Consider the following 144,179-nt stretch of genomic DNA (forward strand, 5'->3'; position numbering starts at 1 on the left):
TATGCCTACAATGCTCTGCACAGAGCTACTCTAGCTAATCGCTCCCACTTTCAATATGTATCTATATCGAGACTTAGAGTCATCCGGACCAGTGTCAAAGCTTGCATCGACGTAACCCTTTACGACAAACTTTTTGTCACCTCCATAACCAAGAAACATATCCTTATTCCACTAAGGATAATTTTTACTGCTGTCCAGTGATCCACTCCTGGATCACTATTGTACCCTCTTGCCAAACTCATGCTGAGGTACACAATAGGTCTGGTATACAACATAGCATACTTCATAGAACCTATGACTGAGGCATAGGGATTGACTTTTCATTCTCTTTCTATTTTCTGCCGTGGTCGGGTTTTGAATCTTTACTCAACTTCACACCTTGCAACACAGGAAAGAACTCCTTCTTTGACTGTTCCATTTTGAACTACTTCAAAATCTTGTTAAGGTATGTACTCATTGAAAAAACTTATCAAGTGTTTTGATCTATCTCTATTGATCTTGAAGCTCAATATGTAAGCAGCTTCACTGAGGTCTTTCTTTGAAAAACTCCTTTCAAACACTCCTTTATGCTTTCCAGTAAATTCTACATCATTTTCGATCAACAATATGTCATTCACATATATTTATCGGAAAGGCTGTAGTGCTCCCACTCACTTTTCTTGTAAATACAGGCTTCACCGCAAGTCTGTATAAAACTATATGCTTTGATCAACTCATCAAAGTGTATATTCCAACTCCGAGATGCTTGCACCAATCCATAGATGGATCGCTAGAGCTTGCACACCTTGTTAGCACCTTTAGGATTGCGAAAACCTTCTGGTTGCATCATATACAACTCTTCTTTAATAAATCCATTAAGGAATGCAGTTTTGACATCCATTTGCCAGATTTCATAAAATGCGGCAATTGCTAACATGTTTTGGACAAACTTAAGCATCGCTACGGGTGAGAAGGTCTCATCGTAATCAACTCCTTGAACTTGTTGAAAACCTTTCGCAACAAGTCAATCTTTGTAGATAGTAACATTACCGTCACCGTCAGTCTTCTTCTTGAAGATCCATTTATTCTCTATGGCTTGCCGATCATTGGTCATGTCAACCAAAGTCCACACTTTGTTCTCATACATGGATCCCATCTCAGATTTCATGGCCTCAAGCCATTTTGTGGAATCTGGGCTCATCATCGCTTCCTCATAGTTCGTAGGTTTGTCATGGTTTAGTAACATGACTTCTAGAACCGGATTACCGTACCACTCTGGTATAGACCGTACTCTGGTTGACCTACGAGGTTTGGTAGAACCTTGATCTGAATTTTCATCTTCATTAACTTCCTCACTAATGGTGTAGGAATCATTGGAACTGATTTCTGTGATGAACTACTTTCTAATTCGGGAGAAGGTACAATTACCTCATCAAGTTCTAATTTCCTCCCACTCACATCTTTTGAGAGAAAACTCCTTCTCTAGAAAGGATCCATTCTTAGCAACAGGATATCTTGCCTTCGGATCTATGATAGAAGGTGTACCCAACAGTTTCCTTTGGGTATCCTATGAAGATGCATTTCTCCGATTTGGGTTCAAGCTTATCAGGTTGAAACTTTTTCACATAAGCATCGCCACCCCAAACTTTAAGAAATGATAGCTTAGGTTTCTTGCCAAACCACAGTTCATGTGGTGTCATCTCAACGGATTTAGATGGTGCCCTATTTAATGTGAATGCAGCTGTCTCTCATGCATAACCCCCAAACGATAGTGGTAAATCGGTAAGAGACATCATAGATCGCACCATATCTAATAAAGTACGGTTAAGACGTTCAGACACACCATTACACTGTGGTGTTCTAGGTGGCGTGAGTTCCGAAACTATTCCACATTGTTTCAAATGAAGACCAAACTCGTAACTCAAATATTCGTCTCCGCGATCAGATCATAGAAACTTTATTTTCTTGTTACGATGATTTTCCACTTCACCCTGAAATTCTTTGAACTTTTCAAATGTTTTAGACTTATGTTTCATAAATTAGATATACCCATATCTGCTCAAATCATCTGTGAAGGTCAGAAAATAATGATACTCGCCGCGAGCCTCAACACTCATCGGACCGTATACATCAGTATGTATTATTTCCAATAAGTCAGTTGCTCGCTCCATTGTCCCGGAGAATGGAGTCTTAGTCATCTTGCCCATGAGGCATGGTTCGCAAGCATCAAGTGATTCATAATCAAGTGATTCCAAAAGCCCATCATCATGGAGTTTCTTCATGCGCTTTACACCAATATGACCTAAACGACAGTGCCACAAATAAGTTGCACTATCATTATTAACTTTTCATCTTTTGGCTTCAATATTATGTATATGTGTATCACCACGAGCGATATTCAATAAACCATTTATATTGAGTGTATGACCATAGAAGGTTTTATTCATGTAAATAGAACAACAATTATTAACCGTACTGCAATAAACATGATCCAATCACATTCATGCTCAATGCAAACACCAAATAACATTTATTTTAGGTTCAACACTAATCCCGAAGGTAAAGGGAGTGTGCGATGTTGATCTTATCAACCTTGGAATCACTTCCAACACACACCATCACCTCGCCTTTAACTAGTCTCTATTTATTTTGCAACTCCCGTTTCGAGTTACTACTCTTAGCAGCTGAACCAGTATCAAATACCGAGGGGTTGCTGTGAAAACTAGTAAAGTACACATCAATAACATGTATATCATATATACTTTTGTTAACTTTGCCATCCTTCTTCTCCGCCAAGTATTTGGGGCAGTTCTGCTTCTAGTGACCATTTCCTTTGCAGTAGAAGCACTCAGTTTCAAGCTTGGGTCTAGCTTTGGGCTTCTTCATGGGAGTGGCAACTTGGTTTCCATTCTTCTTGAAGTTCCCTTTCTTTTCCCTTGCCCTTTTGCTTGAAACTAGTTGTCTTGTCAACCATCAACACTTGATGCTTTTCTTGAGTTCTACCTTCGCCGATTTTAGCATCACGAAGAGCTTGGGGAATTGTTTTTGTCATCCCTTGCATATTATAGTTCATCACAAAGTTCCAGTAACTTGGTGATAGTGACTAGAGAACTCTGTCAATCACTATCTTATCTGGGAGATTAACTCCCACTTGATTCAAGCGATTGTAGCACTCAGACATTTTGAGCACATGCTCACTGGTTGAGCTATTCTCCTCCATCTTGTAGGCAAAATACTTGTCAGAGGTCTCATACCTCTCGACTCGGGCATGAGTCTGAAATACCAATTTCAGCTCTTGAAACATCTTATATGCTCCTTGTCTTTCAAAACATTTTTGAAGTCCTGGTTCTAAGCCATAAAGCATGGTGCACTAAACTATCAAGTAGTCATCATACCTAACTCGCCAAACGTTCATAATGTCTGCATCTGCTGCTGCAATAGGTCCGTCACTTAGCGGTGCATCAAGGACATAATTCTTCTGTGCAGCAATGAGGATAATCCTCAGATCATGGACCCTAGTCCGCATCATTGCTAATATCATCTTTTAACTTATTTTTCTCTATGAACATATCAAAAAAATAGGGGAGCTATACGCGAGCTTATTGATCTACAACATAGATATGCAAAAACTATCAGGACACTGGTGCGCGTCGGTGCTATACAAACCGTTTTTAACCCCTTTCCACGACGGCATTTGGAACCGTCACCAAGTGAGTGTGGGCGATAGGGGGGTCCTTCCCACACGACCCAGAAACCGTCAGGGATATGCCCTCCTGGCACACACGCTCGGCAAAATGAGGTCGTGTGCGACCGGAGAGCGCCCAAATATGGAAATACGTATAGTAGAGCTAAAAATCACAATTATACAGGCGAAATTGTTTCCGATCGCAAGTACATCCCACACAGTCAGTCCCCTCCAAACGTTTCCATTCGCATGTACATCCCACACAGTCACTCCAAGGAAAACGTTTCCATTCACAGTTACATCACACACAATTTTTCCCGTTAAATCGTTTGTGATGGCGTTGCCATTGCACACGATATGAATAACTTTATCGTTTGCATTATTGAATGCATCACACATGATGCATAGAAGAAACTGTGTGGCAAAGGCTGTCCATCACACACAGTTTTTATGTGGTAAACGTTTGCGCAAGGTGGCCTAACACAAACAGTTTTCAAGAGAAAGTCGTGTGTGCAGTGGAGATTGATCGCACATGTAGTGGATCCTAGAAACGTTTCTGATCTCCACGTATATCGCAGATGTTTCGCTTTCACAAACCGTGTGCAGTGTAATCCCTAATTAATCCCTAATTTAAAAATCACATGTTTTGAATTTGAAAGTAGGCAATCACTTATTTCATATCCAACCATGTTTATTACAAATATAGGTTCAACCACAAATTCATAATTCGATGCACATGTACATATACTGAAGAACTACAGAAGCACCAATTAAAGAATGATGAACCATAGTTGTACTAAAGACTGTAAAGAGAGAGGCGAAAGACATTCTAGTTGCTGGAGAAGGTGAAGCGGAATGCCCATATTGTGCCCTCCTCCATGCGTAATGCGCGCACGACTCTAGGCCAACCCCTTGTGATGGCTGCCCGTTCATGCTTCACTGTCTTCATTAGGACTTCTCGATGCTCGTTGTAGTAGTCTGGATGAAATACTTTAACCTTCATTGCGTGTCCACCAATCATGTACTTTGCGAGGTAATCTTGAGTGAATTGCTTCGGGAACCACTGGGAATGAAAAAGATTCAGACATTGTTGTCTAACAACTCATTATGGGCAGTAAAAAGAGAAGGTTGCAGAGTTTGTAGTTACCATCCTACAGCTCACTGTTGTGTTGGATAGAGCATAAACAAATAATTTTCTTACCACCATTCGTATCTTTTTGCTCATAATCCATATTAGTTTCCTCACTTGATGCTTGTTCATCAATATCTCATTGCCCCATACGCAAAAAGGGTCGATGCGTGGATCCTTGCCAAGGGCATATGTACCTACAAGCAACAAGTCAATATTAGAAGCTAACTAGTGTCCAGGCCTGGATCTATATGTACTACATTATGGAACGACAGGGGGAGTACAAGCCGAGGGATGAAGCTAACTTTGGCGGAAAATGGTGGCCACTCCCGTTGTTATCGTGCATAAGTAGTGGAAAGGCATGATAAGTACAACAACCTTAACATCAAACAAATATAGCAAAGGTAAACAACATCATCTCCAAATGATAGCTTGAATGTGTTGGTTTCAGCATGCTGCTAAAGCAGATATAAAATGGAAGGCAATGTTGCCTACAGCAGGCTTAACAGCCATCAAATATTGCAATTCAAACTGGTATTGTTGAAAATGAATAGAACATAGGTAATGCTTAAACATCACACTGCATAAATGTGTAAAACTGAAATAAAGGGCATGTGTTAACTACACCAGGAATAACTGGAACCAAATATAGCCGTTCAAACTGGTATTGATGTAGTCGAGCGGCACAGTTCCGACTTGCGCATAATGAACAACACACTGTGAATGACTGAAATAAACAAGGCATAAATGACCAGTATAACAACCAAATATAGCCATTGAAAACTGGACAGAGTCTCACTGCAACCAACCTAACAAGCAAATACAGATAAACAGGGCATATGCTTGAAAACTGGACAAATGCTCATTGCAACCAACCTAACAAGCAGATAAAGATAAACAAGGCATCTGCTTGATAACTGGACAAATGCTAAAAAAGCAACCTAACAACCAAATACAGATAAACAAGGCATCTGCTTGATAACTGGACAAATGCTAAAAAAGCAACCTAACAACCAAATACAGATAAACAAGGCATCTTGTTGATAACTGGACAAATGCTCACTGCAACCAAACTAAGAACCAAATACAGATAAACAAGGCATGTGCTCGATAACTGAAAAAATGCTCACTCCAACCAACCTAACAACCAAATACAGATAAACAAGGCATCTACTCATGATAAACAACCAAATATATCCATTCGTGAAACTGAAGTGGACAATTCATACTTAAACATCACATAGACCTATTGAACAGTACATTTTTGCATAACTGAAATAATAAAACATGACACAATTAAAGCACCGCACGACAAATGCTACTACAACAAGTGGTACAGGTTGGCAAGCTAGAAAAGGTAAGATTTGCTGATAGAATGTTGCCTCACATTTCATGGACGAGATCCTTCCAGTTGGAAGAGCACAGACCCATGGTGCGCTCTCTGATGTCACAGATGGGATGTTTTACCTTGGAAGAACCATCGTGGGTGCCCTTCTCGTGGTCGTGGTCGTGATCGATGAGATTTGACTTGGCAATTGAGGATCCCGCCGCCGTGGAACGTGTCCTTCAGAAATGACAAAATGGGCTCGATGGCGTATAAAGCTCACAAATCCTTGACCGCTTGGCGGAGGAGGTCTGCGGCAGGGCCTTCAAAGAGATCGACGGCGGTTGAACCAGAGGGGTTGGGGATGGACCACTTAACCCATGACATGGCCCGCGTGAAGCCGTCGGTGTGGACGAGCTTGATGTCGTAGCCAGCTTTCCCGAGATACAGTAATACGCTAGCCGCTGACATGAAGCCTTCGGCATGGCAACATAGTCAACGTCTTCTCTGGCTTCTGCGGTGACGTGTTGCTCCGGGATCGACAGGTCGGGGCAAATGGCGGCCACCTCGCCAACATCCGCCAAAGAGGCCATGATAAACCTCTTCTTGGCCGAACGCTCGTCGAGCTCCCCGAGATACGTGGTCGAGCTTAGGCTGCGACATTCTGGAGCAGGGGATGTGGATCTGGCGGGGAGGGACACCGCAGGCCTCATCTAAAAACTCAGGGGAGTGGGGCGACGGTATGGGAATCGCTGGGTAACCTGAACTTTATTATCTAAGCTAGGAGGAACAGGCAGATCCGCAGGGGTTGGCGGCGGCCGCGAGCTAGGGTTCGAGGGGGGAGGGGGCGGGTGGGGGACTGTGGAGGGGGGGTGGTGGTGTTTGAGGATATGCCACGACTACTGAAAATTTTAGTAATGGTGGGTGGAGATGGTGGTGGATGAGGGAGGGCGACGGTTCAAATGCCTCGAGTACTGCAATTTTACTATAAGGTCGGTGCTGGAAGAGTGTGGGTGACGGTTGAAGTACGACGGCTACTAAAATTTGGGTAAAGGAATTGATGCGGGGCGGGAATGCCCAAGATCGCGCATGGTCCAATAATAATATGCGTGTATGACAATAAGGAAAAGTGGCGCGGATCCGCCGATTTTTGCAACGCTCAAGGCGGGTAGTTTGTTTTTTATATTTCTAGCTAGCTGGTCTATCGCACATGGTTCGTCCTAATTTCCAAATAAACTTACCGGCCTTTAGCTTGCATAGGTGGTGGTTTTACATCGCACTTGCATCGCACATGGTTAAGCCAGTACCTCCACCCTTTGCTCGCGCTTGCGCGCTCGTGGTGATTTCAGCGCACTTGCATCACACACGGTTGAGCCAGTACCTCGACCTTAATTTGCTCGCGCTTGCGCGGTCGTGGTGATTTCAGCACACTTGCATCGCACACGGTTGAGCCAGTACCTCCACCTTAATTTTCTCGCGCTTGCACGGTCGTGGTGATTCCAGCGCACTTGCATCGCACACAGTTGAGCCAGTACCTCCACCTTAATTTTCTCACGCTTGCACAGGCGTGGTGATTCACATCGCACTTGTATCGCACACGGTTAAGATATTACACCCCGTGTCCGTTGAGCGTCATCAAAATCTTTGCAGCAAAAAATAACGTTAGAGAGGGTCAAAAGACAGCCACACCGGCATGTGGCCCAAATATATATGAGTGGAAAGGGTGGTTTGTGATGTTCAAAATTCCAATGCACAACTTTGACCACACGGGCCCATGGTTGGGTGCATCGTTGAAGATTGATGAGAGGGGCCAGAAGTCAAGAACCACCTAGAAGTGGCCAAATATATGTATGAATATTGGGGATGTTTAAAACTTTAAATACAGAATGCATAACTTTTGTGGCACCTGTCTCGCAAACCCGAAAGGACCCTAACAACCACCTAGCTAGGATATATATAATGGCATAATGTCGTACCTATCTAGGATGCTTGGCCCACCACCTCCCACTTTGTGGCAGCGGGGCGGATGCACGTAATGATCGATACTTTGGTCATACATGCATGTCTCCATGACCTACCATAAGACGGATCAATGAATCTATTGTTTGGTCAAATGACAGTTGTTGTTGTCGATAAACCACTTGGGACAATAGATTGAACCATCATAAAAATCGCACGAGAGGGACCACAAAACTAGCACCTCTTGCATGCGGCCCAAAATGATGTACGTTGGGAAGGGGTGATGTGTGTTTTCAATACAGAATAATGTACAATTTAGATGTGGTGCCTACCTCTCGATACAGACAACAACCATGAAGGCAAGGTAGTTAAGGACGAGATACGCAGGGTTTGATGTAGGTCGAACCCAGCAATCCGAGCATGTGGGAGGGAATCCTGACAACGCATGAGCTCGGGGTTTGGTTGAGCATCATGTGGCGGTGACCAGCCCTAACACGAACTAAGAGGAATCCATTCATGGCCAACACATAATACCCCTCATTATCGGTCAAAGGGATGATATATATACACTCGGGGAGCCCACAGATATGCGTATCGTCATAAAAACCCGCATAAGGGAGACGTGGTCGATCAAAAGACCCCGTATACACTGCATGCGGCCCAAAAATATGTATGGGTACGGTGGTGTGTGATGTGTTTAAATCCCAAATGCACAACTTTGATGGGCCACCAACTATATTACAAACCGAACACCGTACCCGACTCCAAGCCTGGTTCAATACGTACGATGTCAGTTTCCCAACTTCGAGGCGGCAGCGGGGGGGGGGGGGGGTCGTCCCACGCATGCACTCAAACTTTTTATTTGGTCTAGCATGGGACACACACACACACACATATATATATACACACATCTATACACCTATATAGTGTGCGAATAACTTTGAAAGTTGTTCATTGGATGAAGCCAATCCGACGGTACAGAGATGGCAAATCCTAGCACTACTAGCCGTTGGATATCATCTACATTCCACCAGATTCTGCCACATGCATGTACAATCTAGAAGACTCCATGGTTGAACTTAAGCATAATGCACAAACCTCAAAACACAAGCACTTCTCCTTTGTTCTCTAGAATCTTCCATATCTTAATTGCCCAAACCTTTTTTTCTAAATGAATTGTCACCTTTTGTTTTACCTTTACAATGCACAATTCCATGAATCTTAATATATATATTTTTTATAAAACTAATTGATTTTGGATGAGATGAACTATAAGAATTAAACAAACATCTACATCATGCATATATGACTCAAAGCTTACATGTTATAGTGTGGTATTTATTCAGAATTTGGTTACCAAATCTCATGCGTGCAATGCACGTTTACCTTACTAGTATCAATAGGAAACCATCATGGTCAAACCCTTCTTGTTGCTGGGTAAAAGGGATAGATTGTGGGGGGCCCCCTAATTGTCGGTAAAGGATAGTATATATACCTCGACGAGCGCACACATATGTGCCGCGTCTATAAGCCGCACAAGGGAGACATGCTCGAGAAGAACACCCTACCCCCTATACCCTGTATGCAACCTGAAAAAGGTTTATATAATCGCCATATAGGTCAAGTCAATCATTCTTTAATTTTTTAGAGGAAAACATAACCCATAAAAACATAGTAGGTTTATATAATCGCCATGACAAGTCCGGTCAATCATTCTTTAATTTTTTGGAGCAAAAATAACCCATAAAAACATAGTCTACAAATTAGAAAAACAAGGACCCCAAGGTTTATATAATTGCCATGATAGGTCACTATAGAGATATATTAATATATCTCTATAATGACCGTGTCATAGCATTTAAATGAAGCTTGAGATATGCAACTTCCCACCGGGTCACCCATCCGTGGACTACTCCAGCCCGAGCACGCTTAACTTCTGCGTTCTATTCGACCAGGCTAGCGGATGGGAAGCTGGCCCTTGCTGATAAGAATTGCCTCCTTGCCATTAAGGCGTTTCGCGCTGTCGAAAAGGCTCAGGGTTGATGTTCGATCTGGGAGCATCCAACGATGCACACATACGATCTGTGGGGTTTGGGTTCTGGCCAATCAGAACGCATGACTCAGATCGCGCGCGCAGCAAAGGTGGGGGGCATCGGCCACGGTATGGTAGGCACACGGCTTTCGTGTGTGAACCGTGTGCTATTTGAAAATATATTTTTGGAGGGGCTATTTGAAAACATTTACATGTGCTATCAATAGGGACGAGGATAGCCGTTCGATCAAGGAGAATCCAACGGTGTATACGTACGATCCATGGGGTTTGGATTCTGGCCAATCAGAACGCACGACTCAGATCGCGCGCGCAGCAGGGGGGATATCATACAGAAACCAACATTCGGTGGAAACCGGTGAAAACCACGAGAAAAAGATGTTTCGAAATTTAAAAAAAATTGAAAAAAATGCAGGATGTTAAGAGGATGGTGTTTTATTGCCACACAAAATTTCAAGTTGAAACACATTACGAGATGTGAGCTATGAAAAAGACAAAATCAGCATTGAATAGTGCCGAGATGTTAAGAGGGTGATGTTTTATTGCCACACAAAATTTCAAGTTGAAACACATTACGAGATGTGAGCTATGAAAAAGACAAAATCAGCATTGAATAGTGCCGAATAGTAATGTCCCTATTCAGGGCTGAATTTGTCTTTTTCATAGCTCACATCTCGTAATGTTTTTCAACTTGAAATTTTGTGTCGCAATAAAACATCACCTTCTTAACATCCCATATTTTTTTAGATTTTTATGAAACTTTATAATATGGTTTCCACGAAGTTTTCATTGAATATCGGCTTTCGTGAGTGAACCGTGTGATATTTGAAAACATATTGTGAGAAGAATCTCGGTTTTTAAATCCCCGTAAATCCAAAACTAAGCCGAAAATCGTGAAACCTGGCATGGTGTCACGACATGGCACTTATATGTCGAGGAATTTTTTTCATCCATTGTGGCGCAAGTTTTATTACAAGCCTCTCACAAACCGGAGCTTCTCTCAAAGAAGCCTCATGGTTCTGATAGGGAAACGTGTCCCCCTTGTGGGCGAAACGTAATCACTGCCTCTTTTCGCCTTGTATTTTCTTCTACAGGTAACATGGAACGACAGGATATCCGTGCTGAAATTTAAAGTTATTTAGGGTTTGTTTGGCCTTTTTATACACTAATTGAGTTTCCTAGGCATTTAATGTCCATAATTCAAATATGAACTACAAATACATGCTCTAGTTCACCAAAATGGCTAGAAAAATTATACATGTGTCCTTGAATGCATGTTTAGGTCCCATGCCAGGAATGGGAACGAATTACAACCATATCGGTGTCATGGCTCGTCCTCAAACATTTCGAATCTCGGTTTTTAAGTCCCCATAAATCCTAAACTCACCAGAAAGTCATCAAAGGTGGCATGGTGTCATGTCATGGCACATATATGTCGTGGTAAAAACATTGTCCAATTTGGGCCAAGCTTTATTACAAACCTCTTACAAAACCAGAGCTTCTCTCAAAGAAGCCTCGTGGTTCCGATAGGGAAACATGTTCCCCTTGTGGGCAAAACGTAATCACTGCCTCTTTTCGCCTTGTATTTTCTTCCATGGGCAACATGGAACGACATGATATCCGTGCTGAAATTTAAACTTATTCAGGGTTGGTTTGGCCTTTTTATACACTAATTGAGTTTCCTAGGCATTTAATGTCCATAATTCAAATTTGAACTACAAATACATGCTCCAGTTCACCAAAATGTCTAGAAAAATTATACATGCGTCCTTGGGTGGATGTTTAGGTCTCTTGCCAGGAATGGGAACGAATTACAACTGTACCAGTGTCCTGGATTGTCCTCAAACATTTCGAATCTCGGTTTTTAAGTCCACATAAATCCTAAACTCACCAGAAAGTCATCAAAGGTGGCATGGTGTCACGTCATGGCACATATATGTCATGGTAAAAACATTGCCAATTTGGGACAAGCTTTATTACAAACTTGATGTCTACTACGCAACTTTATTCTTGTAGACTCGTGTTGGGCCTCCAAGCGCAGAGTTTTGTAGGACAGTAGCAATTTTCCCTCAAGTGGATGACCTAAGGTTTATCAATCCGTGGGAGGTGTAGGATGAAGATGGTCTCTCTCAAACGACCTTACAACCAAATACAAGAAATTTCTTGTGTCCCCAACACACCCAATACAATGGCAAATTGTATAGGTGCACTAGTTCGGCAAAGAGATGGTGATAAAAGTGTAATATTGATGCTAGAAATATATTTTTATAATCTGAATAAATAAAACAGCAAGGTAGCAAATAGTAAACGGGCACAAAAACGGTATTGCAATGCTTAAAAAGGAGGCCTAGGGTCCATACTTTCGCTAGTGCAATTTCTTAACAGTGCTAACATAGTTGGATCTTATGATTATCCCTCAAAGTGCAGCAGAGAATCACTCCCGAGTCCCTATTAGCGGAGAACAAAAGATAGAAATTGTTTGTAGGGTATGAGACCACGTCGAAGCTATTTTTCCGATCAATCTATCCTAGAGTTCATACTAGAATAACGCAAGCTATTCTTTCCGTTCGATCTAATCAAGAGTTCGCACTAAGATAACACCAAAGCAAATTCATATTTATAATACTCAATCCACACAAAGAACTACAAAGAGACCCCAAAGTTTCTACCGCAGAAAAACATGCATCAACCCCTATGCATAGATTACCCCAATGTCATCGCGGGAATTCGCAAGTTGAATGCCATAACATATATCAAGTGAATCAATAAGATACCCCAATTGTCACCTCAAGTATTCATATTGCAAGACATATATCATGTGTTCTCATCTCTGAATATTCAATTCGACAATACAAAACTTCAAAGGGTAAAGACTCAATTCATCACAACAAGAGTATAGAGGGGAGAAACATCATATGATCCGACTATGTTAACAAAGCCCATGATATAGATCATGAGAGAGAGAGAGAGATTAAACACATAGCTACTAGTACAAACCCTCAACCTCGAGGGTGGACTACTCCCTCCTCATCGTGGTGGCCGCCGGGATGATGAAGATGGCCACCGGAGATGATTCCCCCTCCGGCAGGGTGTCGGAACGGGGTCTAGATTGGTTTTCGTGGATACAGAGACCTTGCAGTGGCGGAACTTCTCGTCTAGGGTAACCACGATGGGTTTCAGAATATTTGGGAATTTATAGTGCAAAGAAGGGGTACGGGTGTCGGTGTCAAAACCGGCAGATCTCGGGTAGGGGGTCCCGAACTGTGCGTCTAGGATCGATGGTAACAGGAGACGGGGGACACAATGTTTACCCAGGTTTGGGCCCTCTCTATGGAGGTAATACCCTACTTCCTGCTTGATTGATCTTGATGAATATGAGTGTTACAAGAGTTGATCTACCACGAGATCGTAATGGCTAAACCCTAGAAGTCTAGCCTATGAGTATATGGTAATGAATCTGTCCTATCCGGACTATCCTCTCTGGTTTATATAGACACCGGAGAGATCTAGGTTTACATGAGGTCGGTCACATAAGAGGGAATCTTCAAAGTCGGTCGCCTAGCTTGCCTTCCACACCAAGTAGAGTCCAATCCGTACACGGGTATAGTCTTCGGCCTTCATGTCTTCATAGCCCATCAGTCCGGACCAATAGATAACAGGCCGGACGCCCGAGGACCCCTTAGTCCAGGACTCCCTCAGTAGCCCCTGAACCTGGCTTCAATGATGAGGAGTCCGGCGAGCAGATTGTCTTCGGCATTGCAAGGCGGGTTCCCCTTCTTCCGAACTCCAAGATAGTCTTCGGATGCGATGATTGTATCCAGACCTATTTACACATACCACACATAACCTCAGAGAGAATATAATATTTGCATGAATCTAATCTGCTGACAACTTTTTACAACACGACATTGCGTCTGTCCGGCCATAATCTTGAATTGTTTTTCGTCTGCCATCCATGTTTCAAAACACGGTTGCCATTGGCACGTCTTGTCGAAGCAGAGATCATGTCCCCTTATTGCGGGATTTCATCAATGCGGGCATGGGTAATCTAACCGCTCCGTTCGCACGGCCCTTGGGAACAGGCGAGTTTAAGGCGAGCGGGGAGGCGCTTGACATTCGCGGCCTCTATAAGGGGGTAAGGGTTCCCCTCTTTCACCCACGCCTTATCTCTTCCCCGGCCCTTCCGTCCTCGAGCTCCAGCGCCCAAGCTTTAGCTTTTCCCTTGTTCAAGGAAGTACTCCAAAAATGTTCGGATCCGAAGCTGGAGGTAAATGGATGGCCTCTTCCGTCAAGAAGAAGGATATCAAGGAGCTCCGGGAGGCCAGATATCTGGCCAAAGAGGTTGCTCATCGACTCCTGGCCAAGGGACAGATCGTCCCCACTCCCGAGCCCCACGAGAGGGTTGTGTTTATCACACATTTCATCCGTGGGCTTGGGTTCCCCCTTCACCCATTCGTCCGCGGGTTGATGTTTTACTATGGGCTGGATTTCCATGACCTAGCCCCCAACTTCATCCTCAACATTTCGGCCTTTATCGTCGTTTTTGAGGCCTTTCTCCGCATCCCGCCTCACTTTGGCCTGTGGCTTAAGACCTTCAATGTGAGGCTGAAAGTGGTGCTCGATCAACAAGCAGAGTGCGGAGGCGCTATGGTGGGCAAGATGCCCAACGTCACCTAGCCCGAAGGTTCGTTTGCGGAGACGGTGAAGGGGTGGCAATCGGGGTGGTTCTACATCACCGAGCCGCGTGATGCTGACTGGTTGGCGGCCCCCGAATTCTGATCTGGAATCCCGATGCGGATCACCTCCTAGCAAGAGAGGGGCCTAAACTGGGGTCCCTCGGACGAGCTGACTGGGCTCCAGACGTGCATCCAGAACATGATAGAAGGGAAGATCAAGCTCGTCAACATGGTCCAGGTAATGCTTATTCATCGGGTTCTTCCATGTCAACGCCGAACTTGTAATTTGTGGGAGTTCGAGCCGGCCAAGCACCAGACGCTACTGTGGCTCTTCGGCGCGACACACGAAGAAATCTGGAAGGTGCTTTTTAAGGCCGGCGAGACGCCACCGCCTACGACCGAAGACCGCAGGCTTAGCTTAAAGCGCTAGCCCAACCCGGTCAGTTCCTTTAATGTTTTCTAGGAGTATCCTCTACTAGCATATTTTGTGAAGAAATTTAAGCTTTCTTCCCCTATCTTCAGGCCTGGATTAAACTGGCCGAGGTGATTAAATGTCCAGCTCCGCTGCCCGAAGACGGAGCATTTCCATTGCTGCAGAAGATGCTGTTCCTTGCACCCTATGAGGTACCGGAGAAAACGGCCAAGAAGGCGGCAAAGTGGGCCAAGAGGGGCCCTCGCCGAGAAGGCACTCCGGACAAGACGTCCGGAAGCGAGACTTCCTCTTCGTCCGCTGACGACAGCGATGAAGAGGAAGAAGAAAATGACTCCCCACCCGAAGTGGGGAGGAAGAAGAGAGCGTCCCCCACAAGTCTGGAGGCGAAAGCTCCTAAGAGGGTTAAAGGCTCCCTCGTGGATAACTCCGCGTGGGGTGTCGACAGCAGTCCGGAACGACCTCGCCGGACCAAACCTCGGGCCGCCTCGTAAGTACTAGAGTCCACAAATGTCTGGCTCTTCTGGTTTGTGATATTGACATATTGTAAACTTTGTCCTTGCAGTCCGACGCGCGATGGCTCTCCACAATCCTCGACAGAGGATTCGCTGGACACGGAGGAGATGGCTAGCATGTCTCCGCCACCTGCTCATTCCATCTCACCCAAGGGTGATGACGAGGTGGTGTCCAAGAAGACTTTTCCAGGTCGGGGGGAGGTTCCGGAGATCATCGGGGTGACGCCCCAGGATGATTCCTCGGACGCCGGACACATGGGGGAGAAAGCCCCCACGAGGACTGGTGATGGGGCCTGAGTTCCCTTCGTCCCTCAGCCGGATACCATTCTGGAAATCAATACGGCTCTGGGGTCTAGTGAACGGCATTCCCCACCAGGAGGGGGTGTGCCTGTTCCACTGGTGATCTCTGTCCAACCAGAGGCACTAGATCATCTGTTGGAGGCGCTACGAGGCGCCTCTATTATGGATGAACATCGTGTCCTTGTGGACATGGTAATAGAGAAGGTTCAGTCCATTAAAAGTGGACTGACCGAAGCTTGCACTGGCCTTCTAACGGGCTTTGAAGTAAGTGATGTGATTATAGGAAAAATACCATAGTATAGACAGTAGCCCCTGATGCTCTGGTTGGTGTTCGGGGAGAAAAGCCGAACAGAGGATCAAAAGATCGCAGGAGTCTAACATGAGTTGTCTATGTGAATAAACAGGTACCGCTACAGGCTGCCACTGCTCACGCTGCGGATGTCTCCGGACTGAAGCAGAAATTGTAGCGGGCCGAGGAGGAGCTCGGTCTCGTGAAGAAGCAGTTGGAGGATAGCCAAGGTATGAAGTAACCTGTGGGTATAGTTCGAAAAATGAATAGTCCGACCGGACTGAAAGTGTCATTAATTTTATTAGGGGCCACAACCGAGGTGGCAGCCCTCAAGGAGGCGTTAGCCGAGGCCGGGGACAAAGCGGCAGAGGAAGGCGCCGCGCGCGAGAAGCACGAGGCCCGGGTTAGCAAGGTGCAGCAAGAGCTGTAGGACACGGTCCGGACGTTTGAGTCCTTGGAGCGCGATTATAAGGCGCAAGCACTACAAAAAAATACACTTCTGTGATGATACATGTTTGTCACAGTAGGTCGCGTTTTCTGTCATGCATGTACATCCATGACAAATTTATGACAGAATCAAGATAGTCATACATGTGCTGTCGTAGAAGTGTTCCATGACATTGCCAAAATTATCATCACGGAAGTGTCCACTTCCATGGCGATAAATCGCGCGTCATAGAAGTGCTTTCGTCAAGGGTGATCGACACATGGAATCCACCGTAACGGAACACCGTTAAGCTATCGGGTAGGATTTTGGATCCGATAACCCGTTAACAGCCACGACCAATGCCGATTTTCCACGTGTAAAATTCTCATTGGCTGACAGATCCACGCGTCAGCTCCGCGTTGGCACAGGTGTCACTCATCCAATGGTTGAGATGGGCCTATGATATGTTAACACGTGGACCGGCCCAAAAGTGGCCCACAAAGTTTAAATGGGCCGGCCCAACCAAAGGCCCATAAGATTTAGCGGACCATAATGGGCCAGCCCAGCTAAAGGCCCACAAAATTTAGCTGACCATAATGGGCCAGCCCAGCTAAAGGCCCACACGATTTTGCAGACCATAATGGGCCGGCCCAACTAAAGGCCCACAAGATTTTGCGGACCACAATGGGCCGGCCCAGCTAAAGGCCCACAAGATCCTACAGACCATAATGGGCCGGCCCAGCTAAAGACCCAACATTCTCTGTCAAATCGGCCCGTCAACGACCTGTCCTAAACTTGTCATCAACGCGGCCCATGGTCACTTCTGGCCCGTTAACAGTCCGCTAAGTAGTTGGGCCGAATTATGGCCCGGTGTATTTCCGGCCTGTTAAAGGTCCGGCTTCATTTGGGCCCATTTACAGGCCATCAAAACTTTCGGCCCATAAACGACCGTGAAGGATTTGGGTCATATTCGGCCATGTCTGACATTCGGCCTGTTAGAGGCCCACTATAGCTTTGGGCCACTTTCTGCCTGTTGTCATTTTCGGCTTGTTAATGCCGGACGTAAACCATGGGCCATATGTGGCCCAACGTCATATCGGGCCCATTAACGACCCATATAAAAATGACGATAATTTAGCCCGACCGAAGTTCCGACCCGTTAAAGGCCCGTGTATTAGGTCGGCGCATATACGGCCCGTCTGAATTTAGGCCTGTCAAAGATCCGCATCGTAAATGGGCCACCATTTCGGCCTGCTAAGTCCAGTGGGTTATTTGGCACAATCAGGGCCCAATCTCACTTTCGGTCTATTAAAGGCCCATGTTTTTTATGGGCTCGAGATATTTACACCTGTAAACGACCTATTTTTACTGAGGGCCCAAATTATGTTTAGGCCTGTTAAAGGCCCACTATGGGCATAGGCCTACCAGAAAAATATGAAAGCTTATGCTGATTTAGGCCCAAATATTTTTAGTGGGCTACATGCCAATTTCGGCCCGTAATCGTTTTTAGCCCAATTGGAATGGGCCCGACGAATGTTGGCATGTTGGGCTCCCACGAAGCTTCTGGCCGAATACATTACTAAGATAAGCCTACACTATACAAAAATAGCATCGTAAATGTTGTATCACAACAAAATAAATTCCAACCATACAACAAAAGGCCTGTTGGCATAAAGTTTACAGTCCTTCCAGATAAAGGCACCATCAGATGTATAGAAGCACAGATCATTTGACCTGAGTGCTAATGTTTCAGGCTATAGAATCTGATGGAGCAGCACAATCTCCACCTTTTTTCCGCCATTGCTCTTGAACAACGAAGCGAATGTATGATAGTCTGGTTTCAAACCATTCATATCTTGACGACATTTCTCAACCACTATTCTTATTTCCGAAACAACGTCCATTAGGGATTGGACTTGTGTCTGGAGCACAGATATATCACTCTGTCTAGCAGGAAGATTTTGTTCAGTAGGCGATTTGGACGAGGTTACCTTGACAACCAACCCAGAATTACGCAGGAAGGTGCTTTTTGCACTGTTAGTGGAGAGATACTGACGCACTGCAGCAAGAGGTGACATTGTGCCTGTAGTAGCCTCGTCACCTTCAGGTGGTTGTGGTTGTTCAACCATTTGTTCCATAGCTTCCTGAAAGTTTGAACTTGTAGATTAGTGTACCAGATAAGTTACTAATGAGATAAAAACAAACAAAGTAGGTTCAACGTTTATACATAACTTATTTTGGTGAACTACTGTAATACATTAGCATGCATTGTAGTGCCAACTACATAATAAAATCACTTTCGGAACATATGTCCATGTAGCATGCCTACTATATTGTCTATTTCCTCACATTCATTGACATCTAAGGATAAAGAAACATGGTTTAAAGTAGGATGAACATAGTATGACATAATTCATATCATGGGCAAACAGATATAAAACAAACATGCTATTTTACCATTGTGTGCGCACATGAACATAACAACTAGATTACAGATCAAGACCAAAAGAATATCCTTCATCTCTTTTAAACCATGTAAGGTGAAATGATACGTTAAGACAACTGTGAATAAAAGTGAACAGAGTAACTGACATTGGCTGCAAACCAAGTAGTTAAATGAACACATCACAATACCAATCAGTTCAAGGCAGGAGGAGTAAGGACTTACAACAGCGGCTTGAACTGGTGTGCTCATGCCCTTCATCTTGCTGGTGTGGGAATCCTTGAAGATTTGCACTGCATTCAGTTCAGGTTCTTTTTGGTCCACACGGGCTTTCCTCTGTATTTGGAACAAGTCAATATAGATACGATAATATGGCACAAAAAAGAAGGAAGTAGCAGCTATTTACAAGAGCCTCGCAGTGTGCAATATAGCTACGAGATCCTGTTGTCTGTTGGAATTTCACTTTAGAACGGTTGGTTTTGTTCTTCAAACAGTTAGCCTAGAAGAAGATACACTTGTAAGGCACATACATAAATACAAGTTCAATATGTGGTCTGATCAAATACATATAGCCTACCTGATACTTTGGATCAGACCAGTGTTTAACGAGGGCTGTCCAGTCTTCATCTGTAATATATTCCACTAGAGATGTTTGGGCGATTTCATTGTTAGCCTTGCCTTCAAAGTGAGATTTTCTAAGGTGGTACCGATACTTTCGCAGAGCAGACTGAAAAACATGAGTGCATGCTTGTTTAGTTGCATCATCTTTCGGATCCAACTTGAACCTCATCTGTTGAAAAAAGAATGCGAGTCTTATTAGGAGGAAGCTAGAAAGTATGGGACATAGCAAGACAATATTACTAATTGCGATGAATAACATTACTTACGGATAAATGGTCAAGGAAGGTGTTAAACTGGGTATTGTCTTTCTCATTCCTGTACTGGATCCACGCTGGGAGGATACGTGCACGACACCTAACGACAACTCCTGCCTCTGATACTAACTTGGCTGACTCTGTAGCATCACGTGGCCTTTTTAAACCTGCCTCAAAATGGATCTCCATTCTTCCTCCTTTAGATTTTGTTAATATGTCAAGCATTATCCCTGATGTCTGTTTCCGCTTGCGCCGTGGTGCTAGTTCAACAACGAATATGGAAAGTGTTAGTGTACATCAAACTGTGAGAGTACATATAAAGGAGCATGCAACTGCAACTTGACTCGGTCAGGTACCGTCTTGGTGTTGATGCTCATGAGGTTCATCTGATCTTGCCAAGTCCTGTTGTGTCAGCAGTGCTTCGGAAGTAGTGTTAGGTGTGAAGGCAGCTTGGGAACTGTCCAGTTCCAGAGCAAACGAACGAGTAACTGGTTGAGATGCTGGTACAGTTGAAGCGGATGCTGCAGCTAGTGGAGCAGGTGATACTATGTTTGTAGATTTAGCCGGTGGACTTGGACCTTCTACTGCACTATAAGTACCAGCAGAATATCGACAGCAGAACCTTTTCCGTTTCACCCGACGAGTAACAACACTCCCTACTATATTATTTTCCTTGCTCTTTTTTGACTTCGCCATGTCAAGCTGTACCACAACACAAAAGATTAAAATCACTCTTCAGAACTCATTGATGCATGATACAAACAAGCAATACTTTGATGTAAGACAACCGTATGAGGATGGAATATGTAAGAAAAACAGGACGGCATGACATATTCACAGCTACGATGTGCAAACTAAGCAGAAGGATTTTCAAGAAAATAGAAGTAATGCAAGCTAGACACCATATGAAAGATGCAACCAATATTACTCTGCCAAGTTAAAAGTGTCTTGTCATAAGTGGCAATTCGAAAAATTAGAAGCAGTACAACGTAGAAATAAATGCAAGATGCAACCACTATCAAACTGCCATGTTAAAAGCGTCCAATCATGAGTGACTAATGCGGGATACACAACAACAGTACTTTGATGTAAGAACATGGTATGATAGATAGATGCACTGTATTCTAGACACAGAAAGCCATGTCATATGCACATGTATAACGTATAAACTCAGCAGGTGCAATTTAATCAAAATAGAAGAAATACAGGCTAGACAACATATGCAACATGAAACCAATTATCACATTGTCAACTTAGAGCAAGCACCTGCGATGGTGGAGTACGGGAGATGAACTCATCATGTAGACTTGGGAATTCAACTTCATTAGCAGTAGCAGTGGCAAATCTAGAGAGTCTCTGTTTGCGTTGGTGCGGAGGACCACCAACATCCCCTAACTTACTATTTCCCTTCCTATTTTCTGATATTGCCTTATGAAGTCAAAACCACAAGAAGATGAATAAAATTAGCTCTGCATAACTGGTTGATGCATGATACAGACGAACACTACTTTGATCTAAGGCAAGCGCATGATAGGAGGATGGAATATATACAAAAAAAGACAGCGTTTCATATTCACACGTACGATAGGAGGATGAAATATGTATAAAAAACAGTAAGCGGAAGGCATTTCAACAAAATTAGAAGAAATGAAAGCTAGGCACCATATGAACATGCAACCAATATCACTCTATCAGGTAAAAAGTGTCTCGTCGTAAGTGCCATTTCAAGAAATTAGAAGCAGTACAAGCTAGAAGACAATGCAAGATGCAACCTACATCACAGTCCCAAGTTAAATGTGTCTTATGGGTAAGTGATCGTTGTAGGTATAAGTTGTAAGCTACGCAGATGCAATTCAACATAACCAGAAGCAATACAAACTAGACATCATATGGAAAACACAACCACGCATAACAGTTCCAAGTAAGATCAAGCACCTGTGATGGTGGAGTAGGGGAGATGTGCTCATCATGTACACGTATGTTCTAGAAACAGGAACACGTGTCATATTCACAGGCATTATGTGTAAAGTAAGCAGATGCAATTCAAGTTAGAAGCAATACAAGCTAGACATCATACACGACATGCAACCACATATAATAGTGTCAAGTTAGAGCAAGCACCTGTGATGGTGGAGTAGGGGAGATGTGCTCATCATCTACACAACTACGTTGACTGTCCAGCCTTGTGTTGTCTTGCGAATCTTGTTGGGAGGATGGCGGAGTAGAATCTGTAGAGACCCCCTGTTTGAGTTGCTCCGAAGGACCACCATCATCCACTGCCGGACTAATTTTCATCAGCTGTAATGATTTTGCATTGTGAAGTCAAACCAATAAGAAAAAGGAATAAAATTCGCTCTTCAGAACTCATTCATGCATGATACTGACGAACACTACTCGGATGAAAGGCAAACACATGATGCGAGGATGGAATATGTATGAAAAACAGGATGGTGTGACATATTCACACCTATGATGTGGTAACTAAGCAGAAGGCATTTCAACAAATTAGAAGCACTACAAGCTAGACACCATACGAAAGATGCAACCAATATCACTCTGCCAAGTTCAAACTGTATGGCGTTTCAACAAATTAGAAGCAGTACATGCTAGAAATCATATGCGAGACACAACCAATATCACAGTGGCGACTTAAAGGTGCCTTATCAAAAGTGACTGATGCGGGATATGCAAGAATAGTAGTCTGATGTAGAAACAGGAACACATGCCATATTCACAGGCATTATGTGTAAAGTAAGCAGATGCAATTCAACAAAGTTAGAAGCAATACAAGATAGACATCATACGCAACATGCAACCACATATAATAGTGCCAAGTTAGAGCAAGCACTTGTGATGGTGGAGTAGGGGAGATGTGCTCATCATCTACACAGCTACTGTAACGCCCCGTATGTAACTTGCCATATTTGTATTCCAACTTTTCCATTTTCGGCACTAAGTTATGATATTCCCTCGTGGTTGGGTTTTGTCTTCGTTTTGCTTTTGTCCTTGTCATGCATCTCATATCATGTCATCATGTGCATCGCATCTGAATACATGTTCGTCTCAGGCATCCGAGCTTTTTCCCCGTTGTCCGTTTTGCATTCCGACGCTCCTACGTCCTCCGGCGTCCCCTTTTGCTTCTTTTCGTGTGCCGGTGTTAAGCGTTCTCGGATTGGACCGAGACTTGCCAAGCGGCCTTGGTACACTACCGATAGACCGCCTGTCAAGTTTCGTGCCATTTGGACTTCGTTTGATACTCCAACGATTAACCGAGGAACCGTAAAGGCCTCGTGTGTGTTGCAGCCCAACACCCCTCCAAAGTGGCTCAAAACTCATCCAAACCCACTCCATCCTCTCGGCCGTTCGATCACGATCACGTGGCCGAAAACCGCACTCCATTTGGAGTCTCCTAGCTCCCCCTACTTATAAATTAGTCTTCCCCGTCCAAATCTGAGGCAACTCCAACCCTAACCCTAAAATTTTCCCCTCCACGCCGCCGGACACGTCTGGGCGACGCCGGACGAATCGCGCCACCGCCCGCGGCCTATCAGGGGATGCCACGTGGCGCCTCCATGCCCACATCGCCGAAGCCTGCCGGGCCCAGCCGCGGCCCCCGCAGCCCGCTACCCCGCCGCCCGCCGCTCCGCGCCCCGGCGAGCCCGCGCCGCCAGCACCTCGCCCGAGCGCCCGCCGGACCCCGCCCCGTGCGCCACCTGTCCTCATCGCCAGCGGACGCCGCCGCACTCCTCCCCGGGCACCCAGCCTCGCCCCGCGCCCGCCGGCGACCTCCTCCGCCTCCCCGCGCCGGGATCCGGCCGGATCCAGCGAGATCCGGCCCGGATCCGCCATCTCCGGCGAGCCCCGCATCCTTCCCCGCCATCTCCGGCGAGCCCCACGCCGGTGAGCCTCGGTTCCCGTGCCGACTTTTTCCCCGAGGTTGAATTTCTCTAAGTCCCGAAACTTTTGCATTATGTTGCTCTGTTCATCATGCCATATCTCCATGACCGTAGCTCCATTTGATGTGTATGATATATCAAATTGTTCGTCTAGATGTGCTCTTCATTTTGTTCCATTGCACCATGCTTGTTTGAGTCCATCTTGATGCCTAAAATGTTGTTGCAAGAGTGCTATAGAATGTTAGTTTCTGTTTCTTAACAGATTATGAACATTTGTCATTTTTGCCATGATTAATGTGTGCCTCCTATGAACTTGAGCCCTACATGTGTTTTGGGCTATGCCATGCCATCTTTACAGGGGTGTATGTCATGTATTTTTGTGATCAATGTGGTGACTAGCACAAGCATGCAAAGTAGCTCTCGTGATGTTGCTGATTTCAGGGACTTAGAATTCTTCTAAGTCATTTCCCTGATGTTATTTTTATGCCATGTATTCATGTTGCAATAGAGTGATCCATACCTCTTTTGAGCATGTTCAGTAAGGATGATTTTGATATATTGTTATGTTCTATCCATCCATGTCTTTGTTTGAAATTATGGAGTACCCTAGCATGACTCAATATTGCTCTACTTTTGCTATAAAATGTTCCTGGCAGATTGTTTACATGTTATTCAATTTTGCCAAGGTTGTTGTAGTTGATCCATGCATGCTATGAGGTTGTTTTTGCCTTGTTTAGCTTCTTGATCATGTCTTCTTGCTGGGTGTATGCTTAGTTTGTCATGCAATGCCTTGTGGTGAGTGCATCGAGCTCGCAAACATGCCTACGTAACTCTGTTTTATGTCATGTCCAGTTTTCTGCTAAGTCTGAATCTGATAACGAAACTTGCTATGTTTACATGGGTGCCATCATATTTTCTGATCCCTTTTGGCTTATGGTCAGTAAGGGACTTTTGTTATATGCTTTGAGTAGATTCATGCCATGCCTTGCTTTTCCATGATATGTTCCTGTAGCATGTTATTATCTTGCTCTAAACATTGCTTCCTGATGTTAAATTCTGACATGTTATTTTCACAAAATCTGAGATGCTGATATCTTTTGCACTTTTGCCATGCTTGTTTGAGCCTGCTATTTTGTGATTTAGCCGTAGCTCAGTGTTCATATTTTGTCAAGCATCTTGAGTGGATCACTGCCATGTGCTTTGTTACTATGTTAGAGTACAGTAGCTTGGTTTCTTGATGCATTTTAGATGGCATCGTGCTGTTAATCACAGAACAGTGCTAGTATTGTTTTGCTTGCCATTTGCAAACCGTGCATCCGATTCCTGTGATCTTTATATCTATTTCGACTGAAATCAACTCATCTTTCCAGCGGAGCACTTGGTTTGCCAAGTTGAGCCCTGGTTCAATCTTTTCCTTCCGGAGGACGCATATGCATTGCATATCATATCCCGCATAGCATGCCATGTTTTGCATCATGTTGCTTGCGCATTGCACCGCGGTTGATTGTGTTTCCCTTGCTTGTGTTCTTGCTTTGGGTAGAGCCGGGAGACGAGTACGTGATCGAGGAACCCGTTGAGTACACTTACGAGGATCAAGCTTACGTCAACTCGGAGAACTTTGCAGGCAAGATGACCATACCCTCGAAATCACTTCTATCTTTGCTTGCTAGTTGCTCGCTCTTTTGCTATGCCTATGCCGCGATACCTACCACATGCTTTATCATGCCTCCCATATTGCCATGTCAAACCTCTAACCCACCTTGTCCTAGCAAACCATTGTTTGGCTATGTTACCGCTTTGCTCAGCCCCTCTTATAGCGTTGCTAGTTGCAGGTGAAGATGGAGTTTGTTCCTTGTTGGAACATGTTTATTGTTGGGATATCATTATTATATCTTGTTTACTTTAATGCACCTATATACTTGGTAAAGGGTGAAAGGCTCGGCCTTATGCCTGGTGTTTTGTTCCACTCTTGCCGCCCTAGTTTCCGTCATACCGGTGTTATGTTCCTTGATTTTGTGTTCCTTACGCGGTTGGGTTATAATGGGAACCCCTTGATAGTTCGCCTTGAATAAAACTCCTCCAGCAAGGCCCAACCTTGGTTTTACCATTTGCCACCTAAGCCTTTTTACCTTGGGTTCCGCAGACTCAAGGGTCATCTTTATTTTAAACCCCCGCGCCAGTGCTCCTCTAAGTGTTGGTCCAAAACAGAGCCACTTGCAGCGCCACCTCGGGGAAACTTGAGGGTTGGTTTTAGTTGTACGTAGTGTTCATACAGTGCGCCCTGAGAACAAGATACGTGCGACTCCTATCGGGATTTGTCGGCACATCGGGCGGCTTTGCTGGTCTTGTTTTACCATTGTCGAGATGTCTTGTAACCGGGATTCCGAGTCTGATCGGGCCGTCCTGGGAGAAGGAATATCCTTCGTTGACCGTGAGAGCTTGTGATGGGATAAGTTGGGACACCCCTGCAGGGATTTGAACTTTCAAAAGCCGTGCCCACGGTTATGGGCAGATGGGAATTTGTTAATGTCCGGTTGTAGAGAACCTGAAACTTAACTTAATTTAAAATGAATCAACAGCGTGTGTAGCCGTGATGGTCTCTTTTCGGCGGAGTCCGAGAAGAGAACACGGTTTCGTGTTATGCTTGAACGTAAGTAGTTCTAGGATCACTTCTTGATCATAGATTCTCGACCGTGCTTTGCCTTCTCTTCTTGCTCTCATTTGCGTATGTTAGCCACCATATATGCTAGTGCTTGCTGTAGCTCCACCTCACAGCCTTTTCCTACCCATAAGCTTAAATAGTCTTGATCGCGAGGGTGTGAGATTGCTGAGTCCCCGTGACTCACATATTACTTCCAAAACCAGATGCAAGTGCCGATGATGCCATTCCAGGAGATGTGACTGAACTCAAGTGGGAGTTCGATGAGGACTCAGGACGTTACTACGTTTCTTTTCCAGACGATCAGTAGTGGAGCCCAGTTGGGGCGATCGGGGATCTTTCGCATTTGGGGTTGTCTTTATTTTGGTTCCGTAGTCGGACCTTGATTGTATCTGGATGATGTAATGCTATATTTATGTATTATGTGAAGTGGCGATTGTAAGCCAACTCTGTACCTCTTTCTTATTCAGTACATGGGATGTGTAAAGATTACCCATCTTGCGACATGCCTACAATGCGGTTATGCCTCTAAGTCGTGCTCCGACACGTGGGAGATATAGCCGCATCGTGGATGTTACAAGTTGGTAATCAGAGCCTTCCCCGACTTAGGAGCCCCCTGCTTGATCGAATCGCTGGCGTTGTTGAGTCTAGAAAAATGTTTTGAGTCTTATAGGATTATATATATCGGAGAGTAGGATTCTTTTTACTCCTTAGTCCCTTCGTCGCTCTGGTGAGGCATCCTGACGCAGAGTTTTGACTCTTCTCTTCTCAAATTTCACTAAAATTTTTTAGGATCACGCGGGTATCTTGGAATCGTTCCGATGGTTTTGTGACGAGAACATTGTTCTTGGTGCCTCCTGGCATTTAGGGGTTGTGGCAGTGTCCCGGGGAGTTGAGCTCTGAGGTGTTGTCATCACAATTTTATCGTTGCAGTTCTAGAATACCTGGGTTTCGCCGACATCGAAAATCTCTTTTATGCAGTTGTTGGTGAGATAACCTCGACGCCACCCAGTACTGGGGCGGGAGTTCGGGAGTATGGCCATAACTCGTATAACAAATGCTTTTCGAAGGTTGAGGTAAATGATTTCTGAAGGTTTCTTGGTTATGTGTTCAAGGATGGATACAGCTGGATGTAGGATTTGCTAGTTTTGGGTGAGATATTATACTTCCCCTGTATCCCCAACACCTGATTGCATAACCGGAAAGTTTCGGGAGTTTCATAGGTGGGAATTCATGTAGCTCTAGTATTTCTTCCGCAGATATTTGGTTTGTGATTGGGTAATCCTTACCAAGTACTTGTTCATGTCCGTACCTTGTTGTTTTATTCATCTACCTCTATCTAAGTGGCTTCTCAATTTATGGAAGTGTGATCATTTAATTTGGAATTCATTCGTTCATTTTTGTTCGAATGTTAAGGCTACATGTTGCAATTTCGATCCATTGATTCAGCTTGAATATATGTCTTTCAAGATGCTAACGGATGTCACCCTCTTCAGGATGGTCCTCCAACGCGTCAGAATCTGGAACCACCGCCACCACCTCCACCTCCGGAGGCATGGCAAGCTGTGATGGCCGCTACCAACGCCAACACGCAGTTGATTATGCAACTCTTGCAAGAGCGCAACCAAGGAAATCAAGGCCATGGCAACAATCAAACTCAGTTTGCTACCCTCAACCAGTTCCTCGCAAACCAGCCAAAGACCTTCAGTAACTGTGTCGAGGCCACAGACGCTGATGATTGGCTCGTGGATATCTACAAACATTTTGAGTGCAGCAACGTCAGGCCTGAGGACTTTGTCAAGTTTGCTTCGTTCCAACTCAAAGACCAAGCTGCTGAGTGGTATCAACAATACAAAGATTCCAGAGGAGGTCGTGTGATTACCTGGGATGATTTTCGCCAAGACTTCAGAGCTCACCACATTCCTCAGAGTGTTGTTGAGAGCAAGCGTGAGGAGTTCCGCAATCTAAAGCAAGGCAGCTTGTCTGTTTACCAATACAACATCATGTTCCAGAAGCTCGCTCGCTTCGCCAAGCAAGACGTCCCTGACGAAAAGAGCATGATTTATCAGTTCAGAGGTGGCCCCAGAGAAGATCTGCAACTAACCCTCGTGCTTTTTGAGCCGAAAGAGTATGATGAGTTCTACAATATGGCATTAAAGAAAGAGGCTGCTCAGCTCAAGTGCGATGCTTCTAAGAAGAGAGTCAGGGATGCAACTTCTTCTTCTTCAACTCAAGTGGCAGCTAAGCAGCAAAAGTACTGGTTGCCTCCTCCTTCTCCATTCCGTCAGCCTTATCAGTAGAAGAGCAAAGGTGGCAATGGATCTTCCCACCCACCCAACCCAGGCTTTCAGAACAAAGCTTCATCTCATGCTCCAAGGTCAAGTGCTCCGTATCACCGTCCGCTCTCAGAGGTTACGTGCAACAAGTGTCAGCAGAAGAGTCACTATGCAAACAAATGCTTCAACCAGAGGCGTCTTCCACCTCCTCCTTCTGTGAGATCTGCCAGCAATGCAGTGGTCAAGCATAATCCCAAGTTTGCAAAGGTCAACATGATGAACGCAACTCAGGCAGAGGACTCTTCAGAAGTTGTCGGGGATATACCCCGCGGTATGACCCGGCCGGACTTGGCGGCTCACAAGGACCCGTCATGTATTTGGTGATTTACTGATGACCCCAAGGGCGGGTCAGATAGAAGACTAGGCCCAAGGCCCAGACGGCCGGCTCATGTTATGGTGGGCCGTTTTACGAGGAAAGACATAAGGAGTTTTCCCTTAAGGGGGCAGACTAGGATTCCACTTGTAATAGACTAGTCCTAATCCTAATAGGACTCCACATATAACCCGCCCCTTCAACTTATATAAGGAGGGGCAGGGCACCCCAAGAGGGACAAGCAAGAACAATAATCTCTAGGGCTAGACACAATTAGAGGAGAGCCGGCTTACCGGCGACTCTTTCATAAGTATAATGGGATCTAGCCACAAACAGCATGTAGGGCTATTACCGGATGATGTTTTCCGGGGCCCGAAGCTGTCTAAATCCTTGTCTTGTGTTGCGTCTCTCGATTTTGCTCAACCCCTCTCAAGCTACTACAAAGATGCGTTGGCCTCACGATTAAGTCCTCACACTAGGACATCTGTCGTGACAATTCCACGACAGTTGGCGCCCACCGTGGGGCCTGCGCACGGTGGTGTTGAGTTTTTGAAGGGATTTCTCTCAAAGATCGAGAAGCTCGCAATTAGCCGGATGAAGAAGAGCCGGCACAGAAGAATCGTGCAGGATGACCCGGCATGGGACAATTTTTTAGCAGAACTGACATGTTCATTGTTTTATGATCAGAGTCGTGATTAATTCTACCGGGTCAAAACCAGAGCTAGGGTTGCATGCGGCCGCCGCAGGCGCTGTACGGATCCGCTAGCCAAATCGTCTCGGAGGACGGCCGCAAATCACCAATCTAAAGCTGGCAAGACTTTCCGCTGCAAACAGTCTGATACTACCCTGAACACCAAAGCATATCAGATTAAGTCCCGAGCCGCGTTCTGTTTTGATGGCTGATACAATTTTCAAATCGGAGCGATTGATGCTGTTCCACGTCATCGCATAAAAAAAAGGGACCACCAAAGAGTGGCCGGAGCACGGAAGTTGATAGGCGTACGTTGCCAATCGTGCGTACATGTGCTTGGGTTACAGCAATGCAAAAAAAAAATGGACCAGACCCGGAAGCGGATAACGACCCCGACCTGGATTGACCGCATCGGGCTGCCTCTGCTCTGTTGCTTCGCAGTTTCTGCCAGACCGTATGGAGTTCCAAGGAGAGGTGATCCGTGATCGACTAGCGGCCGCCTTGGCGTACGTACGCGGGGGCACGAGCACGCCTGATCTGCTCCTGTTCATCCACTCCCATCAAACCTCAGCTGATGGATCAAGTCCCGGGGCAGCAATCGGTAACTTTTCCGGGTGAACTAGCAAGGTACTAGTAGTGCGTACCGGCTCAGGTGGTAGCGCGTGAGTACTAATCGCTTTTTGGAATAATTCATGTGGAGGACAAATCAAATCCAAAGTAGTACAATAGTAATCCAATAGCACGTGATGAAGGCTTAAGTACTATTCCAACAATTGTTGCAAACGCTGGCTGACCGTACATCAACCCCAGGAGTGACAGTTAAGATTAAAAAAAATTCCAGCATATGTCAGAAAATTTGTTCGTTGGTGTCCGGCATGCCGCAACAATCACCACCCTGTTGACTCACATCGGCTGGCCTTCAAGTCACCAGTCCGCCGTTGCCGACCGGGCGTTGTTGTAGTTTGCCGCGTTGTGAACTCGCCTGAGCCGCCGCGATGGCCCGTTGCTGATTCTGCCGTAAGCTGCCGCCGCTGCTTCACCGGTTTCCGTCGGCCGGGCCTGAGCCGTCGTCTCAAAGTTTGTTGCTGTCTCTACCTTGAGCTGACCGCTTTCGAGTCGCCACCGTCCGCCTGGCCGGGTCTACTTCAGTCGCCGCTGCAAGCCGCCGTCACCTGGGTGATTCGCCGTGTACCGCCGTTCGCTTCTGCCGAGAGCCGCCTCAACCTCACTATGCCGGCTTCCGTGACGTGGCCGTCGTTGGCACTCCTCTGCCTATGCTTGACTTTGCTCCGCGGTCGCTGGTTTTGGCCGTCGTCCCTTTGTCTGCTGAGGATTTTGCCACTTCGCCGCCGTATGGTGTCATCTCTCGCGTCTATAGCCGCCATCGGGTCTCCTGTACGAGCTAAATCGCCGCGCCGCCTCTGTGCAACCCGGCCGTAACGACCCTTGCCAGTAAGCCGCTGCGGGTTAAAACCGCTGCCCCCGATCGGGTCGCCTCTAGCGCGCCAATCTCAACCCGCGACGGGCTGCCGCGGCCCGAGCCGCCTTGCCTCGTTCCTTCGGCCACTGCGCCAAGCCGTTCTGGCAAGCCACCGATGTAACCCGCCAGCGTGTTTTCTCGCTGCTGTGACCGCGACTCTGCCTCCGCCAGTGAACCGGCCTACAACTACAGAGTCGCCGCCCCTTTTGCCATGCTTTGAACCGCCCGGGGCACGTTGAGCCGGCCGACTGATTTTTTGGATACTACAGCCATTGACGAGCCTCTACAATTGCTGGAGGTGTTTGAAGCACTGTATAACATGGTTGCGTGCAAGGCTTTTTAGTTTTTGCAAGCAGTACGAAAAGCCATCTACACTACAAGTCAAAATTCTTTGTGTTTGGCTGCTATGCAATGTCGGGACAGAGGCAGTATTTTCCAAAGACGGCAATGATGCAGGAAAGAATACGGAGCAGTTTCAAAAAAAAGAGAAAAAAAGGGGGCCCCAATCTCGAGGGAGATCCGGATGTGGATAAGTCAAGCCTGCTACGATTTGGAGAGCCACCCACGATCCGTGGCTCACCTTGCTTCGCACCTGCGAGCCGCTGCCCCGAGCAGTTTCGTTATAATAAAAAAACACTTTTCATCATGTCAGAAGATATACGAGGCGTTCGCGAGGTGAAGATTACATAGACTATGGAAAACTCTGGCAAAGCCCTTAAAAGGATCAACACAAAAATTCTTGGTTATCTACGGACGCTGTATAGTGATCATCTGTCGTATAAAATCAGGTGGTATTCATCTTATATTTTTTTTAAGTAGATGTTAATTTCCTTCGACAAACAAACTACTTTGCTCTGATGTATTTTTTTGTACATAGGATAATTATTCACTACAAATATGGTTTATATCACGGGTGTGGAGTACGTACTAACAACATTGCGCCCGGCGTTCGTCCGTGTCACGTTACCCGGTAAATGGACGTGTGCAAGATGCCACCCCTATAGCCCGGTCTATGTCGACTCACCGGGACCGCGTCTGCGATTGACTCGCCCGTTCGCTCTGGCTTACAATGCCGCGGCCGACTCATCTGTCCGAGCCGCTTCTGATGCTGCGGTTGTTTTGTCGTCCGCCCTGCGGTCCGGCCTATTCAAAGTGCCGGGTTGACTAACAGACTTTACGCACAGATCATCTGTCGTTCACAAATATCAGGTGATATCCATCTAAATTTATCTTATTAATACTTATTGTTTTTTGTTAAAGAACAATTGCTCTGCCCTGTAATATTTTTACACAGGACAATTTGTTATGCCATTATACCGTGCATACAGAGTGCATGCACTAGCATTCGTTTATGCCACGCTGCTCGACAAACATGCGTGCAAGCCGCCGTTCCCGCGGTCCAGTCCGCATCAACTCGTCAGGACCACGCGAATTGCCCAATAAAGCGCGCACAGGCCATCGTCCCCCGCAGTCCGGTCTACGTCAACATACGCTCGACTCGCTCGTCTACACCAGCTTACAACGCCGGTGCCGATTCTCCCCGTCGGCACTGTTGGGATTCGTAGTAATTTCAAAAAATTTCCTACGCACACGCAAGATCATGTGATGCATAGCAACGAGGGGGAGAGTGTTGTCTACGTACCCAACGCAGACCGACTGCGGAAGCGATGACACGACGTAGAGGAAGTAGTCGTACGTCTTCACGATCCAACCGATCAAGCACCGAAACTACGGCACCTCCGAGTTCGAGCACACGTTCAACTCGATGACGATCCCCGGACTCCGATCCAGCAAAGTGTCGGGGAAGAGTTCCGTCAGCACGACGGCGTGGTGACGATCTTGATGTACTACAGCAGCAGGGCTTCGTCTAAACTCCGCTACAGTATTATCGAGGTATATGGTGGCAGGGGGCACCACACACGGCTAAGGAATAGATCACGTGGATCAACTTGTGTGTTCTAGGGTGCCTCTACCTCAGTATATAAAGAAGCCAAGGGGGGAGGGGGGCGCCGACCAGGGAGAGAGGCGCAGGAGGAGTCCTACTCCTTCCGGGAGTAGGACTCCCCCCCCAATCCTATTCCAACTAGGATTCCCCAAGGGGGGGAAAGAGAGAGAGGGGGGCCGGCTACCTTCTCCTAGTCCTAATAGGACTAGGGGAGGGGGAAGTGGCGCAACCACCTTGGGCTGCCCCTTTCTCCTTTCCACTAAGGCCCATGTAGGCCCATATGGCTCCCGGGGGGTTCCGGTAACCTCCCGGTAATCCGGTAAAATCCCGATTTCACCCGGAACTCTTCCGATGTCCAAACATAGGCTTCCAATATATCAATCTTTACGTCTCGACCATTTCGAGACTCCTCGTCATGTCCGTGATCACATCCGGGACTCCGAACAACCTTCGGTACATCAAAATGCATAAACTCATAATGTAACTGTCATCGTAACCTTAAGCGTGCAGACCCTACGGGTTCGAGAACAATGTAGACATGACCGAGACATGTCTCCGGTCAATAACCAATAGCGGGACCTGGATGCCCATATTGGCTCCTACATATTCTACGAAGATCTTTATCGGTCAGACCGCATAACAACATACGTTGTTCCCTTTGTCATCGGTATGTTACTTGCCCGAGATTCGATCATCGGTATCCAATACCTAGTTCAATCTCGTTATCGGCAAGTCTCTTTACTCGTTCCGTAATACATCATCTCACAACTAACATATTAGTTGTAATGCTTGCAAGGCTTATGTGATGTGTATTACCGAGAGGGCCCAGAGATACCTCTCCGACAATCGGAGTGACAAATCCTAATCTCGAAATACGCCAACCCAACATCTACCTTTGGAGACACTTGTAATGCTCCTTTATAATCACCCAGGTACGTTGTGACGTTTGGTAGCACCCAAAGTGTTCCTCCGGCAAACGGGAGTTGCATAATCTCATAGTCATAGGAACATGTATAAGTCATGAAGAAAGCAATAGCAACATACTAAACGATCGTGTGCTAAGCTAATGGAATGAGTCATGTCAATCAGATCATTCAACTAATGATGTGACCTCGTTAATCAAATAACAACTCATTGTTCATGGTTAGGAAACATAACCATCTTTGATTAATGAGCTAGTCAAGTAGAGGCATACTAGTGACACTTTGTTTGTCTATGTATTCACACATGTATTATGTTTCCGGTTAATACAATTCTAGCATGAATAATAAACATTTATCATGATTATAAGGAAATAAATAATAACTTTATTATTGCCTCTAGGGCATATTTCCTTCAGTCTCCCACTTGCACTAGAGTCAATAATCTAGATTACACTGTAATGATTCTAACACCCATGGAGCTTTGGTGCCGATCATGTTTTGCTCGTGGAAGAGGCTTAGTCAACGGGTCTGCAACATTCAGATCCGTATGTATCTTGCAAATCTCTATGTCTCCCACCTGGACTAGATCCCGGATGGAGTTGAAGCGTCTCTTGATGTGTTTGGTCCTTTTGTGAAATCTGGATTCCTTTGCCAAGGCAATTGCACCAGTATTGTCACAAAAGATTTTCATTGGACCCGATGCATTAGGTATGACACCTAGATCGGATATGAACTCCTTCATCCAGACTCCTTCGTTCGCTGCTTCCGAAGCAGCTATGTACTCCGCTTCACATGTAGATCCCGCTACGACGCTTTGTTTAGAACTGCACCAACTGACAGCTCCACCGTTTAATGTAAACACGTATCCGGTTTGCGATTTAGAATCGTCCGGATCAATGTCAAAGCTTGCATCAACGTAACCTTTTACGGTGAGCTCTTTGTCACCTCCATATACGAGAAACATATCCTTAGTCCTTTTCAGGTATTTCAGGATGTTCTTGACCGCTGTCCAGTGATCCATTCCTGGATTACTTTGGTACCTCCCTGCTAAACTTATAGCAAGGCACACATCAGGTCTGGTACACAGCATTGCATACATGATAGATCCTATGGCTGATGCATAGGGAACATCTTTCATATTCTCTCTACCTTCTGCATTGGTCGGGCATTGAGTCTTACTCAATTTCACACCTTGTAACACAGGCAAGAACCCTTTCTTTGCTTGATCCATTTTGAACTTCTTCAAAATTTTGTCAAGGTATGTGCTTTGTGAAAGTCCAATTAAGCGTCTTGATCTATCTCTATAGATCTTAATGCCTAATATGTAAGCAGCTTCACCGAGGTCTTTCATTGAAAAACTTTTATTCAAGTATCCCTTTATGCTATCCAGAAATTCTATATCATTTCCAATTAGCAATATGTCATCCACATATAATATCAGAAATGCTACAGAGCTCCCACTCACTTTCTTGTAAATACAGGCTTCTCCGAAAGTCTGTATAAAACCAAATGCTTTGATCACACTATCAAAACGTTTATTCCAACTCTGAGAGGCTTACACCAGTCCATAAATGGATCGCTGGAGCTTGCACACTTTGTTAGCTCCCTTTGGATCGACAAAACCTTCCGGTTGCATCATATACAACTCTTCTTCCAGAAATCCATTCAGGAATGCAGTTTTGACATCCATCTGCCAAATTTCATAATCATAAAATGCGGCAATCGCTAACATGATTCGGACGGACTTAAGCATCGCTACGGGTGAGAAGGTCTCATCGTAGTCAATCCCTTGAACTTGTCGAAAACCTTTCGCGACAAGTCGAGCTTTGTAGACAGTAACATTACCATCAGCGTCAGTCTTCTTCTTGAAGATCCATTTATTCTCAATTGCTTGCCGATCATCGGGCAAGTCAACCAAAGTCCATACTTTGTTCTCATACATGGATCCCATCTCAGATTTCATGGCTTCAAGCCACTTTGCGGAATCTGGGCTCACCATCGCTTCTTCATAGTTCGTAGGTTCATCATGATCTAGTAGCATGACTTCCAGAACTGGATTACCGTACCACTCTGGTGCGGATCTTACTCTGGTTGATCTACGAGGTTCAGTAGTATCTTGTTCTGAAGTTTCATGATCATTATCATTAACTTCCTCACTTATTGGTGTAGGTGTCGCAGAAACAATTTTCTGTGATGTACTACTTTCCAACAAGGGAGCAGGTACAGTTACCTTGTCAAGTTCTACTTTCCTCCCACTCACTTCTTTCGAGAGAAACTCCTTCTCAAGAAAGTTTCCGAATTTAGCAACAAAAGTCTTGCCTTCGGATCTGTGATAGAAGGTGTATCCAATAGTTTCCTTTGGATATCCTATGAAGACACATTTCTCCGATTTGGGTTCGAGCTTATCAGGTTGAAGCTTTTTCACATAAGCATCGCAGCCCCAAACTTTAAGAAACGACAACTTTGGTTTCTTGCCAAACCACAGTTCATAAGGCGTCGTCTCAACGGATTTTGATGGTGCCCTATTTAACGTGAATGCGGCCGTCTCTAGAGCATAACCCCAAAATGATAGCGGTAAATCAGTAAGAGACATCATAGATCGCACCATATCTAGTAAAGTACGATTACGACGTTCGGACACACCATTACGTTGTGGTGTTCCGGGTGGCGTGAGTTGCGAAACTATTCCACAGTTTTTCAAATGTACACCAAACTCGTAACTCAAATATTCTCCTCCACGATCAGATCGTAGAAACTTTATTTTCTTGTTACGATGATTTTCAACTTCACTCTGAAATTCTTTGAACTTTTCAAATGTTTCAGACTTATGTTTCATTAAGTAAATATACCCATATCTGCTTAAATCATCTATGAAGGTGAGAAAATAACGATATCCGCCACGAGCCTCAATATTCATCGGACCACATACATCGGTATGTATGATTTCCAACAAATCTGTTGCTCTCTCCATAGTATCGGAGAACGGTGTTTTAGTCATCTTGCCCATGAGGCACGGTTCGCAAGTACCAAGTGATTCATAATCAAGTGGTTCCAAAAGTCCATCAGTATGGAGTTTCTTCATGCGCTTTATACCGATATGACCTAAACGACAGTGCCACAAATAAGTTGCACTTTCATTATCAACTCTGCATCTTTTGGCTTCAACATTATGAATATGTGTATTACTACTATCGAGATTCAATAAGAATAGACCACTCTTCAAGGGTGCATGACCATAAAAGATATTACTCATATAAATAGAACAACCATTATTCTCTGATTTAAATGAATAACCGTCTCGCATTAAACAAGATCCAGATATAATGTTCATGCTCAACGCTGGCACCAAATAACAATTATTTAGGTCTAATATTAATCTCGAAGGTAGATGTAGAGGTAGCGTGCCGACCGCGATCACATCGACTTTGGAACCGTTTCCCACGCGCATCGTCACCTCGTCCTTAGCCAATCTTCGCTTAATCCGTAGCCCTTGTTTCGAGTTGCAAATATTAGCAACAGAACCAGTATCAAATACCCAGGTGCTACTGCGAGCATTAGTAAGGTACACATCAATAACATGTATATCACATATACCTTTGTTCACTTTGCCATCCTTCTTATCCGCCAAATACTTGGGGCAGTTCCGCTTCCAGTGACCAGTCTGCTTGCAGTAGAAGCACTCAGTTTCAGGCTTAGGTCCAGACTTGGGTTTCTTCTCTTGAGCAGCAACTGGCTTGCTGTTCTTCTTGAAGTTCCCCTTCTTCTTTCCTTTGCCCTTTTTCTTGAAACTAGTGGTCTTGTTGACCATCAACACTTGATGCTCTTTCTTGATTTCTACCTCCGCAGCTTTCAGCATCGCGAAGAGCTCGGGAATAGTCTTGTTCATCCCTTGCATATTATAGTTCATCACGAAGCTCTTGTGGCTTGGTGGCAGTGATTGGAGAATTCTGTCAATGACGCAATCATCTGGAAGATTAACTCCCAATTGAATCAAGTGATTATTATACCCAGACATTTTGAGTATATGCTCACTGACAGAACTGTTCTCCTCCATCTTGCAGCTATAGAATTTATTGGAGACTTCATATCTCTCAATCCGGGCATTTGCTTGAAATATTAACTTCAACTCCTGGAACATCTCATATGCTCCATGATGTTCAAAACGTCGTTGAAGTCCCGATTCTAAGCCGTAAAGCATGGCACACTGAACTATCGAGTAGTCATCAGCTTTGCTTTGCCAGACGTTCATAACATCTGGCGTTGCTCCAGCAGCAGGCCTGGCACCCAGCGGTGCTTCCAGGACGTAATTCTTCTTTGCAGCAATGAGGATAATCCTCAAGTTACGGACCCAGTCCGTGTAATTGCTACCATCATCTTTCAACTTTGCTTTCTCAAGGAACGCATTAAAATTCAACGGAACAACAGCACGAGCCATCTATCTACAATCAACATAAACAAGCAAGATACTATCAGGTACTAAGTTCATGATAAATTTAAGTTCAATTAATCATATTACTTAAGAACTCCCACTTAGATAGACATCCCTCTAATCCTCTAAGTGATCACGTGATCCAAATCAACTAAACCATGTACGATCATCACGTGAGATGGAGTAGTTTCATCGGTGAACATCATTATGTTGATCATATCTACTATATGATTCACGCTCGACCTTTCGGTCTCCGTGTTCCGAGGCCATATCTGTATATGCTTGGCTCGTCAAGTATAACCTGAGTATTCTGCGTGCGCAACTGTTTTGCACCCGTTGTATTTGAACGTAGAGCCTATCACACCCGATCATCATGTGGTGTCTCAGCACGAAGAACTTTCGCAACGGTGCATACTCAGGGAGAACACTTCTTGATAATTTAGTGAGAGATCATCTTATAATGCTACCGTCAATCAAAGCAAGATAAGATGCATAAAAGATAAACATCACATGCAATCAATATAAGTGATATGATATGGCCATCATCATCTTGTGCCTGTGATCTCCATCTCCGAAGCACCGTCATGATCACCATCGTCACCGGCGCGACACCTTGATCTCCATCGTAGCATCGTTGTCGTCTCGCCAATCTTATGCTTCCACGACTATCACTACCGTTTAGTAATAAGGTAAAGCATTACATCGCGATTGCATTGCATACAATAAAGCGACAACCATATGGCTCCTGCCAGTTGCCGATAACTCGGTTACAAAACATGATCATCTCATACAATAAAATTCAGCATCATGCCTTGACCATATCACATCACAACATGCCCTGCAAAAACAAGTTAGACGTCCTCTACTTTGTTGTTGCATGTTTTACGTGGCTGCTACGGGCTTAAGTAAGAACCAATCTCACCTACGCATCAAAACCACAACGATAGTTTGTCAAATAGACTCCGTTTTAACCTTCGCAAGGACCGGGCGTAGCCACACTCGGTTCAATTAAAGTTAGAGAGACAGTCGCCCGCAAGCCATCTATGTGCAAAGCACGTCGAGGGAACCGGTCTCGCGTAAGTGTACGCGTAAGGTTGGTCCGGGTCGTCTCGTCCAACAATACCGCTGAACCAAAGTATGACATGCTGGTAGGCAGTATGACTTGTATCGTCCACAACTCACTTGTGTTCTACTCGTGCATATAACATCAACATAAATAACCTAGGCTCGGATGCCACTGTTGGGATTCGTAGTAATTTCAAAAATTTTCCTATGCACACGCAAGATCATGTGATGCATAGCAACGAGGGGGAGAGTGTTGTCTATGTACCCAACGCAGACCGACTGCGGAAGCGATGACACGACGTAGAGGAAGTAGTCGTACGTCTTCACGATCCAACCGATCAAGCACCGAAACTACGGCACCTTCGAGTTCGAGCACACGTTCAGCTCGATGACGATCCCCGGACTCCGATCCAGCAAAGTGTCGGGGAAGAGTTCCGTCAGCATGACGTCGTGGTGACGATCTTGATGTACTACAGCAGCAGGGCTTCGTCTAAACTCCGCTACAGTATTATCAAGGTATTTGGTGGCAGGGGGCACCGCACACGGCTAAGGAATAGATCACGTGGATCAACTTGTGTGTTCTAGGGTGCCTCTACCTCAGTATATAAAGAAGCCAAGGGGGGAGGGGGGCGCCGGCCAGGGAGAGAGGCGCAGGAGGAGTCCTACTCCTTCCGGGAGTAGGACTCCCCCCCCCCAATCCTATTCCAACTAGGATTCCCCAAGGGGGGGAAAGAGAGAGAGGGGGGCCGGCTACCTTCTCCTAGTCCTAATAGTACTAGGGGAGGGGGAAGTGGCGCAGCCACCTTGGGCTGCCCCTTTCTCCTTTCCACTAAGGCCCATGTAGGCCCATATGGCTCCCGGGGGGTTCCGGTAACCTCCCGGTAATCCGGTAAAATCCCGATTTCACCCGGAACTCTTCCGATGTCCAAACATAGGCTTCCAATATATCAATCTTTACGTCTCGACCATTTCGAGACTCCTCGTCATGTCCGTGATCACATCCGGGACTCCGAACAACCTTCGGTACATCAAAATGCATAAACTCATAATGTAACTGTCATCGTAACCTTAAGCGTGCGGACCCTACGTGTTCGAGAACAATGTAGACATGACCGAGACATGTCTCCGGTCAATAACCAATAGCGGGACCTGGATGCCCATATTGGCTCCTACATATTCTACGAAGATCTTTATCGGTCAGACCGCATAACAACATACGTTGTTCCCTTTGTCATCGGTATGTTACTTGCCCGAGATTCGATCGTCGGTATCCAATACCTAGTTCAATCTCGTTATCGGCAAGTCTCTTTACTCATTCCGTAATACATCATCTCACAACTAACATATTAGTTGTAATGCTTGCAAGGCTTATGTGATGTGTATTACCGAGAGGGCCCAGAGATACCTCTCCGACAATCGGAGTGACAAATCCTAATCTTGAAATACGCCAACCCAACATCTACCTTTGGAGACACCTGTAATGCTCCTTTATAATCACCCAATTACGTTGTGACGTTTGGTAGCACCCAAAGTGTTCCTCCGGCAAACGGGAGTTGCATAATCTCATAGTCATAGGAACATGTATAAGTCATGAAGAAAGCAATAGCAACATACTAAACGATCGTGTGCTAAGCTAATGGAATGGGTCATGTCAATCAGATCATTCAACTAATGATGTGTCCTCGTTAATCAAATAACAACTCATTGTTCATGGTTAGGAAACATAACCATCTTTGATTAATGAGCTAGTCAAGTAGAGGCATACTAGTGACACTTTGTTTGCCTATGTATTCACACATGTATTATGTTTCCGGTTAATACAATTCTAGCATGAATAATAAACATTTATCATGATTATAAGGAAATAAATAATAACTTTATTATTGCCTCTAGGGCATATTTCCTTCAGGCACCGGCTTACAACACCGCGGCCGGCTCATCTGTCTTCTCCCGCGGCCGACTCGGCCGTGATTGATTTCAGCTTCACGATGGTGATCATCAACTCTGCGGCGCATAATTTTCGGCCTAACATATCAGGTGAAATCCATCCATTATATTTTTATATTATATATTGCTTTCTTTAAAAGAGCAATTACTTTGGCTTACAAGTTTTCCAATGCAGGACAAATTGTCTACTGTAAAAAGGGATTATTATATCACTATGCTATTGAATAACTCATGCCGGTTTATATCACGGTTAAATATGGAGAATCTCAAGCCAACTACTCGAGTCGTCTTGAGACTTGGGGGCTACAATGACATGACTCAGGAACTCCGGGTCATTGGAGGGAATGATAACCCAGTTCCGGAGGATACCGCCATATTGATGAAAATTTAAAGGCCGTCAGAAAATTGTCGGTTCAAAATAAAGATTCCGGTTTAAAATCCGGTTCAAGAGATATATCTCTCCCCAAAGCTTTGAAGCTCTCAAATCTGGTTCAAACATCCGGCTCAAGGTAAATTTATCTCTTACAAAGCTTTTGAAGCTCTCAAATCCGGTTCAAACATCCCGCTCAAGGACAATCTGTATCCCACAAAGTTTTGAAGCTTTCAAATCCGGTTTTAAAGTTCCGGTTCAAAAAGAATTAATCTCTCGCAAGATTCGAGTTCTCGGAAAAAAATTAAAGGTTGCCAAAGAGAACTTGCTGCCATGATGCGCGGTTCAAACATGGGTATCCTGCTTTACAGCTTATCTTATTATGGTCACTTGGGGGCTTCATGCTCATCGAGCATAGCTGTCGGTACCCTCTTGATCAGCGCGATGCCAAAATTTATATGGTCATTTGGGGGCTTCCTGTTCAAACATAGGTCGTATTCGAACCAAAGAGAACATAGCTGTCGGTACCCTCTTGATCGGCACACTGCCAAACTCACTAGGGGGCTTCTTGATCGTATTAGAATCATAGCTTAACCCCTTTTGGGTCCGACTTGGATCGTATTCGAATCAGGGTCGTTAAAAACCTCTCAAGGTCATTTGGGGGCTTCCTGTTCAAACATAGGTCGTATTCGAACCAAAGAGAACATAGCTGTCGGTACCCTCTTGATCGGCGCAACGCCAAAGCCACTAGGGGGCTACATGATCGTATTCAAATCCTAGCTTAACCCCTTTGGAATGGTTTACTGATCATATTCGAATCAGAAACCTCAATTTTTATTTGGTTTAAGTTTTTGCAAACAATCTTTGGTTTTGTCTTGAGACCTTTTTGCTCATATCTGAAGTATATGTGTGTGGTTTCTATTAACCCGGCTCGGCTTTTGACGATAAGTCGCCATATATGACAATCATAAACATTTGGAAGTTTTGGCTTCTAAAGATTGGGTTATCACCCTTACTGCATAGGTATCCTAAACCGGCAGTACGATTCAATATCACAGGAACCGGTTTTCCGAACTGGATTATATTATTCAAATCTTTAATAGCCAACATGGCTGGATTTTTTATGGTTATTAATAACCAATATTATGATTGAGGTTTTCAAAGTCGATTCAGCGCAATGAATATTATTTTATCAATGGACATACTTTATTCTACAATGTAAGGAATAGTCCCGAGTCGCTGCAGGATTACGACCCGGCACTTGGGGGCTACATTATTCAAATTGAGATTACATCAAAATATGCAAGTCCCATGTCACTTTCAGCATGCACCATGGCACTTGGGGGCTAATGCAAAGTCATTTTTACTAGCCTTATTGAAGACCCGATTCATCACATTATAATGAGTCGGCCCTTGGGGTTTACCAATTGCTCCTGTCAAAATTCAAGGTACACAAGCCTCAGTCCATTATATTGAAAGATCCACTACTCAATTGGTAGAGTACAAAGCTCTTAACCTTATGGACGTGGGTTAAAGCCCCATGGTGGAGATTACATCATATGATGTTATTATCAATGAATTATATACAAAGTCCCAGCTCAGTATTATCTTACTGAGCCGACCCTTGGGGGCTTGCTACGTCTTGAGCTTGCGTTGGTTTTCCCCAAAGAGGAACGGATGATGCAGCAGAGTAGCGTAAGTATTTCCCTCAGTTTTTGAGAACCAAGGTATCAATCCAGTAGGAGCCCATGCTCAAGTCCCTCGTACCTGCACAAAGCGATAGCTACTTGCAACCAACGCGATTAGGGGTTGTCAAGCCCTTCACGGTCACTTATGAGAGTGAGATCTGATAGATATAATATTTTTGGTATTTTTGGTATAAAGATGCAAAGTAAAAAGTAAAAGCAAAGTAAAAAAGCAAAACAAGATTAAAGTGATGGAGATTGATATGATGAGAATAGACCCGGGGGCCATAGGTTTCACTAGTGGCTTCTCTCAAGAGCATAAGTATTCTACGGTGGGTGAACAAATTACTGTTGAGCAATTGACAGAATTGAGCATAGTTATGAGAATATCTAGGCATGATCATGTATATAGGCATCACCTTCGTGACAAGTAGATCGAAACGATTCTGCATCTACTACTATTACTCCACTCATCGACCGCTATCCAGCATGCATCTAGAGTATTAAGTTAAAAACACAGTAACGCCTTAAGCAAGATGACATGATGTAGAGAGATAAATTCATGCAATATGAAATAAACCCCATCTTGTTATCCTCGATGGCAACGATACAATATGTGCCTTGCCGCCCCTTCTATCACTGGGTAAGGACACCGCAAGATCGAACCCAAAGCTAAGCACTTCTCCCATGGCAAGAACTACCAATCTAGTTGGCCAAACCAAACAGATAATACGAAGAGACTTGCAAAGATAACCAATCATACATAAAAGAATTCAGAGAAGATTCAAATATTATTCATAGATAGACTTGATCATAAACCCACAATTCATCTGTCTCAACAAACACACTGCAAAAAGAAGATTACATCGAATAGATCTCCACAAGAGAGGGGGAGAACTTTGTATTGAGATTCAAAGAGAGAGAAGAAGCCATCTAGATACTAACTATGGACCCGAAGGTCTGAGGTAAACTACTCACACTTCATCGGAGGGGCTAGGATGATGTAGAAGCCCTTCGTGATGACGGCCCTCTTCCGGCGGAGCTCCGGAACAGGCCCCAAGATGGCATCTCGTGGATACAGAAAGTTGCGGCGGTGGAATTAGGTTTTTGGCTCCTGTTTTGATTGTTTGGGGGTACGTGTGTATATATAGGAGGAAGAAGTATGCCGGAGGAGCAACGAGGGGCCCACGAGGCAGGGGGCGCACCCTAGGGGGGGCGCCCCCACCCTCGTGACCGCCTCTTTTATTCCTTGGAGCAGGGACCAAGTCTCCTGGATCACGTTCGGTGAGAAAATCACGTTCCCGAAGATTTTATTCCGTTTGGACTCCGTTTGATATTCCGTTTATCCGAAACACTGAAATAGGCAAAAAACAGCAATTCTGGGCTGGGCCTCCGGTTAATAGGTTAGTCCCAAAAATAATATAAAAGTGGAAAATAAAGCCCAATATAGTCCAAAACAGTAGATAATATAGCATGGAGCAATCAAAAATTATAGATACGTTGGAGACGTATCAGGCATCCCCAAGCTTAATTCCTGCTCGTCCTCGAGTAGGTAAATGATAAAAAGAGAATTTTTGATGCGGAGTGCTACTTGGCATAATTTCAATGTAAATCTTCTTAATTGTGGTATGAATATTCAGATTAGAAAGATTCAAGAAAAAAGTTTATATTGACATAAAAAATAATAATACTTCAAGCATACTAACAAAGCAATTATGTCTTCTCAAAATAACATGGCCAAAGAAAGTTATCCCTAAAAAATCATATAGTCTGGCTATGCTCCATCTTCACCACACAAAGTATTTAAATCATGCACAACCCCAATGACAAGCCAAGCAATTGTTTCATACTCTAACTTTTTCAAAAAATTTTCAATCTTCACGCAATACATGAGCGTGAGCCATGGATATAGCACTATGGGTGGAATAGAATGGTGGTTGTGGAGAAGACAAAAAGGAGGGGAAGATAGTCTGACATCAACTAGGCGTATCAACGGGCTATGGAGATGCCCATCAATAGATATCAATGTGAGCGAGTAAGGATTGCCATGCAACGGATGCACTATAGCTATAAATGTATGAAAGCTCAACAAAAGAAACTAGTGGGTGTGCATCCAACTTGCTTGCTCACGAAGACCTAGGGCAATTTGAGGAAGCCCATTATCGGAATATACAAGCCAAGTTCTATAATGTAAAATTCCCACTAGTAGATGAAAGTGACAACATATGAGACTCTCTATATGAAGAACATGGTGCTACTTTGAAGCACAATATATGAGACTCGCTATATCATGGTGCTACTTTGAAGCACAAGTGTGGAAAAAAGGATAGTAGCATTGCCCCTTTTTATTTATTTTCTTTTTTTGGGACTTCTTTTTTATTTGGCCTTTCTCTTTTTATTTATTGGGACAATGCTCTATTGAATGATGATCATCACACTTTTATTTATTTACAACTCAATGATTACAACTCGATTCTAAAACAAAGTATGACTCTATATGGATGCCTCCGGCGGTGTACTGGGATATGCAATGAATCAAGAGTGACAAGTATTATGAAATTATGAACGGTGGCTTTGCCACAAATACTTATGTCAACTACATGATCATGCTAAGCAATATGACAATGATGAATGTGTCATGATGAACTAGACGGTGGAAAGTTGCATGGCAATATATCTCGGAATGGCTATGGAAATGCCATAATAGGTGGGTATGGTGGCTGTTTTGAGGAAGGTATATGGTAGGTGTATGATACCGGCGAAAAGTGCGCGATATTAGAGAGGCTAGCAAAGGTGGAAGGGTGAGAGTGCGTATAATCCATGGACTCAACATTAGTCATAAAGAACTCATATATTTATTGCAAAAATCTAGAAGTTATCAAAGAAAAGTATTACACACATGCTCCTAGTGGGATAGATTGGTAGGAAAAGCCCATCGCTCGTCCCCGACCGCCACTCATAAGGAAGACAATCAATAAACAAATCATGCTCCAACTTCGTTACATAACGGTTCACCATACGTGCATGCTACGGGAATCACAAACCTTAACACAAGTATTCTTTAAATTCACAACTACTCAACTAGCATGACTTTAATATTATCACCTCCATATCTCAAAACAATTATCATGCTTCAATCTTTTCTTAGTATTCAACACATTCAAAAGAAAGTTTCACAAATCTTGAATACCAAGCATATTATTATTAAGCAAATTAACATGCTATTAAGAGACTCTCAAAATAATTTAAGTGAAGCATGAGAGATCAATAGTTTCTTTAAAACAAATCCACCACCGTGCTCTAAAAGATCTAAGTGAGGCACATAGAGCAAAATTATAACGCTCAAAAGATATAAGTGAAGCACATAGAGCAAAATTATCTAGCTCAAAAGATATAAGTGAAGCACATAGAGCAAAACTACTTAGCTCAAAAGATATAAGTGAAGCACATAGAGTATTCTATCAAATTTTAATTCATGTATGGCTCTCTCAAAAGGTGTGTACAACAAGGATGATTGTGGCATACTAAGACACAAAGACACAAATAATACAAGACGCTCCAAGCAAAACACATATCATGTTGGTGAATAAAAATATAGCTCCAAGTAAATTACCGATGGAAGTGGACGAAAGAGGGGATGCCTTCCGGGGCATCCCCAAGCTTTGACTTTTTGGTGTCCTTGGATTATATTGGGGGTGACATGGGCATCCCAAGCTTAGGCTCTTGCCACTCCTTGTTCCATGATCCATCAAAAGAATTCACCCAAAACTTGAAAACTTCACAACACAAAACTCAAAATAGAAAACTCGTGAGCTCCGTTAGCGAAAGAAAACAAAAGACCACTTCAGGGCATTGTAATGAACTCAATATTTATTTATATTGGTGTTAAACCTACTGTATTCCAACTTCTCTATGGTTTATAAACTATTTTACTAGCCATAGATTCATCAAAATAAGCAAACAACACACGAAAAACAGAATCTGTCAAAAACAGAACAGTCTGTAGTAATCTGTAGCTAGCGCAAGATCTGGAACCCCTATTCTAAAATAAATTGCTGGACGTGAGGAATAAATCTATTAATAATCTGCAAAAAGAATTAACTAAATAGCACTCTTCAAATAAAAATGACAGCAGTTCTTGTGAGCGCTAAAGTTTCTGTTTTTTACAGCAAGTTCAACAAGACTTTCCCCAAGTCTTCCCAACGGTTCTACTTGGCACAAACACTAATTAAACACAAAAAACACAACCAAATAGAGGCTAAATAATTTATTTATTACTAAACAAGAGAAAAAAGAAAGGAATAAAAATAAAATTGGGTTGCCTCCCAACAAGCGCTATCGTTTAACGCCCCCAGCTAGGCATAAAAGCGATGATAGATCTAGGTATTGCCATCTTTGGTAGGCAATCCATAAGTGGCTATCATGATAGTTTCATATGGTAATTTTATTTTCTTTCTTGGAAAGTGTTCCATGCCCTTTTTTAATGGAAATTGAAATCTAATATTCCCTTCCTTCATATCAATAATCGCACCAACCGTTCTAAGAAAAGGTCTACCAAGAATAATAGGGCAAGAAGGATTGCAATCTATATCAAGAACAATGAAATCTATGGGCACATAATTCCTATTTGCAACAATAAGAACATCATTAATCCCTCCCATAGGTTTCTTAATAGTGGAATCCGCAAGATGCAAGTTTAGAGAGCAATCATCAAAGTTACGGAAATCTAGTAAATCACACAAAGTCTTGGAAATAGTAGAGACACTAGCACCCAAATCACACAAAGCATAAAACTCATGATCTTTAATTTTAATTTTAATAGTTGGTTCCCACTCATCATAGAGTTTTCTAGGGATAGAAACTTTCAACTCAAGTTTTTTTTCATAAGATTGCATCAAGGCATCAACAATATGTTCGATGAAGGCTTTATTTTGACTATAAGCATGTGGAGAATTTAGCACGGATTGCAACAAGGAAATACAATCAATTAAAGAGCAACTTTAATAATTAAATTCCTTGAAATCCAATATAGTGGGTTTAGCAACATCTAGATTTTTATTTGTTTCAATCCCACTTTCATCAATTTCATCATTAAGATCTAAATACTCCGAATTTTTAGAACGCCTTCTAGGTAAAGGAAGATCATATTCAGTTTCATCAAGATTAATATTGCAAAATAAAGATTTAATAGGGGACACATCAATAACTTTTAGATCTTCATCTTGATTTTCATAGGTATCCGGTTTAGCAGCCATCTTATTAACTAATGTGGCTTGCATGTCTGAAATTTCAGCATTCATCTTTTCTAGACGAGTAATTTGGGATCTTATACATTCAAATTATTTAGACATATCATCAAGCTCTTTATTCATATAACTCATAAAACTTTTTTGTTCCTTAAGCTCGTTTCTAAAGAAATTATTATGCTCAAATTGCAAAACCATAAACTTCCTAACATTGGTTTCGATCTCCTCTAATCTTTTAAGGTGAAGATCACCAAATCTCGGTTGAGCAAGCGGGCAAAAAGAGCCAAATAGAGAGGGAGGATAGGGAGAGAGAGAGGGCGAATAAAACGGCAAGGGTGAATTGGAGGGAGAGGAAAACGAGAGGCAAATGGCAAATAATGTAATGCGAGAGATAGCAATTGCGATGGGTACTTGGTATGTTGAATTTTTGCGTAGACTCCCCGACAACGACGCCAGAAATCCTTCTTGCTACGTCTTGAGCTTGCGTTGGTTTTCCCCGAAGAGGAAGGGATGATGCAGCAGAGTAGTGTAAGTATTTCCCTTAGTTTTTGAGAACCAAGGTATCAATCCAGTAGGAGCCCACGCTCAAGTCCCTCGTACCTGCACAAAGCGATAGCTACTCGCAACCAACGCGATTAGGGGTTTTCAAGCCCTTCACGGTCACTTACGAGAGTGAGATCAGATAGATATAATATTTTTGGTATTTTTGGTATAAAGATGCAAAGTAAAAAGTAAAAGCAAAGTAAAAAGCAAAACAAGATTAAAGTGATGGAGATTGATATGATGAGAATAGACCCGGGGGCCATAGGTTTCACTAGTGGCTTCTCTCAAGAGCATAAGTATTCTACGGTGGGTGAACAAATTACTGTTGAGCAATTGATAGAATTGAGCATAGTTATGAGAATATCTAGGCATGATCATGTATATAGGCATCACGTCCATGACAAGTAGATCGAAACAATTCTGCATCTACTACTATTACTCCACTCATCGACCGCTATCCAGCATGCATCTAGAGTATTAAGTTAAAAACAGAGTAATGCATTAAGCAAGATGACATGATGTAGAGAGATAAATTCATGCAATATGAAATAAACCCCATCTTGTTATCCTCGATGGCAACGATACAATACGTGCCTTGCTGCCCCTTCTGTCACTGGGTAAGGACACCGCAGGATCGAACCCAAAGCTAAGCACTTCTCCCATGGCAAGAACTACCAATCTAGTTGGCCAAACCAAACGGATAATTCGAAGAGACTTGCAAAGATAACCAATCATACATAAAAGAATTCAGAGAAGATTCAAATATTATTCATAGATAGACTTGATCATAAACCCACAATTCATCGGTCTCAACAAACACACCGCAAAAACAAGATTACATCAAATAGATCTCCACAAGAGAGGGGGAGAACTTTGTATTGAGATTCAAAGAGAGAGAAGAAGCCATCTAGCTACTAACTATGGACCTGAAGGTCTGAGGTAAACTACTCACACTTCATCGGAGGGGCTAGGATGATGTAGAAGCCCTCCGTGATGACGGCCCTCTTCCGGCGGAGCTCCGGAACAGGCCCCAAGATGGGATCTCATGGATACAGAAAGTTGTGGCGGTGGAATTAGGTTTTTGGCTCCTGTTATGATCGTTTGGGGGTACGTGTGTATATATAGGAGGAAGAAGTACGCCGGAGGAGCAATGAGGGGCCCACGAGGCAGGGGGGCGCGCCCTAGGGGGGGCACCCTCTTGACCGCCTCTTTTGTTCCTTGGAGCAGGGTCCAAGCCTCCTGGATCACGTTCGGTGAGAAAATCACGTTCCCGAAGATTTTATTCTGTTTGGACTCCGTTTGATATTCCGTTTATCCGAAACACTGAAATAGGCAAAAAACAGCAATTCTGGGCCGGGCCTCCGGTTAATAGGTTAGTCCCAAAAATAATATAAAAGTGGAAAATAAAGCCCAATATAGTCCAAAACAATAGATAATATAGCATGTAGCAATAAAAAATTATAGATACGTGGGAGACGTATCAGGGCTACACGTTGCTGCTCAAGTCTACATGATCATATTTACAAAGTCCCTGCTCATTATTGCTTAATGACCCAGCCCTTGGGTGCTACATTGGTTGAAGTTTTTGTGGGCATTAGGCAATTACAAGTCCCAGGTTGCTGCAAGCATGACAAACCAACACTTGGGGGCTACATATATGGAGTATTCAGTCTTTACTAGTGACTGAGATGAACAAACATGGATTTCTTCAAAGTGGTAGTATTTATATTGAAGCAAGTCTTAAGCCATCACTTTGTTCTGCTCAAGACTTGGGGGCTACAGATAATATGCATATAAGGGAGAAATGTTTTCCAATTTTCAGTTTTGAGCAAACCAGATTGACCCGGTGTCTGCAACAATCATGACCCGGCGTCACCAACAATCATGACTCGGCGTCACCAATAACTATGACCCGGCGTCGGCAACAATTATGACCCGGTGCTATCAATATTTACAAACCGGATATTTTGGCAATGATAAACCGGCAAGTTCTACAAGCCAGCTGCAAATCAGATGAGTATTTCAAGACCAATATTTTTGTTAAGCATTGGGAGCTGAATCAAATATTCTTCACAATATATTTCCGTGAGAAGCCAATTGATTATGAAGCTGGTCTATTAACCTAGATTTTCCAGAAGGAGGAAATAACAAGGACTTAAGGGTGATCAAGATCAGTTTAACATGGATAAATCCAAATTAAACTGGGGGCTAATGTCGGGGATATACCCCGCGGTATGACCCGGTCGGACGTATGACCCGGCCGGACTTGGCGGCTCACAAAGACCCGACACGTATTTGGTGATTTACTGATGACCCCAACGGCAGGTCAGATAGAAGACTAGGCCCAAGGCCCAGAAGGCTAGCTCATGTTATGGTGGTCTGGTTTACGAGGAAAGGCATAAGGAGTTTTCCCTTAAGGGGGCAGACTAGGATTCCACTTGTAATAGACTAGTCCTAATCCTAATAGGACTCCACATGTAACCTGCCCCTTCAACTTATATAAGGAGGGGCAGGGCACCCCAAGAGGGACAAGCAAGAAACAATAATATCTAGGGCTAGACACAATTAGAGGAGAGCCGGCTTACCGGCGACTCTTTCATAAGCATGATGAGATCTAGCCACAAACATCATGTAGGGCTATTACTGGATGATGTTTTTCGGGGCCCGAAGCTGTCTAAATCCTTGTCTTGTGTTGCGCCTCTCGATTTCGCTCAACCCCTCTCAAGCTACTACAAAGATGCGTTGGCGTCACGATTAAGTCCTCACACTAGGACATCTGCTGTGACAATTCCACGACCGAAGTGATCATGGGCAACCTTCCTGTTAACTATATTCCTGCAAAAGTTCTTTTTGATACTGGTGCATCACTTTCTTTCATTTCAAGACCTTTTGTTGCCAAGCATGAGTTTGTGACCGAAAAGATTCCTTTCCCGTTGAAGATTGTGTCCTCGGGCAAGAAAATGACATCTAACAATTGCGTCCCGGATGTTACTATCAAGATGGGCGACTATAAGTTTCTGTCCTCTCCAATTGTTCTTGGTCAGTCGGATATTGATCTAATTCTCGGCATGGACTGGCTTTCTAAGCACAAGGCTCAACTTGATTGTGCTGCCAGGAAGATTCAATTGACACACTCGCCTGAGGATGTGATCGTTTTTGCCGCTCGTGATGATACCATTCGACTGTTTTCTGTCAATGAGAAGGGCGAGTTGGATGCCATCTCTCAGATTCCAGTCATTTCTGAATATCAAGACGTCTTTCCAGAAGAGCTTCCAGGAATGCCTCCTCACCGGCCAGTTGAATTCGTCATTGATCTCGAGCCTGGCACGGAACCTGTTTGCAAACGTCCTTACAAGCTTGGACCAGAAGAGTTGAAGGAGCTAAAGAAACAACTCGATATACAAGAGCGTATGGGTCTGATCCGACCAAGTTCTTCTCCATGGGATTGTGGTGTTCTTTTTGTCAAGAAGAAGGATGGCACGGACCAACTCTGCGTCGACTACCGTCCATTGAACAAGAAGACCATAAAGAACAAGTACCCACTTCCCAACATCAATGAGCTTTTCGAACAACTCAAGGGTGCTCAAGTATTCTCCAAGCTTGACCTCCGTATGGGCTATCATCAGATTCGCATTCGTGAACAAGATATCCCCAAGGCAGCATTCAGAACAAGCTATGGTTCCTATGAATACACTCTCATGTCTTTCGGCCTTGTCAACGCTCCTCCAAAATTCTCTCGCATGATGAACTTCATCTTCAACCCCTACACAAATGACTTTGTCTTGGTCTATCTCGATGACATTTTGGTCTTTTCCAAGAACAAAGAGGATCATGCTAAGCACTTGAGATTGGTGTTGGACAAACTCAGAGAACATCAGTTCTATGAGAAGTTTTCAAAGTGCGAGTTTTGGCTCGATGAGGTTCTCTACCTTGGGCATATCATCTCCGCCAAGGGCATAACTGTTAATCCTAAGAAGGTGTCTTTCTTGGGCTCGCAAGCTATTGTCGAAGGTTCGTTGAGAATTTCTCTAAGATCGCGAAGCCTCTTTCCAACCTCCTCCAGAAGCATGTGGATGCCTGATTGTGACATCGCTTTCAACACCCTCAAAGAGAAGTTAGTCACAGCTCCAGTTCTGACTCCTCCTGATGAATCCAAACCATTCGAGGTTTTCTGTGATGCTTCCCTTTAAGGTCTCGGTGCTGTGTTAATGCAAGAGAAGAAAGTTGTGGCCTATACCTCTCGCCAGTTGAAGCCCAATGAAAAGAACTACCCCACTCATGACCTTGAGTTGGCGGCAGTTGTTCATGCTCTTTTAACTTGGAGACATCTCTTGTTGGGAAGAAAAGTGGACATCTTCACTGATCATAAGAGTCTCAAGTACATCTTCACTCAGCCCAACCTCAACCTGAGGCAGACTCGTTGGGTCGAGATGATTCAAGAGTATAATCCAAGTATTGAGTATACCCCAGGCAAGGCCAATGTCATTGCTGACGCTTTGAGAAGGAAGGCTTACTGCAACAGTTTGATTCTCAAGCCCTATCAACCGGTTCTTTGTGAAGCTTTCCGCAAAATTAATCTTCAAGTTGTTCCTCAAGGATTCCTTGCCAACCTCCAAGTCTCTCCTACTTTGGAAGATCAGATTCGTGAGGCTCAACTTCTTGATGCCATGGTGAAGAAGGTGAAGATTGGGATTGCCAAGAGCCAACCCAAGTACAAGTGCTATCGCCTTGATGACAAAGATACTCTTTTCTTCGAGGATCGCATTGTTGTTCCTAAGGGTGACCTTCATAAAGTCACTATGAACGAGGCTCACAATTCACTCCTATCTATTCATCCTGGAAGTACAAAGATGTACCATGACCTTAAGCAGTCGTATTGGTGGACTCGAATGAAGCACGAGATTGCTCAGTTCGTGAATGAATGTGATGTCTGCAGAAGAGTGAAAGCAGAACACCAACGACCAACTGGTCTCCTCCAACCTCTTGCCATTCCAGAATGGAAGTTTGACCATATTGAGATGGACTTCGTGACTGGGTTTCCCAAGTCCAAGCGTGGCAATGATGCTATCTTCGTTGTCATCGACAAGCTCACTAAAGTGGCTCATTTTCTTCCTATCAAAGAATCTATCACAACAGCTCAGTTGGCAGAGCTATATACCTCCAGGATTGTCTCATTGCACGGCATTCCGCAGCTGATATCTTCAGATCGTGGAAGCATCTTCACTTCTAAGTTCTGGGATTCCTTTCAGAAGGCCATGGGCACCAACATTCGCTTCAGCACAACTTTTCACCCTCAAACTAGTGGACAAGTCGAGCGAGTAAATCAAATTCTTGAAGATATGCTCAGGGCATGTGTCATTTCTTTCTCTATGAAGCGGGAAGATTGCCTTCCATATGCCAAGTTCTCCTACAACAACAGCTTCCAAGCGAGTTCGGGCAATGCCCCATTCGAGATTCTCTATGGCAGAAAGTGCCGTACTCCTCTTAATTGGCCAGGGACTGGTGAACGCCAACTTCTTGGCAATGACTTGATCACAGAGGCTGAAGAAATGTGCAAAGTCATTCGTGAAAATCTCAAAGCCGCGCAATCGCGCCAGAAGAGTTACTATGATAGCAAGCATCGTGACTTGGCTTTCGAGATCGAAGACCATGTCTACCTCCGCGTCTCTCCAATGAAAGGTACTCATCTCTTCGGTATCAAAGGGAAGCTTGCCCCTAGATATGTGGGTCCTTTCAAGATCATTGGCAAAAGAGGCGATCTCGCCTATCAACTTGAGCTTCCATCCAACTTTGCAAGTGTTTCAAGACTCTTGACCGCACCATCAACTTCGAAGAGATTGATCTCCAAGAAGACCCGTCTTATCATGAGCATCCCGTTGCTATTCTTGAAGAAACTGAGCGCAAGGCTCGCAACAAGTCTATCAAATTCCTGAAAGTGAAGTGGTCACATCATTCCAATCGTGAAGCCACCTGGGAACGCGAGGACCACATCCGTTTCGAATATCTGGAGTTTTTCCAGTCCTAGATCTCGGGACGAGATCCTTTCGTAGTGGTGGAGTGTTGTAACGCCCCGTATGTAACTTGCCATATTTTTATTCCAACTCTTGCCATTTTCGGCACTAAGTTATGATATTCCCTCGTGGTTGGGTTTTGTCTTTGTTTTGATTTTGTCCTTGTCATGCATCTCATATCATGTCATCATGTGCATCGCATTTGCATACATGTTCATCTTAGGCATCCGAGCTTTTTCCCCGTTGTCCATTTTGCATTCCGGCGCTCCTACGTCCTCCGGCGCCCCCCTTTGCTTCTTTTTGTGTGCGGGTGTTAAATATTCTCGGATTGGACCGAGACTTGCCAAATGGCCTTGGTACACTACTGGTAGACCGCCTGTCAAGTTTCGTGCCATTTGGACTTCGTTTGATACTCCAATGGTTAACCGAGAAACCGTAAAAGCCTCGTGTGTGTTGCAGCCCAACACCCCTCCAAACTGGCCCAAAACCCGTCCAAACCCCCTCCATCCTCTCGGCCATTCGATCACGATCGCGTGGCCAAAAACCGCACTCCATTTGGAGTCTCCTAGCTCCCTCTACCTATAAATTAGTCTTCCCCGTCCAAATCTGAGGCAATTCCAACCCTAACCCTAAAATTTTCCCCTCCGCGCCGCCGGACACGTCCGGGCGATGCCGGACAAATTGCGCCGCTGCCCGCGGCCTACCAGGGGCCGCCACATGGCGCCTCCGTGCTCACATCACCGAAGCCCGCCGGGCCCAGCCACGGCCCCCGCGGCCCGCTATCCCGTCGCCCACGCCCGCTGATACGTCTCCAACGTATCTATAATTTTTGATTGCTCCTTGCTATATTATCTACTGTTTTGGACTATATTGGGCTTTATTTTCCACTTTTATATTATTTTTGGGACTAACCTATTAACCAGAGGCCCACCCCAGAATTCCTGTTTTTTTGCCTATTTCAGTATTTTGGATAAACAGAATATCAAACGGAGTCCAAATGGAATAAAATCTTCGGAAACGTGATTTTCTCACCGAACGTGATCCAGGAGACTTGGACCCTACTACAAGGGATCAAAGAGGTGGTCACGAGGCAAGGGGGTGTAGAATCGTTTCGATCTACTTGTCACGGACGTGATGCCTATATACATGATCATGCCTAGATATTCTCATAATTATGCACAATTCTATCAATTTCTCAACAGTAATTTGTTCACCCACCATAGAATACTTATGCTCTCGAGAGAAGCCACTAGTGAAACCTATGGCCCCCGGGTCTATTCTCATCATATCAATCTCCATTACTTTTATATTGTTTTCCTATTTACTTTGCCTTTACTTTTTACTTTGCATCTTTATATCAAAAATACCAAAAATATTCTATCTATCATATCTCACTCTCGTAAGTGACCGTGAAGGGCTTGACAACCCCTAATCGCGTTGGTTGCGAGTAGCTATCGCTTTGTGCAGCTATGAGGGTGTAGCGACCCGACCTCAGATGGTCAAGTCTCTGTGCTTCAGTGTCATCCCTGGATCGGTAATGCTGACACACATAGTACTCGAAGGATTTATATCAGAGTAGCAATCACACACTTATTACATCGAATGTATCCAAAGAGAACTTATTACAAGAATATGGCTTAAGGCCATCTAATGCGATAACAACGGAAGGCTTGGAAGATAAGGTGAGTCCATCAACTCCAATGACATAACTGAGCTGCACGGCAACGACCTAACGAACCTTACTCCTCGTCTGAAAAGTCTGCAACATAATACGTTGCAGCCCAAAAATGGGTCAGCACATGGAATATGCTGGCAAAATAACACAGTAGAGCAGAAACAGAATAATGCTATCACTACATGCATATATGGCTGGTGGAAAGATGTATGGTTATAGTTTTTGCGAAAAGCCAATTTTCCCTACAACAAAGGAATAGATTTTAATTTAGTTAACATGGTGGTTGAAACATCATTGAGAAGGTACCCCCAACTCAATCCCAATTGAAGTGATTAACAACCCAACAGTATTAATTAAACATGGTGAGATACATGTGATAACCCAAGTACTAGATACTCAAGAATTGTCCATAACCGGGGACACGGCTAACCATGATTAGATTGTACACTCTGCAGAGGTTTGCGCACTTTTCCCCACAACACTCGATCGCCTCCGTTGGATTTCTCGCACTACATGGTGTTTGAGAAACGGATGACCGAGACACAGTCTTTCAGAAACGTTAACTCTCTACTCCGGGTAGACCATACCAAACCTACAAAACCCACTACCTGCTGATCTACCTCTTCAAGAGCTTCACATAACTTACTCAACTATGCTAGAGCCCATAATAGCTTGTGGCTGCACACGGAAGTTTCTAGCATGAATCATCTCAGTTCCCTTTGAGCCTGGGTGGCGGTCCATAGGAAGATCACACGGGTACCCTGGGATTTCCAAAAAAAAATACAGACAACACTGGGTTCCACAGGTGCCTCAATCCACCCAGTTGTTTGATTAAGTTGCCACCTTAAGTTGAACCATTAATTAACAATCTCACATCTGTCATGAATTTCACTCAAACCCAAACCACGTCTACGAGCATAGCATAGCAATATAAGCAAAATGTAGAAGTAACTCCCAAGGGTTTGAATATAACAGGGCAATAGGTTCTACCTCAGCAACTACTTCCCAACCCACAAGTTAATGACATCCTAATCATGCAATGTTTGAGGATTGGAACTAATGCATAAAAACTGGGTAATAATGGGATATGATCAAAGTGTTACTTGCCTTGCTGACGATCCGCGAATCCTAGAGACTCGTAGTAACACGCTTCGCACTCCGGGAATTCTATCGCAAGCAAACAATAACATACATAAGTAACAAGCAACGATGCACAAGCAAAACTCAAATAAGAGAGGTTGACTAGAAAGTTCAACTTAAGAACTCCGGTACGCAAAAACAATCAAATCAAACGAAGCAACGAAAGTCAAATGGCGAAAGAGAACCACTTCATTTATTAATTTGAACTTAGGTCAAATTTTACAGTAGCAAAAACTTGTTTGAGTTGGTTAAACGGAAAGAGGGTTTCGGGACGAAACTCTAGGCGCTTGAATCGCCTGATTCCGATAAACGAGCGAAAAGATAAACAGAATCTAAGATCGGATCAGAAATCGCGATCAGAGAAAATCACGGAATAAATCCGATAAAAGAAAACTCACAAACAGACCAATGAACGAGCGTTCGTTAGTTGTGACTAATGGGCGAGGAACCGTTCGTTAAAATGAACGTTCGGACGAACATCCGCTAACTAGAAGAACCGAGAAAAACCGGCGAATCCGAAAAAACGGATCTAGGGTTTCTAAAAAAACGAACGGTCTTTATAAAAAAACCGACAGCGGGGCGCGGCGGCTACCTCCGGCGAGAGGTCCGGCGAGGCGAGGCAGCAGCGGTTGGCGGCTTGTGGGGCGGCGGTGCTTGGCGGCGGCCCGAGCTGCGGCGGTGGCGGCGGCAGGGGACGGCGACGGCGACGGCAAGCGGCGGCGGCTTGGCGTGGCGCGGGCAGCGGCGGCGGTGGTGTGGTGTTGGGGGCGGGGTGGCGGCGTATATAAAGGGGGTGGGGCAGCGACTTGGAGGAGGGGGCAAGGCACGGCGGAGGCGGAGTCCAACTCGGACTCCGGTCCGAGTGGCGGCGGCGGAGGAGCGCGCGTGCGCAGGAGGCGGCGGCGGCCTGGCACGGCTGGGCCTTAGGCCTAGTCGACGCGGGAACCCTTTTTTTTAAAACTTCGCCGACCGAAATAAAATCCTAAATAAATAAATAAAAACCTAAAAATGCCAAAACAAATTTTCACCGTCTAAATAAAATAATTAGGACGAGTTGAACATTTTCTTGGCCCTAAAATGAAATTTTGAAAACGTGCAATTTTTCTAATGCAAATAAAATCCGAATAAAACCAAATAAAATCCAATAAATGATTTTAATATTTTTCCTCCAAAATTTCAATTATTTTGGAGAAGTCATATTATCTCCACTCATTTGATTTAATGTGAAATATTTGTCGGAGAGAAAAATTATTAAAATCAAAATCCTCGTTTCATTATTTGATAAAAAAATCAAATATGAAAACCGGAAAATCCCCAACTCTCTCCGTGGGTCCTTGAGTTGCTTAGGATTTCGAGGATTGCGGAACGGAAATGCAATAAATCATGATATGCATGGATGATCTATGTATAACATTCCAAATTGAAAATTTGGGATGTTACAGAGGGACTTGAGCGTGGGCTCCTACTGGATTGATACCTTGGTTCTCAAAAACTGAGGGAAATACTTACGCTACTCTGCTGCATCATCCCTTCCTCTTCGGAGAAAACCAGCGCACGCTCAAGACCTAGCAAGAAGGATTTCTGGCGCCGTTGCCGGGGAGTCTACGGAAAAAGTTCAATATACCAAGTACCCATCACAATCCCTATCTCTCGCATTACATTATTTGCCATTTGCCTCTCGTTTTCCTCCCCCCCAATTCACCCTTGCCGTTTTATTCACCCTCTCTCTCTCTATCCTCCCTCTCTATTTGCCTCTTTGTTTGCTTGTCGTCATTGCTAGTCTCATATCTTCTCCGTTGTCTCCCGAGAGTGAAGTTCTAAATTTTAAACAAAGGAAGGGAGAAAATCTAAAAGATGCTTGGTATAGAATTTGCAATGCTCAAAATAGATCTACTAGGAAACAATCTACCTTAGTTCTTCTTTGCAATTTTTATGTAGGTGTTGATCCTTGGTATAGATATATCCTCGATACCATTACCGGAGGGAACTTCTTGGGTAGCCATACTTTTGATTCTTATAATGCTATGATAGATTTATTTGGCTCACCACCTCTTTTGGTTAATGGAACCATGTTAACTTTGGAGCATGTTATGCAAAGACTTGAAATTATTGAAAATAAAGTTGCTACTATTGAATCAATTGAAAATCTAGATAAAAAGATCCACAATCAAATCAGCAATATGGATCTAAGGTAGGAATGACTTTGAAAAATATTAAGGAAAAGGAACCCATAGTTAATGAGAAGATGAACTTAGATTCTACTAGAATTGATAAACTTGAGGGTATCATTACAAATTTGGGAACCGCGTTTTCTTCCGTAAAGAATACTCCTAGTCCTCCTACTAAAATTGCCAAGCTCATGTATGTTCCCAAAAATAAGGGTGAATCATCTAGTAAGGAAACTGCTGATCTTAAATCTATAAGTATTCATCCCAATCTTTTTGCTATCATTAAAGAACCATTTATTACAAATGAATTTTTCGATCTTGTGCCTAAAAGTTTGATAATTAATAAAAAGAAAGAAATTCCTAAAGATGGTAGATTCCTAATTGAAGAATTGCCTACCAAAGATGGCAATACCTAGATCTATTCTTGCTCGTTATGCCTAGCTAGGGGTGTTAAACGATAGCGCTTGTTGGGAGGCAACCCAATTTTATTTTTATTCCTTGCTTTTTGCTCCTGTTTAGTAATAAATAAATTATTTAGCCTCTGTCTTGGTTGTGTTTTTTGTGTTTAATTAGTGTTTGTGCCAAGTAGAACCGTTGGGAAGACTTGGGGAAAGTCTTGTTGAACTTGCTGTAAAAAATAGAAACTTTAGCGCTCACGAGAACTGCTGTCATTTTTATTTGAAGAGTGATATTTAGTTAATTATTTTTTAATATGATTAATAGATAAATTCCTCACGTCCAGAAATTTATTTTAGAATTTTTGGGGTTCCAGATCTTGCTCTAGCTACAGATTACTACAGACTGTTCTGTTTTTGACAGATTCTGTTTTTCGTGTGTTGTTTGCTTATTTTGATGAATCTATGGCTAGTAAAATAGTTTATAATCCATATAGAAGTTGGAATACAGTAGGTTTAACACCAATATAAATAAAGAATGAGTTCATTACAGTGCCCTGAAGTGGTCTTTTGTTTTCTTTCGCTAATGGAGCTCACGAGTTTTCTATTTTGAGTTTTGTGTTGTGAAGTTTTCAAGTTTTGGGTGAATTCTTTTGATGGATCATGGAACAAGGAGTGGCAAGAGCCTAAGCTTGGGGATGCCCATCGCACCCCCAAGATATTCCAAGGACACCAAAAAGTCAAAGCTTGGGGATGCCCCAGAAGGCATCCCCTCTTTCGTCCACTTCCATCGGTAATTTACTTGGAGCTATATTTTTATTCACCAACATGATATGTGTTTTGCTTGGAGCGTCTTGTATTATTTGTGTCTTTGTGTCTTAGTATGCCACAATCATCCTTGCTGTACACACCTTTTGAGAGAGCCATACATGAATTAAAATTTGATAGAATACTCTATGTGCTTCACTTATATCTTTTGAGCTAAGTAGTTTTGCTCTATGTGCTTCACTTATATCTTTTGAGCTAGATAATTTTGCTCTATGTGCTTCACTTATATCTTTTGAGTGTTGTAATTTTTCTCTATGTGCCTCACTTAGATCTTTTAGAGCACGGTGGTGGATTTGTTTTAAAGAAACTATTGATCTCTCATGCTTCACTTAAATTATTTTGAGAGTCACTTAATAGCATGGTAATTTGCTTAATAATAATATGCTTGGTCTTCAAGATTTGTGAAACTTTCTTTTGAGTGTGTTGAATACTAAGAAAAGATTGAAGCATGATAATTGTTTTGAGATATGGAGGTGATAATATTAAAGTCATGCTAGTTGAGTAGTTGTGAATTTAAAAAAATACTTGTGTTAAGGTTTGTGATTCCCGTAGCATGCACGTATGGTGAACCGTTATGTAACGAAGTCGGAGCATGATTTGTTTATTGATTGTCTTCCTTATGAGTGGCAGTCAGGGACGAGCGATGGTCTTTCCTACCAATCTATCCCCCTAGGAGCATGTGCGTAATACTTTGCTTTGATAACTTCTAAATTTTTGCAATAAGTATATGAGTTCTTTATGACTAATGTTGAGTCCATGGATTATACGCACTCCCACCCTTCCACCTTTGCTAGCCTCTCTCATACCGCGCAACTTTCGCCGGTATCATACACCTACCATATACCTTCCTCAAAACAGCCACCATACCTACCTATTATGGCATTTCCATAGCCATTCCGAGATATATTGCCATGCAACTTTCCACCATCTGGTTCATCATGACATATCCATCATTGTCATATTGCTTAGCATGATCATGTAGTTGACATAGTATTTGTGGCAAAGCCACCGTTCATAATTCTTTCATACTTGTCACTCGTGATTCATTGCATATCCCGGTACACCGCCAGAGGCATTCATATAGAGTCATACTTTGTTTTAGTATCGAGTTGTAATCATTGAGTTGTAAATAAATAGAAGTGTGATGATCATCATTCAATAGAGCATTGTCCCCAAAAAAAGAGAAAGGCCAAAGAAAAAAAGAAGGCCAAAAAGGGGCAATGCTACTATCCTTTTTTCCAAACTTGTGCTATAAAGTAGCACCATGATATAGCAAGTCTCATATATTGTGGTTCAAAGTAGCATCATGTTCTTCATATAGAGAGTCTCATATGTTGTCACTTTCATATACTAGTGTGAATTTTACGCTATAGAACTTGGCTTGTATATTCCGATGATGGGCTTCCTCAAATTGCCCTAGGTCTTCGTGAGCAAGAAAGTTGGATGCACACCCACTAGTTTCTTTTGTTGAGCTTTCATACATTTATAGCTCTAGTGCATCCGTTGCATGGCAATCCCTATTCACTCACATTGATATCTATTGATGGGCATCTCCATAGCCCGTTGATACGCCTAGTCGATGTGAGACTATCTTCTCCTTTTTGTCTTCTCCACAACCACCATTCTATTCCACCTATAGTGCTATATCCATGGCACACGCTCATGTATTGCATGAAGATTGAAAAAGTTTTGAAAAAGTTAGAGTATGAAACAATTGCTTGGCTTGTCATCGGGGTTGTGCATGATTTAAATACTTTGTGTGGGGAAGATGGAGAATAGATAGACTATATGATTTCGTAGGGATAACTTTCTTTGGCCATGTTATTTTGAGAAGACATAATTGCTTTGTTCGTATGCTTGAAGTATTATTATTTTCTACGTCAATATAAACTTTTGTCTTGAATCTTTCTATTCTGAATATTCATACCACAATTAAGAAGATTTGGATTGAAATTATGCCAAGTAGCACTCCGCATCAAAAATTCTCTTTTTATCATTTACCTACTCGAGGACGAGCATGAATTAAGCTTGGGGATGCTTGATACGTCTCCAACGTATCTATAATTTTTGATTTCTCCATGCTATATTATCTACTGTTTTGGACTATATTGGGCTTTATTTTCCACTTTTATATTATTTTTGGGACTAACCTATTAACCGGAAGCCCAGCCCAGTATTGCTATTTTTTTTGCCTATTTCAGTGTTTGGGATAAACAGAATATCAAACGGACTCCAAACAGAATAAAATCTTCGGAAACGTGATTTTCTCACCGAACGTGATCCAGGAGACTTGGACCCTACTGCAAGGGATCAAAGAGGTGGTCACGAGGGTGGGGGGCACCCCCCTGCCTCATGGGCCCCTCGGTGCTCCACCGACGTACTCCTTCCTCCTATATATACACACGTACCCCCAAACGATCAGAATAGGAGCCAAAAACCTAATTCCACTGCCGCAACTTTCTGTATCCACGGGATCCCATCTTGGGGCCTGTTCCGGAGCTCCGCCGGAAGAGGACCGTCATCACGGAGGGCTTCTACATCATCATAGCCCCTCCGATGAAGTGTGAGTAGTTTACCTCAGACCTTCGGGTCCATAGTTAGTAGCTAGATGGCTTCTTCTCTCTCTTTGAATCTCAATACAAAGTTCTCCCCCTCTCTTGTGGAGATCTATTCGATGTAATCTTCTTTTTGCGGTGTGTTTGTTGAGACCGATGAATTGTGGGTTTATGATCAAGTCTATCTATGAATAATATTTGAATCTTCTCTGAATTCTTTTATGCATGATTGGTTATCTTTGCAAGTCTCTTCGAATTATCCGTTTGGTTTGGCCAACTAGATTGGTAGTTCTTGCCATGGGAGAAGTGCTTAGCTTTGGGTTCGATCTTGTGGTGTCCTTACCCAGTGACAGAAGGGGCAGCAAGGCACGTATTGTATCGTTGCCATCGAGGATAACAAGATGGGTTTTTTTTTCATATTGCATGAATTTATCTCTCTACATCATGTCATCTTGCTTAAGGCGTTACTCTGTTTTTAACTTAATACTCTAGATGCATGCTGGATAGCGGTCGATGAGTGGAGTAACAGTAGTAGATGCAGAATCGTTTCAATCTACTTGTCACGGACGTGATGCCTATATACATGATCATGCCTAGATATTATCATAATTATGCACAATTCTATCAATTGCTCAACAGTAATTTGTTCACCCACCGTAGAATACTTATGCTCTTGAGAGAAGCCACTGGTGAAACCTATGGCCCCCGGGCCTATTCTCATCATATCAATCTCCATTACTTTTATATTGCTTTGCTATTTACTTTGCCTTTACTTTTTACTTTGCATATTTATATCAAAAATACCAAAAATATTCTATCTATCAGATCTCACTCTCGTAAGTGACCGTGAAGGGCTTGACAACCCCTAATCGCGTTGGTTGCGAGTAGCTATTGCTTTGTGCAGGTATGAGGGACTTGAGCGTGGGCTCCTACTGGATTGATACCTTGGTTATCAAAAACTGAGGGAAATACTTACGCTACTCTGCTGCATCATCCCTTCTTCCTCGGGGAAAACCAACGCAAGCTCAAGACGTAGCACCCGCCGCTCCGCGCCCCGGCGAGCCCGCGCCGCCCCACCGCCAGCGCCTCGCCCGAGTGCCCGCCGGACCCCGCCCCACGGGCCACCCGTCCTCATCGCCACCGGCCGCCTTCCGCCCCGAGCACCCGGCCTCGCCCCGCGCCCGCCGGCGACCTCCTCCGCCTCCCTGCGCCAGGATCCGGCCGGATTCGGCGAGATCCGGCCCGGATCCGCCATCTCCGGCGAGCCCCGCATCCTTCCCCGCCATCTCCGGCGAGCCCCGCGCTGGCGAGCCTCGGTTCCCTTGCCCCGTTGACTTTTTCCCCGAGTTTGAATTTCTCTAAGTCCCGAAACTTTTTCATTATGTTGCTCTGTTCATCATGGCATATCTCCATGACCGTAGCTCCGTTTCGTGTGTATGATATATCAAATTGTTCGTCTTGATGTACTCTTCATTTTTTTTCTATTGCACCATGGTTGTTTGAGTCCATCTTGATGCCTAAAATGTTGTTGCAAGAGTGCTATAGAATGTTAGTTTCTGTTTCTTAACAGATTATGGTCATTTGTCATTTTTGCCATGATTAATGTGTGCCTCCTGTGAACTTGAGCCCTACATGTGTTTTGGGCTATGCCATGCCATCTTTACAGGGGTGTATGCCATGTATTTTTGTGATCAATGTGGTGACTAGCACAAGCATGCAATGTAGCTCTTGTGATGTTGCTGATTTCAGGGACTTAGAATTCTTCTAAGTCATTTCCCTGATGTTATTTTTATGCCATGTATTCAGGTTGCTACAGAGTGATCCATACCTCTTTTGAGCATGTTCAGTAAGGATGATTTTGAGATATTTTTATGTTCTATCCATCCATGTCTTTGTTTGCAATTGTGGAGTACCCTAGCATGACTCAATCTTGCTCTACTTTTTCTATAAAATGTTCCTGGCAGAGTGTTTACATGTTATTCAATTTTGCCAAGGTTGTTGTAGTTGATCCATGCATGCTACGAGGTTGTTCTTGCCATGTTTAGCTTCTTGATCATGTCTTCTTGCTGGGTGTATGCTTAGTTTGTCATGCAGTGCCTTGTGGTGAGTGCATCGATCTCGCAAACATGCCTACGTAACTCTATTTTATGTCATGTCCAGTTTTCTGCTAAGTCTGAATCTGATAACGAAACTTGCTATGTTTACATGGGTGCCATCATATTTTCTGATCCCTTTTGGCTTATGGTCAGTAAGGGACTTTTGTTATATGCTTTGAGTAGATTCATGCCATGCCTTGCTTTGCCATGATATGTTCCTGTAGCATGTTGTTATCTTGCTCTAAACATTGCTTCTTGATGTTAAATCCTGACATGTTATTTTCACTAAGCCTGATATGCTGATATCTTTTGCACTTTTGCCATGCTTGTTTGATCCTACTATTGTGTGATTTAGCCATAGATCAGTGTTCATCTTTTGTCAAGCATCTTGAGTGGATCACTGCCATGTGCTTTGTTGCTATGTTAGAGTGGAGTAGCTTAGTTTCTTGATGCATTTTAGATGGCATCGTGCTGTTAATCGCAGAACAGTGCCATTATTGTTTTGCTTGCCATTTGCAAACCGTGCATTCGATTCCGGTGATCTTTATATCGATTTCAACCAAAATCAACTCATCTTTCTAGCGGAGCACTTGGTTTGCCAAGTTGAGGCCTGGTTCAATCTTTTCTTTCCGGAGCACGCATATGCATTGCATATCATATCCCGCATAGCATGCCATGTTTTGCATCATGTTGCTTGCGCATTGCACCGCGGTTGATTGTGTTTCCCTTGCTTGTGTTCTTTCTTTGGGTAGAGCCGGGAGACGAGTACGTGATCGAGGAACCCGTTGAGTACACTTCCGAGGATCAAGCTTACGTCAACTCGGAGAATTTTGCAAGCAAGATGACCATACCCTCGAAATCACTTCTATCTTTGCTTGCTAGTTGCTCGCTCTTTTGCTATGCCTATGCCGCGATACCTACCACATTCTTTATCATGCCTCCCATATTGCCATGTCAAACCTCCAACCCACCTTGTCCTAGCAAACCGTTGTTTGGCTATGTTACCGCTTTGCTCAGCCCCTCTTATAGCGTTGCTAGTTGTAGGTGAAGATTGGAGTTTGTTCCTTGTTGGAAGATGTTTATTGTTGGGATATCATTATTATATCTTGTTTACTTTAATGCACCTATATACTTGGTAAAGGGTGGAAGGCTCGGCCTTATGCCTGGTGTTTTGTTCCACTCTTGCCGCCCTAGTTTCCGTCATACCAGTGTTATGTTCCTTGATTTTGCGTTCCTTACGCAGTTGGGTTATAATGGGAACCCCTTGACAGTTCGCCTTGAATAAAACTCCTCCAGCAAGGCCCAACCTTGGTTTTACCATTTGCCACCTAAACCTTTTTTCCTTGGGTTCCACGGACTCAAGGGTCATCTTTATTTTAAACCCCTGGGCCAGTGCTCCTCTGAGTGTTGGTCCAAAACAGAGCCACTTGCAGCGCCACCTCAGGGAAACTTGAGGGTTGGTTTTAGTTGTACGTAGTGTTCATCCGGTGTGCCCTTAGAACGAGATACGTGCGACTCCTATCGGGATTTGTCGGCACATCGGGCGGCTTTGCTGGTCTTGTTTTACCATTGTCGAGATGTCTTGTAACCAGGATTCCGAGTCTGATCGGGCCATCCTGGGAGAAGGAATATCCTTCGTTGACCGTGAGAGCTTGTGATGGGCTAAGTTGGGACACCCCTGCAGGGATTTGAACTTTCGAAAGCCTTGCCCGCTGTTATGGGCAGATGGGAATTTGTTAATGTCCGGTTGTAGAGAACCTGAAACTTAACTTAATTTAAAATGAATCAACATCGTGTGTAGCCGTGATGGTCTCTTTTCGGTGGAGTCCGGGAAGAGAACACGGTCTCGTGTTATGCTTGAACGTAAGTAGTTCTAGGATCTCTTCTTGATCATAGATTCTCGACCGTGCTTTGCCTTCTCTTCTCGCTCTCATTTGCGTATGTCAGCCACCATATATGCTAGTGCTTGCTGCAGCTCCACCTCACACCCTTTTCCTACCCATAAGCATAAATAGTCTTGATCGCGAGGGTGTGAGATTGCTGAGTCCCTGTGACTCACAGATTACTTCCAAAACCAGATGCAGGTGCCGATGATGCCATTCCAGGAGATGCGATTGAACTCAAGTGGGAGTTCGATGAGGACCCAGGATGTTACTACGTTTTATTCCAGACGATCAGTAGTGGAGCCAGTTGGGGCAATCGGGGATCTTTCGCATTTGGGGTTGTCTTTATTTTGGTTCCGTAGTCGGACCTTGATTGTATCTGGATGATGTAATGCTATATTTATGTATTGTGTGAAGTGGCGATTGTAAGCCAACTCTGTACCTCTTTCTTATTCAGTACATGGGATGTGTAAAGATTACCCCTCTTGCGACATGCCTACAATGCGGTTATGCCTCTAAGTCATGCTCCGACACGTGGTAGATATAGCCGCATCGTGGGTGTTACAACTACGTTGACTGTCTATCCTTGCATTGTCTTGCAAATCTTGTTGGGAGCATGGCGAGTAGAATCTGTAGAGAACCTCCGTTTCAGTTGCTCGGAAGGACCACCATCATCCAATGCCTTGCCAATTTCCATAAGCTTTATTGATTTTGCATTGTGAGGTCATACCGACAAGAAAAAGGAATATCATTCGCTCTTCAGAACTCATTCATGCATGATACTGACGAACACTACTCTGATGAAAGGCAAAGTCATGATACGAGGATGGAATATGTACGAAAAAATGGACGGCTTGACATATTCACACCTATGATGTGGTAACTAAGCAGAAGGCACTTCAACAAATTAGAAACACCGCAAGTCACCATATGGAAGGTGCAATCAATATCACTCTGCCAAGTTAAAACTATCTCGTCATAGGTGGCGTTCATCAAACTAGAAGCAATACATGCTAGAAATCATATTCAAGACGCAAACCAATATCACACTGCCAACTTAAAGGTGTCCCATCATAAGTGACTGATGCAGGATACACAAGAAGAGTAGTTTCATGTAAGAACATGGTGTGATAGACAGATATAGTATGTACCAAAAACAGGAAAGCGTGTCATATTCACATGTATCATGTGTAAGCTAAGCAGATGCAATTTACACTAATTAGGAGCAATACGAGCTAGACAGCATATGCCACATGCAACCAGATATCACACTGCCAAGTTAGAGCAAGCACCTTGGATGGTGGAGTAGGGGAGCGGAGACTTGGACCTTGTAATGCACTATCAGTACAAGGAGAATCGGTACAGATGCTCCGTTTATGTTGCTGCAGAGGACCACCATCATCGCCTTCCTTACTCTTTTCCTTCCTCTTTCTTGATTTTGCCTTATCAAGTCAAACCCACAAGAAAAAGGAATAAAATTTGCTCTTAAGAACTCATTGATGCATGATACTGACGAACACTACTTTCATGTAAGGCAGCCGCATGATAGGAGGATGGAATATGTATGAAAAACAGGACAGCGTGACATATTGACATGTATGATGTATAAAGTGTAAACTAAGCACGAGGTGCTTGAACTTGTTAGAATCGATGCAAGCTAGAAACCATATGAAAGATGAAACCAATATCAGTCTGCCAAATTAAAAGGGTGCCCTAACAAATGTATTTGACCAAATTAGAAGCAATACATGGCAACAGGCTAGAAATAATTTGCAATATGCAATGAATAAAGGTGACTCATCGTAAGTGATTGATGCAGGATACAGAAGAGAGGTAGTTTCATGTAAGAACAAGGTTAACACATAGATGTAGTGTGTACCAAAAATAGGAAGGCATGTCATATTCACAGGTATAGTGTGTAAACTAAGCAGATGCAATTTACCCTAATTAGAAGTATTACAAGCTAGACACCGTATGCAACATGCAACCACATATCACACTGCAAAGTTAGAGCAAGCACCTGTGATGGTGGTGTAGGGGAAGTGCGGTCTTCAGGTACAGAGCTACGTTCAATATCTTCATTTAGGCTTTCTGTTTCTTGAGAATCATGTGGAGAGGATGAAATTGCATTCTTTATAAGAGTATTGCGTCTCATATTAACCCACACGCGTGACTGTCTCATCATAAGCGATAGACGCAGGATACACAAGAACAATAGTTTGATGTAAGAACATGGTGTGATAGGCAGATGTAGTATGTACCAAAAATAGGAAGGCGTGTCATATTCACATGTATAATGTGTAAGCTACGGAGATGGAATTTAACAAATTAGGAGCATTGATGAGGGATAGACAAGAAAAGTAGTTTGATGTAAGAACATGGTTAATAGAAAGACGTAGTATGTACCAAAAATAGGAAGGCATGTCATATTCACAAGTATAATGTGTTAACTAAGCAGATGCAATTTACCCTAATTAGAAGCATTACAAGGTAGACACCATATGCAACATGCAACCACATATCACACTGCCAAGTAAGAGCAAGCACCTGTGATGGTGGTGTGGGGGAATTGTGGTGATCAACTAGAGAGCTACGTTGACAATCTTCATTTAGCCTTGCTGTTTCTTGAGAATCACGTGGGGAGGATGACACTGCACTCTTTAAACGAGTAGGGTGACTCACAGTAACCCACTCGGGTGACTGTCTCATCATAAGTGATTGATGGGGGATACAAAAGAGCATTAGTTTGACGTACGGACATGGTTAATAGACATATGTAGTATGTATCAAAAACAGGAAGGCATGTCATTATCAAAGGTATAATGTGTAAAGTAAGCAGATGCAATTTAACCAAATTGGAAGCAATACAAGCTAGACACCATATGCAACATGCAACCACATTTGACAGCGCGAAGTTAAAGCAAGCACCTGGGATGGTTGTGTGTGGCAATTGAGATCATCATCTGCAGAGCTATGTTTACTGTCTCCAACTGCTGACACTGCACCCATTAGAGCGCTGAAATGCTTAGTGCTTATCTTCGGATTACACTGGAGCGACTTCTATCTTTTCTTCTCTGCATTCATCAACACTGCGTCAGAGTCTGAAATACCCATGCATAAAAAAACAATAGTGTGGGTATGGGTGAAGTGTGTGCACAATTAGTATAATGTAAAGGTAGCAGATAGCAGGTCGGTGAGAAATAAATGACGGGAGACATATGATAGCTCTACAACATGCATGGCACACTAAATTACTACATGATTCTATGAAAATAACAGTCGACTGAAAGCAAATAGGTCAGTCCATTTTTTCTTCACCGTCCGATGTACAAAGAACAGGCAGATCACCTTCATCTACCTCCAGCCAGTCAGTGTTGACGATCTTCCTCGAAATGCCAGCGACCACCGGCCTAGTATTTCTCCCCTGCCTGCGCCCTCCCCTCGACCTCACCGCACCGCTGTGCTTGGCACCACCCCCCGGCCATCCATTCAAGCCCCGCCGACCTCCAGATCGGGTGCAAGCAGCTCCTGCGCCCCACACCCCTATGATAGACACCGATGCGCTGCTTCCCCGGGGAACATGCAGACTAGGTGCTCCGCGCGCCTAAGCGGGTGCTGCTTCTTTTAATTGCGGATCGACTGACCCTGAATTGAAATCTAGGCGGGCTACTGACCTCTAGCAAAGGTGAAATAGTAAAAGGGAGGAAACCTTGTGCATTTAGTATCACGAAGAAGATGCAGTAAGAAGCACTCAACTAGTTTCTTTCGTGGGATGAATACGGTGTGAGCGGAGACGTAAGATTTGCACGAATAAGGGAAGAGGAGTACCTCTTTCTGCTAGCAGTGATGTGTCCTTCTTCTGTTTTTCTGACGATCTTCTTGTTGTTCGCCGCAAACCAGAAGTTGTGGAGGACGGTGCAGCCTTGGATGAATCCATGGCCAAGTTGTTGAGTATGGTGCGGTGGTAGTCTATCAGCGGCGGGGAAGCAGATCCGAGGCGGCGAACGACGGCATAGCGGGAACAGCTCTGGTGCGGTGGACGGTTGCGATAGTGGAGCCGCAGCAGTGAGGCGTAGGACGGTGTGGTCGGAGTGGTTCTGGTACGGTGCACGTCGGCGTCGGCATCGTGGAGGCAGATCTGCCTCGGCTTCAGCTGCTAACTCCTTGAGGGCGTTGTGGTTGCGGTTGCGTTGGACGACGACGTCGGGGTACCGGCTTCGGTGTGATGGAGGAGGGCGGCAGTGGATTGGCCACTATGGGGTGGAGGACGGAGGAGCCTGGGGTTTCGCGGCTGGTGGAGAGGGCGTTTTCGCACCCACGGAGTATGAATGGGGAAGCGAAGGGAGGCGGGGAACTAAGGGGGAACAATGTTTTGGTTTGAGACGCGCTTGTTTGAAATTTGGGGAAAGTTACAAACTTTGCCCCCATCTAAAATTTCGGACATATTGCGTGTTGGGGGTAGGACAGTCATGTCAGGTGTCCCAAATGTGGGCGGGATAGATTTCGGCCGAGCGCATGGGTAGGCGCCCACGGCGTATGAATGCTTCTCGGAGGCGGTTGAGACTGGCATCTTGGTGAGGTTACAAACCTACCCTGGTTTAGACCTTTGGACATCGGGCTGATAGGCTATACGGGCCAGAGTCAGGACAATAATTTCCTACCACCAAAACATTAGTCTCGCGCGGTTTCGGGTGACCAGAGGCCTATTTGGCGCTTCGTTCAATATTTGGGAGCAGAAGCATTAACGTTTTCGGTTCTCTTGAATTGAACTTTCAGGATTTGTCAAACTTCACAAATCTTTACTCTTGAAAATCCTAAAGCTACGATTATTTTGGAATGGAGGGGGTACATTTGAATATACATTGTACACGAGTATATATTAAAAAATATGCAACTTACCTCAGTTCATGCATGGTTCCAGATATAATCTCCTTGGTTGCAAAAAAAAGTTAGATACGCGTATGAATATATATAGCATGTTCAAACTCACAACAAAGATTGATGCCCCCTTTTACATCTGATTTACAAATGCCATTATCTTGGGTTCAAATAGATGAATGCACTTCCTATGAATTCGAATCTTCGAAACCCCCTTAATGTTGAATTCGACATGTATTCTATTTCGTAGCTAGCAATTTGGAATGTATCCATGCAAGTGACAAATGTATAAAGTGCTTCACACTAACAACATGGAGTGCACTAATTAATGTTTATATATGAATTGCAAAAGCATCCATTGCCTGTATTTCAAACCGCTCTCACTCTATGGATCGGTAATATGAAATAAACACATGTGCATGCTAGAATTCAATAGAGTATGGGTGTCTGATAGACCGATTTTCGTCCATACACAATTTGCAAAATTCATGATCTCATCCAAAAATAATAATTTCATTTATATTTTAATTTAATGCGTAGAACCACCTTTTACACGTAGATGCACTATGCCTCGCCCCGTTCTCACAAACGCGTTATATATCTCTCTATCTAACGCATAAGTGCACACACTTTATATGCATTGGCATTTCTCTTTCACACATGCTCACAATCTCTCTCTGGGTGTCGGAGTGTCTCAGGCACATGCTCTCTCTGTTTCTCTCTCTCTCTCTTCCTGACTACTATGTACCACTCTTTTCACTAATCTCAGTTGGAAAACACTATTTCTCTCACATGCATATATACACATGCACGGTCTCTACTAGCCCTCTATACGCACATATATGTGCCTACGTGTCTCCCGCATGCACATTATCTTTAGGCCTCTCTCGCACACATTGCCCCCCGACACACCTCTCTCTTAGTAGTTGGCAGATATGATTTCATCGTATCATTCGTTAGGATATCCCTGGTTGTTAGGCTGGATGGTAATACGAGGCAACGTTTTACCCTAGTTCGGATCGGACCCTTGCAGTTGAAGAAAGAGCCTACTCCTGGTACTGTATATTAGTGATAGGGGTGTGTACAAAGTATATGTGAATACCAGGCATTGTGCGTGTGTGTATACTATCGACGAACTAGCCCCCAAGCTTGTATAACATACTAAGGGCCTAGGGTTACAAATCATATATAGTCGGCTTATCACCAGTGGGGATAGAGTCCTCCGCGACTCTGGTAGCTTCGTGTTGTACGCCGAGTCCTCCACATGGGTCTTCGTATAACACGTCTTGGTCCAACCTATATGTGGCGCAGGATGGAACCGACCCATGAGTCTTCATGTTGACCCACCACAACTAGAAATGATGTGCCCACCACACCACACACGCAATCGGCCACTAAGAAAATAAGCATATACAATAGTACAGTGGTATCTAGCTCATGATACGTCTCCATATTTTGTTGATGACACTGACGGACTTTGCATTTGATGCGTGCTCCGTATTTTGTTGACGACACTTACGGTCATTGTATTTGAAGCGAAAGCACGATATGGTCACTCGACTTCAGAATAAGCTCATCACGGTCACCACATACATTTTGTCGTGCTAACCAACATGTGGTTGGATGGTTAGAGGATAGTGGTTTCTCGAGCCCACCAAGGTTAAAGTCCTGGTACTCGCATTTATCTTGTGTTAATTTCAGTATTTTCCGGTGAAGTACATTCAGTGGGAGGAGATGTTCCACTCGACTACGAGGCACCTATGGTGACTTCGTAAAATCTCAAGATCATATATGCTGGCCCACTCTCTCGAAGGTGCTCATAGGGGTAGGGTTCACGTGTGTGCGCTTATAGCGGTGAGTGCTTGCGTGTATATATGAGCGCTTGCGTCTGTACCGTGCTAAACAAATGCATATCATGATTATACGGTCACTGGCTCACCCATACAACTCCGTATTTTGTTGATGACACAATCAATTGACAAGTCAAACGTTCCACGCGGTGCAACTAGTGTTGCACCATCAGGGCGCGTAACCATGGGGCCCACCTGTCAGCCCGTATATGAAAGAAAGAAATGGTAGTTTGAGTCTATACTGTGTTAATAAAATAGGAGTACATTTTAGGGTGATCATACGGTCACCGGCTCACCATACAGCTCCGTAATTTGTTGATAACACGATCAATTGACCAGTCAAACGGTCCACATTCAGCAGCGCACATTACCATAGGGCCCAGCCATCAGCACATATATGAAGGACAGAAATGGTAATAAATTAGTGGTTGGTGGGTATTTGAAGTCGTGAGACCTCTGGTTGGCAGTCACCGGTGGTTGGGGGGGGGTGTTCATTGGGCGGTGGGGTGGGGATCCCCGGAGAAAAAGCTCGGCGGGGGGGGGGGGGGGGCTAGAGGGATGGCCGGTGCGGCGGCAGACTGGCGGTGGGGAGTGGTTTCGGGGAGGGCGGGCCGGCCGCAGGCGGCGGGGGCTGGCGGTTAGGCCGGTGGTGGCTGGCGGCTCAGGGGGGGTGGAGTTTGATGATAAAATCGAGGCCCTTGATTTCGTATCCAACGGCTAGAAAATCTAATGACCAGAGATGAAAAAGTCAGTCGACTGACATGTAGCCTCACCTCGCATGTACACATGCACGCATGCAAGACACGCACACATGTAGGCATGCAACACTGGCACGTACACACACACGCATGCTGGCGTGCAACACTCACACATACACATGCACTCACAAACACACGCACGTACGCACCCATGCATGCAACACTGAAACGTACCCTTGCACGCACGCAACACTCGCACGCCTGCATGCACACAGCACACGACGCAAGACACAAGCTCAACCTATACGTGCATGCACCCTTTGATAAGGACATGGATTGTTACGAGTATTAATCAATCTTATTTGTGATAAGCAAAACATTGATGTTTGCAGCAGTCTTTATGAATCACAACGTATCGAACGGGCTATCAACATAGTAGGCTTATCTACATGAAAAAGATGATGTCACACTCAATGAACAATCATCGGTTTATGAAATGCCCGCTTCTGACCGCCTTGGCCCACCAAAGGTTCCTCTGATGTGCGCTGCCTGTGTTGGGTCACTGACATCCAGGCCATGCACCAAAGAGCCCACACGTCAGTGGACGAACATTGCGGTGTCCTAGGTCAGAGTCGAGGGCGCCACTCGCGGCACGCCCGGCTGAACACACCTCCATGCCGCATTCAAACGCCTCCATGAAACCCGCCCGTGTGGAAGCCGAGAAACCCACTCTGGACACACGTCCGTTCATGACCGGGCCGGCGTTAAACGCAACGCCGGACGAGCTCCTCCCGTCTGCCGTCTATTTAATCTCCTATTTAAACGAGGCCAAACGCCGGCCAAGAATCGCACACCTCCGCCGCTCCCCTATCTCCTCCACCATTTTGTCCACTCTTACAATGGCCTATGAAGAGTAGTTATTACGCATCCAAGCCGGCTGGGTAGCCCGCCGGATACAAGCTATGTAGCTCGCTGATCCACCTCCCTCCCCTCGCCCGACGGAGCCAGTTGCCGCCCCAAGCCGGCGCGCGGTTCAGCAACTCGCCGCTCCAGGCCAGCTCGACGAGGAGCGGCGCACGGGCGTCGTTGCTGCCGTCCACGCTGCCGCCTCGTACCGCGTCTCCCGTTTCTGTGGCCGAGACTCCCATGCTGGCGGCCGCGCCATGCAAGCAGCGACAGAAGCTGGGTGCGCGGAGAGCGACGAGTTGGTGGCCAGCGCCCCGCGTCCGCCGCCATCATCAAGGAGAAGTAGAACACGGGAGGCTGCCGCTGCTTGGGTCCCATGAAGGCCACCGCGGAGGTGACGCCGGCGTACACAGGAGGTGTCTTGCTGGATCCTTTTGTTGCGAGGACCTTCGTCGGCCCTGCATGGGCTCCATGGAAGAGGGGAATGTTAGGATGAACTCGAGCCGGTGCCGGCCATGGTGAAGTAGTGGCCGGTGATGAACTCGAACTGGTGCCGGCTGCCATCATCTTCGGCACCAGCCAATGATATCAGTTGGGCAGTGGGGAAGCGAGCCGTCCTTTGCGCTGAAGCATACACCTCCGGGGCTCTCGGCAGTCCGGTGATCGTGCTGCCGAACATGAGGAACACAAATCGATCGGCGGGTGACCATTTAGGCTAGGTATTATATACCTGTGCCGTCCAGAACTAGCACAGCGTAGTTCATTTGAATGTAATGAAATCCGTCATGTTTGTATGAAAATCCGGTATTTTATATGATTTTCGTCGTTGTGTATATGAAATATCAGTTTGTCTATGTGTTTGTGTGAATTTCGTCCGGTTGGTTGAGTTGCTGTCATAATGTGTGCGGCTATGGTTGGATGGCGTAATTTGCGGGTCACCGGTCGGTCTGCAGGCGGCTCGGGCGGCGTTGTGGGACAAAAAAAACATAGCTCGTGCGAGCTCGTCTCCAACGTGCGCGCTGGAGGATGCATGACAACATGAGCAACCAAGCCATTCCTCGTTCATCGATGGAAAAGGCACCGGTGGACAAAAGGGTCGCCAATATTTTGGCTACCCTGGGCAAGATCCAAACAGCCCCTCCCAACAGATTCAAATCCCTCGTTCACCGTGGAATTTTGCCATGTGTTGTTTTCATGGACTAGCAAGATGCCCATGCATTGCACGGAACATCAAGATGCATTTTTTTACAAACTTCCACATGCATGCAAGGGATAATTAATGTCCTCCTTTGCTAGTACCACGAGGCAAACACCATTAATATTGCATCGATTAGTGTTAGTGGCCTTGTATATCTGTAAATTGTAATTTTGATAGTGGCCCCTTGTATATAAAAATGGAGGGAGAAAGATGACAGATAAGGTGAGGAGGAGTGGGGCGTGGTGGTGACTGGTGGTCGGACTGGGCAGAGGCATGGGGATGGACGACGCATTATGTCTAGGTTTGTATCTCTCTCACACACACCCATGTAGGTGGGGGACGTGCACGAAGAGAAGAGGTGCACGCACGGCGCACGTACTCCCGTCTCTTTCCCAACCACACCTGCACGGGTACACGGTGGAGCTCATTTCTGTATGAAAAAGGCAGCCCACGTGGTAATTTGGCACGTGTACTGGTTGTCCACTTGGTGGAGGGAGGATCGTCTACCACGGGTGAACAAACAAATTGCGACTTGACGCGTTATGTTAAATTAAAAAAAGAGGCAAACCATGTGGGGCCTACCTTAGAGGAAAGGCTCTATACACTGGAGTACTTTTGATGTGTCCCGTCAATTCGCAGAACGAGGAGAAGCTTGCTTAGTACGCCGTTTCCCCCGCCCACGGGCGTGGTGGCTCGCAGGATGAGGTGAAGCTTGCTTACGAGTAGTAGTACTACTACTGTACGCCTTTACGCCCGCTCCCTCACCCACGCGCGCGGTGGCTCGCAGCACGAGGAGAAAATTTTACTACTCCCTCCGTTTACTCCTCGTCCCTACTACGTACTTTGGTTAGTACTCCCTCCATTTACTTATACAAGGCAACTATAAAAAATACATTTTGCATCTATACAAGGCCACAAATAGTAATCGAGACAAAAGTTACTACTCCCTCCTTTCCAGTTTATGGCCCAATTTCAAAATCTCTCCAACCAAGGTAGACGGTGAGTGGTCGAATTAATTTCGTAGTTTGCATAAGTAATTAGTACGCTCGTTTTTCTCAAGAAGTTATGTTTACCGAGGCATTAATTAGAACGAATGCATGAATGACCACTAAATTTCCATGAACTTGTACATGCATTGGTTAGTTTCCTCTTGACACTGCTTGCGTCGGGTGATCTAACGCACCTCAAAATCCAACATGTAATGGTACTACTACTAGTATAGTAGAATTGAGACTTATCAAACGGAAAAACGAATGTTTTTTAGATGAGCCCTATAAACCCTAGTGGGTACGTACTCCATAAAAACATATTTTTCCAAAACTAAGTCGCTCCCTTTCATGAATTCTGTAGTATACTCCTCCGTCGATGCTCCCTTTCATGAATTCTGTACTTCCTGTCGCCGACATGTGGGACATATAGCAACCGGGTCGACGTGTCAAGCACCAAATAACAGTGCAAAACAGCAGGGGGACGCACCCCACTCTAACCGGCCCAAGAGTAGTAATGAGCAATGAGACGTCAAATCACAATGCCGCACCTTCCCAGATGGACGAAGCAACCATTATTTCACACTTCGGTTCGCCATCATCTCAAACCATGTAGTATTGCTTCTGCCTCAAGAGGGACACGCGCATCGCCTTGGTACTTCATGACACGTGGGACTGCATGACAGGCCATTCTCCCCCACCGATCGCTCGGTAAAATCACCTCATTTTTACTATACTTCCTCTGTATAGGTTTACTACATGGCATGCATGTCGTTCTAGGTTGAGAATTCAACTGGCTATATATGTGATGAACAGTCTCTAGCCTTTTAAAAAATGTATACTTTTGTACAGTAGTACTCCCTCCTTTCCGATTTATAGGGCTTATCTCAAAATTTTAGTTTTTCCATTTTATAAGGCTCAATTTGGTTGTTCCCCACCACATGTTCAGACTTCAAGGTGCATTAAATCATTGCATGCAAGTATTAAGAGAAAACTGACCAATGCATGCACTTTATGCATGCATGCATTGCAATTAATGCATTCGTAAACATAATTTTTTGAGGAAAACAAAAGCATTAATTGGGTGCTTTTGCAAACTACAAAAAATATTCCACCACTCATCATCTACCTTGGTTGGTGAGATTTTTGAATTGAGCCTTATAAACCAGAAAGGAGGGAGTACTATCGATGGATTGTGCCATGCAGAAAAAATTTAAATTAAAAAAAAGGTGGTACATATAGAGAGCGCTCGTTGCCAAATTATGCATATAGTACTATTAAAAAAGCTAGTACGTGCTTAATTGGGGTGCTAAATTCTATTAAATAAATACTAGTAGTATGTACATACTAAAGAGTTAAAGTAATGAGAAGAAACATAATATAGTTTTGCTGGGGGATCAGCACAACACACCCCTCAAATTAAACTAAGCACACCTCAAATTAAACTATGCAACTAATCTGGTAGAGACTGCATTAGAAGTTTAGAACCACGATGAGCAACGACACTGCCACCTTACTCGGAGTCCTCGTCCACGTCCCTGACTTCGTCCTTGTCCCTCTCCCTCTTAGCCGATACTTCTTTGCTTGAACCGCACACTTGGCTGTTGCTCTTCATCCAAACCTTGTAGATATTGAAGCAAAGGTACCCATCCATTACAGCGTAGTGGATGTTGTCTATATCTAGTACATTTCGCTGACATGCATGACGATGAAACGTGTATGGAGGTTTCTCCAGTTTACCATACGAAGGATGAACCATGGCTCCTGCCAGGGTCGGCATTGAAGGCTGACGAGAGGACACCAGCCGATTCTTCTGGAGGTCGAAGGGGTTGCCTACAACGAGACCTATCCGACGCAGGACATCCCTGTCGTTCTTAAAGTCTACAATAATGAATTTCACTGTTTTGTCCTTGAGGAAGTTCTTAAAATCCTGGCACTCAACATCGGCATGGCATATGTGGTAGACCAAGCAAATGTTATGTACGCAAACCTGGATCACGGTGGGCTTCTTCCTCTCTTCGTCCTTTAGATCCTTCTCTGGTCCCAGGACTGTGGTGTACTCAACATCTAGCCCAGCGACCCACTCATCATCTGAGTTTTCGAAAATGCGTCTGAAGCGAGAAAGGCATCATTTCACCGTCGCGGAAGAACGGGTGTAGATGACGTCGAACTCATCGCCGGTGATGGTTCTAACCTTGTACTCACCGCCGATCATGGAGATTTGGGACGCCATGGATTTGGGAGGAGGGTTAGGATTAGTGGAACTGCCATAATGTGAATGGACAGGACGACTAGGAGCGAACCGCCGTAGTATTGAAGGACGTGCGGGGACGAGTAGGAGCGAACTGCCAGCGTGCGAACGGCAGGGTAGTGGCTTTCCATTCTCCCATGGTACGGGCTTCCAAGAGCCCTTGGTCTGAGATCGAACGGTTGCATGGCGTGATTCTAGACCTATGGGTGAATATCCTATCCTGGAGGGTTATTCTACAAATTTTCAGCAACTTAGCGTGCGACCGTTTGATCTCAGATCCAAGGGCTGCCAGCAGCCCGTATCATGGTCGCGCCTACCACGACCGTCGCGCTGCTCGCGTGGTCGTGCCCATGGAGATTTAACACAGTGTGTTAGGCTATCTGATGTTGGCATGTCATACATAGTCATCAAATAGTCACTCATACTACAACAAGGTTGGCTATAAGGTTGGCTATAAGTGTATTTTTTACTCCTCTCTATCTCTTTCTTCATAATGGAGGTGGTCAGGAATCGGGAGACTCACGCCGGTCATAGCGCCGCAGTTAAAATGATAATGGCAAGTCAAATCACGGGGCCCCACCTGTCCAACAGTAACTCGCTGTCAAATCACACAACCCTACGTTTGCAGCAGCCTACTCCCTCGTCTTCTTGCGTCTTTGTCGAACCGACTAGGCGGAACTGCCCCGCCTACCGCGCAGGAAAAGCCCCGCCCTCAACTTTTAAATACAACTACATCCGCTTAAGAATCCAATGATATACTTTTTGTGACATAGTAACTCATATTTAGTTAGTCAAATGGATGACCTAGAACTACGTGCAGGCCCTATAAACCAAGATGCCTAAAAATAAAAAAACCAAGACGGAGAGGGTAGTTCAGCACGTATCTTTTTAGATCAATATAGTCGGGATTCACCAAGGAGCAAAACCAAGTGGTAGGCTGCTCCTGTCGTGTTGGCGTAGCAACTCAAGTAGGGTCAGTCCGCACACGAAATGGCGACACACTTAACAGGACCCCTTTGGCCGACATGTGGCTCATCCACCGTCTTGTTCCACGTGCGATGCACCAAAGTACAGTTCGGAGCAGCGGTTGGAATTGGAGGCACCCCGGTCGTAGCACCGCAGTAGTAGAAAATGAGCGATGAGGGGTCAAATCACAAAGCCCCACCTTTCCCGCATTAAGCTGGACGGACGAAGCAACCATCATTTCACTCTAGGGCGCAAGAGCATAAAGAAAAGAGAAAACTATGATGCGTGCGGCAGCTACCTAGGGCACCCTAGGGTAGGGGTCTCCATTGCAGATCCTTTTTTTGAAAGCACCTCCACTACAAATCGGCTTCTCCCTCGTCCTCTTGAAGAAAACCGATGATGAGTGCGGCGGTAGGGTTTGTAGGAGTACTACGGCGTGCGGGGCCACGTCGTAGTAAATGGGTTCGAGTCGACGCCTTAAATATGTGTGGGCCGCTTGGTTTTATGGGAACGAGGCAGCATTTTGGGTTCGGGGACCAGTGCAGATATAGTACGTACAAAAATTGTGGATGTAGGTTTGACCGAAAGGCAATGATGCATGGGCCCTGCATTTTGATATACCCGGGGCTGCGTGAAATTTGCTACTCTACTCAAAACTACTCCCTCTATTCCTAAATATTTGTCTTTCTAGAGATTTCGACAAGTGATTACATACGGAGCAAAATGAGTGAATCTACACTCTAAAATATGTCTATATACATCCGTATGTGGTAGTTCATTTGACATCTCTAAAAAGACAAATATTTAGGAACAGAGGGAGTATTAAGGTACATATGTATTGAACGCATGAGATTTCGAAACCAAATTATGAATAAATACACGCTATAGCATGTAAAGCTTTGAGTCATATATGCATGATGTAGATGTTCATTTAGTTCTTATAGTTCATCTCATTCAAAATCAATTAGTTTTATAAAAATGTTAAGATTCATGGGGTTGTGCATTGTAAATCATAAAGTAAAAAACAAATAATGGCAATTCATTTAGAAAAAATAATCAATTATGATACAGAAGATTCTAGAACGAAGAAGTGCTTGTGTTTTGAGGTTTGTGCATTATGCTTAAGTTCAACCATGGAGTCTTCTAAATTGTACACGTGGCAGATCTGGTGGAATGTTGATGATATCCAACGGCCAGTAGTGCTCGGATTTGCCTATCTCTGCACTGTCGGGTTAGCTTCATCCAGCGACCATCTTTCAAAGTTATTGGCACACTATATAGTTCTTGTGCCATAGTTGCATGTTTTGGAAAAAAGCTATTAGTGGGTTGTACTATCTATTTAGGAATAGAAGATGTATACATGGAAGTTGTAGGGAAAGAGATGACATGGAGTATCTCAATTCCTATGAGTAGGGATTAGAAAAGAGATGTCATTTGGTTCACATCATAGGAACTTTTCTATTGAATCTAGAGATGCCATGTATCTCAATTCCTATGAGGATGGATTAGAAAAGAGATGTAATTTGGTTCATATCATAGGAACTTTTCTATTGAATATAGGCTAATGTTTATTTTCCTTTGAAATTAAGGGAGTATATGAATCCATTCATATGAACCAAGTGGCTCTAATGCTATAGAAATGATATCATGTTTATTTCCTTTGAAATGTGGAGTATATGAATCTATTCCTATGAACCAATTGGCTCTAAAGGAAAAAAATCCTATAAAAATCATATCATATAGAGTTCCTATGATATCCTCGACACTAAAGGATGCTTGAAATTACTGCGGGTGATACGATGGTCTTTCTTTGTAGACTCCTCACCCATCTTTATAGTTACCTCTCGAAGATGAATGAAATGATATATACATGGAATTCTACATCTGCAATTTGGTACACGAAAACTCGGTAAAAGTTTGCGAGGTTCGAATTTTCAATAAAGCTATATGCACTGCATTTCAGAACGGAGGGATCATAAGGCAGTTGCTAACACTCACATGGAAGATTTGTGTGTAGGAGGATTGGCTGTTTTGTTAAATGACATGGGAAAACTGACACTGTCGGATGCCGATCTAACGGTTCTTACGGCGTTCGTCGGGAAAACGCTTGTGGCAAATGTTTGTCAGATAATGATTTACGGACACATGCATTGCATTGATACGTGCCCCCCTCTCTCTCACGCACACGCACCCTCACGAGTCACGACTCTCCTGAGTCCTCTCGCAGACTCGCACGTCGCACCCACCGTCTATCTGCAGGTAGACGTCACGCAGATATGTGCTCTTCACACCCTACCCTCAGAACTTCTAAAAAACAAAAGACGGTGCGCACATTTTATTTTAGCTCACACGTCACACACTTATACTATTACTCTTGCGGCGAACGTTCTTTGGGCATAGTATATTGTACTCTCACAAAGAGAAGCGGTGCACGCACACACTAGTTCTCTCACACCCACTCGCGGGTACACGTAGGAGCGCATTTTTTTGAAGCTGGTACAACAAAATCAATCCACTATATATAAAAGCAGGAGCCTTAGCACTTGCTTTACTAGGGTTCCTCTCGTTCACTCTCTCATGCGCTCTAGATCTAAGCAACACATAGGTGGCCACACTCTCGCTCAGCTCACGGCTGGTCACAAATCCGGCCGGACAACCTCGACCGGGGCAGGGGTGTAGGTGCATCGTTCACGGTCGTCGGCGGCGAGGGAGGAGACCAGCGGCTGCCCGCACGTCCCGATCGGCGGCCGTGCCGTTCTCTCCGAGAGAGCGCCGGCTCGGGAGGGCCTCCGACCCCTTCTTCCTCCCTGCGGTATTGTGGCCAAGATGCGGCCTCCCGACGCCGTCTTTGCCACATGCCGACAACCCTCAGGTATATATTCCTTTGAAACATGCCTTGCTCTACTGCCCCAGCTCCCTTCGTGTGGATCCTTTTCTACTTCCGTCTGCTGTTCCAAAGCCACCTAGACTTCTACTATTATTAGAAGTAAAGCTAGTTCATACAGTCGACTCAAAGCATTGGCTCAAACAGGGAAGAAAGTGGGAAAGCTATAGCCTGAATCTAGGACTTGGTTCTAAGAGGAAACTGGGGAAAGTAGTAATAGCTGTCACTGTTTAAATAACCGTATTTCGTATTTGCACAAACAGGGATGTCTGTCTCCATATCGTTTTGGGATGTCTATCTCCGTATCATTTCTATCCGCGCAATCAAAAGCACACACCTTAGTTTTAGTACAACTGCGCAAAATGAGATGGCTATCCCTTGTTGTCGTCGTCTAACCTCCCGTCCTCAAGGTATCCCTACATTGGTAGTAACTAAGGTAGAATGACCAACGCAATCTAAAAGAAGCTGATTCGTACATTTTACTTCCTAATTGCAGTGCAGGGATGAGCGAAAACAACTGCATCCTAGTCCGGAATGCACTTTCTACCAGTTCATCCATGGACCGAGGACTAGCTGGCACGGCTGCACGGCGGTTTTTTGGACAGGTGCGCGGACAAGAGGCATTGTGGTTTGCTTATTTCTGCAAATAGCGGTGCTTAAATTTAGTGGAATGCACAAGCATTTCAGCTGGTCAGTACACTGCATGGTTCAGTTCAGCATTCCAGCTGAGACCACAATTATAATTGGTTATTCTGGAATGAGAGAACCTAACCCTGAATGGTGGCAACAAGAAAAAACCAGAGTGAACTCCAGGAAATTTAAGCCTGCCGGGAGGCCCTTTTCTCAGAGAAGCCTTGCTTGTTTTTTCCTTATTTGTAAACCTTCTCACAACTTTGTCTTTTGCTGTTAACTAGTATATGTTTGTTATGTTCTATGAATCATTGAGATGTATAAAATTGCTTAACTTATGCTTTTCAAGTTTTTTATGAAGACGAGTTTAATGTGAGTGTTCCACATGAGCGCTGGACTAGCGTGTGAACATTTGGAATTTATTACATTGTGGCCTCAATTAACTGCATGAACCAGTGTAACAAGATACATAGTTGCTTATATGTAAGACAACAGATTGTTGATTGTTAGCTGGTCGATAGCCTAGTGTTGAAGCGAGCTGAGCCAATGTGCCGTGTTTTGCACAACTGCTTACAAGTGGGGTAGCAACAGCAGTGTTTACAAGTACTTATGTATACGTCGGCGCACGGTTCTCGAACAAGTGCTCTATTTCATCAAAACACACACTACTCATATGATAAACCGTGACAAATTACGTCTTACCATGCCATATTCATGAAAAAACTAGTGAGGACGCATCTGTTTCGGCAACAATTACGATGGTTCTCACATGATTGACGAGCAAACAAAAGTAGCAGCAGTTCCAATAGACGGATTCAAACAGAGTACTAGCCCCAGAGGGGTCGATAATAGGCAAGGTTCGGATAATTAGACACAATCCAAACTACTATTAAACACTAGCTGGGGCAACTATTTCTTGCCTCGATCTAATTTGGGCTGGACACAAGACGGACCTTGCCATGAACATCATCGAGGACGTCCCGCAGGAGCTCAATCCTGTGAACCTTCATTAAGATAACCTTGTGGCCTTGCCACTGATAAACTTGTTTGTGGAGGCATGTCACGTCATCTTCCTGTGTAAGCTTGACCAGAACAGTATGCCTCACAAACGAAGGAGTAGCTTTGAACTTCTTGTGCTTCAGTACACCCTGGACAACACGCCTGACAACAGTGAGGCTGGAATACAACTCTTCATTGGTATAACTGCAAATGGCTTCCAGGATCCAACAGCCTAAGAACTCTATTTTCCATGTGCGTATATTCAGGTCGTCTGCCTCATAGTGAGTGACATGTACAACCACACAATCCTTATCTGCATCAGGGCTCTAATTGAAACAGAAGCAAATTCTGAATTACTTTTCAGTATAAGAAACACAAGTTATTTAAACCACTATGTATAGCATGGCATCGAAGTTAATACAATTTTGCATTATTAACCACCACATACTTCCTTTTCTAAAAAAAATCACCACATACTTAGATGAAAAACCACAATCGAGATCGGCAAAGAAGGAAATCACCTTGGGCAGCTCAGCGCGGGGGGGGGGGGGGGGGGGATACATCCTCAAAGGGGGAAAACTGCTCCTGCAGTGCCACGGGGGCTGTAACCTCAAACGGGGCGTTGACCATCTCAGTAGTGGCCTGAGCGCATCTGGGGTCGGCTCGGTGGTTGCCGCCATCTTCTTGGAGCTCTCTGTCTCGTGGGGATCAGCCTCCCGCGTCTGCTCCAATATCGGCAGATCTTTGCCTGGTTCTCCTTGGTCCATCATGAAACTGAAGAATACTAGGAGACTACTGAAAGGAAAACACAATCGCAATGACAATGAAACAAAAAAGAGAGTGAGGATCAGTTACTGCTTTGCAAAAGTTCTTTTTTTTCTCTGAACGAAAATATACCAACATCACGGATCCGCTTACCTTCCCTTTGTTCGGAGAGAAGAACAGTGGCAGATGAGAGTGTTGCCTTTCTTGAAGACGGTGAGGGAGAAGGGGATTCAGCAAAGAGTGAAATGATGGTTGCTTATTCCGTCAAACTTAGACTGCGGGGAGGTGGGGTTTTGTGATACGACGGCTCGTTACTGCCGCGCTACGACCAGGGTGACTCTCCGCCTGCATACTACCTTCTAATTTGGTGGATGACATTTGGGCCCGTGCGCTGCATGGCCCGCATGTCGGTGAACAAAAGTATAACAACATTCAGTAGAGGGAGACGTTTCAATGACCTAGGAGGAGCCAGAAGCCGTAGAGTGTCTCCACTGTACTAGTAGTAATTGTTTTTCTGGGTAGCTGTAGATTGTCTCCACTATACTAGTAGTAATTATTTCTCTGGGCCCAAGACAAAACAGCCCATCACACTAGTAAATAGTAAAATCAATTCAAAAGCCCATATATTTACTAAATTGACGGATGGGTATGTCGATGATCAAAAAAAGGAGTTTCAGGTGGGCAAAAGAGCTTCTGAACGTGCCGGGCTTCTATTTACAACATATTGTGGTCATAATCAGTAAATTTTACGACCCAGGATGTTCATTCTATGGACCTGACCGATCCATTTGACTGTGACTACCAAAAACAGTGCTGGAGTTAGATGTTGTTGCCCTTTTCAATCTGGTTTTTTTGTAAACCTGATGAACAATTAACCCTCGTGCTTTTTTACAGTTTGTAAGCTGGAGTTAGATGTTCCTGCCCTTTTCAACTCGGCTGTGACTATCACTATTTTCTTTGAAACAAGGCAAATGGCTTGCCATTCGTTTAATTTAGAGTGAAATATTGTAACAAATCCCAACCAAGGGAAATAACATCACTCTCGCCGGCTGCTTGAGCTCACTGTGCATTACAGAATCCAAGTGATTAGCCCCCACCAGCACCCACAAACTTATTTCGAACTAGCACATCAAATGGGCTGTAAATTTTCATAGGAAAGGCTGCATGACCGTGACAGATTTGGATTATGACATTTGGGACCCGCGAGGAAATAGCCTATCCAAGGTGGTGTCGACTTACTAGCCAGTCAACAAATGATTCTGCCTACCAGCCGTTGGATTGACATCCAACATCTATCGTGTATCTTCTATCTCTTGTCTTCTTCTTCCTCCAACCGCCCAAACCAAACCACCCCATCGGCTCCGCCTGCTCCCGCCTCCCATGGCTGGCTGCGCCTCCGCCGCCCTACCGTACGTACCCTCCAACGTTGGCCAGTCCCTCCCTCTATTCCCCCACATGTCCTATTATTCTCCGGCGACGTCAGCCCCAACACGCACCCGCGCCCGAACCAGTCAACCCTCGTACTCCCCTCCATCTGCGACTGGACCGACGCATCTTCAACGGCTCCTGTTGGTTCCGTCTGAGGCCTCGCCGTCGTCCTCCGCCTTGCGGCCTTGGTTCGCTCACCGTGCGCGGTGCGCCGCCCTCTTGCGTTGTCAACGTCGTCAACAACCGAGAGGAACAAGGAGATGAATGTACGTGGAGAGGATGATAGTAGGGACCCACCAGCATCATGGCAGTACGCAACCAAGTGCCTCTATAGTACAAGCCCAAAAATATGGTTCCTCCTAATGGTTGGACATCTGGGGCTCACGCCATTGTCAACGTAGTCAATAAACGAGAGAATTACACTACGAGCGGCTGACACCAGGGACCCAGCAAGTCACGCAGTTTTTTTTGAGGAACAAGCAGTTGTTATTTATACTAGTTTTAGCGACGGATCAGGGTAACAACAGGGCTATTCGGGGGCTGTGGCCCGTCTAGCTAGGGTTTTTATTTATGTTTACCACATCATGAGCCCAGTTGTGTTTTTTTCTTGCTGAAAATGGCTAGCCCAATTCTATTTTTCAAAGAAATACCCAAACAAGGCCTACTTTCTTTATCAGCCCTGCTGGGCTGCAAATCTTTCAAGACGAGGAGAGTTTCATTCGGTTTCCCCAGAAATGGGCTGTACATTTTTAAAGCACATCAAACCGGGAATTAGTTTCAATTTTTTTCGTTACAAGATCTTAAATTCCATTGATTTTTATGCGTGGACAATTATTTGGATTTTATATTTATATAAATTATTTTTCAAAATAGTTTGAATGTGAATCGATATTTCTAGATTAGAAATAGTTGACCGCACCGAAATATGCAAAATTTTGTATACTTTTTAACCGTGGCCACAATATGGGGTGTAATGCTAACAAAAAGAAGATGGGCTCCAAAAAAATTCTTAAGAATTAGCAAATGGGCTGTACATTATTAGAAATAATGGCAGATGGGTTGTTTGCTGTTTCCACAGATTTGAGGCTGACTTGTGCACCTACTACAGGTTGACGCGTATGCTCTCATAAAAAAAAGGTTGACGCACACGCAACGCCCTATCAACTTAGTCAACACACGAGAGCAGTGACTGTTCGATGTCCATCCAACGGCAGTCGTGCTTCTTCAATCTCTGCTCTTCATGCTCCAGCCGCTCAACCAAGCGCCGGCGGGACTGCCTGCTCCCTCCTCCCGCGGCCGGCTATGCTACCGCGCAGGCCTCACGGCCCCACCGTACTCCCATCGCTGGCATAGCCATCCCTCTACTCACCCACACATGCTGTTATTCTCCGGCGACGGCAGACGAACCAGTAAACCCTCGTACTCCTACGCGTGGAAAACAACTGCCGAGTATTCCCTGGCTCCGCGTCGTTCCCTTCCTAGGCCTCGCCATCGTCCACCGCCCTGGTGCTCTCGGGGCGGCCTGGTTAACGTGGTTAATGAACGACATCCATCGGAAGTGGACTGTACGTGGACAGGCTGACAGCAGGGTCCACGGCCGCACGCAAGGAAATGCCTCCTTATTACACGCAAAATAATGATTCCTCCACCTGATAGCTAGGACCCACAGGAAGGGCCTCTGTATTTCGCGAAAAAAACGTTCCCCACGCTGACAGGTCGGACCCACCAGCTATATCTTCGCACGCAGGGAAGTGCCTCCTTATTACACCCAAAAAAATGAATACCCCCTGCTAGTTGGGACCCACCATATTGTTGGGCTGACTTGTGGGCCTACTAAGTTGACGGGGACGGAGGGCTTTGTCAACTTAGTCAATACTCCAGTGACCGTATGATGTCCATCCAATGGTCATAGTGCTTCTTCAACTTCTGGTCTCCTTGCTCCAGCCGCCCAAAGCAGCGCCGGTCGTGCCGCCTGCTCCTGCCTCCCGTGGCCGGCTGTGCTACCGCAGAGGCCTCACCGCCCCCATACTACTCCCATCACTGGCCAGGCCATCCCTCCACTCACCCACACCCGCTGTTATTCTGCGGCGACGGCAGCCTCACACCACAGCCGAACCAGTGAACGCTCGTACTCCTCTCCGCGTGGGCATCCACTGCCGCGTCTTGTCCGACTCCGCGTCGTCCCCTTCCTAGGCCTCGCCGTCGTCTACCGCCGTGGTGCTCTCGGCGCGGCATGGTCAATGTGGTCAACGGCCGACTTCCATCGGAAGAGTACTGTACATGGAGAGGCTGACAACTGGGTCCACGGCAGCCGCAAGGAAGTGCCTCCTTATTACGCGGAAAATAATTATTCCTCCACCTAACAGCAGGGACCCACCGAATGGGCCACCTGTATTTTGCGAAAAAATCGTTTCCCCCTGACTGCTGGGACCCACCGGACGGGCCACCGTATTTCACGAAAAAACGTTCCCCCCGCTGTCAGCTCGGACCCACCGGAAGTGCCTACTTATTACGCACAAAAAAATAAATACTCCCCCAGCTAGCTGGGACCCACCTTGGTGGGAGGTTGATTTGTGGGCCTACTAAGTTGACGGGGATGAAGGGCTTTGTCAACTTAGTCAATATGAACGATTCTAGCTCCAGTGACCGTACGATGTCCATCCAACGGTCGTAGTGCTTCTTCAACCTCTAGTCTTCTTGCTCCAGCCGCCCAAAGCAGCACCGATCGTGCCGCATGCTAGTGCTTCCCATGGCCGGCTGTGCAGCCGCAGAGGCCTCACCGCCCCCTACTATTCCCATCGCTGGCCAGGCCCTGCGGCGACGGCAGCCTCACACCGCAGCCGAACCAGTGAACCCTCGTACTCCTCTCCGCGCGGGCTTCCACTGCCGCGTCTTCCCCGGCTCCGCATCGCCCCCTTCCTAGGCCTCGCCGTCGTCCACCACCGTGGTGCTCTGCGCGCGGCGTGGTTAACATGGTCAAGGAACGACTTTCATCGGAAGAGTACTGTACGTGTCGAGGCTGACAGCTGGGTCCACGGCCACAGCCCAGTTTTTTTGTGATTTGCCAAGTAAGTTGCTTTGTTAGGCTTGTTGGGCTGCAAATCTTTCAACACGAGGGGAGCTTTCATTCGTTTGGCCGAGAAAATGGCCCATCAGTAATGAGAAATGGGCTGTACATTTTTAAAACACATCAACCCGGCAATTAGTTTCAAATATCTTTTTTTTCATTTCAAGATTTTAAATTACATTAATTTTTATGCATGGAGAATTTGTTGGATTTCATATTGATATACATTTATTTTTAAAATCAGTTTGAATGTGAGTCGAAATTTTGGGATTGAAAACAGTTCGGACCGCACCGAAATATGCAAAATTTCGTATAATTTTGAACTGTGGCCATAATATGGGCTGTAATGCTAACAAAAAGAATATGGGCTCCAAAAAAACCTTAAGAATTAGCAAATGGGCTGTAAATTATTAGAAATAATGGCAGATGGGTTGTATGCTATTTTCCACAGATTTGAGGCTTTCCTAAAAAAAGGTTGACGCACAAACACTGACTATTGGATGTCCATCGAACGGCCATCGTGCTTCTTCAATCTCTGCTCTTCCTGCTCCAGCCGCTTAAACAAGGGCCGGCGGGACTGCCTGCTCCCTCCTCCCCGCGGCCGCTGTGCTACCGCGCAGGCCTCACCGCCCCACCGTACTCCCATCGCTGGCCTAGCCACCCCTCTACTCACCCACACCAGCTGTTATTCTCCGGCGACGGTAGACGAACCAGTAAACCCTCGTACAGTCGTACTCCCCTCCGCGTGGGAAACAACTGCTGAGTCTTCCCTGCCTCCATGTCGTCCCCTTCCTAGGCCTCGTCGTCGTCCACCATCGTGGTGCTCTCGGCGTGGCGTGGTCAATGTGGTCAACGACTGACTTCCATCGGAAGAGTACTGTGCGTGGAGACGCTGACAGCTGGGTCCACGGCCGCAGCAAGGTAGTGCCTCCTTATTACGCGCAAAATAATTATTCCTCCACCGGACGGGCCACCGTATTTCATGAAAAAAACGTTTCCCCCCTGACTGCTGGGACCCACCAGCTACACCTTCGCACGCATGGAAGTGCGTCCGGGAAAAAAACAAAACGATTCGCCCCCCTGACTGCTGGGACCCACCAGCTAGATCTTCACACGCAAGGAAGTGCCTGACAGTCGGGACCCACCTGGTCGAAGTGTACGTGGCGTTGTCATTCTGGTCGCAAACGTGTACGTACATATATACTGGTGGATGTAGAGGCGCGCATGTGTCGTAGTAGAGGAGCGTACGTGTCGTAGTAGAGGCACGCACGTAGCATATACACGTACGTACAACGGCTAGGGTGCAAGAAAGAAAATATCGCCACGTATGTGTACATACGGGCGGGGTCTCGAACGCCTACTCGCGCATACGTACAGCCAGGGCTCGTGTACATGCCTGGGTCGGAACGGAGAAACAACGTCGTCGTCGTGTTCATGGGGAGGCAACGGAATGCGTCGTGTTCATCGGGAGGCAATGGAATGCGTCGTGTTCATCGGGAGGCAACAGAACGCGTGGGAGCCAACCGGCTGGGTCGGAACGGAATGCGTGGTCGTGTTCACCAGGAGGGCTTGGACGGAACAGGCGATGGAAACGAGGCCTGTCGTACCGCACAACAGAGGAAACGGACCTCCTATGTTCAGAACGGGGTCCTGTTGATCGGGAGGGGTCTAGTGTACCGCAAAACGGAGGAAACAGACCTCCTACGGTCGAAATGGGGGTCCTATTGATCGGGAGGGGTGTGGCGTACCGCAAAACGGAGGAAACAGACCTCCTACGGTCGAAACGGGGGTCCTGTTGATCGGGAGGGGTGTGGCGTACCGCAAAACGGACGAAACGGAGTTGTGTTGGAGCACTACGGTCGAAACGGGGGTCCTGTTCATCGGGAGGGGTGTGGCGTACCGCAAAACGGGGCTCCACGGGATACTGTTCATCTCCACCGTCAACCTCCTCCAGCCTCCATGGGCTACCGTCGACCTCCTCTAGCCTCCACGGGCTCCTGTTCATCCAGCCTCCACCGCGCGCTACTCCACCGGCTACTGTTCAACCACCCCTCCATCGTCTACTGTTCATCCAGCCCTCCACACCATGGGGTCCTGTTCAACCACCCCTCCACGGGCACCCCTCCACCGTCTACTGTTCATCCAGCCCTCCACCACACCACGAGGTCCTGTTCATCCAGAGGCAACGCTACCGCTCACTGTTCATCCAAACCCCCCCCCCCCCGCAACGCTCACGGTTCATCCCAGAGGCAGCATCGATCGGCTTCAGTTAGCAGCAGTAGCGAAAGAATCGCTCGATCGGGTTCACTTAACAACCATCGATCGATCGCTCGGGTTCAATAACGCGTAGCCTGCAGTGCAATCACTCAGGTTCAGTTAGAGCCCACGCCTTGCACACACGCGCGTATGTGTCCGAGAGAAACGCGCATCGCTCGGCCCCCGACCTCCCACCGTAACCGGGAACTCCCCGAAATTTTCCTCGCCCTCGCTTCTACCATGGTTTTTTCCGTCATGGACGACCCAAAGAATGTCATGCAGCTGCATCTCCGACCCGCCCAGGATGAAAATCCCATTTTCGGCCATGATTTTTTGTCATAGAAGTTGGAGCCCACCACATCTATGATGATACCGGGTTTTGTCACCATTATCGTCATAGAAGTGTCATATGTATGACAGAAAAAAATTTCGTTCGGCCCAAAATGTCACGGATGTGTCTTTTTTTTGTAGTGAAGAGTCCGAACTGGCAAAGGCCCGTCGGAGCACACAGGACACACGAGCCGAAGCCCAGAACGCCCTCCAGGAGATTCAGGCGGCCAAGAATATTGGGGCGGGTAAGCCTTTCGACATGTAAAGCAAGTATGTAAAACGAACGTTCCTTGTACTTATCCGAATTTGGGTTTTGCAGAGGCATTTACAGGTCTGCCTCTCAGTGCGTCGAATGTGGCCGAGCATTATAAAGCTGAGTAAGGGATGTCTATGGAGAAGCTGTTCTCGTCCCAATATCTGGGGTCCGAACATCTGGTGCCCTCCAGCGACCAGCTAAAGCAGTTGGTCGAGCTGCATAGGTTGGCAGAGCTAGCCATGAGGGACTTTATAGTCCGGCTGTGGCATGCCGATCCAATGCCTGGCGGCTACTTCGGACTTGTGCAGCGGCTTGTGAGTGCCTGTCCGCGGCTCGAAGTCGTAAAGCGGTCAGTCTACATTGAAGGTGCGCGCATGGCCTTTGCCCACGTCAAGACGCATTGGGCGAAGCTGGATGCCAAGAAGCTGATGATCGAGGGACCGCCAGAGGGCAAGGAGCATCGTCGACCCGAGCACTATTTTGATGGTGTCCTGGAGGGGTCCCGCCTTGCGGCGCAGCAATGCTCGAAGGATATTATATTCCCATAAGAACATGTGCATTATCTTGCCTTGTAATATGGAACAAAGATGTTATGTAATATAATGTTTATGATTTTAAATTTTACCTCCTGTGCGGCCGTTTATTAAATCTGAGGGATGACCAGTCGTCGGCTTCTGCCCCCACATAGATAGTACAGGGGTGTTCGGGATAAATCCTAACACTCTTTACTCCACATTCTGGTCCTTAAAGGAGGTGTTGAGTGCAACGAACAAGGCAATCAGACTATGCGGCCTTTCCCGCCCTCACTTAGCCATAGGAATTTGACAATGAATAAAGTTGGCGAAGCCCCTGGTATTCGGAAAGCCGAATTAGGGGCACTATGCATGCCTAATCGGAAGAACCAATTCTTTGCAAGAAGCGGAAAGAATCTCCAATGATTTGGAACCTCACGAACAGCTGACCGGCTCTCGCCGCATCATGACAGTCAATTTTCGGCTTTCTCTACTGAGGTGCTCGTACGGAAGAACCGGGACACAATCGCAGTAGTTCTCCCTTTACTACCCTAGCCGATATAGCAGAACGTAAGGTAGTAAGCACAGGAGCCGGGCAACCCAACTATTGACCAAAGACATGATTCACAGCCAATGCATATAATGCTATAAGTTCGGGGTGTCGAACAATACTGTATAAGTGTTCGAACTTTTATTGTCGTAATGTGGGGTGTGATTAAGCCCCTGACATATTAATATGTATCATGGTTTATGCTTGCAATGAGTAATAGATACTGAGGTGAGGAAACGGGAAGAATTAAGCAATAAGCTGACGCCACCATTTATTCACCGTTGTTTATGTAATTAGTACGTCAAGGCGTATAAGTAATGCGATAAGCAATGAAGGCTATTTAACATGCCGTAACCAAGGGCGAGCTGCATGCGGGTATGTAAGATAATTATGGTAATTGATTTAGAGACCACCTAAGGGTTCCCTCGTACGCCAAAGCTCCTTGCCTCCTTGGTGTGTTCTACAAGCGGATCGTCCGTATGGACCTTGAAAAGAGAAGAAAACCCGTAAAAAGAAAAAGCTTGCGAATCCCAGGGTCTATCAAACCGTATTGTGGATCGTGAGCGAGTTGTGACGCGTCGGTACCCATGGGGTTTTGAGTGCGCAGTTTATGTGCGCGCGGTACTAAGACCATTGCCTCGTGGGGGCTGGGACGGAGGCCGAATTGCTAGTTTGTCCCATGAAGAGCCGAGCTGTCCTGCTGTAGTGTGGTCCGGACCCTCTTAATAGTGTCCAGGGGCTCGGCAGCCGGATTATAGTGCTACTTGAGAAGGACACTCTGTACTTCTGCTGCTAGGGTGGCGGTGTGCTCCTCTGTATGGAGGGAGCGTTCCGTATTTCCATTTACTGCAATGACGCCATGTGGACCGGGCATTTTGAGCTTGAGGTAAGCGTAATGCGGCACCGCGTCGAATCTAGCAAATGCGATTCGTCCGAGCAGTGCGTGATAGCCCCCGTGAAATAGGATGATATCAAAGATTAGTTCTTCGCTTCGGAAGTTATCCAGAGACCCGAATACTACTTCCAACGTTATTAAGCCCGTACAACGGGCCTCTACGCCTGCTATGACTCCTTTAAAGGTAGTCTTTGTGGGTTTGACTCGTGAAGGGTCAATGCTCATTTTACGTACTGTGTCTTGAGAGAGCAGGTTGAGGCTGCTACCGCCGTCCATTAGGACTGGAGTCAGGCAAAATCCATCGATGATTGGGTCGAGGACTAGTGTGGCTGAACCGCCATGTCGGATGCTAGTTGGATGGCCTCGGCAGTCGAAGGTGATCGAGACTGATGACCACAAATTGAATTTCAGGGCGACGGGCTCCATCGCGTAGACATCCCTGAGTGTGTGCTTGTGCTCCCTTTTGGGGATATGTGTAACATATATCATGTTCACCGTGTTGACTTGAGGGGGAAATTTCTTTTGCCCCCCGGTGTTTGTCTGCCGGGGCTCTTCGTCGTCGTCCTTGCTCTGTGATTCCCCTTCTTTGCTTCTGCTATTTACTTTGCTGGCTTGTTTAAAGACCCGGCAATCTCTATTGGTGTGGTTGGCCGGTTTGTCTGTGGTTCCATGAATTTGGCAAGGACGATCAAGTATGCGGTCCAAGCTGGATGGTTTTTTGTTGCTCCTTTTATAGGGCTTCTTTCGCTGGCCGGACTTGGAGCCACTGAATCCGGCGTGAACTACTGTGTCATCGGCGTTATCGCCATTGCTTCGGCGTTTGTTTCTGTTGCACTCGGGCCTGCCAGTGCTGTTATTGGCCTCAGAGGGTCCCGTCTCGCTGGCTGTGTTGTTACTACGAGCCAGCCAACTGTCCTCTCCCGCGCAAAAGCTGGTCATGAGTGCCGTGAGGGCTGCCATGGACTTCGGCTTTCCTTGGCCGAGGTGGCGTGCTGGCCATTCGTCACGGATGCTGTGTTTGAAGGCTGCTAAGGCCTTGGCATCTGGACAGTCAATGATCTGGTTCTTTTTAGTTAGGAACCTAGTCCAGAATTTTTTGGCTGATTCTCCGGACTGTTGAACTATGTGACTTAAGTCATTGGCGTCTGGTGGCCGGATATAAGTTGCTTGGAAGTTATCGAGGAAAGCCTCTTCCAAGTCCTCCCAGCTGCCGACGGAGTTTTCAGGCAGGCTGTTAAGCCAGTGTCAAGCTGGTACTTTGAGCTTTAGTGGGAGGTATTTGATGGCGTGGACATCATCTCCTCGAGCCATGTGAATATGGAGGATAAAGTCCTCGATCCATACTGCGGGATCGATTGTGCTGTCGTATGATTCGATATTGACGGGCTTGAATCCCTCGGGAAATTCGTGATCCAGTACTTCATCTGTGAAGCATAAAGGGTGTGCGGCACCTCTGTACTAGGCTGTGTCGCGATGTAGCTCTGACGGAGACCGTCTACGGTATTCGGCCCGGGCGTGGTTAGGTTTGTCACGTCCAAGTAGGTAGCCGTCGTTGTGCCTCGAGGAACGTCCTCACGATCCGTAGATAGATCTTGTATGTCCTGCTCTACTGTCCAGGGTATGCCGGAGGTCATAGGTGTGACCCCGAACTCTTCCGTCTTTATTTTTGTGGGGCGGTTGGGCGGTCTGTTGTTCGGCCTGGGTTGCCGCTTTATCCCGACCGCGGGGTGGTCGGTCCGCATTGCGCGAGGGAGGTATGTGATCCGGTGCCTCCTCATCGAACTGAGGTAGTAGTTTGCGTTTTGGGTAGCTCTTGGTTGGGCGGTTGAGGCCGTATTCTTCGGCTGTAAGGACATCAGTCCATCTGTCGACGAGCAGATCTTGTTCGGCTTGAAGCTGCTGCTGTTTCTTTTTAAGGCTCCTCGCAGTGGCTATGAGCTATAGCTTGAAGCGCTCCTGCTCGAGAGGATTCTCAGGCATGATGAAATCGTTATCACCGAGTCTTGTCTCCTCCTCGGAGGGTGGATGATAGCAATCGTCCTCCGGGTCATCTTCTATGGCCTGATCATCAGGGTTATCCTGCTCGTTGCCGTTTTCCTCCTGTTCGGACGTGGTTCCCGCAGGGTCTTCGTTGTTTTTGGCATCGCCCAGAGTACTATTTTTCTCCGGTGCCTGTATTGCCATCCTTTGAGCGGCGAGGCTTAGGACGGCGTTTGGGGCGCCGGTCCTTGGGCTGCTCAGAGGGCTTGTTCTTATCCGACTCGTCTTTGTCGTCGCCAGATCCTTTTGGTGTATCCACCATGTACACGTCGTAGGAAGAGGTGGCCGTCCAATGTCCAGTGAATGGTGGGTCTTAGCCTTGCTCATCATCGGCATCATCGTCCATACCGGTGATGTCTTCGGAGCCATAGTCTAGCACGTCGGTTAGGTCGTCGACGGTGGCTATGAAGCGGGTGGCGGGTGGGAAGCAAAATTCCTCGTCGTCCGCCTCCATCTCGAACCGAACATAGTTCGTCTATGAACCTTCCTCCAGGGAAAAGTTCTTCAAAGAATTTAGTACGTCGCTCAAAGGCGAATGCTGAAAGATGTCTGCAGCATTAAATTCGAAAATTGGTAACCGATCTAGCTCGGTGTCCGCGGGCACACCTAATCCGAAACGTGCAGCCAGAGACGAGTCCGGAGTTCCATTGACGCAAGCGTTGCAGGGTATCGAGTCCATGTGCGGCTCCAACGCCGCGGACCTTATGGCCTCGGAGGGCACGGTCTGCTTTGTTCTTGAGGCCGTCGCAGCAACAGGATCCATCTCCTAGATGTAATCCGATGACAGATTTGAATCATGTTCATTGGAGAGAGGGGGAGCGATCACCGCAGTCTCGAATCCATCGAAGATCAAGTCTCCACGAATACCTGCGACATAGTTCAAGCTTCCAAATCTGACCTGATGGTCAGGGGCGTAGCTATCGTCTTGCTCCAGATGGCCAAGCGAGTTGGCCTGCAGTGCGAAGCCGCGGAACACAAAGATTTGTCCGGGAAGGAAGGTTTCTCCCTAGACGGCGTCATTACTGACGATCGAAGGGGCCATCGAGTCCTTTCATTGACGGCATAGTGGAACTCTCAATGAAAGCACCAATGTCGGTGTCAAAACCGGCGGATCTCGGTGTGCGTCTAGGATCGATGGTAACAGGAGACGGGGGACACAATGTTTACCCAGGTTCGGGCCCTCTCTATGGACGTAATACCCTACTTCCTGCTTGATTGATCTTGATGAATATGAGTGTTACAAGAGTTGATCTACCATGAGATCATAATGGCTAAACCCTTGAAGTCTAGCCTATGAGTATATGGTAACGAATCTGTCCTATCCGGACTATGCTCTCCGGTTTATATAGACACCGGAGAGATCTAGGTTTACATGAGGCCGGTCACATAAGAGGGAATCTTCATAGTCGGTCGCCTAGCTTGCCTTCCACGCCAAGTAGAGTCCAATCCGGACACGGGTATAGTCTTCGTCCTTCATGCCTTCACAGCCCATCAGTCCGGCCCAATAGATAACAGGCCGGACGCCCGAGGACCCCTTAGTCCAAGACTCCCTCAACGGGAGGCCACCGAGGTGGGCACAACCCACTTGGGCACGCCAGGTGGGCCTGGCATGCCCTGGTGGGTTGTGCCCCCCTCGGGGCACCCTCCAGGTGCAGCTCTGGCCCATTGGGTTCATTCTGGTCCATAAAAAAAATCCAAAAAATAGTTTCGCGGTGTTTGGACTCCGTTTGATATTGATTTTCTGCGATGTAAAAAACAAGCAAAAACAGCAATTGGCACTGGGCACTGGGTTAATAGGTTAGTCCCAAAAAATGATGTAAAGTTGCTATAAAATGATTGTAAAACACCGAAGAATGATGAAATAACAACATGAATACTTCATAAATTATAGATACGTTGGAGATGTATCAAAACCTCTTACAAACCGGAGCCTATCGCAAGAACCCTCGTGGTTTCTATAGGGAAACGTGTCCCCTTGTGGGCCAAATGCTAATCACTCCCTCTTCTTGTCGGTGTCAAAACCGGTGGATCTCGGGTAGGGGGTCCCGAACTGTGCATCTAGGATTGATGGTAATAGGAGACGGGGGACACGATGTTTACCCAGGTTCGGGCCCTCTCTATGGAGGTAATACCCTACTTCCTGCTTCATTGATCTTGATGAATATGAGTACTACAAGAGTTGATCTACCGCGAGATCGTAATGGCTAAACCCTAGAAGCCTAGCCTGTATGACTTTGGTAATGATTATCCGCCTATCCGGACTACGCTCTCCGGTCTATATAGACACCGGAGAGATCTAGGATTACATGGAGTCGGTCACATAAAAAGGAATCTATATGATTGATCGCCAAGCTTGCCTTCCACGCCAAGGAGAGTCCTATCCGGTCACAGGTGCATTCTTCGATCTTCGTATCTTCACAGCTCATCAGTCCGGCCCATGGCTAACAGGCCGGACGCCCAAGGACCCCTTAGTCCCGGACTCCCTCAGTAGCCCCTGAACCTGTCTTCAATGACGAGGAGTCCGGTGCGCAGATTGTCTTCGCCATTGCAAGGCGGGTTCCCCATTTTCCAAACTCCAAGATAGTCTTCGGACGCGATGATTGTATCCGGACCTATAACACGTACCACACACAACCGTAGAGAGAATATAATACTTGCACGAGTCCAAATCCACTGACATCCTTCAATATGACATCACGCTAGCCCTGTCATAATTTCGGACCGTTTTGTGTTCGACGTTCCACGTTTCGAGACGCGGTTGCCATTAGCACGTCTTGTCAAAGCAGAGATCGTGTCCCCTTATTTCGGGATTCTCATCAATACGGGCATGGGTAACCCAACCGTGCCATTTACACATCCCTTGGGAATAGGCGAGTTCTGAGGCGAGTGGGGGCGTTTAATATTTACTGCCTTAATAAGGGGACAAAGATTTCCTCTTCCTCCCGCACGCCTTCTATCTGTCTCTGCCCTTGCAATCTCGAGCTCCAGTGCCCAAGTTCTCATCTCCTTTCCGCTTGAGCTAGCACTCAACCATGTCCGGATCCGGAGGTCAGCTCAAGTGGATGGTCTCCTCCGTCAAGGATGAGGACATTACTGAGCTTCGGGCGGCCGGATACTTGGCGAAGGAAATCGCCCACCGTCTACCGGCCGAGGGACAAGTCGTCCCCACGCCGGAGCCCAACGAGAGGGTAGTATTCATCCCCCATTTCTTCCGCGGGCTAGGGTTTCCACTCCACCCTTTCGTCCGCGGGTTGATGTATTATTACGGGATAGATTTCCATGATCTGTCCCTGAATTCCTTCCTCAACATCTCAGCATTTATCATCGTGTGCGAGGCCTTCCTCCGCATCCAAACCCACTTCGGGCTGTGGCTCAAGGTCTTCAACGTGAAGCCGAAGGTGGTGGAGGACCAGCACGCGGAGTGCAGAGGAGCCATGGTGAGTAAACTGTCCAACGTCTCCTGGCCCAAAGGCACTTTTGTGGACACAGTAAAGGAGTGGCAGAAACAGTGGTTCTACATCACAGAACCCCGTGGCACCACCTGGGCCGCGGCCGCCGAATTCCGCTCCGGTGCTCCCATGCGACTCACCTCTTGGGTCGAGAAGAGTCCAGACTGGCGCTCACCCGACGAGCTGATAGTGCTGCAGACGCGCGTTCAAAGTATGGTGACCAAGAACGTCAAGCTTGTTGACGTGATCCAGGTGATGCTGGTTCGCCGGATTCTCCCGTGCCAGCGCTGAAGCTGCCCCTTGTGGGAGTTTAATCCGAAGAAGCACCAAACCCTGGTGAGGCTCTTCGAGACTACTATGAAGGTGCCTGGAAGTTGCTCTTTAAGGGCAACGAGAAACCGCCGGCCACAGATTCCGACCGCGGGCATGATATTAAACACCTCACCAACGAGGTATGTTTTTTTAACGTATCTCCTACTTGTTTGTTTCGAGGATAGTGTCTGAGCTTTTAGCATTCTCTTTTTAAGGATTGGATGGAGATGGCGAAGCGGATCCAGTGTCCGGCCCTGCTGCCTGAAGAACAGGTCATCCCGCGCCTGGCGTAGATGCTGGTGCCGGCACCGTATAAGACGCCGGAGAAGAAGACCAAGAAGAAGGCCAAGGGGGCCAAAAGAGGCCCCTGCCGCCAGGGTACTTCGGGCGTGATGTCCGAAGACGAAGAGACCCATTCCTCCGTTCCCGCGGAGGATGACGACGAGGAAGAGGAGGAGGAGAATAACCCTCCCCTTGAGGAGAGAAAGAAGAAGAAGAGGGCGGCTTCCGGGCATCTGGAGGCGGAAACACCCAAGAAGGGGAAAGGCGTCCCGGCGGTCAACACTGCGTGGGACGTTGACAGCAGTCCGGAATGACGCCCCCTCACTAAGCCCCAGGCCGCATCGTAAGCATCATGATTCATACATGCGCATATCCAGCCCCTTCTCTTCATTATCTTGATACGACTAACTATACTATTGCAGTCCGGCCTGCGACCACATCCAGTGACCCTCATCTGGAGGTTCGTTGGATCCGGCGGAAATGACCAGCATGTCGCCGCCGCCCGCTTATTCCCCCGGGGCCGGGGACGACACCGAAGTGTTGTCTCGGAGGACCGCTCCGAGCCGGGGGGAGCCCAGGGTGCTGTCCGGGAGGCACCACAAGGTAAGACCTCCACTGCCGGACACATGGGGGAGCATATCCCCATGGAGACTGGCGAAGAGGGCCGTATTCAGTTCGGCCCTCAGCCGAATACAATTCTGGAGACCTATATGGCTCCGGAGTCGGGCGAGCAGTCCCCTTTGAAGGAGGGGGTGCGCCGATTCCATCGGTGGCCCCTGTCTATCCAGGGGCGCCAGATAACCTGATGGAGGCGCTACGAGGCGCCTCTATTGTGGACGAGCACCATGTCGTTATGGGTGCGGTGATCGAGAACGTTCAGTCTGCCAAAAGTGGACTGAATAAAGACTGTAGCAACCTGTTGACAGGTTTTGAGGTAAGTGTCGTAGAAAGTGAAAAAATCCCCTGTAGACAGTAGCCCCTGAGGCACTATCCAGTGTTTGGCAAGAAGAACTTGAAAGAGGATCAATCCTTTCTTATAGGAGACTAACTAAATATGTATGGATAAGCATGCGTCACTGTTGGCTGCAACCTCGCATGTTGCCGAAGTCTCTGAACTGAAGCATAGGCTGGATCGGACCGAGAACAAGCTCGGTGAAGTGAAGGTTCAGCTCCAGGAGAAGTAAGGTGAGTGGGGACTTGCTGTATATTTCAAAAAATGAATTTGCTTATATTGACTGTTGTGTCGTAATATATGTAGCAAGCGTGACCGAGGTCGAGGCCCTGAAGAAGGCCGTGGCCAAAGCCGAGGAGAAGGCTGTCCAGCAGCACTCCGCCCGCAAGAAGCTCAAGGCCCGGGTCGAAGAAGTCCAGCAGGAGCTCCGGGATGCGGTGGAGTGCGAGGCCTTGGAGCATGATGCGTTGGTTCAAGGGGCCAAACTCGCCAAGGCTCGTCAGAGCAGGGAGGCCGGCCGGAATGAGGCCCAGGCCGCCCTCCAGGGGATCCAGGAGGCCAAGAAGATCGCGGCGGGTAAGGCATTTAAGATGCAACACAAGTATGCGAAGAAGCAGTACCTTTTACTAACCCGGATTCGAAGTTCCCCAGGGGCCTTTGCGGATCCACCACGTAGTGTATCCGACGCCGCGGAGTACTGCCGAGCCGAAGGAGGGGGTTCTACGGAGAAGCTATTCTGGTCGCAATATGCGGCACCAGAGCATCCCGTGTCCTTCACCGATCAGGTGAAACAACTGGTGGAGCTGCATAGGGTGGCCGAACTAGCCATGAAGGATTTGATAATCCAGCTATGGCCAGCCGAAGCTATGCCTGGCAGCTACTTCGGACTCGTGAGGCGGATGGTGAACGCCTGTCCTCGGCTGGACGTCGTCAAGCGCTTGGCCTGTATTGAAGGTGCGCGCATGGCCTTCGCCCATTGCAAGATGTGATGGGCGAAGATGGACGCCGTCGAGGTGACCAGGGGGCCGCCAGAGGGCAAGGAGCACCGCACACCCAAACGATATTTTGCGGATGTCCTGGAGGGGTCTCGCCTTGCGGCAGCACAATGTTCGCAGGACATCATATTTGAATAAATGTATTCATATTGCTTTTGCCTTTGTATTATGAAAACAAAGCTTGTTTGTGATATGATGTTTTTATGCTTTGATTGTTTCCTCCTGTGCGGCCATATTGTATGTGATCTAAGGGTTGTCCAGTCGTCGGCTTCTACCCTCAAGTAGGTAGTACGGAGGTGTTCGGGATGGAATCTAATCAATCCTGATCCAATTATATGGTCCTTGAAGGAGTTTTTTAGCGCAACAAACAAGGCAATCAGTCTATGCGGCTTAAACGCCCTCACTTAGCCATAGGAGTTTTATAATAAAGCATGGGTGCAGCCCCTGGTTCGAACCAGAGTGCTGTCAGCATCTGATCGGGAAGTACCGATCCTCCGCGTAAACGCGGAAAAAATCTCCAACGATTTTCAACCTCTCGAACAGCTGACCGGCACTCGCCACATCATGACAGTCAGTTTTCGGCTTTCTCTACTGAGGTGCTCATCTGGGTGAACCAGGGCACAATCGCAGTAGTTCTACCTTTACTACCCTAGCCGATGTAGCAGAACATAGGGTAGCAAGCACAAGAGCCGGGCAACCCAAGTATTGACCAAAGACATGATTCAGAGCCAATGCATATAATGCTAAATTCGGGGTGCCGAACTTATTCATAAGGAGTGTTCGGACTTTGTTGCCGTGTTATGGGTCGATGATGAGCCCCTAGCAAATATGAAACATACCAGAGTGTACGGGTGCTTAGAAAATAAATAATTAGAGGAAAACAGAAGGAGGACAGAGATAATGTCGGGGGCCCTTGAACTTGCACCATGAACTGTTTCCATTTATAGTTGGATTAATGCGTCAAAGCACATTGATACAAAATAGTGCTATAAGCGACCGGCTATTTGACATGCCACAACAAGAGATGAGCTACGTGTGGGTCCTGAAAACGGATAGAGTAATCGTTGAGTTAGCCTCTAGGGCTTCCCATGTACGCTTGTGCTCTGTGTCGGTCCGGTGTGTTTATCCCTTGACAGGACCATTAATCAGGCCGTCGAAGGAGGCCCGTATATGAGAAACTTGAAAACAGGGAAAGGAGTTAGTAAAGTTATATGTGTGTCAGGGATTGGTCTAGCCGAACTGTAGATCCTGGACTAGCTTGTGCCTCTGTCGATGGCCATGGAATTTTGAGTGCGTAATTATGTACGTGTGGTACGAATGCCACTACCTCATCGGGATTGGGACGGAGGCCGAATTGCTAATCGAGCTCTTGACGAGCCACGCTGTCCTGTTGCAGTGTAGTCCGGACCTTTTTAATGACGTCCAGGGTCTCGGCAGCCAGACTATGGTGCTGCTTGAGAAGGCCGCTTTGTACCTCTGCTGCTAGGACAACGGTGTGCTCCTCTGTCCGGAGGGAGCGTTCTGTGTTTCCGTTGACTGTTATGACGCCGCATGGACCGGGCATCTTAAGCTTGAGATAAGCATAGTGTGGCACCACGTTGAATATAGCATACACAGTTCGTCCAAGCGGTGCATGATCGTCGATGCGGAAGGGGACGATATCGAAGATTAACTCTCCGCTTCGGAAGTTGTCCGGAGAACCGAAGACCACCTCCAGTGTGATTGAGCCCGTACAGCGGGCCTCTACACCTGGTATGACTCCTTTAAAGGTAGTCTTTGTGGGTTTGATTCGTGAGTTATTGATGCCCATCTTCCGCACTGTGTCCTGATAGAGCAGGTTGAGTCTGCTACCACCGTCCATCAGGACTCATGTTAGGTGAAACCCGTTGATAATAGGCTCGAGGACTAATGCGGCTGAACCACCATGGCGGATACTAGTTGGGTGATCTCAACGATCGAAGGTGATCGGGAATGACAACCATGGATTGAATTTTGGGGCAACTGGCTCTACCGCGTAGACGTTCCTGAGTGCTCGCTTGCGCTCCCTTTTGGGGATGTGTGTAGCATATATCATGTTCACCGTTTTGACTTGAGGGGGAAATTTCTTCTGCCCACTAGTGTTCGGCTACCAGGGCTCTTCGTCCTCGTCCTCACTTTGTGATCCCTTTTCTTTGTTTTCGGCATTTAACTTGCTAGCCTATTTGAAAACCCAACAATCTATGTTGGTGTGATTGTCTTGTTTATCTGGGGTGCCATGTATCTGGCGTTATCTGTGGTGTCATCGGTGTTATCGCCATAGCTTCGGCATTTGTGCCTATTGCGCCGGAGCTTGCCGGTGCTGTTCTTGGCTTCAGAGGAGCCCGCCTCGCTGGCTGTGTTTTTGCTACAAGCCAGCCAGTGGTCCTCACCCATGAAAAAGCGAGTCATGAGTGCCGTGAGGGCTGGCATAGACTTCGGCTTTTCTTGGCCGAGGTGGCGTGCTAGCCATTCGTCACGGATGCTGTGTTTGAAGGCCGCTAGGGCTTCGACATCCGGACAGTCAACGATCTGGTTCTTTTTGGTTAGGAATCTGGTCCAGAATTTTCTGGCTGATTCTCTAGGTTGTTGAACTATGTGGCTTAAGTCATCGACATCAGGCGGCCTGACATATGTACCTTGGAAGTTGTCCAGGAAGGCTTCTTCCAAGTCCTCCCAGCTGCCGATGAAATTTTTAGGCAGGCTATTTAACCAGTGTCGAGTTGGTCCTTTGAGCTTTAGTGGGAGGTATTTGATGGCGTTGAGGTCATCTCCACGGCCATGTGGATATGGAGAATAAAGTCCTCAATCCATACTGCGGGATCGCTTGTTCCGTCGTATGGTTCAATATTGACGGGTTTGAACCCCTTGGGGAATTCATGATCCATTACTTCATCTGTGAAGCAAAGAGGGTGTGCGGTGCCTCTATATCGGGCCGCATCGCGGCGCACCTCCGATGGAGTCCGCTTGCGGTTATTGGCCCGAGTGTGACTGGGTTTGTCACGTCCGAGTAGGTAGCCGTCGTCGTGAGTCGAAGAACATCCTTGCGGTCCGTAGATTGATCTGGTGTGTCCTGCTCTCTTGTCCAGGTCTTGCCGAAGGTCGTATGTATAATCCCGAGCTGTTTTGTCTCTATTTTTGCATGATGGGGTAGGCTGTTGTTCGGCCTGAGTTGCCGCTTTGTCCCGACCGCGTGGTGGTCGCTCCACATTGCGCGAGGGAGGTATGGCTCCGGCGCCTCCTCATCGAACTGAGGTAGCAGTCTCTATTTCGGGTAGGTCTTGGCTGGGCGCTTGAGGCCGTATTCTTCGGCTGCCAGGACATCAGTCCATCTGTCAGTGAGCAGGTCTTGATCAGCTTGGAGTTGTTGCTTCTTCTTCTTCAGGCTTCTTGTAGTGGCTATTAGCTGGCGCTTGAAGTGCTCTTGCTCGAGGGGTGCCTCAGGCATGATGAAGTCCTCATTGCCAAGGCTCTCCTCATCCTCGGAGGGTGTGCGATAACTATCGTCATCCGGGTCACTGGGCATGGCCTGTTTACCAGGGTTATCTTGCTCATTGTCTTGTTCCTCCTGTTCGGATGTTGCTCCAGCAGGATCTTCATTATTTTCCGCGTCACCAGGAGTGCTAATTTCTCCGGTGCCATTGTTGCCATATTTTGAGCGGCGTGGCTTAGAGCAGCGTTTAGGGCGCCGACGCTTGGACTGTGTCTCGGAAGGTTTATTCGCGTCTGGGTCTTCTTTGTCATCGCCGCTAGATTCTTTGGGTGTATCAACCATGTACACGTCGTATGAAGAGGTGGCCGTCCAACGTCAAGTGAATGGAGGGTCTTGGCCTTGCTCCTTATCGGCATCGTCGCCCATACTATCGATGTCTTCGGAGCCATAATCAAGCTCGTCGGTTAAGTCCTCGACAGTGGCTATGAAGTGGGTGGCGGGTGGGAAGCAAAATTCCCCGTAATCAGCCTCTAGTTCGAACCGGACATAGTTCGGCTATGAGTCCCCCACCAGGGACATGTTCTTTAAAGAGTTTAGCACATCGCCAAAAGGTGAGTGCTGGAAGATGTCTGCGGCACTGAATTCAAAGATCGATTACCGATCCAGCTCAGTGTCCGCAGGCGTTCGTGGTTCGGAACTTATGGCCGGAGACGAGTCCGGAGTTCCACCGACGCAAGCATTGCAAGGTGTCGAGTCTGTGTGCGGCTCCAACGCCGTATACTCTGTGGTCTCGGATGGCATGATCTGCTCCAGATCTAAGGCCGTCGCAGCAACAGGAACCATCTCCGGGACGTGGTCCGATGACAAATTTAAGTAATGTTCATCGGAGAGAGGGGAAGCGATCATCGTGGTCACAAATCCGTTGAAGACCAAGTCTCCATGGATATCTGTGACGTAATTCAAGCTTCCAAATCTGACCTGGTGGCCAGGGGCGTAGCTATCGATCTGCTCCAGATGGCCAAGCGAGTTGGCCCGTAGTACAAAGCTGCCGAATACGAAAATCTGTCCGGGAAGGAAGGTTTCTCCTTGGATAGCGTCACTATCGACGATTTAAGGGGCCATCGAACCTTTCATCGACGGCACAGTGGAACTCTCAATGAAAGCACCAATTTCACTATCAAACCGGCGGATCTCTAGTAGGGGGTCCCGAACTGTGCGTCTATGATCGATGGTAACAGGAGAGGGGGGACACGATGTTTACGCAGGTTTGGGCCCTCTCTATGGAGGTAATACCCTACTTCCTGCTTGATTGATCTTGATGAATATGAGTATTACAAGAGTTGATCTACCACAAGATCGTAATGGCTAAACCCTAGAAGCCTAGCCTGTATGACTATGGTAATGAGTCTCCGCCTATCCGGACTATGCTCTCCGGTTTATATAGACACCGGAGAGATCTAGGGTTACATGGACTCCGTCACATAAAAAGGAATCTATATGATTGATCACCAAGCTTGCCTTCCATGCAAAGGAGAGTCCTATACGGACACGGGTGCAGTCTTCGATATTTGTATCTTCACAGCCCATCGGTCCGGCCCCTGGCTAACAGGCCGGACGCCCGAGGACCCCTTAGTCCCGGACTCCCTCACTTCTAGCCTCATATTTTCTTCTACACGTGACACAGAACAACTGGAGATTTGCGCTGAACTTTGATATTATTCAGGGTTCGTTTGACCTTTTTTATTCATTAATTGAGTTTTCTAGGCATTTTAATGTCCATAATTCAAATCCGAACTACAAATACATGCTCCAGTGCACCAAAATGGCTAGAAAAAATGTACATGTTTCCATGGGGTGCATGTTTAGATCCCATGGAATGAATGGGAACGAATTCAACCATCTCACCATCCTGGCTTGGCCACAAACATTACGAATCTCGGTTTTCAAATCTCTGTAAATCCAAAACTCACCAGGAAATCATGAAACTTGGCATGGTGTCACTACATGGTACATATAATTGTCCAATTTGGGCGAAGCTATATTACAACCCTTTTACAAACCGGAGCCCGTCGCAACCCTCGTGGTTCCGGTAGGGAAACATGCCCCTCTTGTGGACAAAACGATAATCGCTGCCTCTTCTCGCCTTGAACTTTGTTTTCTACAGGCAACATAGAATAACAGGAGTATCGGGCTGAAATTTGAAACTATTCAGGGTTCGTTTGGCCATTATATATATTACTAATTACTAAGTTTTCTATGCATTTAATGTAGTCCATAATTCAAATTTGAACTACAACCACATGCTCCAGTGAAGCAAAATGGGTGGGAAATTGTACATGTGTCATTGGGTGCATGTTTAGGTCTTATTTAAGGAATGGGAATGAATTACAAACTTGTCGTCGCCCTAAAACATTGAGAATCTCGGTTTATAAATCCTAGTAAATCAAAAAGTCACCCAAAAAACATGAAACTTGGCATGGTTTCATGACATGGCACATATATGTCGTGGTAAAAAATCGTCCAGTTTGAGAAGAGGCGCACACATTAGTAGCCAACGAATTCCTTTTTGAAACAAAAAGCTGACACGTTAATGTCGCAAACGGTTTTATTATATTAACCATGTCGAAATTTAACCATACTCGATGGCGTGCGTGCAGCTGTTTGATTAGACGGGGAGAGTGCGAGAAGTCCACCGTGCAGGCTCGACAGGACGCGTGCGAGCAGTCCGCCGCGGAGGCTCGACGGGACGCGTGCATCCTGTCCACCTCGCAGGCTCAACGGGACACGTGCGAGCAGCAAGGCCGCCCATGCTCACTGGGAAGCGAGCTCTTTGATCTCCATGCACCAGCCTCCGCACGCCTCGCTCACAACTTCTCCAGTAATGGGTTAATTAAAGCACTTGGACGGAGGGTGTTTGCTTGTGATCCCATGGCAGCACTTGCTTTGTTCGTGTTTTCAACTCGTATTCTGCCCTAATTTAAATTGCCACATAGGGCAATGGATAATTCGACCACAAATAAAATGGCAACAGATAATACGACGACAAATTTACAATGTTGTAGATAATAATTGTCTTACATATTCCGAATAATTTAAGATGCCACATGCGGCAAAGCCCGAAACACACGGGGACAAGAGAAGAAGGAAATTATAGACAACGATCTGGGTCGCTACTATCTCTACTCGTTGATGGATCACCGGGCGGCGAAATCCTCCAGCTCCTTCTTCAATTCCTCACGACTTTGCTTGAAAGCAGCCACGGATTCCTCCACCTCCTGCTCGCGCTCGATCCAGAGCTTCCTCAAGCCACCCATTAGTTCCTCGACGACCACTTTCAGCGTCATCTCCGAGGCACTGCTCTGCTCATGCAGCATCTTCCAGCCGGCGGCCTCCTCCTCCTTCTCGGCGACGAACTTGAGGAGCTTCGCATTGTCACCCATGAGTTGCTGGAAGAGGCCGGTCGCCTAGTCAACCGAGGCATCGCTGATCTTGAGCAGCTTCATCAAGCCGTCGACCAGCTCCTGCTGCGTAGTGACGCCAGCGAGAATGTCATCGTCGCCGGTGAAGGACTTCAGGAACACCGGCTCGTCGCGATGGCCGATGCCGCGAATGCGCTTGTGAGAGCCCTTGCATGCCCGTGAGAGCTCGTTCGAGGGCTCCGCGGCGCGCCGGGACATCTCTGCTGTGGCTGCGGCTTCGTGGAGGGACCTCTCTAGTGCTTCCGCGGCCTAGGTCTTTGCTGCATTGTTATATGTCCACCCTAAACTCCTCCTACCGGTCATGGCGGAACGACTTGACAAAAAAACTAGTTTTGTGGGTGATGAGGTTAGGAATTGTGAAGTAATTTTCGAGTGGGTGGTTTTTATAGCCCAGTTCTAAGTGTGAACACATATTAGTTTGATAGTTGTGAACAGATTTGCAAGTACTTATTGTGTTGTAATCAGCAATGTGACGAGAAAAAAGGTCAAAATTTATTGATGGCAGAAGGTTGACCACGTGGTTGCTCGCCGTTGAGGCGGTCGCGGCGCGCTCCGCTCTGGCGTCCCTGCGCGCGCTCTGCTCGCTGTTGAGGCAAAGTTACAATGGCAATGGTTAATAATTCTTAATAATTGTCTTACATATTCAGGATAATTTAAAATGCCAAATGCGGCAAGGCCTAGAACACTCACGACCTACATATGCATACAATTATAATAAAATATAAGGTAAAAGGCTGAGTTGGCGGCCTTCCGACGATGGTCTTCTCGGACTCCATGATCAGCATAGCACCCTTGCGGCCGTTCACTCCAAGTGTCCCGACCCGCCTCCACCTATGGAGCTGCTGGCGCTGGGAGGCTCTTGGGGCTGTTGGGCCTCTTCTAGAAGAGCTTGACAGCGTGCAAGCGCATGCATGATGTAAGTGCATCTAGTGCCACCCCTAGTTGGTTTTGGAGTATTGACGACAAACCTAGTTGAGGTACTAATGTGTTTGTGAGAATTGTAGGATAACACAGGTAGAAGTCCCTCATTGATTCGGTTTTCCTACCAGAGATGACCCCTAAAAATGAATGAAGACATTGAAGTCAAAGGTGGTATGTGAAGACATTCACCTTGAAGACTATGACAAGAGAAGACATCGCATGAAGACTACGGAGCGTGAAGACTTAGATCTTTCGTAGTTCTTTTTCTTCTTTGTTGAGTCATAGGAACCACCATACTGTTAATTGGGGTCCAAGAAAACCAGTCAGAATGACTGAAGTGATGCTTAACCAAAATCCTATGTCTTCTAGTGAAGACTATGAGAGCGAATCTTGTCCAGAGTTGGACAAGTCAGCTTTGCTTGTAGCCCAAGTAAAGTTGCCGTGTGTGTTTGAAATCTGACCGTTGGAACACGTGTCAGTTCCTTAGTGACCCAGGGTCATTTCGGACAAACCAGGTCGGGTTGCCTAGTGGCTATAAATAGCCCACCCCCTACAACCATAAACGGTTGGCTGCTTAGCGTTAAAGTACGGCTGTTGTCGTTTGAGAGCAACCCACCTCGAAGCCTTTGAGAGAGAATTCCTTGCGAGGATAAAGTCCTAACCACCCAGAGCCAAAGAGTGTTAGGCATCACTTAAGTCGTCCTGTCTGTGTGATCTGAAGACTTATTACACTTGAGGACTGTGAATCCTCCAGCCGGTTAGGCATCGCGTTCTGAGCATCCAAGAGTCATTGTGGATCGCCAGAGAACAAAGTCTGTGAAGGTTTGTGAGTCTAGCTTGAAGACTTACCAGAGTGATTGGGCGAGGTCTGCGTGACCTTAGCTCAAGGGGAATACGGTGAGGACTAAGGGTTCTGAGCTGCGTGTTCAGGACTGGGTGTCCGGGACTGGGTGTCCGGGACTGTGTGTCCTCAGGTTTAAATACCTAGCCGCCCTAACCAGACGTATAGTTGTCACAGCAACTGGAACTGGTCCAACAAATCATTGTCTTCAATGAATCACTGGTTTCATCCTTCCCTTCCCTTTACTTACTATTGGTCCTCGTGAAGTCATTGCATGATTGCATTATCTTTTGTCTTCACTGAGTGACTGCTTGTTCTGATTGGCTTCACAATATCTTCCTACCTGATCCTTACTGCCTAGCTGCTATTGGTCATTGTGCTTTCACTTCTTTGGTTACTTGACTAAGGTTGCCTAGTGTAGTCTACCTTCTGCTGCGTGGTAATAGGTTTACTTCTATCGTTTGTCTTCGAAACTTCCATGTTTTGAAGACTTTCTTAAAAATCGCCTATTCACCCCCCCTCTAGTCGATCACTAGCACTTTCAATTGGTATCAGAGCAAGGTACTCCCTTGTTCTATGCGATTCGGTTTAACCTCCTGGAGTTTTAGCTATGTCGACTGCAGGGATAATTAAAGTCTCCGCTGCGTGCCCCGTCTTCGATGGAACTGAATATCCCTACTGGAAGAATAAGATGCGCATGCATCTTGAAGCCATTGATGTCGGCCTATGGTATGTCGTCAAGAACGGCGTTCCCAAGGCTGGAGAAGGTGTCAATGCTGCTGATGTCAAGAAGTTCGTTCAACTGGACTCTACTGCCAAGAATATCATCTGTGGTCAACTGACCAAAGGACAGTATGGCCGTGTGAGTGCTTTGGAGACTTCCAAGCTAGTCTGGGACTGGCTCTCCAAGGTCAACGAAGGCGTCTCCACCCAGAGAGATCAGAGAATCAGTGTCCTTCACAACCTATTCAACCGCTTCAAGAGAAATGACAACGAGAATGTCCAGCTCACGTTTGATCGACTCACTGACATCGCAAATGAGCTTCAATCCCTCGACGCCACTGAGATCACCAAGCATGAAGTCATCAAGACACTCCTGAGATCACTTGACAGTTCGTTTGATACCCTAGCCCAGATGATTCAAGAACGCCCTGATTCCAAGACACTCGATCCGTCTGACATACTTGAGAGGCTCAACACACACGAGTTTCAGCTTTCTGAGAAAAGAGACATCTACGGTCCCAGCTATGGGCGAACTCGTGCCTTGAAGGCAAAATCTGTCTCCTCATCTGAAGAAGAATCTGACAGCAGTTCAGATGATCCTTAAGACATTGGAAAGGAGCTTGCTATGCTTGTTAAGAAGTTCCAAAAATTCACCAAGAATAAAGGGCTCAGAAAGTCTTCACGATCAAGCTCAAGGAATGATGAAGCTTCTGCTTATGACTACAAGAAGAGAACATGTCATGAGTGCAAGAAACCTGGCCACTACATCTCTGAGTGTCCACAGTGGGACAATGAGAACAAGAAGAAGAAGAAGAGCAAGGAGTATGACTCTAACGACAAGAAGAAGAAGAAATACTCAAAGTCTTCTTCCAAGTCTTCCTCAAAGTCTACATCACACAAGAAGAGCTCATCTGGCAAGGCACGTGCATTTGTTGGCAAGGAAATGGATTCTGAGGAGGAGTCTGCTTCTGAGGAGGCGGAGGTGGAGTCTGAGGAGGAGTCCGATTCTGGCATTGTGAGTCTGGCTACAGCATACGTTGCCAAGTCCATCTTCAACACTAAAGACAATGACTTCATCACCGACACCGATGCAAATGACAAGGACTACTCTGCTCCTTCCTACTGCTTCATGGCACGCGGTGCCAAGGTAAACACACGTACTACTCACTATCAAACATCTAGTAACGATGAATCTGATTGTGATTCCAAACCTAGCTACAAAACACTTGCTAAAATTGCAACTGAACAATAGAAAGCTATGGAACACATTCAAAAACTGTTAGACAAAAGCGATGATCTGTTAGACGCTGAAGTGACTCGATCTCAGTCCTTAATTGAAGACATAAAAAATCTTCATGTTAAGTATGAGGAACTTGAAAGTCATCATGAAACGCTCTCAACAACTCATGAAAGGCTTTCCTATGATTATCTTCAAAGGAAGCAAGATCTTGAGAAATTGAGAGCGGCTCATGAAGATCTTCAAAAGGAAAACGAGTCACTTCGCGCCAAACAGATCAGTTCAGCTCAGGAAGGATTTGAACCACCATGTCTTAAATGCATTGAGCGTGATAACTGTACTTCTGTTGCTGAATGTTCTACTGCTGCTACTGTTGCAATATCTTCAACTGTTGATGTGGTAACTAACCCCTCTGCTGAGGATACCACTGTTATTGCTGATGAGAATGCTAGGTTGAAGATACTGCTTGAAACAGGGATGTACAAAAGTCTCAAAGGGCATCAGACACTATGTGATGTCCTCAAAAGGCAGATCCTGAACCGAAACCCTAGGAAAGAGGGTGTTGGGTTCGTAAGAAAAATGAATGCTGATGGCTCTTACTGGAAACCTGAGCAGTACCCCAAAACCACATGGGTTGCTGCAAAGGAACCTTCAGAAGATCCATCCACTCTATTTGGCTTCACTTGTGCTAACCCCATTGTTATTGATGAATCCTTTGATGCAAACTATAAACTGTTTAAGAATCAGAATGGTGAAGTGTTTGCCAGGTATATTGGTACTAACTGCAGGAATGGACCGCCTATGAAGATCTGGGTGCTGAAAAGGTGTTTGGAGAATCTTCCTATGAATGTCATCATGACACCACAGGTGAAGAAGACAAACCCCAGACTACAGGCTTCATACGGTCCAAAGGCTTCATACAGACAGAGGGCTCACCGGAGTCGCACTAACACAAATGTTTTGGAGGGAAGCCATACTCAGGCCTATGAATATGAGAGCAGTTCATCAAACCGCCATGTTCATAAGACCAAGAACTATTCTGCTCATTCTTATCAGTACTATTGTCCACCTGCTAGACTTTTTGCTAGGGCTCCAAAGCCAAAGTTCTCAGATGTTGCACTTAGACTCATTGCTTCAAAGCCACCCTTGAAGATGTGGGTGGCTAAGAAAGCTTAACTCTCTTTTGCAGGGAAAGGTCTCCAGCAGAAAACCAAAATCGTCTGACGCTATTGCTGGGGACCTTAAACATCTTGTAGGGCGCAAGATCAAATGCCCAAATGGTCTTATTATGTACTTTGTTCCTGAATCGCTTGCTACTCGCCCTATCAGTCCAAATCTCGATTTAAGCTTTCATAACCCACTGGTTTGTCAAATGTTTTTGCTTTACAACTCTCTTCATGAAGCCTATCCCCCTAACTGCACTGTAGGGTACGCCACCAGCTGCCTCAGAATGGATTATTGATAGTGGGTGTACCAATCATATGACTGGCAAGCGAAGTCTTCTTATGGACTCAACCTTACGTCCATCCGACAAAAGTCACATCACATTTGCTGACACTGGTAAAAGTAAGGTATTGGGTCTAGGTAGAGTTGCAATCTCAAAGGATCAACACATGGATAAAGTCATGCTTGTTGAATCCCTTGGTTTCAACTTAATGTCTGTCTCAATGCTTTCCGATTTAAACATGATTGTGATGTTTGGAAAATATCGTTGCCTTGTTCTAATGGAATCTGACACGTCTCTAGTGTTTGAAGGGTATCGGAAAGATGATTTGTACGTGGTAGATTTCTCAGCAGGACCACAGCTAGCCGTATGTCTTCTAGCAAAAGCTTCAGAATGCTGGCTCTGGCATCGGAGGCTAGGGCATGCTGGCATGAGGAACTTGCACACCCTTGCAAAGAAGAAGCATGTCATAGGCATCGGGGGCATCAAGTTCAAGAAAGATCACTTATGCGGTGCCTTTGAAGCAGGAAAGATGACGAGGGCCAAGCATCCCTCGAAGACAATCATGACAACGACTCGACGCTTCGAACTGCTACACATGGATCGTTTCGGTCCCACTCATTACTCAACTCTTACTACTACTGCTTGTCTCTATGGCTTTGTCATTGTTGATGATTATTCAAGATATACTTGGGTGCATATAATCCTTTACAAGACTGAAGTGCAGGATGTCTTCAGACGCTTCGCTAATCGAGCAATGAACAACTATGGCGCCAAGATAAAGCACATCAGAAGTGACAATGGCACTGAATTCAAGAACATTGGCCTAGATACATATCTTGATACTTTGGGCATCACACACGAATTCTCAGCTCCGTACACGCCACAGCAGAATGGCGTTGTCGAACGCAAGAACAGAACACTTATTGAGATGGCTCGGACGATGCTTGATGAATACAAGACTCCAAGAAAATTCTGGCCTGAAGCCATTGACACTGCATGCCATATCATCAACCGTGTTTATCTTCACAAGCTTCTGAACAAGACATCCTATGAGCTCCTTACTGGCAAGAAGCCAAATGTCAGTTACTTCAGAGTATTTGGCGCCAGGTGCTAGATCAAGGATCCACATCACACTTCAAAATTTACACCAAAAGCACATGAGGGTTTTGTGCTTGGATATGGAAAGGATTCGCACTCCTACAGAGTCTTCAATCTCTTTCATTATAAAGTGGTTGAAACAGTGGATGTGCGGTTCGATGAGACTAACGGCTCACAAAGAGAGCACCTGCCAAATGTGCTAGATGAAGTTCCATCCAGTGAATCAATCAAACTTATGGGAACTGGAGAAATCATACCTTCTGAAGCTCAGCCTGAAGAGGAACTTATCATCTCCGCACCTGATCAACCTGAAGACAATGCTCAGCCTGAAGACAATTCCTCTAACAATGACAATGATCAGCAAGAGCAAAATCTTCGTCTTGTACATCCTCGTGTTGCAAATGAAGTGAAGATTGAGAGAATAATTGATAGCATCAATGCACCAGGTCCACTCACTCGTTCAAGGGCAACACAGCTAGCAAATTTCTGTGGGCACTTCGCATTCGTCTCAATAACAGAACCCAAGAAAGTGGAAGAAGCCTTCATGGAACCTGAATGGATTCAAGCTATGCAAGAAGAGCTTCAACAGTTTGAGCTGAATAATGTATGGGAATTGGTTAAGCGTCCTGATCCTCGGAAGCACAATATAATAGGCACCAAATGGATATATCGCAACAAGCAAGATGAGCATGGTCAAGTTGTCAGAAACAAAGCTCGTCTCGTTGCTCAAGGATACACTCAAGTTGAAGGGATTGACTTCGATGAAACATTTGCTCATGTGGCTAGACTTGAAGCTATCCGCATACTGCTGGCCTATGCAAATCATCATAATATTCTTCTGTATCAAATGGATGTGAAGAGTGCCTTTCTCAATGGCAAGATTGAAGAAGAGGTGTATGTTGCACAACCGCCTGGTTTTGAAGATCCAAAACATCCTGACATGGTGAACAAGCTCAACAAGGCACTGTATGACCTCAAACAAGCCCCTCGGGCTTGGTATGACACACTCAAATACTTCCTGAAGAGCAAAGGCTTCACACCTGGTTCCCTCGACCCCACTCTCTTCACGAAGACATGTGATGGTGAACTGTTTGTGTGCCAAATATATGTGGATGACATTATCTTCGGCTGCACCAATCAGAAATACAATGAAGAGTTTGGATATATGATGCAAGAGCAATATCAGATGTCCATGATGGGTGAGCTAAAGTTCTTCGTTGGTCTTCAAATACGTCAGCAACGCAACGGCATCTTTATATCTCAAGAGAAGTATCTCAAAGATTGCCTGAAGAAGTTTGGTATGCAAGACTGTAAAGGCTTCACGACGCCAATGCCAGCCAAACATCATCTGGGTCCCGACGACAATGGTAAAGAGTTCGATGAAAAGGTATACCGCTCCATGATTGGTTCTTTACTTTATCTATGTGCATCTAGGCCACATATTATGCTTAGTGTTTGCATGTGTGCTCGATTCCAAGCGGCACCAAAGGAATCGCATCACTTAGCTGTGAAGCGAATTCTTCGATATTTGGCATACATCCAACTCTAGGATTATGGTATCCAAAGGGCTCAGAGTTTGATCTGGTTGGATTCTCGGATGCTGATTATGCTGGTGATAAGGTGGATCGCAAGTCTACATCAGGCACATGTCATTTTCTGGAACGATCACTTGTATGTTGGTCTTCAAAGAAGCAGAACTGTGTATCTCTCTCCACTGCTGAATCTGAATACATTGCTGCTGGATCTTGCCGCGCTCAGCTTCTGTGGATGAAGCAAACACTCAAAGACTATGGCATTCATCTGAAGCAAGTGCCACTCTACTGCGACAACGAAAGCGCCATCAAGATTGCCAACAACCCAGTTCAGCACTCGAAGACAAAGCACATTGAAATTCGTCATCACTTTCTCAGAGATCATGTTGTGAAGGAAGATATTGATATCATACACGTCAACACTGAAGAGCAATTGGCAGATATCTTCACCAAGCCCTTGGACGAGAAGAGATTTTGCAAGTTACGGTGTGAGCTAAATATCTTGGAATCCTCAAATGTCCTGTGATCAGGCACACATCCTAACACTTAAGCATATTGATGACTTAGATGTGCAACACACGAAGTAGCGTATATCTTCACACAATGAAGACATACATTCTAAGTGTGAATACATTAATGTGGAATTTGACTTCGGAGCGCCACGATAATTGTGCGCCGTGTCTGGGTCTAATACTTCCTATACGGTGGGTAACGCCACCACCAAATTCTTCTGTTTGAAGTGTTTTACCCATGGCGTTACATTTGATATGTCTTCACATTTGGTTTGGCTTCAATCTCAACATGTCTTCATGATTATCTTCACTATGCTGATTATATATATATACTAGTGTTCTGTCCTCTACAACATTCACTTATAGCTATGTCTTCTTGTTGAATCTTTTGAACTAAGTGAATGTGATCGGACCCTAACCTCTCTATGCTTTCTATCTCAAACTCTATCTCTCCAAATCATATGCATTCTCTTGAAACTATCAAATGTCTTCTCTGCGTCCTTGTCAGCAGAAGATACAGAGACAAAATTAAGTCCGCTTTCAATGCTAATTCCTTCACCTGAAACCCAGAGAAGTGGGAACGACCACCCGACAATCCAGGCATGCGTGGGAACGTGGAACATCCTTCAATATGTTGCATGATGGCCACGTGTCCTTCAGATGTGAATCGCCAGGGGCACCTGTGTAATAACGATGTGCCGTCCCTGTCCCTATAAATACACACCTCACCACAATCATTATCCTTTCTTCCACTCTTGCACGAACCCTAGCGCCCCCGCTAGCCCTCGACGACGCCGGCGACGAAGTGCTTAGCTGCCGCGACCTCTCCGACGCCGTCTTCACGCCGGCCGCGGACATCGTCCTCTCCGCCGTCGCCGTAGGTGTCCTCCGTCGCCAAGTTAGGGCACGGACAATCAAACTACTCGGCCTCCTCTTCCACTCCGTCTAGCAGTTCCTTGTGTGGTAAATAAAACTTCCTTTTTACAGCCCCTTTGATCCTATGGATTCGTCACTTTCTACCATAAGCAGTTTCTGTTCACACAAGTTGGATCTATCTCATACTGCATCTCATAATATGCCTAGTATGTTCACTTATGCTTCACAAAGTAGTTAGATTCCTCACTTGTACTGATCCGTGGATTCGTACAAATCTAGAACCAACTCCTTATCTATGAGTGATTTTCTTCGCACGATGAGGTCAATGTCTTCTAAACTGATTTATCTTCAAAATCTTCTGAGAATGCATATGACCTCTTCCCCTTCCCTCGCACCTTAATGCTGTCACAGGTACATGTCCGTGGGAGAATCCCTTGGTTCTCATAGTCTGCATTCATTTGCAGAATTCTTACAGCATCATATAAATTCTCCCGAAGCCAGTTCCTGTTTGTCCAGCAAGCGAAAGCCCTTGAAGCCTTTGAATGTATTGAAGCCATTCAGTTTAAAGTTCATGGCTGTAGAGAAATCAGCAAGGAAGGGTGGCAGAAAGCGTCGAGGTGAAACATCAAGAGATCTGCCTGATGACCTCTCAGAACTGTACAAGACAGATCCAGAAGAGGATTACAATCAGCGCAAGACACGAATCCAATGGATTCAATGATATTGGGCAGAACAGTGGTTCAAGTACAGGTTTGTAACAAAGGAATATGCTGAGAAGAATGCAATCAAGCGACCATGGGGAGACATCCTATACAGAAATCTTCAACCCAGGTCTAGAGATGAAGCCATTGAACAAGGCTTCTATCCATGCATGGTCCGTGGACCACAGCCTATGGATGCTGACCCATCGTCACTGCTATGGTGTCATGACGACAATCTGTTCAAGTGCAACTTCCAGTTTTCCCAGAATTCGGTGAAGCAGAACAAGAAGTCATTGGGACTAGACTTCAACCCTGGTCCCTCTGCTCCCCGTGCCGATGGCACCCAAGAAGGTGAACCCAATCTTGTTGGGCCCTTCTACAACCTGGAAGGTCTCATCACTCATATCGTGGTTCAAGGGACAGCTGTGGATGAGCCTGCAGATGACGCTAAATCTGATGAAGCGCCTGCAGCGCCGAAGCCAAAGAAACTGAAGCAGCCTAAAGCTTCAAAGCCTGCCTCAGGACCAAAAATCTCACGGGCGAAGCCACTGGCTACTGCACCTCCTGAAGACAGTGTGCAGTCTGAAGATTTGTCACGCATCTCTAAGCCCTTGAAAGATGCCTTTGCAACACACCAGCCAAGAACTGACTGCTGCTGCTATTCTGCGCAATGACGCTATTGATCTGTCCAGCGATGAAGATCTTGCAGATCACGCTCTTGAGCAACTGATCAAGAGCAAAGAAGAAGCAGAAATCTTCAACAATTTGCCTCTCTTTGACGTGGCAATCATCCACGACTTCATCGATGAGTGGTTTGACATGCCCAACCTCAGCTTTGAAGACCTGCAACTTCCCATTGGCCTCAGTGTTGCCTTCCATGGCGCCATTGCTTCAGAGCTAGCTCTAGCTCAGCGCATCGTCGAACTGAAGCAAAAGATTGATTTTGAGAAAGCTCATTTGAAGAAGCATATGGCCAAGCTCAGCGTGCAAGAGGTCAAGAACTTCAAGATCATGCTGCACGAGCTCAAAGAAGCCTTTCTCAAGAAGCGTGAAGAAGCTCAGGGTTCTCGTGAGCGCATGAAGAGCCTGGCTGACAAGTGTGTGCAAGCCTACAATGAGGCTGAGAAGCGCAAGGCCCTTGGGCGTCCTGGCATCGACCCCAGGATGGCTGCAAAGAAGAAGAAGAAGCCCGCTATGGCCGAACCCGATGCACCAAGGCAGGAAGCACATCCCATTGTCTTCCCAACCAGCATGACTGGCTCGAAGCCAAAAGCCAGGTCTACCGCTTCAGAACTGAAGAAGACGAGGACTGCTGAGGCTGAAGCCAGAAAGAGGAAACATCCTGAAGCCTCTGCTGCGGCTCCCTCCAAGAAGAAGCGCAAGACCAAGAAGGATCAGGCTGCTCCCACAGAGCCCCTGGTTGTTGAACCTATCTCAATGGTTTGCCCTGCATCTACACACCAAGAGCGCCAACTGATTGTCCATGAGCCTGCTTCCACAGAGGCTCATACAGCTGAATACATTCCAGCAGTTGATCCCACCACTGCTGAAGACATTGGTCACCATGACAATGTTGAAGATGATGTAGTTCTTCCTCAGATCGAGCACCAACAGGTATCATCGCCTGTGCTTACGCACAGCGAACTCATCAGCATTGGTCGTCCTCTGATGCCAATTGCTTAGGATGCATCATGGGCTGATCACCCACAACAACAAGTCACACCACCCCGGCAAGAAGAAGAAGATGACTTTGAGGCCCAGCCAACTCCATATCCAAAGGCGTCGCCAGCGTTACGCAGGCTTCGCAAAGGACCAAGGTCTCAAGTCTCCGAGTCTGAGGCTAAAACTGCTGAAGACATTCCGGCTGCATCAGCCAATGACACCCAAGAAGAAGAACGTGTCCCTACTCCCCAACTACTGAAGAAGCTGTTCTCGAGGAGAACGTGTCTGTGCCCGACCCTCTAGCTCATCAAGTGGAGGTAGAAAATCTTGAGGCTGCCACCACCAACAAGAATGAAGCCACTGACGTTGTCATTGCTGAAGCAAATGTGGAGCCTACACCAACCCATGAACCAGAAGTCAGCGAACCCAATGATGCTACTGCTCCTGTTCCTGCGCCTGCTGCTGGTCCTCAATTTGACTATCATATTGAGCATAGGCCTCAGGTACAGAAGCCAATGCCAAGGTTGCCCAGGTTTCCAGGTCCTGCATCATCACCTGGATCCTTCAATGTCAACAGCTTCAAAGCAGACAACACCTTCTTCAATAGCTCCAAGAACCCCTACTCAAGGGAATGAATATCTTCTGATCGGTTCTGGAGCTATCCGCAGTGAAGCTATTACTCCTGCATTATGTACAATCAACGTCGCATCTTCCCACATATGCGTCTTGACACCGAAGCAATAGCTGGTCTGCCCTGCTTGGAAGAAGCTCTAGATTGCTTCAAAGAGGTTGGATTGTTGCCTTTCATCACCGACCAAGAGCACTGGAACGAAGAGTTGCTGCTCCAATTTTATGCCACACTTCACATACGTGGTTACAACAGAGATCCGAAGACTTGGGTCCTTGAGTGGATGACAGGAAATGTTCATCACGAAGCCAAAGCCTTTGATATCATTGAGCTCACTGGTCTGCCCACTCCTGGAGATCTCTATGAACCTGGATGTCAACTTCACAGTGAAGCTATGGAGAGCATCTTTCAGAAGCTGAACCGAACATGAGTCAGATGCTCAGTATGATGAAGCCTTTGCCACAAGATGCTGCATATCCTAAGGAGTTCTTTGTTGAAGACCTTGAGTATCTGCCAAGGACTATCTATCACATTATAAGGCGAACTCTCTAGCCCATCAAAGGACATTCTCCACATGCAAAGCTGGAAGGTGCAATGAAGACTTTGGAAAGGGCTGACGCTTATGTGTTCCGAGGATGATCTTCAAGAGGATGGCTTCTCTGAACGTTTCAAGATTGACTCCACACCTCCCCGAAGGGCTGTGCTGCGATGAACTCCCTCTCTTGAAGACTCTGAGTTCTCTTCCTCTGCGGCAACTGTGAATGCCAGAGTGATCGAGGACGAAGATGATGCCACTTCACCGCCCCCTACTTCTGCATGCATCGACACTGCTCCAAGTTCTTCTGCACCGCCAAACACCACCGACAACCTTGCTGCTTCACCTACTCTTCATGGGAACGAGTAGATGTTTATGTCTTCAAACCTTTTTGGTCCTCACTGACAAAAGGGGGAGAAGCATATGAGTTTGATAGTCTTCAAGCAGGTCCATATGGGCGGTTACTTTATGTTTTGCCTAGTGTTTACAACTCTCGTTTTGATACATTTGGTTCTTTGAGTTGTAACACTTAAACTCGATGGTCGTCTGCTACTTATTTGCTATTTTGTGATGCGATGATAAATTCCGCATGTGCAACAATAAATTCCGCACTTAGATCATTTTGCAGACGTCTATTTTTCATTATGCATGTCATTATCTTCACATACCTTTCATGCATGATGAATTGTCATCATAAGTTGAAGAGGATCTCCACAAGTACAACCTGCCACGTGCATTTGCATTCCAAAAGCAAATTACTTATATGCACATCTTCAGGCGGAGCCCTTGCAACTTATGAAGACAATTCCTTATGCTTTAAAATTTCACATATTATATTCCCCATTGAAAACTTCAACTTGTTTGTCATCAATCACCAAAAAGGGGGAGATTGTAAGTGCATCTAGTGCCACCCCTAGTTGGTTTTGGAGTATTGACGACAAACCTAGTTGAGGGACTAATGTGTTTGTGAGAATTGCAGGATAACACCGGTAGAAGTCCCTCATTGATTCGATTTTCCTACCAGAGATAACCCCTAAAAATGAATGAAGACATTGAAGTCAAAGGTGGTATGTGAAGACATTCACCTTGAAGACTCTGACAAGAGAAGACATCGCATGAAGACTATGGAGCGCGAAGACTTAGATCTTTCATAGTTCTTTTTCTTCTTTGTTGAGTCATAGGAACCACCGTACTGTTAAGTGGGGTCCAAGAAAACCAGTCAGAATGACTGAAGTGATGCTTAACCAAAATCCTATGTCTTCTAGTGAAGACTATCAGAGCGAATCTTGTCCAGAGTTGGACAAGTCAGCTTTGCTTGTAGCCCAAGTAAAGTTGCCGTGTGTGTTTGAAATCTGACCGTTGGAACACGTGTCAGTTCCTTAGTGACCCAGGGTCATTTCGGACAAATCAGGTCGGGTTGCCTAGTGGCTATAAATAGCCCACCCCCTACAACCATAAACGGTTGGCTGCTTAGAGTTAAAGTACGGCTGTTGTCGTTTGAGAGCAACCCACCTCGAAGCCTTTGAGAGAGAATTCCTTGCGAGGATAAAGTCCTAACCACCCAGAGCGAAAGAGTGTTAGGCATCACTTAAGTCGTCCTGTCTGTGTGATCTGAAGACTTATTACACTTGAGGACTGTGAATCCTCCAGCCGGTTAGGCGTCGCGTTCTGAGCATCCAAGAGTCATTGTGGATCGCCGGTGAACGAAGTCCGTGAAGGTTTGGGAGCCTACCTTGAAGACTTACCAGAGTGATTGGGCGAGGTCTGCGTGACCTTAGCTCAAGGGGAATACGGTGAGGATTAAGGGTTCTGAGCTGCGTGTTCAGGACTGGGTGTCCTCAGGTTTGAATACCTAGCCACCCTAACCAGACATACAGTTGTCACAGCAACTGGAACTGGTCCAACAAATCATTGTCTTCAATGAATCACTGGTTTCATCCTTCCCTTCCCTTTACTTACTGTTGGTCCTCGTGAAGTCATTGCATGATTGCATTATCTTTTGTCTTCACTGAGTGACTGCTTGTTCTGATTGGCTTCACAATATCTTCCTACCTGATCCTTACTGCCTAGCTGCTATTGGTCATTGTGCTTTCACTTCTTTGGTTACTTGACTAAGGTTGCCTAGTGTAGTCTACCTTGCGCTGCGTGGTAATAGGTTTACTTCTATCATTTGTCTTTGAAACTTCCATGTTTTGAAGACTTCCTTAAATATCGCCTATTCACCCCCCTCTAGTTGATCACTAGCACTTTCACATGACAACTCCGTGGAACCGCTCCATTTGCATGTCTCTGGCCTGGTAGCAAATTCCGTCGGTCACCTGCATCCTCAAGATATCACGTTGGCGATGTTCTACTTCATCGGGGACGTCAACTTCGCCAAGGATGCGCTCGACCCTGGCCACCAAATCATCGGGATCGAGGTTGACATGGCCGCCGCGGGCAATGATGAAGCCGCAGGCTGCCTTTATCTTGACTGAATCAAAGAGGTCCTCTACCCATTCCTTGCAGGGCATCAGGCTCTCGATGAGCACAGGTGATGGCGGCTCTTCGGGTGGGTCGTCGATCATGCCGCCAAGCAGCTCTGGATCTTTTGCACGGTGGATGGCAAACTGCTCATCACACCTCCTCTGCAATAAGTCGATTGTGCTCCCAAGGACTGTGGCGCCGATATCGCTACCGATGGGCCATGGTGCCTGCACCGGCCGATGAATCTCTTGCTCCCCGACCTGCTCCGACTCATTCTCCTTGCCGAAGATGTAACACAGTGTAACACCCACGATGTGGCTATATCTCCCACGTGCCGGAGCACGACTTAGAGGCATAACCGCATAGTAGGTATGTCACAAGAGGGGTAATCTTTACACATCCCATGTACTGAAATAAGAAAGGGATAAATAGTTGGCTTACAATCACCACTTCAAACAATACATAAATATAGCATTACATCATCCAGAATACAATCAAGGTCCAACTACGGAACCAAATAAAGAAAGACAACCCCTAATGTTAGATCCCGATCGCCCCGACTAGGCTCCACTACTGATCAACTGGAAAACAAAAACAACACAACAAACACAATCTTCATCGAGCTCCCACTTGAGCTCAGCTGCGTCATCTGTATTGGTATCAACGACACCTGCAACTAGTTTTGGAAGTAATATGTGAGTCACGAGGACTCAGCAATCTCACACCCGCGAGATCAAGACTATTTAAGCTTATGGGTAGGAAAGGTAGTGAGGTGGAGCTGCAGCAAGCACTAGCATATATGGTGGCTAACTTACGCAAATGAGAGCGAGAAGAGAAGCAAAGCATGGTCGATAAACTATCATGATCAAGAAGTGATCCTGAAACTACATACGATCAAGCATAACACGAGACCGTGTTCTCTTCCCGGACTCCGCCGAAAAGAGACCATCACGGCTACACACGCGGTTGATGCATTTTAATTAAGTTAGGTGTCAAGTTTTCTACAACCGGATATTAACAAATTCCCATCTGCCCATAACCGCGGGCAGGGCTTTCGAAAGTTCAAAAACCTGCAGGGGTGTCCCAACTTAACCCATCACAAGCTCTCACGGTCAACGAAGGATAATCCTTCTCCCAGGAAGACCCGATCAGACTCGGAATCCCGGTTACAAGACATTTCGACAATGGTAAAACAAGACCAGCAAGACCGCTCGATGCGCCGACATCCTGATAGGAGCTGCACATATCTCGTTCTCAGTGCAACACCAGATGAGCGCTTCGTACAACTAAAACCAGCCCTCAAGTTTCCCCGGGGTGGCGCTGCAAAGGACTCTAGTTCAGACCAACACTTAGACAAGCACTGGCCCGGGGGGTTAAAATAAGATGACCCTCGGGTTAATTACTCCCAATGGAAAAATATAGGTTGTTAGTGCAAATGTAAAACCAAAGTTGGGCCTTGCTGGAGGAGTTTTATTCAAGGCGAACTGTCAAGGGGTTCCCATAACACCCAACCGCGTAAGGAACGCAAAATCAAGGAACATAACACCGGTATAATGGAAACTAGGGCGGCAAGAGTGGAACAAAACACCAGGCATAAGGCCGAGCTTTCCACCTTTTACCAAGTATATAGGTGCATTAAAGTAAACAATATATAATAGTGATATCCCAACAATATCCATGTTCCAACATGGAACAAACTCCATCTTCACCTGCAACTAGCAACGCTATAAGAGGGGCTGAGCAAAGCGGTAACATAGCCAAACAACGGTTTGCTAGGAAAGGCGGGTTAGAGGCTTGACATGGCAATATGGGAGGCATGATATAGCAAGTGGTAGGTATCGCGGCATAGCAAAAGAGAGAGCAACTAGCAAGCAAATATAGAAGTGATTTCGAGGGTATGGTCATCTTGCCTGAGATCCCGCAAGGAAGAAGAACGAGTCCATGAAGAAGAAAAACGGATGAAGTCGACCGAATCCTCACAAACGCGATGTTACCGGAGCTAACACGAAGAAGCAACACCGGAAAGGAGCAAAAAACATAGTAAACAACCATCACATAAACATGGCATGATGCACAACCAAGTATGATGCATGTCCGGTTTAATGACGCATGGCATGGCAAAGTGCACAAGCAAAACTACAAGTTAAGTGGAGCTCAATATGCAATGAGTTGCATATTGACGGAACACCACATTAATTATTTATTTCTCTCCTGTTTATGTAATCAACAAAATTAAATGTTGTTAACCATGGCAAGGGGGGAGGCATATGAAAACTACCTATCTAGGCAAGTTTAAATGAGGCCGGAACAACAAGCAACAAGTCCGGACAAAACCTCATGAGCATATACTAGATTTGGTATTGTTCTGCCCTAAACCATATTTTAGACTTGTTAAACATGCAAAGAGATGCCACCATGTTAAACTATGCATTTTTCTACCCCATTTACATATAAAGATTATTAAATTTGGAGCTACGGTTAAATAATTATGAATTAAATCATTTTAACATGGCAATATGACAAAATATATGCAAACAACATTTTAAACATGGATGAAAGTTGGATATTGTGAAACTAGACAAGATTCTAAGAAACTTTCATATATAAATCATTTTAATATGATGCACGGTTATTAAGTTATTATATGCATGATCTATAAGGGGTTTTGTGTAAAACAGAAAAACCTGGGAAAAAACAAAAATCACATAGACTGAAAAAAAGACTACTGGGCTGAGACTGGATCAGCGCCGAACAGAGAGGAGGCTGTGGGGAGCTCACCCTGGGCTGAGGCCCACAACGAAGAGGATAGGTTCACGCTGGGCCCTGGGGAGGTGCTAGCCTCACGCGTGCGCGCTGGGCCTAGCGAAGAGGAAGACGTGGTCAACGTGAGCGGTCGTCTCGCTCATTCTCCTCGTGCACAGAGACGAGCGGGAGGAGCAGAAGCAGGGCACAATGGCGGCAGGGGACTTGGCGCACGACGGAGCGACGGGAACGGGAGGCGATCGTGGGATCTGACGGCAAGCTTCCTGGGACGGCGCCGGATTAGAAGAAGAGGAGGGCCTCGGCTCTCTGGTTTTGCTGAAGATGACGAGGAAGCCGAGCCCGACATGGAGCAGGTGACTTAGCGCGGCGGCGGCTAGCCTGGGGTTCCTGGCCACAACGAGGCCGGTTGAGGCGCGAAGGCGAGGCCGAGGTTGCAAGGGCGGCAAGGCAAGCCCTAGCTTGAGGCGCCCATGGCTGCAGGGGAGAAGGAACAAGGCAGTGCTACTGTTGCGGTGCTGGACGCGTCCATGGAGGCAGGGGAGACCGCGGCAAAGCGACTCCGACAGGCTGGAGTCGAGGTAGCGCATGGATCCGGCCGGTCTCAAGGAGCTCCGGGTGGTGCAGAAGCTTGAAGGGGAAGCCATGGCGCTCGACGGCGACGCTGGTCCATGGTGGCGGTGGTCGAGGTGGAGGCCTGTGGTGGCTTCCATGGCATGGGGAGCACCTGTACAGAGAAGAGAGAGGATGGATGAGAGGCGGAGGAAGCCACGAGAGGGAAAAATGGAGGGAGGAGGAATAAGGGAGAGAGCACGGGGTCAGCCTGGTGGTGGCTTCGGTCGCAGGCGAGGGAAGTGGCTCAGGGTCGACGGTGGGAGCAGCGATGAGGCAGCGGTGTGCTCGGGCAAGACCGAGGCCAGAAGGAGGAGGCAGGGGGGATTGGATCAAGGAAAACAGAGGAGGCACTGCATTGGGGCGATGGGGATCCCAAGGAAGATGCGGCGGCGGTGCGACCGGATAGGCTCCCTAGGTTTTAGGGTTGGACTAGTTTAGGTAGAGTTTCATGTGCTATAAATAGCAGGTAGGAATTGGGTAGGGGTTAACTCGTCCCTCCGATCGCAATCGGACAATCGCGAATAAAAATAGCCAGGGAGTCCAAAAAAGAAAATGGTGATGTTTTGTAGATGTTTGGGGATTATCCGAACACAAAGGTGACGACTGCCCGGGTCGGGTCCGGGGAAGTTTCAGACGCGCTCGTGAGGGGTCGGTGCACTGTGCAAAGAGGGGTTTTCGGACCGTGCGATCGCATCGGACGGCTTTGGACGTTAAGAGGGGTAGGTGGATGGACTAGGTGGGCTATGGGATGAGAGGAGAGGAGAGAAGAGAGAGAGAGAGAGAGAGAGGGCCCGGTAGCAGTTTTTGGAGACCGAAAACGTCCGACGTTAGACCGGCAGCGGTGCCGCTATAGTTATATGTTGGGGCATCAAACGGACTCCTAACGCGATGAAATTTGACTAGTGGTCTACCTACACTAAAATAAGACCGCACGCCAGCTTTCAACCCATTCCGAGAACATTTCTGACCACTTATAAAATAATATATCGGAGGTGCCGCGGGCGCGTGCAAGTGTGTCTGGGCTCAGAACGGACAACGGACGGAACTGGGGGAACCTGGACGAATGTAAATTTTCAAAACATGATGATGCAATGCACATGATGACATGGCAAGATGAAACACGCAAACGAATGACAAGGCAACAACAACGAATAACTGGGAGACACCTAGCGCATCGGCCTCGGGGCGTCACAACACTCCACCACTATGAGAGGATCTCGTCCCCAGATCTAGGATGGCACCGGAGGGAAACGGAGGAGGAAGAGAAAAGGTAAAACAAAGTTGCTTATCTAACAATTGAGTGAAACCAAAGAACCTTGCGAGGTTAAACAATTTAAAGAAGAATAAAATGGAGATGAACGAGATTGCGAACACTCCGCTAGATAAGAGGAACATGGGATACGACGAGAACCAAGAGGTTAAGTGACAAGATATTTAAACTACTCCGGATAAAACAAGATAGGGAAGGAATAAGAATGATATAATTTGGGCAGCACTCCGACCGTAAATGGAAGTAATTGAACATGAATTTGACAAGATGAGAGGATACTTGATGAGATCAACAACAGACTGCCTCCAGAAAATTGAAAGAATGGCACAATGGATAAGAAAGATTTCAGACAGCACTCTGGTTGAGAAGGGAGGCACGACTTGATAAGATGGAAGGACTTGAATGAAGGGCACGACACTCCAGTTGAATGGATAAGCAAAAGGAAAGAACATGATCTTTGACAAAAATGGGATGATGGGTGAAGAAAGCGACATCACAATGCCTCTGGAACGAAAGAATAGAAGTTGAATCGTGGGCAAGGAAATAATTGAGAAGAAAAATGACTGCTTCTACCACAAATGAGCTTGGAGAACACCCTTCCAAGAAGGTTATAATGGAGTTGTTGGAAAACCAGCAACGGAAAGAACAAGCTTGTAGTGGACTTATGCAGGACATCTCAAAACTATGAGGTGAAATCCTGGCACTACAGAAACAAAAAGATTGGATTGATATCAACAAGGAGACGAGAAGCTTATTTCACCGGGAGAATAAATGAAGAACTTGGTTCATATGTAAGCACCATAAATAGCAACAATCCTTAGGGAAAGATTTAGGTGAAATTTGACACAAGATAACTCCAACGAAGAGATTAATGGATTTAAAATACCTCATTCTTGATAACTTGTGAAACATGAAACACGAAGGGAAATTATCAAGAATGACATAACACACTTCAAAAGATAAGGGAGAAGGGATTGAACTTTGAAATGCAAGATGAAGAATACTAGAGCTCCTCAAATTAGTCATGTGTTGAACACCATGTTTATTTTTAGAGTAAAGCTTGGCGGATCTTAACTTCAATAGAAATCTTGAAGATCAATAGAAGAATGCCAAGGATCCTTGATGAATCACCACGTAGAAACTCCATGAAGAACTCCGGTAATAAAGGATGATAGAAAGAAAGAGAAGTTGAAAACACAAGGTGAAGCCTTGCAATGATTAGATGGATCTTCATGACGAGAAAATTGAGAGATCTTGGAACTCCGGGAAAATAAAAGATGAATCAAGTGAAACTGAGAATTTGATGAGCCTCAGGAATAAAGAATTAATCACTTGAATGAAACAATAATAAGAATTACATTATGCTTATCCTTCACCAATTTAAATTGATGACAAGCAATGGATTTGGCATACCACTTATTCTCGTAGAAAGGATTAAGATGGATATAGCACAAACTTGAGAAGGTCTTCGACGAACCACCAGTAGGATTTGGAAACAACAAATGAATTGATGTGAAAACGAAGGAAGAGGAATCTTGAATAACCACAGTAAGAATTGAAAAGAATGTAGCAAAGGCACAATTCACTGGGAAGAAATGGAAAAACGAATGAAGATACTTGATGGAATTAGATATAAGAGAACAAAGATATCATGAACTGCTTAAAGAACACTTGAATGATGCACCGGTAAGATTAGGAGAACAATAGCTGAAAACTAAGGATGAATAACCCAAAATGGTGGCCTTCGGAGAATCAAATCGAAAAGACTCTTGAATTGCTCCGGATAGGTGAAAAGAATTCTCACAATCGGAAATAATTATAAGAGGATGACATGGAGCTTGAACTACAAATCTTTGATATAACAGATAAGATTTGGAGGAACACTCTTCTTCGGTCTTCAAATGTTGAGAATGATGATGAGAAACACCACCATGAATTGTTGAGATACTCCGGGATGACGAATAGAAAGGTTGAGTCAACAATGAAAGAATTTGACAGATCTTGGAGAAAGACATATGACTGATGATAATCCATTCTTACGTCAAGCTTGAAATGAATTTGAGAAATAACTCCGGAAGAAATTAGAAGAGTCAGGTAAGATCCTGGAAAAAGACCTGTGGGTTAGGGCCCACTCAAAAGAAACACCGTTGAAACGATTTAAAAGATAGATTGCGTCGGTTGACTTAAATGGCTTGAATAAGATAACAATCTCGAAAGAGCTTGAACGCATTGAAAATGGAAAACTTGAATCTTCTGAGATATCTTCAGCACTCTAGAACAATTGAATAGCGAGAAGTGGATGATTAAGAGGTGCACCTGCATGAGAAAGCATTTGAAACGAGGAAAAGGGATATGATCAACACCAAAAGTTTGAATTGGATCCACCGGAGAAGAAAATAGATCGAAGAATGATGAACTTGAAGCTTCGTTAGTATCTTCCTGAGAATCACCGGATAAGAACATTGATTGAAAAGAATGAAGAGACTTCACATGAATAATATGATACTTGATTAAGACATCTGAGTCCTTGGAGAAAAATGGTGGGAGGGCGGGAAAAACAAGGACAACTTTGGACGGATGAAACAAACACCGTTGAGCGAACTTAGAATAGATCTTGCAGATGTCGAAAATGATCGGATCCACTTGAAGAGAAACACGCCGGTTGAAAAAGAATTAACATGACAATCTCGATGATCAAGAAGGATTAGTATTCACATAGAAGTATGATAACACCATTTAGAAAAGGTATGGAATCAACACTTGACTTCGAAGCAACTCGAATACCACAAACAAAAACAAAACAAAGATTGGCTTGAAGAATAAGCCGGAAACAAACATATGATAGAACCCATATCGTATCATGTGTCTGTTGGAAAGATATTCTAGGAGCTACTTGAATTCCCACTTATAAACTCTCGAAACTTTCGGGTTATGCAATCAGGTGTTGGGGATACAGGGGAAGTATAATATCTCATCCAAAACTAACAAATCCTACATCCAGCTGCCATCCTTCAACACATAACCAAGAAACCTTCGGAAATCATTTACCTCAACCTTCGAAAAGCATATGTTATACGAATTATGGCAATACTCCCGAACTCCCGCCCCAGTACTGGGTGGCATCGAGGTTATCTCACCAACAACTGCATAAAGGAGATTTTCGATGTCGGCGAAATCACGTATTCTAGAACTGCAACGATAAAATTGTGACGACAACACCTCGGAGCTCAACTCCCCGGGACACTGCCACAACCCCTAAATGTCAGGAGGCACCAAGAACAATGTTCTCATAACAAAACCATCAGAACGATTCCAAGATACCCGCGTGATCCTAAATTTTTTTTTGTGAAATTTGAGAAGAGAAGGGTCAAAACTCTACGTCAGGATGCCTTACCAGAGCGACGAAGGGACCGAGGAGTAAAAAGAATCCTACTCTCCGACATATATAATCCTAAAAGACTCAAAACATTTTTCTAGACTCAACAACGCGAGCGATTCGATCAAGAAGGGGGCTCCTAAGTCGGGGATGGCTCTGATTACCAACTTGTAACACCCACGATGCGGCTATATCTCCCACGTGTCGGAGCACGACTTAGAGGCATAACCGCATAGTAGGTATGTCGCGAGAGGGGTAATCTTTACACATCCCATGTACTAAAATAAGAAAGGGATAAAGAGTTGGCTTACAATCGCCACTTCAAACAATACATAAATATAGCATTACATCATCTAGAATACAATCAAGGTCTGACTACGGAACCAAATAAAGAAGGACAACCCCTAATGCTAGATCCCGATCGCCCCGACTGGGCTCCACTACTGATCAACTGGAAAACGAAAACAACACAGCGAACATGATCTTCATCGAGCTCCCACTTGAGCTCAGCTGCGTCATCTGCACTGGTATCAACGACACCTGCAACTGGTTTTGGAAGTAATCTGTGAGTCACGAGGACTCAGCAATCTCACACACGCGAGATCAAGACTATTTAAGCTTATGGGTAGGAAAGGTAGTGAGGTGGAGCTGCAGCAAGCACTAGCATATATGGTGGCTAACTTACGCAAATGAGAGCGAGAAGAGAAGCAAAGCACGGTCGATAAGCTATCATGATCAAGAAGTGATCCTGAAACTACTTACGATCAAGCATAACACGAGACCGTGTTCTCTTCCCGGACTCCGCCGAAAAGAGACCATCACGGCTACACACGCGGTTGATGCATTTTAATTAAGTTAGGTGTCAAGTTTTCTACAACCGGATATTAACAAATTCCCATCTGCCCATAACCGCGAGCACGGCTTTCGAAAGTTCAAAACCCTGCAGGGGTGTCCCAACTTAGCCCATCACAAGCTCTCACGATCAACGAAGGATATTCCTTCTCCCAGGAAGACCCGATCAGACTCGGAATCCCGGTTACAAGACATTTCGACAATGGTAAAACAAGACCAGCAAGACTGCCCGATGCGCCGACATCCTGATAGGAGCTGCACATATCTTGTTCTCAGGGCAGCACTGGATGAGCGCTCTGTACAACTAAAACCAGCCCTCAAGTTTCCCCGAGGTGGCGCTGCGAAGGACTCTAGTTCAGACCAACACTTAGACAAGCACTGGTTAAAATAAGATGACCCTCGTGTTAATTACTCCCAAGGGAAAAATATAGGTTGTTAGTGCAAATGTAAAACCAAGGTTGGGCCTTGCTGGAGGAGTTTTATTCAAGGCGAACTGTCAAGGGGTTCCCATAACACCCAACCGTGTAAGGAACATAAAATCAAGGAACATAACACCGGTATAACGGAAACTAGGGCGGCAAGAGTGTAACAAAACACCAGGCATAAGGCCGAGCCTTCCACCCTTTACCAAGTATATAGGTGCATTAAAGTAAACAATATATAATAGTGATATCCCAACAATATACATGTTCCAACATGGAACAAAATCCATCTTCACCTGCAACTAGCAACGCTATAAGAGGGGCTGAGCAAAGCGGTAACATAGCCAAACAACGGTTTGCTAGGAAAGGCGGGTTAGAGGCTTGACATGGCAATATGGGAGGCATGATATAGCAAGTGGTAGGTATCGTGGCATAGCAAAAGAGAGAGCAACTAGCAAGCAAAGATAGAAGTGATTTCGAGGGTATGGTCATCTTGCCTGAGATCCCAAAAGGAAGAAGAACGAGTCCATGAAGAAGAAAAATGGATGAAGTCAAACGAATCCTCACAAACGCGACGTTACCGGAGCTAACACGAAGAAGCAACACCGGAAAGGAGCAAACAACATAGTAAACAACCATCACATAAACATGGCATGATGCACAACCAAGTATGATGCATGTCCGGTTTAATGACTCATGCCATGGCAAAGTGCACAAGCAAAACTACAAGTTAAGTGGAGCTCAATATGCAATGAGTTGCATATTGACGGAACGCCACATTAATTATTTATTTCTCTCCCGTTTATGTAATCAACAAAATTAAATGTTGTTAACCATGGCAAGGGGGGAGGCATATGAAAACTACCTATCTAGGCAAGTTTAAATGAGGCCGGAACAACAAGCAACAAGTCCGGAGAAAACCTCATGAGCATATACTAGATTTGGTACTGTTCTACCCTAAACCATATTTTAGAGTTGTTAAACATGCGAAGAGATGCCACCATGTTAAACTATGCATTTTTCTACCCCATTTACATATAAAGATTATTAAATTTGCAGCTACGGTTAAATAGTTATGAATTAAATCATTTTAACATGGCAATATGACAAAATATATGCAAACAACATTTTAAACATGGATGAAAGTTGGGTATTGTGAAACTAGACAAGATTCTAAGAAACTTTCGTATATAAATCATTTTAGTGTGATGCACGGTTATTAAGTTATTATATGTATGATCTACAAGGGGTTTTCTGTAAAACAACAAAACCTGGGAAAAAGCTTAAATCGCATAGACTGAAAAAAACACTACTGGGCTGAGACTGGATCAGGTCCGAATAGAGAGGAGGCTGTGGGGAGCTCACCCTGGGCTGAGACCCACAACGAAGAGGATAGGGGCGCGCTGGGCCCTGGGGAGGCGCTAGCCTCACGCGTGCGCGCTGGGCCTAGCGAAGAGGAAGACACGGTCAACGCTGGCGGTCGTCTCGCTCGTTTTCCTCGTGAACAGAGACGAGCAGGAGGAGCAGAAGCAGGGCACGACAGCGGCAAGGGACTTGGCGCACGGCGGAGCGACGGGAACGGGAGGCGATCGCCGGATCTGACGGCAAGCTTCCTAGGACGGCGCCAGATCAGAAGAAGAGGAGGGCCTCGGCGTTCTGGTTTTGCTGAAGATGATGAGGAAGCCGAGCCCGACGTGGAGCAGGTGACTTAGCGCGGCGGCGGCTAGCCTGGGGTTCCCGGCGACGACGAGGCCGGTTGAGGCGTGAAGGCGCGGCCGAGGTTGCAAGGGCGGAAGGCAAGCCCTAGCTTGAGGCGCCCATGCTTGCAGGGGAGAAGGAACAAGGCAGTGCTGCTGTTGCGGTGCTGGACGCGTCCATGGAGGCAGGGGAGGCCGCGGCGAAGCGACTCCGACAGGCTGGAGTCGAGGTAGCGCACGGATCTGGCCAGTCTCGAGGAGCTCGGGCGGCGCAGAAGCTTGAAGTGGAAGCCATGGTGCTCGACGGCGGCTCTGGTCCATCGCGGCGGTGGTCGAGTTGGAGGCCTGCGGTGGCTTCCATGGCGTGGGGAGCACCTGTACAGAGAAGAGAGAGGATGGATGAGAGGCAGAGGAAGCCACGTGAGGGAAAAATGTAGGGAGGAGGAACAAGGGTGAGAGCACGGGATCGGCCTGGTGGTGGCTTCGGTCGCCAGCGAGGGAAGTGGCTCAGGGTCGACGGTGGGAGTAGCAACGAGGCAGCAGGGTGCTCGGGCAAGATCGAGGCTAGAAGGAGGAGGCGGAGGGGATTGGATCAAGGAAAAATAGAGGAGGCACTGGATTGGGGTGATGGGGATCCCAAGGAAGATGCGGCGGCAGTGCGACCGGACAGGCTCCCTAGGTTTTAGGGTTGGACTAGTTTAGGTAGGGTTTCATCTGCTATAAATAGCACGTAGGAATTGGGTAGGGGTTAACTCGTCCCTCCTATTGCAATCGGACGATCGCGAATAAAAATAGCTAGGGAGTCCAAAAAAGAAAACGGTGATGTTTTGTAGGTGTTTGGGGATGATCCAAACACAACGGTGACGACTGCCCGGGTCGGGTCCGAGGAAGTTTTGGACCCGCACGTGAGGGGTCGGTGTACTTTGCAAAGATGGGTTTTCGGACCGTGCGATTGCATCGGACAACTCCGGACGCGAAGAGGGGTAGGTGGATGGACTAGGTGGGCTGTGGCGAGGCTAAGAGGAGAGAAGAGAGAGAGATAGAGAGGGCCTGGCAGCAGTTTTCGGAGACCGAAAACGTCCGATGTTAGACCGGCAGCGGTGCCGCTATAGTTATACGTTGGGGCATCAAACAGACTCCGAACGCGATGAAATTTGATAGGCAGTCTACCTACACAAAAATAAACCGCACGCCAGCTTTCAACCCATTCTGAGAACATTTCTGGCCACTTATAAAATAATATATCGGAGGTGCCGCGGGCGCGTGTAAGTGTGTCTAGGCTCAGAAAAGACAATGGACGGAACTAGGGGAACCCGGACGAATGCAAGTTTTGAAAACGTGATGATGCAATGCACATGATGACATGGCAAGATGCAACACGCAAACGAATGACAAGGCAACAACAACGAATAACTGGGAGACACCTGGCGCATCAGCCTCGGGGCGTCACACACAGGTAGGCGTTGTCGGTGCAAAATCTGGCCGATCTCGGGTAGGGGGTCCCGAACTATGCGTCTGAGGATCGAAGGTAACAGGAGGCAGGGGACACGATGTTTACCCAGGTTCAGGCCCTCTTAATGGAGGTAATACCCTACTCCCTTCTTGATTGACTTTGATGAGTATAGGGGTTACAAGAGTTGATCTACCTCGAGATCGTAATGGCTAAACCCTAGATGTCTAGCCTATATGATTGTGATTGCCTCTACAGACTAAACACTCCGGTTTATATAGACACTGGATGGGCCTAGGGTTGAACAAAGTCGGTTTACAGAAAAAGGAATCTTCATATACGCACGCCAAGCTTGCCATCCATGCAAAGGAGAGTCCCATACAGACACGGGGGAAAACCTTCTATCTTGTATCTTCACGGCCCACCAGTCCGGCCCACGTCACATAGCTAGGACGCCCGGGGACCCCATAATCCAGGACTCCCTCAGTAGCCCCTGAACCAGGCTTCAATGATGATGTGTCCCGCGTGTAGATTGTCTTCGGCATTGCAAGGCGAGTTCCTCCTCCGAACACTTCAAAGTAGTTGACCAAAACAACTATATCCGGCTTTGTACAATAGTCACAACCCTGAACCACACGGGCAAAATACTTAAACAAAACAAGTCTTGTCTACTAACAGTTTTTCCGGCGGGATGTTATGTTCTGGCCTTATTATTATTTCGAACCATTTTTCAACCTCCCACTTCGTCTTTTGTGGTGCGGTCCTCATTGAAATGTCTTGTCAAAGCAGAGACCGTGTCCCCTTATTGTGGGATTCTCATCAATACGGGCTTGGGTAATCCAATTGTGCCGTTTGCACGACCCCTTGGGAATAGGAGAGTTTGAAGGCTTGTGGGGGGACGCCCGATATTCACTGCCTTTATAAGAAGATGAGGACCCATCTCTTTACCACACACCTTCTTCCTTCCTTGGCCCTTCCGTCCCTGAGCTCCAACGCCCAAGTTCCATACTTTGCCCTCGCCTCCAACCACTTCAGCCATGTCCGGATCCGGCTCGCAAGGCAAGTGGATGGCCTCCTCCGTGACAGAGAAGGACATCAAGGAGCTTCGGGAGGCGAGGTATTTGACATCGGAGATCAAACACAGACTCCCTGCCAAAGAGCAGGTTATCCCCACTCCAGAGCCCGGTGAGAGGGTTGTATTCCTTCCTCAGTTTCTCCGCGGACTAGGGTTTTCCCTACACCCCTTTGTTCAAGGTCTCATGTTCTATTACGGGCTAGATTTTCATGATCTGGCCCCGAAATCCTTCCTCCACATCTCGGTGTTTATCGTCGTGTGTGAGGCATTCCTTCGCATCCCTCCACACTTTGGCCCATGGCTCAAGATTTTCGATGTGAAGTCGAAGGTGGTCGATGGTCAACATGTAGATTGTGGCGGTGCCATGGTGAGCAAGCTTCCCAAAGTTATCTGGCCCAAAGGGGCCTTTGTGGACACCGTCAAGATATGGCAGCAGGAGTGATTTTATATCACCGAGCCCCACGACACCAAGTGGGCAGCCACCACTACGTTTAGATCCGAACCCCTTCTTCGGCTTGCGTCATGGACCAACAAGCGTCTGGATTGGGGATCATCCGACGATGTGCTGATGCTGAAGAAGCGCATCAAAAATATCATAGAGAAGAACACCAGCCTCACGGATGTGATACAGGTGATGCTTATCCACCGGTCCCTTCCCTGCCAACGCCGGCCTCTCCGCATGTGGAGTTCAATCCGGAAGGGCCACAGATCCTGAAGCGATTCTTTAGCATGACTCATGAAGCAATTTGGAAGCTTCTTTTCAAGACCCAAAAGTCGTGGCCAGAGACGTCCGAGGACATCGGCCTCGACTGCAATCATCCAGCCTCCCTAGTAAGTGCTACCTTTCCGAACATAACATAGTTCATTAACCGAAAGAGGGGGTGTACTGAGAATTCCATCTTGTAAAACAGAGCTGGACGAAGAAGGCGGAACAAATTAGATGTCTAGCTCCTTTGCCTGAAAACCCAACAGATCCTCTTCTAACGAAGATGTTGGTCCCGGCACCCTATCAAGCGCCGGAGGAAAAAGGTCTAGAAGTAGAACAAGGGAGCCAAAGATGGCCCCCGCCGCAAAGGCACTTCGGACGCGGTGTCCGGAGAGACCAATACTCACTCCTCCGAGGAAGATGAAGACGAAGAGGAGGAGGAGGCAGAAAGCAATCCTTCCCTGAAGGGGAGGAAGAAGAACAGGGCGGCCTCCGAAGACCCCGAGGCAGGGGCGTCAAAAAGGGGGAAATTATCCCTCCCAGATAGCTCGCATTCGGACGCCGAAGCCATCCCCGAGTGGAGCCCCAGGCTGAAGCCCCTCGCCGAATCATAAGTATCCAAGGATGCCTTACATAAGTTTGGTCTTTATGATTACGGTCCTAACACATTGTATGGTGCAGTCCGGCCCGCGATCTCCCCCAACAATCATCGGAGGAGAATTCTTTAGATTCGGGGATGATGGAGAGCGACTCGCCTCCGTGAGCCTCCCCGCCAACCGCCACGGATGACACCGAAGTGTTGTCCCACAGAGCCTCTCTGGGCCACGGAGCAGTACAGGAGACCGCCAAAACGGTGCCAGAGGGTAATGCCCTGGCTGCCGAGAACATGGGGGGCACAATCCCCATGAAGACCGAGGACGAGGGCCTTGATCATTTCGGCCCCTCGGCCGAACCCCGTTCTGGAAACCCAAACGATTCCAGAACCGAATAAGTGACCCCCTTCAAGCGAGGGGGTGTCGACTCCTGCGGCAACCTCCACTAGTTCGGAGGTGCCGAACACCCTGATGGAGGCACTACAATGTGGGAGCACCGCACCCTAATGGGTGTGGTGGTTGAAAAGGTTCAGTCCGTCGAGAGTAGACTGAACAAGGCCTTCACTAGCCTGCTAACAGGCTTCGAGGTATGCAATGTAATATTCCTGACCGCTTTTCATATGAAAAGATGCCTGTGTATAGTTATTAGCCCCTGAGACTCTGATCATCCCTTTTGCTAAAAAAGGGGGACAGAGGATCAATAATCTTCGCATGAGATAATATACTTGTATACATTGAAATGTAGGATTCACTGTTAGCGGCGACCGCTCAGGCCGCCAAAGTATCCAAACTTAAACGTAAGCTGGGGCTGGCCAATGAGGATCTAGTCCGCATCAATAAGAGATTGGATGAGGCGCAAGGTATGTTTTTAGAACACTTTGTTCATTCCTGTATTGTGTATGATTGCAGGCAGCACGACTGCGGTTGAAGCCCTTCAGGGCAAACTTACCCAGGCCAAGGAGGAGGCAAGGGTGAACAAGGCGGCCGCTGATAAAGCAGCCGAGGATTTGAAGTCCGAGCAGGCTGTCCGCTGCCAATATGAGGAGCGGGTGACCAAATTGGAGCGGGCGCTCAAGGACGCCGCCAACAAGTGTGAGTCCCTAGAGGAGAGGAGCAAAGCCCAGGAGACCGATCTTGCCCAGGCCCTTAAAGAAGCCGAGGAAGCGCGAGCCGAATCCTGAGTGGCTCGCGAGGAGATCCAGCAAGTCGAGCAAAGAGTGGCTGGTAAGCCTTTTCTTTTTATAGAGTATATTCAGTAATTGGAAGTATGTTTTAATCACGTGGCTATGGAATGCTCTAGATGTCTTTGTGGATCTTTCAAAGAGTACCATCGATGCCGCGCAGTTCTTCCGGGCTCAGGAGGGACACACGACGGAGGGGCTATTCTGGTCACAGTTCGAGGCGCGAGAGCGCCAACGATGCTAGATGACCAGATGTCATGGTGGTCCGAGCTGCATAGGATGTCCGGATCGGCCATGAGGGACGTCATAGTCCGGCTGTGGCCAACCGAACCTGTTCCGAGTAGCTATTTTTGCCTAGTGCAGCGACTTGTTGACGCACGGCCCTGTATTGACGCAGTCAAGCGGTCGTCATGTATAGAAGGTGTGCGGCTGGCTTTTGCCCTTTTCAAGATGCACTGGGCCAAGATGAAGGCTGCCAGCATGGCCATTGAAGGTCCGCCCGGAGACAAGGTCCACCGTACGTCGGAGCGCTATTTTGAAGAAGTCCTAGAAGGTGCCCGCTTGATAGAGGGCCAGTGCTCAAAGAACATCTTGTTCGAGTAGATGTGTCCGAACTGCTCAGATGGTTGTACAAACCAAAGCTTTGTAATATATTTATGTTGTTTGTCATTAAAAGCGTTGTTCCTCCTGTGCGGCCATTTATATCCCTAAGAGTTTGCCAGTCATCTGCTTTAGCCCCCCCGGTAGGTACTATGGGGGTGTTCGAAATAGCACATGACCACACGTTAACCCAACGTCTTGGTCCGTAAAGGAGGTGTCAGTGCGGCGAACAAGGCAATCGGACTATGTGGCTTTACCACTCTCACTTAGCCATAGGAGTTTGACAGTGGGGTTGTAAGATAGCCCCTCGTGCGTGTGCGGCTATCGAACTTAGATGCCTTAGACGTGTGACCGAGAGAAGCCAACCCTTAGTGTCATAAGGAAGAAATCGCTAGAGATTTAATAAGTCGCCGAATTGCTGACTAGCTCTCGCTGCATCACGAAAGTCAGTTTTCGGCTTTCTCTACTGAGGTGCTTGACCGGGCCAGCTGGAAACACAATCGCATTAGTTCTCCCTTTACTACCTTAGCCGAGAACGGAACGTAAGGTAGCAAGCATAGGAGCTGGGCAACCAAACTATTGACCAAAGACGTGATTCGGAGCCGATGCATATAATGCAGTATTCAGGACGCCGAAGTGTACTCTGAGAGTGTTTAGACTTTCTATTTGTTGAAGATATACATATGGCTTGAATAGATCCCCTAGCGATTTAAGTCGTACCAAGGTGTATATTCCAATTTGGACGTGAAGTGGAAAAACAGATTAAAAAAAGATAAGGGAA

The sequence above is a fragment of the Triticum urartu genome, chromosome 3A, assembly GCF_056163025.1.
Source record: "Triticum urartu cultivar PI428250 chromosome 3A, HENAU_Tu73, whole genome shotgun sequence".
Classification (NCBI taxonomy): domain Eukaryota; kingdom Viridiplantae; phylum Streptophyta; class Magnoliopsida; order Poales; family Poaceae; genus Triticum; species Triticum urartu.